The 138,741-nt window shown below is 45.8% G+C and overlaps 1 protein-coding gene and 1 long non-coding RNA gene across 2 annotated transcripts in view; both read left to right on the top strand.

Moving 5' to 3' along the window:
• Window positions 1-43,231, top strand: part of LOC132206028 (uncharacterized) — a 79,933-nt gene extending 36,702 nt beyond the window's left edge. Inside the window, exons 2-3 of the long non-coding RNA XR_009442738.1 lie at window positions 37,023-37,092; window positions 43,197-43,231. This is a non-coding gene — a long non-coding RNA (uncharacterized LOC132206028). The remainder of the gene's footprint in view (window positions 1-37,022; window positions 37,093-43,196) is intronic.
• A 31,618-nt stretch (window positions 43,232-74,849) lies between these two features.
• On the top strand, window positions 74,850-121,487 carry slc25a33 (solute carrier family 25 member 33). Its single transcript, XM_059655605.1, has 7 exons — window positions 74,850-75,017; window positions 94,369-94,548; window positions 101,699-101,776; window positions 115,444-115,544; window positions 116,891-116,957; window positions 117,055-117,329; window positions 119,698-121,487. The coding sequence occupies exons 1-7, from the start codon at window positions 74,977-74,979 to the stop codon at window positions 119,886-119,888; spliced, it is 933 nt and encodes a 310-aa protein (XP_059511588.1). The 5' UTR covers window positions 74,850-74,976; the 3' UTR covers window positions 119,889-121,487.
• Window positions 121,488-138,741: the final 17,254 nt, after the last annotated feature.

The raw sequence follows: 138,741 nt of genomic DNA, 5'->3' as shown, positions 1-138,741 counted from the left end.
GCTGAGGACAATTTTGATACTAAAAGTGTGAAGATGAAGATATGACCTTGGTTATAAATCATAGACAGGGGCTGATTCCTGAACTTTCCCTCCCCTCTACTAGCAATTTCTTGTTTATATTTATCCTGAGCCAACACCAGTTTCAGTGCTTCAAGTCACAATCGTATGCTCACGTGGCTCAGTCTGGGCAAAACGTGATCAATTGCAAATTAGGCAAGCAAAGCTGAAGATGAATTTAGCCTGCACCTGTTATTCCAATCATCTGTCCATCAAAAAGGCAAATATGTGTATTCAGATAAGCAAAGAAGAAAACAAGAAAATCCAGCTCCTCTTTGAAAAATACCACGATTTTTTATTACCATCTGAACGCCTCAACAACATTCCAGCTTTTCAGAGGCAAAATGAGCACCCAATCCGCTGAAACAATCTTAGAAAGGTTCTGCAGAATTTGCAGTTAAATTGCTGATTTCCTCTCCTGTGATGCAGACATTCACAGGGCACCTATGAGTAAATACATCCAGCAGAGATTAGAAAAGATTACACATAACGCAACTACAGTGCATTAAAAGACTGGTTGGTTCAACTGGTCCACGCCAGTGTTTATCATCTATTGTTGCAATCTCTGCAGCAATCTATCACTTTTTAAAAGAGTTTCAAATGTTCAGGGAATAATTGACAAGATTTCTTTTACTGTGCAAACACCTTACAGCACTATTGATTAAACACTTCTCTTTCTGTGGGCAGCTTCTATTTAAAAGAACAGGCGGATTGCAATCTCCTGGAATTACAGTCCTCATAGCAAATAGACATCTTCCAGTGGGTTCCTGTATCCTGTATCCTGTCTAGCTACTAAGCAACTTAGAGTGACTACCTCCAGCAACCTCCCTTAACCATTAGACCGTTTCCTAAATCATTGCCAGCACTGAAGCTAATTCTGATGATTCTTGTTCTCCCAGACCGTGACAGGCAAATTCTACTGGAACCCATAAAAGACTGTGGGATGATTCTCTACAACTAAACTCATAGAGTCATACAGCACAGAAACTGACCCTTCGGCCCATCCGCTCCACGCCAATCATAATCCCAAACTGAACTATTCCCACCTGCCTGCTCCAGGCCCATATCCCTCCAAACATTCCTTATTCAATTATGAATCCAAATGTCTTTTAAACATTGTAACAGTGCCTGCATCTGCCTCTTCCTCTGGAAGTTCATTCCACATGTAAACTACTGTCTGTGTAAAATAATTTCCCCTCAGGTCTTTTGAAAATCTTTTTCCACTCCTCTATGCCTCCTAGTCTTGAAATCCCCCATCCTAGGGAAAAGACACCTTATCTGTGCCCTCATTATTTAGTAAACCTCTACAAGGTCACCACCCCACCCCTCAACTTCCTATGCTCAAGTGAAAAATCCCCAGCCTATCCTTCTAACTCAAACCTTCAATACCTGGCAACATCCTGGTAATCTTTTCCGAACCTTCTCCAGCCTGATAATATCCTTTCCAATAACAGGGTGATCAGAACTGGACATAATACCCCAGAAGAGGCCTCACCAACATCCTGTACAACCTCAACATGACATCCCAAATTCCTATACTCAAAGGTGTGGGCAGTGAGGGCAAGTGCACTAAAAACCTTAAACTAGAGACCATAGCTCTCCTTTACCTTCTGTGGCAGTTCACAAATCCAAGCAGCTCCCCTCTCTCCACTGACCATGCACAAACTGCACCCTCTCTGTGGTATTCCTTGATTCATAGGGACACCTGTAGCCTGATCTCACATAAAACTTTCACTGCCCTCCTCCCCAAGGCAATGTCAAACACACTAGTTCTTGCATCCAGACAGAAATATTGACTATCAATTCTTGACTCCAATTCTCTTCCACCTTAGGAGTAAATGGACAGCATACAGTTGAAATGGACAGTTTACAGCACAACACCTTCTCAACACCTTTCTAGAACTCTGGAAAACAGTCAACTCATTGCTAGCTCAGAAGCTGCTGTTGGTGCCTTCAGCCATCTCCCAGGAGCACAATCTCCCTTCGACAACCAAACCAGGCCAGCTGTCAGGAAAACTTCAGAATAGGCCAGATGACCTCTCACACTCTGGAGCAGACATGATTAGTGGCACGGTGGTTCAGTGCTACCTCACAGCACCAGGCACCTGGGTTCAATTCCACCCTCAGAAGACTGTCTGGGTGGAGTTTGCAGATTCTCCCCGTGTCTGCATAAGTTTCCTCCAGGTGCTCTGATTTCCTCCCACAGTCCAAAGATGTGCCGCGGAGGTGGATTGGCCATGTTAAATTCGTCCATAGTGTCGAGGGATGTACAGGCTAGTTGGGTTAGACGTGGGAAATGTGGGGTTCTGGGGATAGGGTGGAAAGCTGGGTCTGGGTGGGATGTTTTTTGGAGGGTTCGTGTATACTTGATGGGCCAAATGATTTTTTTCTGCACTGTGGTGGTTCAATGATGTGTCAAATTATCATTTCTGTGCTGTGAACCCCCTACGATTCTGTAAATCTATGACTTCCTTGGCATTATCTTAATATCAAGGTACATAACCATCTTATAAACTTCACAATTGTAACAATGTATCATGGTCCTAATCACAGGCATCATTGCTTTTTCTGTCAGCCAGCTAACTGAGCTACTCTAAAGGATCTGTATAATACAAACACAGTAGTTTACTTTTAAGGTTAGAAGCTGCTTGGTGAGAAGAAATGCTTGATCAGAGAATCTACTTCACTGAAGTGAATAGAATATCTCTGATTTGTTAAGTTTATATCCATGCTGACTGTGTAATGCAATACCGACACCTTGATAGCTCTAGACTGGTGACATGCACATAAACGAAATGAACTCTTGTGCCTTTCTCAAATAAGAGTTCTGTCTCATTGTCCAATCTTTATGCATAGCACAATGCAAGATGTATGTGGCATTCATCTAGTGTATGACTCCACTTAGTTGTCACTTGCACACTCAAATATTCCCATGTCAGTGAAAGTCAGCAGACAATTGGCCCCTATCTAGACACTTATTCCCGTCAGCATTGGGATGCAATGAGTTGGACTGAAGAGTCTGTTTCCATACTGTGTGACTCTATAGAATATCTGTAACTTAGGTGGAGTCATACAGAACAGAAGAGGCCTTTCAGCCCATCAATTCTGCAACAACCTCCCTACACTGGTTACATTTTCCCACACTTGATCCATAGCCCTGAATGTTATGACACTTCAAGGCACATCCAAGCAACTTTAAGGGTTGTGAAACCCCTGTCTCAACCACCCTCCCAGGTAGAGCATTCTTAGATTCACACCACCCTTTGGGTATGTACGTATTTTTCCTTAAATTCCCTCTAAACCCCCAAAGCTTCACCCTAAAATTATGCACCTTGCTATTGACCCTTCAATTTAGGGAAACAATTGCTTCCTGTCCTCTCTGCCTATGCCTCTCATAACCTTATAAACTTAAGTAGGTCTCCTCTTAGCCATCTCTGCTCCAAAGTAAACAACTCATTGGATTAGTATCTTTTTTACAAATTGGATTCCAACATCAGGGAAGGTGAGTGTTGGTTTCTCCTGTGAAGGGTTTTCTTTGAGAAAACACAGTCAGAGAGTCCTTCCAGAACTGCAGTTTAGCTCTAAAGTTTTGTCAGAGAAGTGGTGACTGCGGACACCTGTGGTATTAATGGAAAGATGTTTATATTATTGGCTTTGATTGGTAGAGTAAATGTGAAGGGTATTATCTTTGTTTTCCCTTCCTAAAAATCTAGATTTGAGCAAGTTTTTAAAAAATATTCAGGTCAGAAGACTCCAGTGTTGACCTTGAAATGTCAACGAAGATGGATTCAGGGCAGTTTAGGGAACAAGTCAGCTCAGCAGAAGGATTTAGTTTGTGTAACATCCAAGGCAGGAGAATTCAGTTATAAATCTTCACATTATTAGAACTGAGAAAGTTTAGGCTCTCAGATTTATAAAAAGTTCATATCAGCAGTTTTAGAAAGGATTCATTAAATTGTCTTCATGGTCAGCAGCAATTAAACTGTCAAGAGTCAGTTCAATAAAGTCCTAAAGAGTTGAGATAGAGGTATAATTTCTTTGCACATGAGCCTATGTAACAAGTTGCATTGGAAATGGGTTAGCTTTAGTTTTGCTGGGTGTTTTAGATCTTGCTAACTCTCTTTCACATTGAGATATCTTGGCTTTCTTTTATTTCTTATTTCAAGTAATTATCTTCTGTCCTAATGTTAAAGAAAAGTCTGCAGCCTCATCATGAACATCAAAATATTGTATTTTCCAGCCAAGTTCTGGGTGGTGAGATGTGCTTTATGCTAATGAGCAGCACAAGACTTATTAGCATGGATTAGCGTGCCTTATTGCTTTCATTATTACGTGATCTCACCGTGTTACTGCGTAATTTCCTGTTCTCCCTGATACTGGAAGGAAACTAAACACGAAGATTTCCAACATGAAAGCCAGGAGAGGTACCTGGTGACTCCAGTTTACCACTAGCTCCTCTAGAGTTCCATTCTAGACACCGAGTGCCAACACCCCTGAGTACACTTAATGGGCAGTGACTGCTGGGCACCCCATATCCACACAAGTTGGCATCTGACATGTCCAAGCCTCACCACAGCATCATGGTTCATCTCTGTTCCACTTACTATACAGTTCTGCACTTCAATGTTGCACTTTGGAACGCACCAGAACTTCTCAGTGCAATGTTGTCACAAGGACAATTTACATGCAGGGACAGGTCCCAGCTTATGAACTGGAGCTCACATCTCAAGCCTTCTCACTCACTCTCTTAGGCCACATTCACTTCGTACATGACTGGATGCTCACTGCAGTCCTGCCTCGCCCTGCCTTTTTGCATTGTGCTCAAAACCAGACCTTGAAGGCTCACTGCCCTTCTGTCTTGCTGTGCTGTTTATCATAGATGCAAAGGAGTCAAAGGAGTGGACAAGTTGTTCAACAGCATCATCTTACCTCCATGCCACACCTACAGCAAGTCATATCTGGAAGGTGGCCACAGTTGTTGGAGGTCAGTCATCTCAGGTCCATCTCTGCAGGAGTTCCTCAGGGTAGTGTCTTCAGCTACTTCACCAGTGACTTTCCCTCAATCGTAAGGTTGGAAGTGGGAAGGTTCGCCAACGATTGCACAATGTTCAACACCATTCACGAATCCCCAGACACTGAAGCAGTCTGTGTTCAAAGGCAGAAAGATCTGGACAATATCCAGGTTTGGGCTGACAAGTGGCAAGTAACATATGTGCCATGCAAACACCAGGCAATGACAATTTCCAATAAAAGACAATGTAACCACTGCCCCATGACATTCAATGGTTGTTACCAGCAGTACAGACCACTTGGAGCTGTTTAATCCTGAGAAAAGAGAAATGGAAGGATAGAGAGATAAAATTGAATGATACAGCTGATAGTGCTGGTACAGAAGCAGCAAAAGGTGGAGTGGTGTCTCCCATGAGCATGTAGGCCGTGCTAAGGCCACACAGGGTCAGGGCTGAATGGCCTACACCTGCTATATTTTTCTATGTTTCTAAAACTCCCCCTGACCTCACAGTAGAGGAGCACTGTTGGAGGGAAATGACAGTAACCCTGTCTCTGGTCAGATTCAGTTGTGGTGATAACATGTATGTAGTAGAAGGCTTAAGTTTAATGGACATAGATGGCATTTTCAGGTCTTGCTTTGTCACGTCATTTTTTTTATTTATTCAGCCATGGAATGAAGGCATCTCTGGCTAGACCAGCATTTATTGCCCATTCCCAGTTAGTTAAGAGTCAGCACATTGGTAAGAATAGGAGCCATTAGTGAACCTGATGGGTAACCAACAATTGGCAACAGTGTCATCATTAGACTCTTAATCCCAGCTTCCTTATTGAATTCAAAACCCACTATTTCCCATGGTGGGGTTTGAACCCAGTTCCCCAGAACATTAGCTGAGTTTATGGGGTAATGTTTCTGGCGATAATACCATTAGGCCATCGCCTCTCCATGATGGCGATTGAGAAGAAGTCTCTGGCATTACTTGAATTGATCTGTTAGCTCAATCCCATAGAACATGGCTTCGAGCATGGCAACACCTTAAATAACACATTTTGAAGGAACGGAACTTTTGTTTATCAATAGGCATTTTGCAATCTATCCCACAATAGAAGAGGCCAGTGTCAAACCAGACTGGTGGGGGGACCAGAGCAATTCACACCCATTTAGTAACTAAGGTCATACATTTATCAAATCCACTCGCCAAAGTCTCCACAAATGTCCAGTGGCACATCACGCTAGAAGATCCATCACAGCTGCGGCTGAGACAACTAACTTCCACTGGAATCCAACACAATAGCATGGCTGTTTTCCATTGCCAGATTTAATTTCTGGCCCTAAAAGCTGTGAAGCTATTTCTTGTTGCCCTGACTCCAATATTAAAATATGGTTCGAATAGTGAGTTTTTTTTAAAAGCTTCTTTGTTTTGGCCTTCATTCGATTAGACTACTGATCCAATGTTATGGCTAAACAAAAATCCCAGTGCCAAGTATCTGAGCCATTCTTCTGGAATGCTGCTATTAAAGCTACTTCATAATCACTGTTGTCAACAAATGCTCCCCGTGGGAGCTGCAGAATCTTTTCCCTTAACCTTTTAGTCAAACATCGTTACCCTTTTCTCATGTTTTTTTTCCTCCGTCGCTCTTGAATCTCACTTGTTTGTCCAATACGAGTCATTTGTAGGAAATAAATATGGTTTCTGCGCATGAAAAATGCAAAACCAGATCAAACCACATTCCTTGTCGGACTCCAAGACATTTCTTTGGATGCTTGACTGTGGCTGTTGTGTGTTTTACAAGTGCTTGCAGATGCTTTGTATTAGAGACACACACCAGTAAGGAGCCTTTCACAAGGAAGGAAATGTTTTGTCGGCAAATCCTAAACTGAGTCCCATGTCAAGAAAAACACATAAATTAGAATTAGTGCCTCATGGTCCAAAACCCCGCTGATGTTGGTAAAAAGTTATAAACTGTGCTGCAATTGAATGAATAGCCAGCAACAACAATTCACAACTAAACGAACTGATGTTGCAAAAGCAGATCGTTCCAGCTACTCCCATTGTATATTTTGTAATAACCTACAGACCAGTGCACATAATCGCAGCATCATGTGGGTTTATAAGAGACCTAAGGGGAAACTTCTTCACACAGAGGGTGGTGCCTGTATGGAATGAGCTGCTAAAGGAGGTGGTGGAGGCTGGTACAATGACAACATTTAAAAGGCATCTGGATGGGTACATGAATAGGAAGGGTGTAGAGGGATATGGGCAAAGTGCAAGTGAATAGGACTAGATTAATTTAGGATGTCTAGTTGGCATGGACGAGTTGGACTGAAGGTCTGTTTCCGTGCTGTATATCTCTATAACTGTATGTTAAATTTCACCGTGATGATCCATAGAGTATGCAGATATTACACACATCCAAGGTGGTTACTGTAAGAGCTTGTCAACAACTTGCACCTTTCTAAACTGCACAGGAAACCTTGAAATTTTAAGGCAGAATGAGGATAGCGGCAGAGAATGGTGGACAATTCGGAGGTGACATGGAGGTTAGACATTCAATGGAGTTCTGGTCTTTTATTTTAAATATTTTTAAGGCACAGGTAAATAGATTCTTGATTACCAAGAGGATGAGCACGCACGGGTATTCTGCAGGAATGTGGAGTTGATGTTGAAATCAGATCAGCCATTATCTTACTGCAAGTCTGGAAGGGCCGAGTGGCCTACTGTAGTTCCTTGTCTGCATGCTTGTCTGCACTCTCAGGTGGATGCAACCTATGCGATGATCTTATCTGAGAAAGGACAAGGGACCTCTTCTGTTCCCCTGGATCATATGGGATCCTGCAAAGTGCAAATTTGGTCTTGCAATTCTCTCGTTTACACAAGTGACTGTAACTTCACTAGTATAATTTTTAATTGGCCATAGAATGCTTTGGGAAATTCTGAGATCCCAAAAAGAGCTGTGTAACTCCAAGCTCTTTTTCTAGCTGACAGCTATCTGGAGTCAACAATCCCAATGGTTCCTCTGTTAATGTAAAGAAGATGTTTTCACCAAGTAATATTCCTTGCTGCCTTTGAAAAACTGGGCAAAAGGATGCTCCCTCTGTATGGGCCGGTAGATAGCATGACTCTATCAGCTAAAGCAGTGTGAGTGTCAGTCTTTTCTTCTTGTGAAGAATTGCACAGCAAATTAACAAAAGCATAGCCAGCCACATGGAGTACTGGGGAGATGATTGGTCTCCTTATTAACTGAAGGGTATAAATGCATTTAAAGCAGCTCAGAGAAGGTTCACTTGACTCAGTAGTTAACACTCGATTCCAGACTCAGGCAACTGTCTGTGTGGAGTTTGCACATTCTCCCCGTGTCTGTGTGGGTTTCCTCCGGGTGCTCCGGTTTCCTCCCACAGTCCAAAGAAGTGCAGGTTAGGGTGGATTGGACGGGCTAAATTGTTCCGTAGTGTCCAGGGATAAGCAGGCTAAGTGGATTAGCCATGGGAAGTTACAGGGAAAGGGAATGGGATGCTCTCCTGAAGGTCGTTGCAGATGTGATGGGCCAAATGGCTTCTTTCTGGATTGTAGGGATTCTATGATAATAGTGGGAATAGGTGGGTTATCTTAAAAGGAAATATTGGACAAATGAGACTTGATCTCTGAACTGCTTCCCACACATTCACATTCTTCAGTAAATGAGGAGACCATGATTATACTCAGTATTCCACATGGCTGGAGATGCTTCTGCCAATGTGTGTGCGTTTCTTCACAGCAAGAGGTGAAGTATTTGAAGCATACAGAATTCTGAAGGAACATGGAAGCATGTGTATGGAGAGCACGTCCCCTCTTCTGGTAGAATCCGAAACAAAAAGTCATTGTTTAAAATTAAAGACGTGACCCTTTTAAAACTGAGGTGAAGAGAATTCCTTTCCTCACAGAGACTTGAGAGTGTTTGGAGCTCTCTGCGTCAAGAGGTGATGGAAACAGAGTCTTTGAGTTGGTTTAAGGCAGAGGGAGATAGACCCCTGCTAAAGGAGGGGATAAAAGGTCATTGGTGATAGGCAGGAAACATGATGAGGTTATTTTTTATTCATTTACAGGATGAGGCCATCACTGACCAGGCAGCATTTATAATCCATCCCTAATTGCCCAGAGGGCAGTTAAGAGTCAACCACAACGCTGTGGGTCTGGAGTCACATATAGGCCAGGCCAGGTGAGGATGGTAGTTTCCTTCCCTAAGGCTTTTTGTTGGACCAGATGGGTTTTTCTTGACAATTGACAATGGATTCATGGTCATCATTAGACTCTTTAATTCCAGATATTTATTGAATTCAAATAACACCATCTGCTGTGGTGGGATTTGAACTGGGTCCCCAGAATGTTATCTGAGTCTCTGGATTAATAGTCCAGCAATAATACCACTAGGCTATTGCCTCCCCCCTGTTATAATGAAATCAGACCAGACAAAATGTCATTGTATGATGGAACAGGCTTGAGTCGGTGAATGGCCTTGTGCAGGTACCCTGTGTGAGAGGAGATCTGCTGATCTGGTCAAGGCTAATATTGATTACACCAGGTTGCCAATCCAGCAAACACCACAAGATATTTGTGCCGAAGCTACAGTGTGACACAACTCATGGTCTTGCTTAAGGATAATGAAAGTTTGGTAGGTCACAGCCAGCATAATGCGTGCATTTTGGGAATTTGCACTCTAGGAGGGACGTGATTGCACCAGAGAGGGTGAACAGGAGATTTACTGAGGTGTTGCCAGGCTGGAGAGATTTGATTATGAAAAGAGATTGGGTAGACTGGGATAACAAGGTGTGGAGCCGGATGAACACAGCAGGCCAAGCAGCATCTTAGGAACAGGAAGGCTGACGTTTCGGGCCTAGGCCCTTCATGAGAATTTCTGATTTCTGATGAAAGGTCTAGGCCCAAAACGTCAGCTTTCCTGCTCCTAAGATGCTGCTTGGCCTGCTGTGTTCATCCAGCTCCACACCTTGTTATCTCAGATTCTCCAGCATCTGCAGTTCCTATTATCTATTGGGTAGACTGGGGCTGTTTTCCTTGGAGCAGATAAGATGGAAGGGGGAGCATGATTGAGAAGTTTAAAATTATGATGGGCATACGCAAGCTAAACAAGAAGAAAGCTTTCCCTTTGATGAAGGAATAAATCACCAGGGCATATAAACTTAAGATTAGGAGCATGCGGTTTACTGGAGATGTAAGGAAAAATATTTTCACTTGAAGGGTGATGGAAATCTGGAACTCACTGCCTATAGGGGTGGTAGAGGCAAAAGCTGTCATAACATTGAGGAAATACTTAGATACGTGCTTTTGATACCATGGCATGCAAGGCTATGGACCAAATATTGGAAAATGGGATTAGAATGGTTAGATGGTTGTTTCTGTTTGGTGTAGATTTAATGGGCTGAAAGGATAATTCTGTGCTGTAGATCTCTATGACTCCATCACATCACCCTTTGTCTACTTTAACAATAGTTGTTAGTAGCCCCTTAGCCAGATTGTAACATCAAATTGTCAGTTTGGTCTGGAGTCATAATGATGCAGACATACAACGAGGGAAAAATGAGCAGTGCAACAGCCGATGAAATATATTGTGAGGTTTGTTTAATAATGAAAGTAAGTTTCATTTCAATTTGGTTTTGCATTTTTGGAGCAGCCATGTCCTTTTAGTTTGTTGTCCAGTAGGTGTTCGCATTGATAATGTTACTTTAGTGTGGCCTTATGACAGCGCAAATATCTTGACTGTTTAAAGCCAGAGTGTTATCCAACTTGTCACAATGGAAATAAGGGGGAGGTGATGGCCTGGTGGTATTATCGCTGGACTGGTAATCCAGAGACCCAGATAATGTTCTAGGAACCTGGGTTCAAGTCCTGCCACAGCAGATGGTGGAATTTGAATTCAAGGAAATATCTGGAATTAAGAATCTAATGATGACCATGAATCCATTGTCAATTGACAGAAAAACCCATCTGGTTCATTAATGCCCCATAGGGAAGGAAACTGCCATCCTTACCTAGTCTGGCCTACATTTGACTCCAGACACATAGCAATGTGGTTGACTCTTAACTGCCCTCTGGGGCAATTAGGGATGGACAATAAATGCTGCTTAGCCAGTGACACCCTCATCCCGCGAATGAATAAAGAAAAAAAAATTGCCAGAAATAAAACATGTAAATATAGCTTAAAGACTTGATTCTTGGTATTAAATGTACCCCCTCCTAAAGAATCACAGAAGTCTTACTGTGCAAGAGGATGCTACTCAGCCCATCATGTCTACACTATCTCTTCAAATGTGCATCATTACCAAACACCAATCTTATGTATTTTTCCCACACCCCTGCACACTATTTCTATCCAAACAATCATCCAATGCCTCTTGAATGTCTCAATTTCCTCCACCATGCCATATCTACTGGCTGTGTGAGTTAGGTTTTTTCTCACTACATTTGCTCCTTTCGCAAATCACCTTAAGTTCGTCCCTTCTTGTTGTTTTTCTTTTCATGAGCCAGAGCAGCCTTTCCCCATCCACTTCAGAGCCATATTTGGAGTAAGATAAACTTCTACCCATTGCTCAATGTTCTGCTCAAACCCTATGCACCATGTTGTTTAATTTAGTTGCTTTACTTGGGATTATCCAATTTAACAGATGGGCTCATTAGGACCACACACTGGCAGAGGAAGACATTTCTCAGAGGTCATTAGCATCACCGCCCACAGGCCCTTATATGGGGTATCAGCAGGTTTGGTTATCCCGTAGACCCACAGAGGCTGCATTTAAAAACAATTAGGACAGTCTAAATGCAAATAAATCTCCAAGGGCTTGCTCATAGCTGCTTTCCCAGCCCTGTTTATTGCACCAATTGCTATTGAATTACCAGCCAGATTCCGGTTCAGAATTCTGCTTCCCTGCAGGACGCAAGATTCAATTGTTTCTGCCTCATCCCAAGTTGGTAGCCCTGGTGTGAAATGATGAGCATTTAACACTGAGCTGCTGTTGGAACAAACGACAAGGCATAGTTAATTTTGTCCTTTTGCTCAGCACTTTCTGGTTAAAGGTTATCAGGGGATTGCTGGGTATATCAGTAATTAGATCCACTGCGTTTTATTGAATAGCAAAGTGTACTTGAGGGGCTGAATGACCTACTCCTGCTCTACATTTGTATGTATTATTGTATAGTTTAATACACTTAAGAAATAATCAAATACTGGTAAAGATACAGAATTTCTCTCCTCACTATCAAGGCTGTTAACTATTTTCAAATAGGCTGACAGATTCTTTGAAATATTGAAATGCCATGTAAACATCTCAGTCTGATAACATGGTGGAATTTAAAAGCCTTTCTTAAAGAGAGACAGCAAATTCAAAGGACCAGATTTATGCTTCTGGATTTCATTTAATGAATGGGGTCATTTGCTATTCCTCTGTGCAATAGCAATGCATCACACACCTTCCTTTTATTGACATTTCCAATCAACTTTTTCAGGGGCATTATTACACAGCCTGGAGTAAGTCTAACCCTAACCCAGACCTTTGGCATAAAGACACTATCGATGCACCACAAGAACCCTCCATCTCTTTGGCATGCCTAAGGGGATAGAATTTGGTCTCAGGTCATACTACAATTCGCTTCAGAGGAGCTGCTCATTAGACATTGAGCCAATAATTAGACATTGTGCCTAAACACTTCCATTGGCTCAATGTCAGGGGAAATCTTCATGAGCACATTTCCAATCTTGCTACAAATCACACAGTTCACCCTCTTTGGCTGCTTTGGTGTGCCAGCCCCCTGCCAGTTACAGAATCATCCAATTTTACAGCACAGTGTCAGCTGAACAGGAGGTGATGGCCTAATAGTGTTGTCACCAGGCAATTAATGAATCAGGGGCTAAATCACACTATAGCCTGCGATGGAATTAAATCTCTAAGATTGCTATGGAGATATTGCTGATTATAGTCAGGAAAACTAAACCAGTTCATTAATGTTCATTAGAGAAGGAAACTGCCATCCTCATGTGGCCTGCCATATATGTGACTCCAGACCCACAACAATGTGGTTGACTCTTAACTACCCTTTGGCCAATTAGGGACAGACAATAAACGCTGGCCCAACCAGCAATCCCCTCTGCAATGAATTTTAAACCAATGCAATGGATCGACTCTGTGAAAGGGCTATCCACTAAGTGTTGTTCCCTAGGCCTTTCCCCAAACCATTTAACAACTATTTATTCTTATTCAGAGATATGAACTTCAGGTCCTCATAGCTTGTGGTGAGACATCCCACCCTCAAATACCTCCTAAATTTTCTGTTTGTTTGGTGACTGTTGTGATTATAAGCCAGGTAAACCTCATAGTACATGAATTCCCTAATTGGGACTGTAATTTGGGTCCAATCAGGGAGCCCTGGCTGACAGATATAAACAGGAGCATCAGAGGCTCTGCTCACTCTGAGAGCTGGCTCTGAGGCAGCTGGCTCTGTGTCAAGTACTATGCACATGTGAATAATATGTGGCTTGGCAACAGAATACTAGTCTCTGTGGAGTTATTTCAGTGACAGTCTTAAATTTGTGACTTTGAGTAACCCTGATCAATTAACATAGCATAGGGCAAAACAGCTGAGAGAGATGAGTGTGTGTTTTAGAGACTGACATGGGAGAAGTGGGTTTCACTTCTTAGGGCACTGGCACCAATACTGAGGAAGGGAAGTTGTACCATTCTTATGCCCTACATCTGAATCATGCCGGGATCAATGCCTTGAGAGCTGTGTAACTTGGGAGGTAGAGAAGCCTTTAAATTGGAGGCAAGGGATCGAATTTGGCAAGGTGTGGTGAAGAGTCGAGACAAGGCAAAAGAAGGAATTAAATGATGTGCAAAATAATAAACAGATCAGGACAGGAAGTGATAGAAAGTACATATCTATGCAAATCAGCAAATAAGACTAGATACAAAAATAACAAAAGTGCAAAACTTAAGTTTCTGCATTTTAATGCATGTAACATTCAAAACAAAATAGGTGAACTTCCAGAGTGAATTGATCAAAAACGAGTGTGATCTAATGGCTATTAGAGTCACTGCTGCAGGATGACATTGACTGGGACAGGAATATTGAAGGCTATGTGGTCTTCAGAAAGGACAGGAAGCTCGGAAAAGGTGGAGGGGATGGTTCTGTTAATGATGATACCAGGACAATAGAGAGAAGTGACTTAAGTTCAGGAAATCAGAAGGTTGAAATGGTTTGAATAGATATAAGGAATAATTAAGGGATCATTGTGTGAGAGGTATACGGGGCCAGCTAAAAGTAACCTTATAGTAGGATGCAACATCAAAGAAGAAATAATGGGAGCTTGTCTGAAGGGTATGACAATAATCATGGGAGATTTTAATCTATGTATAGACTGAAAAAAACAGTAAAATTACCCTAGATGAGGCATTCATTGAAGTTTACAGGGTAGTTTCTTAAAACAGCATATCCTGGCACCAGAGAGCAGGCCTGGCTTGGGCAATGAGGTAGGATTAATTAATGAACTTAGACTGAAGGCACCCCTCGGTAGCAATGATCATAATATAAATTTCACATAGGGTTTGAGGGAGCAAATAGAGAGTCTAAAGCTAATGCTTTAAACTTAAATAAGGAAAATTATGGGTGCGTGAAAGCTGAGCTAGCAAATGTGAACTGGTAATTCTGGTTAAGGACTATGACAACAGAGACACAGCAGAGTACGTTAATGGAGCTATTTCCGAATGCACAGAAGAGCCACTATCCAGTGAGAAAGAAAGGTTCCAAGAGGGTAGGCCACAGCTGGGGCACTGTGTGCGGTTCCAGTCTCCACACTATCAGAAGGATGTGACTGCACTGGACCGGGTGCAGAGGGAGATTCACCAGGATATTGCCTGGGATGGAGTATTCAGTGACAAAGTGAGACTGGATAAGCTCAGGCTGTTTACTTTGAAGGAGAAGGTAGAGAGGGGACCTGATAGAGGTGTATAGGATTGTGAAGGGATGGACGGGGGGATAGGAAGCAGCTGCTCCCCTTAGTTGAAGGGTTAAGAGCTAGGTGACATAATTTTAAAGGGAAAGGCAGGTAGCTTACGGCGGATTTGAGGAAACAAATTTTTGCTGAGAGTAGTGGGGGTCTGGAATGCACTACCTGAAACGATTGTTGAGGTGGTAAACCTCACAATCTTTAAAAAGTCCTTGGATGTGCGCTTGAAGTGTCACAATATTCAAGTCTACGGGCCAAGTTCAGGAAAGTGGGACTAGCGTAAAATGCGGTATATTTTGGAGGTACAGACACAATGGGCCGAAGGGCCACTTGTATGATTCTATTGGGAAGACCCACTATCCAAAGTTAACTAAAAATCTTTAAACTTAGTGTGAAAGATATAATACTTAATTGTGCAAAGAATGGTGGCAGATCAGAAAATTGAACAGAATATAAAAACGGCAGAGAATGAAGAAGAGGTTAATAAGGGTTGAAGAATTAGAATATGAAAGGAAGCTAGCCAAAATATAAAGGCTATAAAAGTTGCCTCAGCTACTTAAAAAAGAGAGTTAGCAAAGTGAGTGTTGTTCATGTAGAAAGTGAGTGTGCAGAATTAATAATGGAAGATGAGGAGCTGGCTGCTAAATTGATGAGGCATTTTGCATTGGTCTTCAGTGAAGAGGATGTAAGTAATATCCCAGAACTGTTTCTCAATCAGGAATTGGAAGGAAGGCAGGAGATCAACAAAATTTCATTCATCAGGGAAATAGTATTCAGCAAATTTTGGAACTGTAGTTTGACAACTGCTTGATTCCTGATGGACTTCATCCTGGCGTCTTGAACAAAATAGCTAGTGATACAGTTGACGCAATTATTTTAACATTTTAAACTTGACTGGATTCAGGGAAAGTTTAATTAGATTAGCAAATAGCTAATGTAATTCCTTTGTTCAAAAAGAGAAGGAGACAAAAAGTAGGAAACTATAGGCCACAAACAAAAAAGAAACAGAAATTGCTGGGAAAATTCAACATTGGCACGGTGGCTCAGCGGTTAGCACTGCAGCCTCACAGCACCAGGGACCTGGGTTCGATTCCACCCTCGGGTGACTGTCTGTGTGGAGTTTGCACAGTCTCCCTGTGTCTGTGTGGGTTTCCTCCGGATGCTCCGGTTTACCCCCACAGTCCAAGGTTGTGCAATGTTGGTGGATTGGAATGTTTCGATTAGGTGGGTTATGCAGGGGTAAGGGGAATGAATTGGGGTGGTTTGCTCTTTGGACCAGTGGTGTGGACTTGTTGAGCCGAATAGCCTGTTTCCACACAGTAGGGCTTCTATGAATCTGTCGAAAGAAAGCAGAATTAATGTTTTGAGTTCAGTGATACTTTTTCAGAACTGATTGTAACGAGGAAGTTGGTATATATGCTAAAGGTGGGGTATGGGGAGGAATAAACCATAGGTGAACATAGACACCAGAGAGAGAGAAAAACAGTTAGGCAGCTGACCGAATAGGTAAAGATCAGCCTAGGAGAGTCAGTAGCTGCTCATGGGGACCATTAGTAGCTGACAATGTGTTAGTTATGCTGGCAGCCCTTGTGATGGCCAGTTAGTTTAACATCTGTCATCAGAAACATGTTGGAAACTATTGTTAAAGACATGTGACAGGGGATTAGATACATTCAAGTTAGTCAGGCAGAATCAATTCAGTTTTGTGAAATGGAAATCATGCTTAAACAATTTATTGACGTTCTGCAAAGACATTGCATGTACAGTCAATAATGGGGAACCAGAACACTTAGATTTTAAGAAGGCATTTGATAGCCCACCACAGCAAAGATTATTCAAAAAATTAAAAGCTCCTGGTGTAAGGGATACCATATTAACAGGAATAAGAGGTGAGATATCTGGTGGGGAACAGACTGTAGATGTAAATGCATGACTTTCAAATTGGCAAGTCACAACAAGTGAGGTACTACAAAGATTTGCAACCGGAATTCATCTCTTTGTAATTTATAGAAATGATTTGGGTGAAGGTATTCTTGCTAAATTTGTTAATGACACAAAGATAGACAGAAAGTAAGTCATGACAACGTTATAAGGAGGCAACAAAAGAGCCAGACAGATGAATGGAAGAATTCCTAGGGTAGGGGAGGTGGGTACAATTACAACATGTAACAGGCATCTGGATGGGTACATGAATAGGAATGGTTTAGAGGGATATGGACCAAATGCTGGCAAATGGGACTAGACCAGGTTGGGATGTCTGGTTGGCTTGTACAAGTTAGTTTGAAAAGTCTGCTTCCGGACTGTACGAACCCATGACTCTAAGATGTGACAAATGGAGTGCAATGTGGAAAAATGTGAAATTGTCTCTTTTGGCAGGAAGGATACAAAATAAGCAAATTATTCCGATGATGAGAGATTTCAGAGCTCTAAGATGCAGAGTGAAATATGTGTCCTACTATATACATTGGTTTTGGTTAGCAAGCAGATGCAACCATTAATTCGAAAAGGAAATGGAGTGTTCTCGTCTATCATCAGGCAAATTGAACACCAGAGTTAGGAAAACCAAAAGAGCTGTGGATGCTGTAAAACAGGAACATAAACAAAGTTGCTGGGAAAACTCAGCAGGTTGGGCAGCATCTGTGAAGGAAAAAACAGAGGTCACGTTTTGGATCAAGTTCTGAGGAAGGCTCACTGCATCCGAAACATTAACCAGAGTAAGGAAGTCCTGCTTCAGTTACACAGAGCGTTTGTGAGATTACTTCTGGAGTACTGTGTTCAGAACTGGTATCCTTATTTAAGGAAGGATCTGAAAGTATTGGAAGCCATTCAGAGAATATTTACTAAACTAATACTTGGAACAGGTAGTCATCTTATGAGGAAAGGTTAGATGAGCTTGGATTATATCAGTCGGAGTTTAGAAGAGTTAGAGAGTAAACTGTTTCAAGTATGCAAGAGCCCTGAGGGATTTGACCAGGTGAATGTGGAAAGGGTGATTCCTTTGGTGGGAGAATCAAGAACTGGGGTCGCCATTTAAAAAATAGCAGGCACTCATTCAAGACAGAGATGAGGATAATATTTTTCTAACAGGGTTATTGGAATTCTCCTGCAAAAGGCAAAGGAATATTTTTGAGGTAGAAGTAGAAAGATTTTTGATAAGTAAGGGAGTGAAATGTCATCAGGGTAGACAGGAATGTGGAATAATCAGAATAAAGCTGGAGCATTATTGAATAGCAGGGCATACTTGAAGGGCTGAGTGGCCTGGACCTGCTCCTAAACTCTTATGTTCATATTTTAAAAGGGTTAAAGCCCTCAGACAGAAGGAAAAGAACATGAAGAACCATTACCACTTCGGCAGCAGGAAGTTCCTGGCTGATGGTTCCTTGTTGCTGTTGACTTTTAAGAATCCGAAGCAAAAACTACCCTGACCCCTCCAGCCTTACAGAGAGAGAAAAAATACTTCAGTTGAGGAATCCAGGTCAATCTGTTCAACCTACATATCCACCCATTTCCATCTAAAATGTGGACACATGGAACATTTTTACATTTGGAGGCATTCCTTTATCAATGCTGACATTTGGCAGTTGATCCAAGTCAATTCAATGTCCGAGCAATCTGAAACCGAAGGAGAAGGTGATGGCAGCTGAATGATTCCCAGCCTTCCTGTCAAGCTTACAGCTGTCTGGAGCACAGCAGGAGCAGCATTGGGCAGACCTGCCTTATATATCCACCCCTGTCACCCATCACTGCCAAAATCAGGCAAGAGAAGGTCTTTTGAGGAGCTTAGACTCTTGGGGTTTATAAAGTTTACATTAAGTGAGACCAGCTGCTGTGTTTTATCCTGTGAGAGCTGCTAGCACAGCAATTAATGCAAAAATGCTCTAATTACATTCAAGAACATTTTTGTTTGCCTTTGGAGAAATTAGAATCATTTATAAAAATGTTTTCTAAATTTGTTTGCAATCAGAGGGAGCAATGGAGTGGAAAAACTCACTTTTCATTCAGAAACGACCACTAGGACCACATATTCACGGAGCCAGAAAGCCTTAGTGGACTTTTACAAGTGATGAGCAGCTCCCATATGTGACAATTTCCAGCAGATCTAGAGCTTACTGTCAGGGGAAGGGGAGGGACACGAGTGACAGGGGGAAGGAAACCCAAACTCAGTATCGTCAGAGAAACTGAATCCCAAGTTCAAAACAGATCCTATCTGCATCATTTCAAAAGCCTGAATTGCAAGGCTCACAATAAAAGGCACTTAAATACTCTAAAAGCATGGATATATTCTGTACAAGTGACGTGATCTGATGGTTTTTTTAGATAACCTATCCTTCGAACATTGAAAGAAGTCTGCAGTTAGCAGTGGAGTTACAAAGAAACTCTGCTGGACTGCTACACTTGATACACTGTCTGGGGGTACAGTCTAAAAAAGCATTAGTAGGCACTTTCAATAAACGTTGGATCTCCACAGTTACTATTATTATGTCATTGTGAATGCTTGGCTGAGTTTCCAAAACTACAGTCATCTCAACAAGGGGTTCAGAGTTCACATTTTGGGAGCTTAAAGAGGCTATTATTTGACTTTGATGTGGAACGTAAATAGAAGTTTACTTTTATAAGAGATTAACTGCATTAGGACTTTTAAAAACTTTACATGGTTTTCATGAATGGAGATTTTTCATTGTCAAGCCTGCATAAATAAGAGTTGTATTGGATTGTTAGATTTTTTTGCTTTTCGTGCTGGATACTGAGTGAACAGTTGTGGAGGTGGGAAGGCATAGATATAAAAGGTATATGTGGGGGGAGCTTAATTTGGCAAGGAGATGGCTTTGGGGTATGAGGAGACATGGAGACAAAATCTGATATTGAGTTAGAACATAGAGCATAGAACATTACAGCACAGTACAGGCCCTTCGGCCCACCATGTTGTGCCGACTTGTCATACCGATCTCATCTAACCTACACTATTCCACGTATGTCCATATGCTTATCCAATGACGACTTAAATGTACCTAAAGTTGGCGAATCTACTACCGTTGCACGCAAAGCGTTCCATTCCCTTACTACTCTCTGAGTAAAGAAACTACCTCTGACATCTGCCCTATATCTTTCACCCCTCAATTTAAAGCTATGCCCCCTTGTGCTCGCCGTCACCATCCTAGGAAAAAGGCTCTCCCTATCCACCCTATCTAACCCTCTGATTATTTTGTGTGTCTCAATTAAGTCACCTCTCAACCTTCTTCTCTCTAATGAAAACAGCCTCAAGTCCCTCAGCCTTTCCTCGTAAGACCTTCCCTCCATACCAGGCAACATCCCAGTAAATCTCCTCTGCACCCTTTCCAAAGCTTCCACATCCTGCTTATAATGCGGTGACCAGAACTGTACGCAATACTCCAAGTGCGGCCGCACGAGAGTTTTGTACAGCTTCACCATAACCTCTTGGTTCCGGAACTCGATCCCTCTATTAATAAAAGCTAAAACACTGTATGCCGCCTTAACAGCCCTGTCAACCTGGGTGGCAACTTTCAATGATATGCGTACATGGACACCGAGATCTCTCTGCTCATCTACACTACCAAGAATCTTACCATTAGCCCTGTACTTTGCCTTCCGGTTACTCCTACTAATAATAAAGAAGGCCTAATTATGAGATCCACCAAATCAGGTGAATTAAAATTAAAAGCATGAAATAAAAACGATAAACAAATCCAATATCTGAACATTTTGTGAATTTCTGATGACACAGTTTGTTTTTTATAATAAAAATGGGTAAAGACCCAATAGTCCTCTAACTGAGGTTTTAGAGTGAAGTAAAGTGAGGACATAAATGGTGGTAACGAAGTGTGAAGCTGGATGAACACAGCAGGCCCAGCAGCATCTCAGGAGCACAAAAAGCAGAGAGCTCTCTGATGAAGGGTCTAGGCCCGAAACATCAGCTTTTGTGCTCCTGAGATGCTGCTTGGCCTGCTGTGTTCATCCAGCTTCACACTTTGTTATCTTGGATTCTCCAGCATCTGCAGTTCCCATTATCTCTGATCACATAAATGGTGGTAATTGGTGCTAAGGGCAATTATGACACAATGTGCCTCCCCTCCACTGGGAGTTGGGTGAAAAGAGACAAAGTGAGATGGATTCAAATATCATCATCCTTCCAAGTTTGAAGAAGCCCCTCTACAAGTACCCCCTCCTTTCACCAAGCAACCTCTGTTGAGATACCTTTTGATCACTTCATTATAAATGTCCCTTTGGGGGAGGTGATGGCTGACTGGTATTATTGCTAGACTAATAATCCAAAAACCAAGTAATGTTCTGGGTTCGAATCCCACCAATGCAGATGGTGGAATTTGAATTCAATTAAGAATCTGGGATTAAGAGTCTAATGATGATCATGAAACTATTGTCAATTGTTATGAAAACCCCATCTGGTTCACTAATGTCCTTCATGGTGGGAAATCTGCCATACTCACCCACTCAATAACTCCAGACCCACAGCAATGTGTAATTGACCCTTTACTACTCGCTGGGAAATTAAGGATGGGCAATAAATGCTGCCTGACCAGTGACGCCCACATCCCGTGAAGAAAATTTTAAAAATTGTCTGAATTATCTCAGACAACTATTATTGCTGACCGTCTGGTCTTATTCACCTAATGCCTGCAGCAGAACTCTCTGATACATATGAATGATTTGTGGAAAAAAGACCTTATATTTTATGTGCATTTGATAACACCTGCTTAAGACAACATCAACACCATGCCGCTTTTTCATGACCAGCCTACACCAAATGTCATTTAATTCACTTGTGGGATGTAGGTGTCTCTGGCTGGGCCAGCACTTATTGGCCATCCTGAGTTGTCCCTGAGAAGGTGGTGATGAGCTGCCTTCTTGAACCTCTGCAGTCCGTCTGCTGTGGTTAGATCCGCAATGCCCTTAGAGAGGGAATTACATGATTATGACCCAGCGACTGTGAAGGAACAACAGTTGTTGTGAAATTCTGATGTCTGCCTCACAAATGGCCCCACATTAAAGAGGCTCAGAGACCCACAGGCAGCTGTTGCACAAACACAGATGTGGTTCATGTCCTTCTGGTCAACAAAACCACTGCAAATGTCATGACGAGTAACAAACGAACTCCATTGGAGTGTATGCAGGAACAGGAAAAAGGTCATTAGTCCAATGTGCTTGTTTATTTGTTTTAATTGACCGAAGTTGCTTTTTGTTTCCCTCCTTCTTTCCCCCAAAATGCACCAATTTTCTTCTTGACATTCTTTATACAATTCACTATGATATCCCCCAATCCCTCACCTTTCCTGATGAAGGGTTCTGACCTGAAACATTGACTCTCCTGCTCCTTGGATGCTGTCTGACCTGCTGTGCTCCTCCAGCTTCACCTTCTATTGACTCTCACCTTTCCTTCCTGCACTCCTCCCTTCGCCCCTGCTGCTGCTATCCATCTATTGCAAGATCAGTAACAGTGAGGTTATAAGTGTTAAATTACCAAGACAGGTTGCATACCCTTGCATTGCAGAAGATTAAGGTCTAATCATATTGATATATTCAAAACATTTCAAAGCGTGGATAGGATCAGTTGAGAGAAAGAGATAATGGGAACTGCAGATGCTCGAGAATCTGAGATAACAAAGTGTGAAGCTGGATGAACACAGCAGGCCAAGCAGCATCTCAGGAGCACAAAAGCTGACGTTTCGGGCCTAGACCCTTCAGGCCCAAAACGTCAGCTTTTGTGCTCCTAAGATGCTGTTTGGTCTGCTGTGTTCATCCAGCTCCACACTTTGTTATCTCAATTGAGAGAAACTTTTTTTCTGCTGGTGGATGAGTCCAGTAGATGGGGGCACAGCCTTAAAGTTGGGGACTCATCATTTAGGGGTGAAGTTAGTAAGCTCAGCTCCACGGAAAGGGCCAGTCAAAACCAGATAGTCTCTCCCCCACCACCTCCCCACCCTCCTACCCCAACCCCCAACACTGCTTGGTGGAGTGGCAACTGAATTTTTTTAAATTCATTCGCGGGATGAGGGCATCACCAGCTCGGGCAGCATTTATCACCCATCCCTAATTGCCCAGCAGGTAGTTAGAGTCAACCACATTGCTGTGAATCTGGAGTCACAAATAGCCCAGACTAGGCAAGGATGGGGTTTCCTAAAGGACATTAGTGAGCAAATGGGTCTTCCCAACAATCGACAATGCATTCACATTCCAGAGTATTTATCGGATCCTGCCATTTGTCATGGCGGGATTTGAGCCTAGCTCCCCAGAACATTACCTAGGTCTCTGCATCAATAGTCTAGTGATAATACTACAAGGCCATCACAACCCCCCTAAAGTGTGAAAGCTGAGATTGGTAGGGTTTTTGTTTGGGAAATGTATTGAAAGAAATGGGATCAATGCAGATTATGTAGGGCTAGGATATTAGTCAACTCTGAGCTAGGTATGCGACGTCCTCCTGCTTCTGGTGCTTTAGTCATAACCTGCCAATGGGCATCTTTGCCAAGAAAACTTTTTCAGGAGTAACCAAATCCTCTTGCTGTGTAGCACAGCTGTTTGCACCAGGAGGCATCAGGAAGAAGATGCATGATCAACAAAACAAGTCAAGAGGTAGATTGTACGTTAATTGAAACATTTGGACTGTGGCCCTTGTGGTGAGCCTGGATGTGACAGGGTGGCCTCAATGCAGCCAAGTAAGTGAGGCTCATTGGATCTGCTGTGAGGCTGAGCAACAGAAATTGCTTCAGATGGTTTCATCCCTGTTCCAGGTGAACAGTAGCCCACAGCCAAACAACAAATCCCAGTTATAATTCCAAATTAATTATCAAAGGATTGGCAGCCTCGGTTAAAGAGGCTGGAAAATTGGCAGCAGCAGGAAAACAGGAAATGTGACACTGGTGCAATCTTGAGCATTCAGTGGGAACAGTGTGGAGGAACTAGGGTGGGGGGGGGGGGGTTGCGGGGGTGTGTTCGGGGAGGTTCTGTGACACTCCACAAACAGGGCAACCTTCAGCCAATTCCAAAACAGGCCCGGAGCTGGGCATAAATTATTTACCCCACAAGTGTGTCTAGCCCTTCCTGAGTCACCAACTCAAAGCCTTCCCGACTGGTGCTGACGGTTACTGATGAAGGCAAAGGTGTCTGCAGGTTAGGAGCATGTGTTTAATTGATCACAAGATGCCTGTATGTCATCAATCCATTATGGCGCTGTTTTGTGAAGTTTATTTGGCATTTTGCTGAGCACTTCAGCCCTAAGCCAGATGGTAAACTTTTATTGTGACCAGAGACTTGGTGAAAGTGCATTATAGACGGTGTTCTGAAATAGTCTTGTAGCTAGATCTACTCCAGGTGAACCTCACAACAAAAGCTAATTGCATTTATACAGCATCTTTAACATCCTGGCGATTTTTATTGTGTAATCTGAAGCTCTGTGTGGCAGCCAGGGGGACTTTGATAACATCTTGCTCATTGCCCAACAATCCTAATCTATCGATACTGAGCTGTGCTCAAGTGAGCTCACGTTAATGGACAGACCAGTGATAGGCCAGTCTGTGTTACTGGGCCACACTGGGTGTTCTGATCTTTACTCAGATTGATTTCCGCACGGGAAATAGCCAGTTTAATTGCTTCAACATGATTGCTTGCTCCATGTAGCCAGGGCCAGTTCAAATCAGAATGAACAAAAATGGAATGACTTCAATATGAAAACCTTTGCAGGAACATTGTCAACAATGTTAACTGAAATCATCTCTGTTTTTATTTACATCTCATCACTTGTCAGTTATATTTTTAATCTGTCTAATGAACTTCATGTTCCTTTTATAATGATAACACAGTCAATAACAGTGCCACGTCAATAACCTTCAGTATACAGAGGGTATCATGGGTTTGTGGGTTCTGAACATTTTTATAATTAGATTTAGAATTAGGTTTATTGTCACGTATACTCAAGTTACAAAAGAACAAGCGAAAAATGTACAATGTCACCAAGACATGACACCATCTTAGGTACAAAGTACCTAGGTACAGATCTTCAATACAAAAAAAAGGCAAAATAATGAAAAAAACAGTTCCACTAAATTACAGATATACATATTACAGTTAGGAAAATAATGAATAAAATCTTTCTATAGGGACTTCCTTGTGGTCTGACCAGGCTCCACTCTCCAGGCCTGGTGCCTGCTCCCGAGCACTCCGAGCCTCTAGCAGAAGAGGAAGAAATCAGAAGAAGAAAAATATCAGAGAGAAAAAACAAAAGGAACGTGCAGAGCAGCTGAGCTCCAACTGGACCATCTTACTCCACTACCATCTTGGAGCTATAATCTTTACACAATTTTTCAGTGAAAGATTTAATCATACTGCACATGTCACAAATCTGGAAGTCGATGAAAATGCAGAAATGAAACATACTGGAGGAGAAAGGAAAACTTATGCTTCCCAAGTGCATTCCCACTTTGGCTGGAAAGCACTTTGAGATGTACGATAGCTGTTGCGATGTAGCAGAAAAAGGCAAATATTTCTGGTACATCAAAGGCCCTGCTTTGTAAACCTGGATATTGAGCATTCTGCTGTGTATTTCTAACCTTTACTACCTTTATTGTAAAATTACTAAGGCAGGGATTTCCAAACTGTGGGTCATGACCCTGGCTTTGCGCTGAGGGGCACTGAGGCAGCTATGACTGTCTTGAGCTCTGATCTAATGCCAAAAGTTGATTGCCTCCTATAAATTATTTTTTAAGTGGATGGTGGCTACCTGGGGCAAACTCTGAGAGCTGTGTTGGAAAGTTGGTGGTCTCTTAATACAAAAACCCTGCGAAGGAAACAGTCCCCCCACTCACCCAAGTACCACTTTCCCCTAAACCTGCTTCCTACTTCCCTCCTCTCTCCCACAGACCTGGGCTTATGGCTGTTGTTAAACACCAAAATGACAGTAGAGTTACTGTAGTCCCACTCACTCATTAGAGAGAGATGACTGCTGGTGAGGTAACCTGAAGCTCACCAGACCTCCAGTAAACGGTGAGGTTGAGACAGAGAGTCCGTCATGATAACTTCAGCCAAACAGGAATTAAACCCACACTTGGCATTACTGAGCATTGCAAACCAGCTATTCAACCAAGTGAGCATCACAAAGGGACAATCATGAGGGGCACGGTAGGGTGAAAACGTCTTTCCTCCCAGGATAGGGGAGTCCAAAACTAGGCGGCATAGGTTTAAGGTGGGAGGGAAAAAATTTATAAGGGACCTAAGGGGCAACTTCTTGACACAGAGGGTGGTGTGTGTATGGAATGAGCTGCCAGAGAAGTGGTGGGCAGTTAAAAGGCATCTGGTTGGGTATATGCATAGGAAGGTTTTACAGGGATATGGGCCAAATGCTGGCAAATGGGAATGGATTAATTTGGGGTACCTGGTCAGCATGGATGAGTTGGACCAAAGGGTCTGTTTCCATGATGTACATCTCTATGACTATGCTTGGCCAGCTGTGTTAGCTTTCAGAGATGGTAAGAATTGCCGATGCTGGAGTCAGAGATAACACAGTGTGGAGTTGGAGGAACACAGCAGGGCACTTTTTCTGAAGAAGAGTCCCGACCTGAGCCCCGGACCAACCTCAGGGGATCTCTGTCCCACTGCAACTCTCTTGTCATCTTCGGTCCGCTTCCCTCTCTCTCCCTATTTATTTCAGAATCCTCTCCCCATCCCCCTTTTCTCATGAAGGGTCTAGGCCCGAAACGTCAGCTTTTGTGTTCCGAAGATGCTGCTTGACCTGCTGTGTTCATCCAGCTCCACACTTTATTATCCCGACCTGAAACGTCAGCTTTCCTGCTCCTCTAATGCGACCTGGCCTGCTGTGTTCATCCAGCTCCACACTGTGTTATTATCTGTGTTAGTACTCAATTCTGTTTCAACACCACTCTCTGCTGTTGCTGAATGGTATGACAATGTACTTTTTGATGGCGAGAGATAATAGGAACTGCAGATGCTGGAGAATGCAAGACAACAAGGTGTGGAGCTGGATGAACACAGCAGGCCAAGTAGCATCTTAGCAGTACACTTTGTTATCTCTTTAGCAGACGGAGGCTCATTACCAGTGCATCAGGATTAAATGCCACAGGTTTTTGTACAGCTATCCTCATACCTAGCTTCAGTCCTGACCTGGAGCTCCCCACAAAAGATGAACAGGAGCCTTGTGCCTTCCCACATACAAGGGATCTATTCAGATCACAGACTGGAATCCCTACGGAGCAGCAATAGGCCATTCAGCCCCCTCAAGCCTACACCAAACTGTCTACGAGCACGTCAGCCTATCCCTGTGACCTTGCATTTCCCATGGCTAACACACTTAGCCTACAATTTAAGCATGGCCGACCCTCCCTAACCTGCACATGTTTGGACTGTGGGAGAAAACTCCACAGAGCTGGGATTGAGCCCAGGCCCATGGTGCTGTGAGGTTGTAGTGCTAACCACTGGGCCACCGTGCTACCTACAGATCGAGGGAAGAATATTTCCTGCAATACATGCTCGTGGTAAGACTCTCCTCTACTGCCAGTATGATTTCTCAGGAGGACACAGGCTCTGTTTTTCTGTCCAGTCAAGATTACAAGGCCATTAAAACACTAGGAAATCCACTTTAACCCATCTTTCATTGGACCATCCATTGATTCCAATTCTTTTGACTCCTCTACATTTTTAGGTGTTAAAAATTTCTAGCTGCTGTCATAAAATATTTCCCACACCCTTTGTAACTTTACAGGAGAGCTCAGTTCTCAGACAGCTCCCTCCGCTCAGGCGAGGGGCCAGAGGAAGAAGGGCAGCCGTTCATGGTAACCTCAGCTGCTAGACTGCCAGCATCACTTGCCGTTACAAACCAGCCATCCAACCAACTGAGCTAACCTGCCCCTGGATCTGGGGAGGAAATGCACCTTGGAAAGTTTCTCGGAAAGGGGAGAGTAGAGATTTGCAGGGGGTATGCGAGTTGTGCAGAGGGTTGCGTTTCTGCTTTATACATAAGTCACAGAATTCTTAATCTTGCAGGGACTCGTCTGACTGCTTGCTTGTTATTGCTTGCTGACTGAAGAACCAACTTTTCATGTTGTGTGACGATTGTATGAAACAGCGAGAGGGCTTGCTAGTTTAAAGGGCTGTTTTTCATTAGTGTGTCTGTTGTGCAAAGGCAATGTGAGACTGGCTGTTGAAGGAGAAACTGGTGCATATTGTGTGCACCTCATAGCATCAAGTGCCCCCTGACATCCTGATTCACAAAGCTGGTAGTACATTGCCCACAGCCCCTACCACCTACCCCTCACTCTCCGCCAAAAACAGAATTGGATGGAGAAACTCAGCAGGTCTGTGGAGAGAGGAACAGAGTTAACATTTTGACAGTCATTGGACTCAAAACTCTTGTTTCCCTCTCCACAGATGCCACCAGACCTGCTGGCTTTCTCCAGCAATTTCTGCATTCATTTCAGATCTCCAGCATCTGCAGTTCCTTGTTTTATTTTGACCAATCATTTGACTCTGTTTTGTATTCTCATGTGCCACAGAACTACATGATTCTGCAAGTATCACTGGTAATCTGTTAAAAAATCCAGGCCTTGCAGACGGTGCTGATGTTAATAATTGCTGGTTACCCCTGGGCCACGACATCCAAATGGTTGTAAATATCTACCACCACTTGACAGCCTAAAGCTACTGGTGGTCCTGCAGGTCGCGGGTGTTTCTCCTCTTCCTGTAGAGAGTATGACTGCCTGGAATCTGTAGCTGTCTGTTTCGTATCTCTCTCTCCTCCGGGCATAAGATCAGTGAGCAATGGTTTGCTGCTGGTACTGCTCTTGTGATCATTGTTCTCCTTGGTTCCCATCTTAGGTTCAAGGTACAGCAGAAGAGCCCATTCATAACTGGTCCCCGTCTAGAAGTGGTCTCATCTGTAACTGGTCCACAACTGGTTCCATTCATAACAGGTCCTCTTCCAGAAGTGGTCCCCATCCAGACGCGGTCCCTTTTCATAAGTGGCCCCATGTATAACTGATCCCTATCCATAACTGGTCCCAATCTGTGATTGGTTCCCATCCATAACAGGTCCCCATCCATAACTAGTCCTCGTTCACAACTGGTCCCCATCCATAGGTGGTCCCTATTCATACATGACTCCATCTGTAACTTAACTCCATCAATAACTGATCCCCATCTATAATGTGTCCTCATGCCGATCTTGTACCGTTGCATAAGTGATTCCCATCTGTAATTATCTCCGGTGATGCACGCTGCCTACAGCAGGAGAGTAACTAATATACTGAAATTAATGACACGCCTCTCTTGAGTGATGAGATGCTGGAAATCTCAAGGGAGGGTCTCAGGTGAACGCCTCCTGCAGTTAAATGCAGAAGTTGAAACATTCAAGCTAACTTCCTGACACGTTCCCATTTATTTTGGAATTCCATTTGCCAGCACACAATCTCATTAATGTTTCCACAGCTGAATCCAGTCTTCACAATTCATAGTGGGATGCCTAACTTGCTTCTAGATCACTGCAATTAGCTACAGCAAAGTATCTTGAAATGTCTCGGGACTGGAACCCGATGATGTTTGATCCACTTCATTTGTCTTATTGTGCTGATTACATTCTCTATTTAGCCCTCTGTGGCATACCACACTGCCTTATTTCAGCTTAGTTCCTGCCGAGCCCATTGACACTGCTTGTACTTTGTTCTTAGTCATTCATAAATCAGGATCTCAGCAATTAGAAGACGTGTACCGAACTCTGAGCAGATTTAATTCCAAACAGGCGAGGCTTTCTCTTCTGGACAAAGATAGGCCAATAGCCAGTTTGTCAACATAGTCAGGAACAAAAACAGAAGTTACTGGAAAAGCTCAGCAACATCTGTGAAGAAAAGTCAGAGTTGGTGTTTCAGGCCTGGTGACCCTTCCTCAGAAACCGAAATGTTAACTCTTGATTTTTCTTCACAGATGCTACCAGACTTGCTGATCTTTTCCATCAACTTCTGTTTCTGTTCCTGACTTATGGCATCTGCAGTTCTTTTGGTTTTTATTTTGTTACTATAGTAAATTGGCTCTTATGGCATAGTGGTAGTGCCCCTAACCTCTGGGACAGAAGATCTAGGCTCAGGTCCCACTGTCCCATAGGTGTGTCATGAACATGCTGATTAAAATAGGTTTGAACCCTGCCTAAAATCAGAAATGCCCTAATTGTCTATCCCCAGCAATTTGGAATGATAGGTGAATGTTACTCATGAAGCACACCTATTTGTTCCATGAATTTGTGCTTTGATTTAAGAATGTAGTACAGCACAGGAACAGGCCGTTCAGCCCACCAGTTCTGTGCCAACCTTAATACCATTCTAAACTAACTCCATCTGCCTGCACATGGTCCGTACCTCTCTATTTCCTGCCTGTTTTTACGTCTGTCTAAATGCATTGTTACTATGGTACCTGCTTTGACCACCTCTCCCGACAGCAAGTTCCAGGCACTTACCACCCTCCATGTAAAAAACTTTCCTCGCACATCTCCTTTAAATTTTCCCCCTCTCACCTTACCCTATGCCCCCTAGTATTGGAAATACTTAGATTATTAAATCTGTCAATTACAAACTTGAATATAAGGAAGATTATTAATTCAACACCAACATTCTTGGAGGTTCAAGGTAAGAATTAAGGCATTTTATGTGGATTGGGTTGCTGGCTGATAGGTTACCTTCACACTTATTGTTTGACATTCTGAAATGGCTCAGATTTCAGCAACAATTTGACTTGATGCATGTAGTAACATTATCACTGATCAATGTTTTACCTTCTCTTTTATGTCATGAGAGAATTATCAACGAAACTGGCAGAAATAACTTCGGCGTCTCTGCCATTCAGGCTCAGTTGGGCCAGTATGGGATGGAAAATAAGGTTTTTTTAATTCATTGTGGTGTGGGGGCATTGCTGGCTGGTCAGCAATTTTTGACTGTCCCCAGTTGCCCTTGAGAAGGTGTTGGTGAGCTACCCTCTAGAACTGCTGCAGTCCTTCTGCTGTGGGTTGACCCACAATGCCTTAAGGGAGGGAATTCCAGGATTTTGACCCAGCGACAGTGAAGGAACGGTGATATATTTCCAAGTCAGGATGATGAGTGACTCGGAGGGGAACTCGATGGTGGTGACGTTCCCATATATGTGCTGCCCTTGGCCTTCCAGATGGCAGTGGTCTTGTGTTTGGAAGGTGCTGCCTGAGGATCTTTGGTGAACTTCTGCAGTGTATCTTGTAGATAGTACACACTGCTGCTGCTGAGCGACGGTGGTGGAGGGTGTGGATACTGGCGGATGTGATGCCAGTCAAGTGGATTGCTTTGTAGTGAATGGTGTCAAGCTTATTGAGTGTTGTTGGGGCTGCACTCATCCAGGCAAGTGGGGTTTATTCCATCACACTCCCTACTTCTGCCTTGTAGATAATGGACAAGATTTGGGGAGTCAGGAAGTGAGTTACCCACCACAATATTCCGAGCCTCTGAATTGCCTTGTAGCCACTGTGTTTATGTGGCAAGTCCAGTTGAGTTTCTGGTCAATGATAACACCCAGGATCTTACCAGTGATGGTAACACCATTGAATACCAAGGGACAGTGGTAAGATTGCCTTTTATTGGAGATTTTCATTGACCGGCATTTGTGTGGCGCGAATGTCACTTCCCACTTGTCAGCTCAACCCTGGATATTGTCTGGATCTTATTGCATTTGAACACGGACTGCTTCAGTATCTGAGGAGTCATGAACAGTGATGAATGCTGTGCAATCATCGGTGAACATCCCCAACTTCTGACCTTGTGATGGAGGGAAGGTCGCTGATGAAGCAGCTGAAGATGGTTGGATCTAGGACACTACCCTGAGGAACTCCTGCAGAGATGTCCTGGAGCTGAGATGACTGATCTCCAACAACCACGACCATCTTCCTATGTGTCAGGCATGAGTCTAAACCACTGGACAGCTATCCTCCTGATACCCACTGATTCCAGTTTTACTAGGAGTCCTTGATGCCTCACTCGGTTGAATACAGCCTTGATGTCAAGGACTGTCACTCTCACCACACCTCTGGAATTTAGTTGTTTTGTCCATGTTTGGACCAAGGCTGTAATGAGGTCAGGAGCTGAGCAGGCATGACAGAACCCAACTAAGCATCACAGAGCAGTGTATGGTTAATGCTACAAGTTCTGAGTAGTATTAAAAAAATCCATTTATTCTGGGGAACTATTGTAAGTAGAGTCAAACAGTTGTATAAACAATGTAACGGTGCGGTATATATTCGTTTGTGAAAGTGAACACACCCTCAACTCCTTCTAGCTGGCCTAAGTCCTCTCCTGACATTGGTGTCCACTATAGTGCTGTTAAAATCATTTCACTTCTGTATCTGAGGTCAACGAGCAACTCCCGCCCAAGTGGTTTTGATGGTAAAGTCGAACTGAAGATGCTGCCTTCTGAGGACGATGTTAAACCGAAGTACTCTGGAGGGAGTGAAAGATCCCATTGCAGTATAAAATCCGAGGAGGATTTGGGCAATGGTGGCAGATGTAGTCTCTGATTGGCATTTATCCATCCACCAACACGAGAAATGACTCGTTATTCTTACAGCTCAATGACATTGCTGGTTGTGAGAGCTTGCTGCGAGTAAATTGACTTCTCTGTTTCCTACCCTACAGGAAGCAACTACACTTCCTCCATCGCCTGCTCCATTGCAGAATGTCCTGACATCATAAGTGCTAAATAAATGCAAGTCTAGTCCTGGCCTTCCAAATGTCTGGAGCGCTCTGTACATTTTTGTTTTAGTTCATTCATGGGACGAAGGGCATCACTAGCTAAGCCAGCATGTAATGCCCTTCCCTAATTGCCTTCGGGGCATTTAAGAAGCAATTGCATTGTTGTGGCTTTGGAGTCACGTGTAGGTCGGTCCCAGTAAGGACGGCAGTGTCCTTCCCTAAAGTGTGACGTGGAGCTGCCGAGGATCAAAAATCACATAACACCAGGTTGTGTCAGCCATGATCTCCTGTTTATAAATTCTGTGTCAGATGCCATCTCTCTCATTGACACCTGAAGAAGGTGTGAGACTTGAAAGCTTGTGTCTGTGACTAAACCTGTTGGACTATAATCTGATGTTGTGTGATTTTAGACCTTGTCCTTTCCTAAAGGGCATTAGTAAACCAGATTGGTTAAGTTCAAATTCCACCATCTGCCATGGCAGAATTCGAACCTGGGTTACAGAGATAGCAGGAACTGCAGATGCTGGACAATCTGAGATAACACGGTATAGAGCTGGATGAACACAGCAGGCCAAACAGCATCAGAGGAGCAGGAAAGCTTTTCTGAAGAATGGTCTCGACCCGAAACGTCAGCCTTCCTGCTCCTCTTATGCTGCTTGGCCTGCTGTGTTCATCCAGCTCCACACTGTTATCTGTGAAACATTACCTGGATTTCTGGATTAACAGTCCAGCAATAACACAAAAAGGGCCATCACTTCGCCTTCTTTGGAGACAGTTCAGAGAGGGTTCACTAGGCTGTAGACAGATTGTCTTATGAGCAATGGCTAAATGGATTGACATTCTACTCACCGGAGTTTAGAAGAATGAGAGGTGATCTCATTGCAACATATAGGATTTGAAAGCGGCTGGAAAAGGCAAATACTGAGAGGATGTTTCCCTCATGAGAGAGTCTGTTTCCCTCATGAGAGAGTCTACAACCAGGGGACAGAGTCTCAAAATTGAGAGGTGCCAATTTAAGACTGAGATGAAGAAGAATTTCCTCTTAGAGAATTGACAGTCTTTGAAACTCGTTGTCACAGAGAGCTGTGGGAACAAAGTCCTTGTGTATATTTAAGGCTGAGATAAATAGTTTCTTGATCAGGATGGCAATTGGGGTTATGAGGAAAGGGCAGGAAAGTTGACAAATGGTGGAGCATTATCTGAGAGGGAATATGGCTAGAACATGATGGCACCCTTCTGTACAGAGAAAGAGGGAAAGGTCGTAAATGCCACTCTGGATAAATGTCAGCAAACAAAGTAAGTAATTACCTAACCCTACCTTCAAATGAACACACCTTCTGTCATTTTCTGACTAACACCATTCTAAATTGTAGCGGAGCCTGAACACAGTCATCACCACGGTGGCATATATCGGAAGAAAGGAGAATGCTGGTAAAGCATGAGCAGTGTGGGACCTTCCCATATAACATCCACAACACCACCTTTTGTTTTAGGACACACATATCAGTCAGAATAGACTTAATTGAGCTCCACAGGAGGAGTGAGGTCTTCGTCAATGTCAGTGATGAACTCAGACAAACTTTAGGGGATTTTTGGGAGAAGTATGGCATGGGCATTAAATTCCTACCAGAAACATTACGTCACCTCCGGACTCAATTGGCAAACGCACAAAAAGACTTTGCTGTTATTATTCAGCAGACAAAGCAAACTCAGAAAGGGATCAGGGAAATCAAAATGATAAATTGGTGGGACTGGATCTCAAACATGTATACACACCTGTGGGTATGTTTCCTATCACGCCTGGCCGGGTTGTTCATCCCGTTTGCTGTAATCTACCTGTCTGTCCTCAGGGTTAAGTTCATCTGCTAGAAGGAGGAGTTCATCCAGAAACTAAAGATGGACTTTGTAGAATCCCTACAGCATGGAAACAGGCCATTCGGCCTATTGAGTCCACACCATCCCTCTGAAGAGCATCTCATCCACACCCCTACCCTATATTTTCCCATGGCTAACTCACCCAGCCCATAGATCCCTGGACAATTTAGTATGGCCAATCCACCTAATCTGCACATCTTTAGACTGTGGGAGGAAACCGGTACAGACACAGGGAGAATATGCAATAGCTCCACACAGTCACCCAAGGCTGGAATCAAACCCAGGTCTCTAGTGCTGTGACTCAGCAGGGCTAACCACTGAGCCACTGTTGCAAAGTATGAATTTTACTCTATGGAGTGCTATTAGTTGCCAAAGAGGCTTGACGGTAAGACAGTCAATGTAAATAGTAGCTAATTCTCAATTTATGTTTTATATATAGTACTGTTAAGCTTATTGATATGCATAAGGAAGATACTAAAAAGGCATTGTCGTCTCTGCATAATGGAGAACCCAGGTACTCAGGGATTTAGGCTATCCATCTGAGACTTGAAATAGCCCTGCACAAGAGCATGGTCTGAGACTGTGATCCCTTTCTTGCTAGGTGTTTCAAGGGATCAACAGGAGGGACCGTGGTCAAGTGACCAGAGGTCCAAATTTGGCCATTCTAATGTGACCCACAGCTGGAGATATCAGGCCCGACAGAAAATTGGCCAGACTAAATTAAACAGCAGCTAGCAACTATCAGCTACAAAGAACAGTGGAAACCAAGACCAGAAGCTACATAAAAAAAATCAGGGAGAACCAGTTACATCCAGCCCGAGAGCTGTAAATTAGAGAGGTGTTGATTCGACGTTCTGACATCTTGATTGCCTGCAGAGCATGCACTTTACATCTCCCAGTCTGCCAACAGTGAAGGGCACTGGCACGAACACACTGGGTAATCTGAATTCACCTCATGACACCAATGTTCAAAGCATTTACAACAAGAGGCTGAGGTATCTCATTCACTCCCAAAAACAAAATTGTGATGCAAATATTTTAAGCTTCCATTGAAATGTGGGTCTTAGTTGTAATCCTTCTTTTAGGGCTGTTTCCAAATTAAACCAAAATTAAAAGGGTAATTGGTTCATTTAAGATAGTATAATGAGAAATGGTTAGGGCATGGGGTTGCTGGATAGGAAGCAAATGTATGTAAAAGTTATTATCCAGAAAGTTTTTAGAATCAGGTTTCATACTTCACCAACTGGTTTGGGGTAGAATTAGCATCAGGAAGTTACCATTTGTTGCACAGAGTATCCAGTCATTTGGCCCAATAAGTCCATGATGCAATTAAGGTTCCACTCAAACTTTTACCATCCTTCTTTGTCCAACTCTGCTATCATAAACCTCTACCTCCTTCTCCCACAAACTTATCTCACTTACCCTTAGAATTGATTCCTTCAATCCCCTGTGGGACGATGGGCAGCAGGACTCCATCTCCAATGAATAGCACTCAAATTAGTGACACTTTTGCTCTTCTTACGCCAAGCATTTATTGAGTACAAGGCCAATTCCACGGCAATGAGGGTCTTCAAGTCCTTCTTTGACCATCCCACCCCATCTCGCTGATGCCAGATGTCAGGTCACTAGGTTCTCACCTGTCTCAGGATGAGAGACATCTCAGTGCATTGGGAGAGTGTTTCGACATTTTGAGTGCTGATTTTATGACGGTTTTGAATGAATGCATGATTTATTTATTGTCACATATATCTTGAAGACACAGTGAAATGTGTTTTGTCGCCACAATCCAGTGCCATTTTGACCTACAATAAAAGTAAAAAGAAATTACTGAAGGAAGAGATCATCTCATGTTCAAATTGGGGTCTGAAGCATGGCTTCAGGGCTTCTGCAAGGTCTCTGGGTAGTGTTCTGGTTCTCAACAAGTCCCACTCCAGGGATAGAACAATGACACCAATGCCCCAGGAGATCCTGACCCTGCTGCTGCCGTGTCACTGACACCGCCACAAGTCCAGGTTCTGGGCCTACTGCTGCCAAGGGTCCCCACTCCTGGCACCGCCATCTCCAGGAGTCCAGGCTCCACGTGTAGAAGATTGAGCTTACAGGAATTGGAGTTCTATTTGTCTTTCATCCAAACCCATTGCGCATACATCCTTCTGGAGGTTGGCTTATCCTTGCTGGTGTTCGCTTCTGCAACTTTTGCTTTTCCAGTTGTAATGATGGGGGAGGGTTCGAGCCTGATGCCGAAACCTCCCAGCTTCCACCCATGCTTGGCACTGATTGCAGCACAGCTTGTGTGTTTTCCTTGTTTACCCTTAAATCAAAATGCTTGAATTTCACCTTCTCACCACTCTCTAGGTAAAGAAGCTTTCGCTGAACGGTTTTCCTCTAGGACCCCCTCCATTACACTAGTACGCCTTTCTCCCAGGTAAAGTATGTCTGGCCTATGTTAGTCCTTACATTCATGATGTGTCAAACAGTCTTGAACACTTCTTTGGGTTTGGATACATTTGACTGTCATTCAAATACAAAATCCTGTTGTTAATGTAAAAGCCACATGATTTTGTTTTAAGCGTCTATGTGGAAAAAGTGGGCAAACAGATGTCTTTTCCACAAATGTAGAGAAAGAAAGAAGTTCTTTCTGGCATCACAGGGTTAATAACTACTATCCTACAATTGCAATAAAGAGCAAACTTATGATGGGACTAGACCATCAATCTATCATATTTATAAAGCACAACAAGGAAATAAACAATGGTATGAACTGAGAGGAGACTCAGTCTGAAATATGGCTCAGATATGGTCATACAATGCCCTTCAGAACTGAGCCAAGCATTATATTATCTCCAGTCAACATAACTCAAGTAAATGCATTGCTCAGCGAGTATATGTGCACTAATAACTAACTAGGGCTTTCATTGTGAAAAATGCAATTTGCCACGGCATTCACCTCCCATCGCAGAGCAAAAAAATTCATGTATGACTAGTGCCATCCTCGTAAAGCTTTCATTTGCAACCCCTCCAGTACCTTTATAGTTTTTTAATAACAGTGGCCAAAGCTTTGTGGTTTTCACGCAACTGTTTCCAGTCCAGTAAGTACTGATGTCACTGCTACTCAGTACTGTCTGTGGCAGATCTCAGGTCTCACTCTCCCTTTGTCCATGGACACACAAAACGCAAACACACACGTACATATACACTCTTACACACACACACTGGAGCAACTGGGCTTGCATACTCTTGAGTTTAGAAGGATGAGAGGGGATCTGATTGAGACGTATAAGATTATTGAGGGATTGGACACTGTGGAGGCAGGAAGCATGCTTCCGCTGATGGGTGAGTCCAGAACCAGAGGACACAGTTTAAAAATAAGGGGGGACGCCATTTAAAACAGAGTTGAGGAAAAACGTCTTCACCCAGAGAGTGGTGGATATATGGAATGCCCTGCCCCAGAAGGCAGTGGAGGACAACTCTCTGGATACTTTCAAGAGAGAGATGGATAGAGCTCCTAAGGATAGTGGAATCAAGGGTTATGGGGACAAGGCAGGAACAGGATGCTGATTGTGGATGATCAGCCATGATCATAATGAATGGTGGTGCTGGCTCAAAGGGCCAAATGGCCTACTCCTGCACCTATTGTCTATAGACACACACTACATATCACAAGCATGCCATCCATGGTTCGCTACAATGCTCTCCTCAGGATCATTGTCCCCATACCGGCTACAGGAGAATCCATGTTGGTCCAAAGTTGTTGCTGTTCAAAATATGCTGGAAATGTCACTCTTGTAATTGGATCCTCCAATCAGGAGCCAAGCAGCAGGAAATTTAGTTGTATTAGTCCTCTAGGGGTCAGAGTTGGATTGAAACAAGCATTATTTAAAATAAAGGCTGTCCCCAGGTTGCAAACAGGTTCAATTCTACAGTCTGCTTGCACGTTGATTTGTGTACAACTCAGGATGATATAAATTAGTCTTCAGAAGCACAGAAATGTTCATATAATTTAAATTTACATCCCTGTACCTGTATGAGAATGTGTTTGTAAATCCACATGATCCATGAGTCTGTCATTCACAAATCAGAGACCCACTGAAATTGAGAAGCAAAGTACAATAAATAAGCCAAAATCTGCAGACAAAGGAAAAGTCAGCCTACACAGCAGCATCTGTGATGAAAGTGAACAAGCTCATGATTCTATGCAAGCCATTTTCTTTATTGTGAAGGTAAGTTATTCATCAGCTAGATATCATATGTTATATATCTTGAACTTTTAGGAAGAACACTTTCCAAAACCCTGGACTCTGGCACAAGTTGCTGGAATGGCTCCACTGAGTCTAAAATACTTGCACAGCTCACTGTGGTAGTGCTCTGAAAAACAAGTCCCACTATTCCCAGTCTCATCACCATTAAGGAAATTTGAATAACCTCCTGAGCTCTGATTTTACTGAACTGTCTAATTCAGGATAAAAGAATATACACACACCAGGTTTCACTCCATTTACAAAATAATGACTACTTATTATAATCAAACTGCTTTTAAAAATAATGGCAAAACATAAACATGTTACATTAAATCCATATCTTAAACTCTACCTCTTTCATAAATGTCCCACATATTGATAGCCAAGGCATAAGTTTGAAAATTGGGAAGAAATTAGAAAAGACAGAGTAGCACATGCACCCAGCCAACCTAGAGTCAGTCATCAACTGAGGAAGGTCTAATCTCCTGCTTATATTGGTCAGGAAGGGCTTACCTGATTGGCCCAAGTTAACAGTCCCAATCAAGTACTTTGTAATCAATGAGGTCCACTTGGTCCCAATCACTTTACCCTCCTGGAGGATATTAGTGAACCAGATGGATGTTGGCGGGGGCGGGGGGTTGCGGTTGCTTTCCTGACAATCAGCAATGGTTTCATGAGATTCCAGTTCCATTTTGAATTTAGGTTCCACCATCTTTCATGGCAGGATTTGAACCTAAGTCCCCAGACCATTACCACTGTTTCGGGATTAATAGCCTAACGTTAATACTTCCAGTTGACGTTGATGTTCGTGTATCCTTGTGGCCATGGACAAACAGGCAGAAAGCTAGCCACCAGAATATGTGAACATCAACTAGCCACAAAATGACATGACCCACTATCACTCGTATCCTTACATACAGATGAGGAAGGACACCACTTTGATTGGGACAACACATCCATCCTAGAACAAGCCAAACAGAGACATGCACGAGAATTCCTAGAAGCACGGCATTCCAACCGGAACTCCATCAACAAACACATTGACTTGGAACCAATCTACCATCCCCTGAGAAAAAGAACAGGAAATGACATCACCAACCCAAGGAAACCTACCCAGATAAATAGAAAGCGGGACATAACACCAGCTCTTCACTGAAGGCTCACTGATGATGTTACCTAGTATGGTGATGAAACATCTGGGAACAAACCGGCAAGCTCAGTGAACCAGCTTACATCTGGAACACAATAAAGACCCACTCTCTTGTGGACCGAGAGGAGGAGAGTGCTGTCTTGGAGGTGAAAGGAGGATGTCGGGTTGGCTGTGCACCCTTGCGACCAGTGGATCTTAATGCTGGCTTCGGCCTAACGCTGGTTCAGGGGAGCAGCCAACCTGCAACGATGGCTGCGGCAAGTGCTCGTGCCCCAGGTCAGGGGGTCCGGAACACCACCCGTGTTTCTGTAAAGAAGGTGGATGAAGGTGCACATGTGGACCGCACCTTCTTCGTGAAGAGGGTCCTGTTGGACTGTTGTGGGTTCGCTGCTGCGGACATTTACTGCCTGCAGGATTTCCCCGGAGGAGGTTTTTACGACGTGACCTTCAGGAGTGCCAAGCTTTGCCAGCGCTTCCTGGAGGTTTTCATGGAGAAAGGAGGTGAGGGCCCCCTCTCTGTATTGACCGCTGGCCCGCTGTTTGTGATGCCAGCACAGAGGAGCCGTATCGTGATTGTACATATGTACAACACACATGTGCCAGCAGTTGATGTCCTGACCTTCCTCAGAAGGTACGTGAAGGTGGAAGGGGACCTAACTGACATCATGGACCCCTTTGGCATCTGGACCAGTAAGAGGCAGGTCAAGGTGACGCTGAGGATGGGCGCGGACGGGAATGTCGTACACCCACCATCCAGCTTCGCGATCGGTGGGAGCAGGGGCTACCTGACCTATGCAGGGCAACCTAAAGTCTGCCATGCCTGTGGTAGGTCAGGTCACATGGCGGCCGACTGCAAAGCCACCATCTGCAGGAACTGCAGGGAGGAGGGACACCTTGCAAAGGATTGCCCACAAGAGAAAAGCTGCAACCTTTGCGGGGAAGCGGGCCACCTCTATCAGGCATGCCCGCGGCGGGGGACCACCTACGCCCAGGTCGCCGGCAAGGGCAATGCGGGGCCAGCCCCCCCGGAGGAGAGGAGGGCACCAGGGCCCAGCAAGGACCCCACTAATGTGCAGGAGGGCCAGGCTGTGCAGGAGGGCCCAGGCCCGCAGGATGGGCCCGAGGCCAGCAAAGCACCCCTGCAGGCTCCGATCCCCCCCGACAACCCGGAGTCGATGGAGGCGGCGACAGGTGACCCAGGGGAGTGGACAACAGTCCGGAAAGCGAGGAGGAAGGTTCGTCAACGGGCCCAGGAACCGCAACCATCAGGCAGGAAGAGGCAGCTACAGGGGGGCTATAAGAGCTCCTCTGACGAGGGGGATTCGGAGAGGGCCCACCCGAAGCAGAAGTTAAAGATCTCGAGGGGGAAGGAAAGCAGCACCCGGCTTCCAGGTGACGGGAGGCATCCTTAGGCTCCCTCTGACACCCAGTCAAGTGCCACTGGAGCACTGGAGGACCCCCGGAACTTCCACGCGGGAAGGAGGAAACAGCGCGTCCCCAGCCTGACCCGGAGCCGGACCCTCCTGCCTCCACACCCCGACGGGGGGATGCCACCCGGAAGGCAGCACGGACGGTTTCCTGAGCCCGGAGAGCATCCAGCAGTTAGCCCGGGCAATGGGCATGAAGGGACAGATGGAGGGGCTGGACCTTAGACTTGGGGAGAGTACTGCGGTCACTGCCCACAATGGGGGTACGAGTTGCGAGCATTAATGTGCGCAGCGTCAAGTCAACCGCAAGATGTGTGTCCACGTTGGCCTACCTGACCACCATCAAGGCGGACCTCCTGTTTCTGCAGGAGTGCGGGATACCGCACCTCGGCAGGTACAGGAAATGGTCCGGCGCCTGGACCTGTGGGCCTTCGATCTGGTCGGGGGGTAACGACTGTCGCTCCTCGGGCCTGGCTATTCTGCTGCGGGGGCGCAACTTCACCATCTCTCAAGTTCAGGAGGTGGTGGGGGGGGCACCTCCTAGTGGCTGACGTCACCTACAGGAACGCTCCCCTGAAGCTGATCAACATGTACGCCCCAGCAGTACGGAGTCAGCGGTTGGCCGTCCTGCAGCGGCTTCCACCCCTGCTGGCTACGTCCAGGCCGGTCATCCTAGGCGGAGACTTCAACTGCATCATCGATGCAGATGGAAGATCCGGCGTGGGGACAGCGGGTGGGGGGAGTCAACTGGACGTCACGTCCAGATTCCTGATGGGCACGGTGAAGGACGCCAAGCTGCTCGACGTCTTCAGCACCCCTGCAGACGGAGCGCAGCGGAGGTATACCTGGTTGCGGGCAGACGGGTCTATTCGCTCAAGGATAGACTTCCTGTTTGTGTCACGGGTGTTCTCGGTCAGATCCACCGGTGTCGAGCCGGTGTTCTTCTCTGACCACTGCCTTCTGCTGGCCGACTGTCACTTACAGGACGACCAGCCGGCCGGCAAGGGGACGTGGAAGCTCAACACGACTCTGTTGACCCCAGAGAATGTCGACGTGCTTAAGAGGGAGTACGCCGGTTGGAGAACCGTGAAACCCCTCTTTGAGTCTCTGGGCGACTGGTGGGAGACGGTGAAGGAGAACATCAAGAGGTTCTTTGTCCTCAAGGGTGTTCAGAAGGCAAGAGAGAGGCGGGGAAAGCTGTCACGACTCCAGAAAGGGATGCAGAACCTGCTCCTTCTGCAGTTGATGGGGGTCGATGTCACGGAGGACCTCCGCGAGGTGAGGGGCCAGCAAGCCTCACTCTTCACCACGGAGGCCTCCAGGATAAACGTCCGGTCCAGGGTCCGCTCCGTGGAGCGGGACGAGACGTGCTCGCGTTTCTTCTTTCAGAAGGTGGACAAAGAGAGCTCTGTGCTTAGCTGAAAGAACTGACCCCGACCGAGTGTTGCAGACTGGTGCACTCCAAGGTCCAGGACTACGTGCTGAGGGACGCGCTAAAGCTTGGGGCAGCTGCCGCCAAGGCGCGGTGGGGAAAGACCACGGTATGAAACCCCTCGTCCATTAGAGAAAAAAGGGCCCTATCTGGTAACTGGGCCCAGCTGGCGCCTTCCCCAACTGGTCAGGGGGCCAACTGGGACTGTGCGGGGTGACGACTGCCGGGGTGGTTTCTTTGCTTTGTTTTATTTTCTTCTTTGTTTGTTTTTTTTTCCTTTAGTTGGTGTACGTACCCCCTGGGTAACCCGGAGCGGCTTGCATGACTGGGTAGGTGTATAAGTATGTTTTTTTTGTACATCTTATGAATAAAGTATATTTTTTCAAATAAAAAGAAGTGACAAAACGTCTGAAAAAGAACCTTCCAGCTCAGCGAGCAAACTCACATCCAGAACCTCAACCTGAGCTACAAATCATCTCAAAACTCGCTAAATATAAACTGCTTATTTAATCTCCTTGGAATTTCACAGTCAGTTTATATGGCGAATTGTTCCACTGTCACATTGCAAGAGATGGAAGATTAATACATTGATTTGTCTACAACCTCCTTTAGTGGTTTAAATTTCAAGTGTTGATGTTTAATTACTATGACTGGTTAATCTGCTATGTGAGACTTAAAGTCAAAGCCCCTACAGATTTCTATCTGTACCACATCTTACTGACAGTGAAAAGGAATTTGAAATTGGTCATATTGACTGGGTTAAAGAGATACAATCGTTTACATAGCACCTTGTATGACGCAAAGAACTTTGTGGTATCTTTGAAGTTTTAGTCATTCTTGCAATGTGAAAAATGCAGCAATCAATTTGTACACAGAAAGGTCATTATCTGTTTGTTTCTGTTTTATTATAGAATTCCCACAGTGTGGAAGGTTGAGGTATAAATGTTAACCTGCACACCAGTAATGGATCGCCTGCTCTTTCTCACAATAATGTTGTGGGACCTTATATATCCATCTGAGAGGGCAGGCCTGGCCTAGGACCAATATCTCATCTGAAAAGAAGTGCTTCTGACGGCACAGCACTCCCTCAGTATCATGCTGGTGTGGCAGCCTTGATTTCTGTGACTTCAACCCTGGAGTGGGAAATAAACTTACAACATGCTTAAACAGATGCAAGAGTGCCCCTGAGCCATAGCTAACTCTGAAAGCTTGTAACGCCAGATTCTGATCCAAGAAATAAATTGCTGATGCTTTCGAAGTCAAAACACTGATAAATCTCTCTTACCATCAAGGAAGTTTTAGCCAAATTGATTGCACCACAATATTTAGACAGACGGGCCAGTTGCTCATTTCAGATCAAACATGAATCAGGCACCTTATGTGGTTCAGTGCTAGATTCTTCTGTGAATTTCCTTGCGAGATTTTCAATTCATTGAAATTGCTATATGAATGCAAATTGTTGTTTACAAAACTATACAAGAGTAAAGCAACAATGAAGGATATTCTGAAACATAGGCAAATTGGGTTTCTAGATTCACTGAACTTTTTCAGTGAGTCTGAAGTTTTGAGCTGTCTGTGTTTGTGCTGTGTGTTGGAACTCTATGCTGATTTATGTTTTTTTAAGCACAGAACATGGGTGTTGCTAGCATTTGCTGATTCCTAATTACTCTTGAAGTGATGCCAGATCATGCAAATGTAGGTTTGGCATTGTCACTGCGGGTCTGCTTTTGACAAACCAGTGACCACTTCCATTGCCAAATGGAGTTTTGTTCAATGTCTGTATGACAGAAGGGAAGACAAACATGATGCTTTTGTCTTTTTCTCCGTGATACCTTTTAGTTTGCTGTTTACGGGGAGTGGAGAGCGACAGAGAGAGAGAGAGAGAGAAAGAGACACACAGAGAGAGAAAGAGACAGAGAACCACAGCACTCCCTGGTGGTGGGCTGTGTAAATGAACAATGTCTGGAATGATTCTTTGATCCCAGATGACATTTCACCCTGTCCGTGTGATCCAATAGGACCATTCTCTCTAACAGCAGACACCTCTGGCAACCACTAACCCAAATGTGATAGAGTAAGAGTTAGGGCTCTTGGATAGGTTGAACAGAAGTTTCTCTTCCAGTGAAGTCTATTGTTGTACTCAGTTCCTTTACCTGACCACAGGCTGTCAGGACAGGAGACTCCATGCCAGCAAAAATCAGAGGCGTGTGGAGCAATAGTAATATGGTACTCAGTCCTTGGACCAACACACATGTTGTAGATACAGGGGTCCCTGACGTACAAACATCTGACTTGTGAACGCTTGTTCTTACAGAAGCTATACAGGGGTGTAATTTTAAAGACTCAATGTAAGAATATTTCCTGTACTTACACTCAGCTGCTTTACATTGACCTGTTCTCACTAGTGTACAAGTGGACTCCTTTGGACTTGACTCTGAGAGATAGATACACATGTAAGACACGGAGGTCTGTTCCCTGCAAAGGACACTGTTACTTTACCTTCTTGTTGACCATTAAACTGTGAACCACATCCATAATATTGTGAAGGGAGGCTGACTGAACCTGAACCCAAATCAGCCAGGCCATCTGTTTGGGTTTCTTGTCCAAAATGTCAACAATGTCATCCCAGATCTCAGGAACTGCCATTCTAACAGTACTGAGAGGGCACCTCATGACAAGGACCACAGCTCAAGATTTAAGAACACAGCTCACCACCACCTTCACAAGGGCAATTCAGAGCAGGTAATAAATGATAGCATACCCAGCAACCCTCACATCTGGTAAACAAATTGTTAAGTCTTTCAACCCTGTCTCTGCGAACTCCCTACATTAATTATGGTATTCTCGTGGATTAGGGAGTGTTTTTGTACTGGTGACTCTCTGGGCTCTGTGTGTACATTCCTTTTGCGTTGATAGTCTGGCCCATGGTTGTGGTTAGAAACAGGTTGTTTGTTTAATATGCTTGTGTTCAGAAATTCAAGTGACTCCATATTTACTTTACATGTAGTAGATAAGAGGCTGAAGTATTGATTGTGCAGAAATAAAACCACCCATTAGGAAACTTACCTTTTATCATACATTGATAATTCTTATCTTGTAAGTTTCCGAGGACAGCATAAAATACAAAGGAAAAGAATAACCACACTAATTAACAGGCAAATCCCTTTCATTTTCTCCCATCCCTTCCTGATACGTTATAAAAGTGGTGAACCGAGCGCCGATAGACAGATTTGTACTGGCTGAGATTTTGCTTTTGTAGAGCTCCCAAGTCTCGTACTGTTTGTTACATTGTCAGACTGCAATGATCACTCTCCATCAGCATTCGTTCAAACTCTTTGCTCAACTTGATGAGCATTAGGTATCTCGGGGGTGCTGAGAGGAAGGTTAATGCTCTCACGTGTCTGTCTATTGATTATATTTTGTAAAGAAGCAAGAAATGATAAACTTTTAAGCAGTGGAAGCTAACCACCTGAAGAAAGTTTCAATAATCAACATATCGCACCTTATATTTGATGTGGAGGTACCAGTGTTGATCTGGGGTGGACAAATTATTTGCAAGAGATGACCATGGATAAGGTGGATTCATTCACAGTGTGCGAAAGGATTGTTTCCCAGATTTTGCTTTCTCCCAAATCAGCCTGCTCAGACATTTTACTATACACTTCTGGAACGGGTGGGATATGAACGCAGGCCTTCTAGCTCTGAGGTAGGGACACTGCCACTGAGCCACGAGACCCTTAGATTGTTTTCTATCATGGCCTTCCCTTGTATCAGTTATGATGCTAACTATTGGCAGCTTATAAATGGGTTCGTTGAGTCTTTGCAACTCTAACCCTGAGAAGGTGGTGAAAATCTTCCTTTCCAACTCAGCCTTGATTTAGCCCCTTCCCTCTCTCCCTACCCCTCCCTCACTTTCAATGGTGTGCATTGCCCACAATGGGCTTTGCAGGGAAATGTCTAATCAGCTACACGGCTGTTTCACTAGTGTCATCTGATAGCTAAGCACCAACGAAAAAGGTTACGGTGATTTGGTGGTGGAAAAGGCGTTTGGTTGTATGTAACAGCACTTCCCGATATAAGAAAAAAGGCATACTGAGCCCTGAACAGGCTGATTGAAAAATAATAATAAAGCAGACCCAGGGCTGTAGAGGGCTTCACATCTGCTGACTGTCTGCCCTTCTTCCACTGTTATGTTTGTGCTTGGGTGTCCTTGGACGGAGAGCACATGGTACCCATCAGTGCAGTTGAGAGTGCCATTAAAGAGAGGGATACACTGCAGGGGATACAGTGTTTTATCTCCCACTCCAGTTCCATTTGATTTAGACCCTTCCCAGTCTCTATCCCCACCCCCTCACTCTTGATGGTTCATTTACCCTGTAACAGGCTTTGCATGTAAGTATCTACCTGTCTACAGGTGACTTATTAATGGTGGTTAATAAATGAAAACAAGGGAGAAAGGTCAGGGTGATTAGGTGGTGACAAAGCTGTTTGGTTGTGTATGTTAACACTTTCAGATATAAGAGAAAAACACTAAGCCAGCCCAGCTCTCTACTGTGGGTGCCTTCATATTTTCCCTTGGGGCCTAGGGTGGAGGGTGTTGCATGAAGCAATCTTGTATAACCACAGATTGCAGTGATTCACAGACTCCAAGCCAGTGCAGCAAAATCTGTGGGCAATTGCAGCCTTTTTTTTAGCTATTTGAAAAATCTTTTGCTGTGTTTTTGGTCACACTTCAGCGCCATGCTCCTGATCTTTGGGCACCTGGTGCAGAGGGGTCTGGGCAGATCAGAGGATCTGGTTGTGGGTCTGCTCTGGGCCTGGCCAGGCTGGGTATAAACAGGCCTAGGCAGTGGGCCATGGATCAGATCACCTCCACCAACTGTCTACCCCACCCCCCCCCACTTCTGTGGCTATGTTCATGCCCTGTTGTCATTGGAAAGAGAGTGTGGGTGTCCCTCAATGCTCTTGATGCCTTTAGAGAAAGGTGGGATGCCACGGGCAATAGAGTGCTTCATTGCCCCCTCCAGCTCTATGTTAAATTAACACTTTCTGGGTCTCCCTCCACCACCCACACCCCCCAAGCTCCTCAGTTTTAATGGTTCACATTGCCTGTAACAGGTTTGCTTGTAAATATCCAGTTGGCTGTACAGGTGTTTTGCTAGTGGTGGTCAATAGTGTAAAACAAAGTCAGGGTGATTTGGTTGGGGGGGGGGGGGAAAACGTTCAGTTGTGCGTAAGGGCGCTTCTGGATATAAAATAAAAGTAAAGCAAGGTGTGTGAACTTCCGGAAGTGGAAGCCTAACAATGGAACACTGATCGACATGCACACAGCTCCCTTGTTGACCTACTGGGGGATCCTCAGGTTAGTCGCTCTGGATCAGTGGGACTGACAGTGCCCCACTACCAGGACCTTTGTGATATGGACCTGCTGACCCTGATTGGCCCCAAGTGGCTGTCTGAGCGTGCCCAAACCTGTGGACGGCTTTCAGGCAATGCCGTTGACTTACCAAGCTGGGACCCCTGACTGAAGATTGTCTCCCCTGACTTGGCAGAGGACTATTCACCTTGGACTTTGAGACATGCTCATTTGGTTGTTGCATGTGGAGTGTTTTTGCTGTAGGTGTGAGCATGACAAGGTGTCATACAACAACATGTCCACCCCTTGACCGGTCACCCCTGTCAACCACAACAAGCTGCCTGGCTTTGCAACTGGACTGAAATACGAGGTGAAACAAGAGAACTCTGCCTGAGGGGGCAAAGTACCAAAATTGCAAGACAAGGCAAGGCAGAAATACTCCGGGCTTTGAAATAGTACAAACTGATTGAGGTTAAGACAGCAAATGAGAAGCCTTGAGATCAGGATGGGCTGTGCTCTGTGAATAAAGGCATGCAGCTTGGGAATTATTATCACTTAAATAAACTCTGCAGATTCCCATGAAGAGATTTATCACAGCACAGAGAGAGGCCGATTGGCCCACAGACCCTATGTTGGCTCTCTGTAGAACAATCCATTCATTCCTTCTCTGTTTAGCTATTCTTCTCAAAGCTACATCTGTCACATTGTTCAGTTTTGATCAACTCTCGACTCTTAGTAACATTTCATTTTCCCTTTGGTTTTGCTGCTTGAGGGAACTTGCTGAATTCAAATTGGCTGCTCTGTTTGCAAAGTTACAGCAGTAACAATACTTCAGAATTACTTCACTGCCTGCAAAATGCTTTGGAATGTCCTCAGATTGTGTGAAGCACTCCCTCAAATGGAAGTATTTCTTTTTTATACTATGTTAGTTTACTCTATGTAACTCTTTGTTACATTCATCGATCCTTTCCCTTTTTTTTTCTCAATCCAATTTACGTTAAAAATAACCATATACTTACCTCATACACACCTGCTTCTCCTCTTATTCATTTTAATTCCTTTCTAAATGGGTTGTTCAAGATTGAATAAAAACCAAAAGAACTGCAGATGCTGTAAATTGGAAGCAGAAACAGAAATTGTTGGAAAACCTCAGCAGGTGTGGCAGCATCTATGAAGAGAAAACAGAGCTAATATTTCTGGCCTGGTGGCCTCTGACAGACATCTTCACATGATGCCAGACCTACTGGACTTTTCCAACAAAGACTGTTTTTGTTTTTGTTCAAGATTGAACCTACTATTGACATGAGGTCAGGGAGAAGCATATCTGGCTGAACTCTCATATTGGGTTACGCTAAGGACCCCATCGTTCTCTGTGCTAGTGACAGGTCATTTACTGCTCCAATGCACCATAATTGGGATTATTGGAATTATGCCATTGCAGCAATTTTGGACAGCCACAGGTTTAATAAGGATTCCTCCACGGGCTAATTGAGGATCATGGAATGTTTAGTCCATAGTTTCTTCACTGCTAATTGCCTGGTACCTTCCAATGCTGGTGCAAGTCAGGAAGTTTGGAGTTTTGTGAGTCTAAGTGGAAAAGTCCATGACATCGATCCTGATATTTGGAAATCTCTGTCATCAGTTGCCACATTTCCTACAATAATATTTTCCTAGTTAAAAGTGTCAAAAGTCATCAGTTCCTAAAGCTCAAAACTTCTGATAGACAGTGCTGAATTGCAGGCTGACTGCCAAATGTCTTCATGTTTTGTATTGCTCTAATCCATTGACGTCGGGCTGTACACAAACGGACATAAAGTGTAAACACCTTTAGAGAATGACTCAGTTGAATATACAACTGAAATTTGGGAAGCTGAAAATAAAAGTACATCGAATGCAAGAATGTAAACAGGTCTGGTGCTGCAATCATCGGCAAAACATCAACTCTGGTCTTTAAAACTCATTGAGAATCATTGCATGGTTACAGAGGATATTGGGTCATAGAGTCATCAAGTTAATACACATGGAAACAGGCCCTTTGGCCCACATTGGTCCATGCTGACCATGGTGCCCACTCAGCTAGTTCCAATTGCCCACATTTGGTCCATATCCCTCTAAACCCTTCACAGCCATGTACCTATTCAATTTTTTTTTAAATGTTGCTATTGTACCTGCCTCAATCACTTTCTCTGGCAGCCCATTCCATTTTCGCACCACTCTCTGTGTGAAGAAGTTTCCCCTCAGGTCCTTCTTAAATCTTTCCCCTCTCACCTTAAACCTATGCCCTCTAGTTTTCAATTCCCCATCCCTGGGAAAAAAATCTTCATGCATTCATCCTATCTGTGCCCCTCTTGATTTTATACACTTTAATAAGGTCACCCCTCATTCTGCATCAAGGAATAAAGTCTTATCCTGGCCAAACTTTCCCTATAACTGGGTCCATTGTGCCTGTGCCTGGCTAATAAAAAGCTAATAGTTCTGAAGGGGTTAATGTTCAGGTTACATTGGCTCTGCTCATTCTACTCATGTTTCACAGTGTGTGGGCAGAGATGAATTCCACTCTAGCTTCTGTAGGGAGTAATTGTATCTGTGGCATCTCCCTAAAGTCCTGGTAAGTACAAAACCAAAATTCTGTGGATGCTGGAAATCTGAAACAAACACAGAGAATATTGGAGAAACTCAGCAGTATCTATGGAGAGTGAAACAAAATTAATGTTTTGAGTCCAGCATGACTCTTCTTCAGAACTGAAGATCTGAAGGACAGTCATATCAGACTTGAAGCGTTAACTCTGTTTCTCTGTCCATTGATGCTGCTGAGTTTCTCCAGCATTTTCTGTGTCTGTCGTAGTAATTATGCTTGATCAATGATTGTGCCATCATGTATTGAACCTTCTTGTTATCTAAGAACAGTGCCTCTTCTGTAGATAATTTGTGATAATATATCCTCTACCATTGATCATTTGATAGGCTTAATACAACACAAAAACAAAGAATGATTGGTGGCAGCAAACTAACTGATGCAACCTTTACCAATTATCACAAACTGGTAGAGGTGAAAAACACCACAAGGAACCAGGATTGGTCATCTGGGAAAATGTACAGAGCCGAAAGCTAATCTCATTATTGGAGACCATGAGACCTCTGTCAATTGTTGTTAAAACCCATCAGCTTCACCCATGTCCTTTACAGAAATAAATCTGCTGTCCTTTCCCAGTCAAACTCACATCACAACAGAAAGAACAACAATAAGAAGGTAATGGTGATGGGAAATGGTGGTAGAAGCAAAATCCTCAATGATTCTTAATGGTTACATCGCAATAGGATGAGGCCATTTGATTTGACTCTAATTGTCGTGGTTATTTTACAGCAAGAAGGCAACAAAATACAGTGAAAAGCTTTCACTTGTCACCACAAAACGGTGCCAGTTTGAATAATTCAAGAATAAGGGAAAAAAGGATATAGCAAGAAGAGAACCCGTCAGTCCTGAGCCAGCTCATTACCATCGACGACGCCTGCATCGCCATCCCATCACCATCAGTTCATCGTCATCTACACCGACCCCAACCATCATCAAAGTCACCAAACCTCAGGCGCCATCTTTGCTGCTGGGCTGATACTTCTACACCACCACCTGCGCCAGACCAACTAACATCTCTCACATCTGATGAAGGGTCTAGGCCCGAAACATCAGCTTTTGTGCTCCTGAGATGCTGCTGGGCCTGCTGTGTTCATCCAGCCTCACATTTTATTATCTTGGAATTCTCCAGCATCTGCAGTTCCCATCATCTCTCACATTTCCCTTATTTATCCCCTGAACCTGTTCCACAACACAGTGGAACTGTGACTTAACTCCTTGTACCCAGTCTTGCTCTAAAATCCATTGTAGATTTGGTGAACGAAAAAAATCATGAATTTCATTTTTGAAACTAACAAGATGTCCAGCATTGACTGGAGGCAGTTCCAAACTGCAATCATGTTCATCTGTAAATATTGGTTCATTGTCCCTCAAAATAGCTTGGCTATAAACTTCAGACAATGCACCTGGTCCCAGATTTTTCCCAACCAGTGCAAAGATCTACCAATCCTTGTTTCTAAATCTAATAAGTGGCTAAATATTTGAAAAACAATAGAATTAGAAGGGTTTCGGGAAAAAGAAGGTGATCGGGACAGAATGGATTTTTCTACCTGAGGGTAGTCTTGGGTACAATGTGTGAATTCTTTGGTCAGCAATTTCTTTAGTGTATTCATTTTAATTTGTCCCAATATTGGCTTTCATTTAACAAGGGTGCCGGGAGGCTGATGAAATGATTGCATTATTTAAATAGCCTTGAATTTAGAATGGATTCTCTCAAACCCATCATAGACTATGCACAGTTAATTTATCATCTATTATCTGGAAAATATTTGCAATGGAATCATTGATTGTGATGTTAAACGAGATTAAATTTTAACTTTTCTTGCTGTCATGGGTTGACTGCATTTTGTGCCATGTCAGCATAAATAAAGTGTTTACTGAAAATGTATCCTTCGGATTTTGAAGGTATTTGTTACAAGTCTGGTCAGCCATCAGCTTATTGACTTGTAGTTGATTTTTTTAATCATTATTCTCTGTTACTTTGAAGGCATTCAAGAACACTTCTAAAAATAAAAGTTAACACTTTGTTAAAATGAAGGTGGTCCTGACAATCAATTGGCACACAGTCCCAATGTCTAATTCCATACTGTGGCTACTGGAAAGCACCCCTCCTGGTGGGGAAGGTGTCCTGTGATCAAGGGGTTTTTTTTCGCATGCCTCTGCATCTAGATGTTCCCATCGTTTCTGAACACATGGAATGAGCAGTGGAGTGTGTTGGATCGTGGAGCCATGTTGGGAAAGGGGAGAGAGCTCGTTTACCTATTTGGCCCAAAACCCAGAAATGAACTCACATGTGTTTCAACCTTTTAGGGAGCAATATCCTAATCCTGATCTGGATACCCACCCCATCTATTACAGATGTTTTTCATCAACCAGTTCAAGAGTGTAGTTACACACTCTGGAGCTGGTGGGACTTGAACTGGGCTCTCCTGGCTCACATTACCACAGTGCCACAACAGGCCTATGCCTATCTCTTGTACAAGGATTTCAGGACGCTGGAGCAATCTTACAAAATTGTCACAGACCTGTTTCTCACATGGCATAAGTACCACAGCGTGGGTGGGATTTGGAAAGAGAAGCCCATTTAGACAACAGTCTCTTAACTATATCACAGTGAGTTTGGAATCTGGTATATCTCATGAAAAATTATATATAAGGTTCACATGCAATAAGTAGAGATGTACAAAAGTCTCAATATGAAGACAGTTTTTGACCTAACCTTCCATCTGACCAGTCTATCTTGAACCCAAACTCTCAGGTGTGACCCCAAAACCGCACAACAAAAGATTATCCACTAGTTTGACTAGGCATTTCTCTAACAATTAAAACACCAGGTCTTCTCACGAAAGTTGAAACAGTCCCTCATCCATAGTCATGTCCTGAATACTAGTTTTTCGTCTCTCTTTTACATAATGTGTACCCATATGGAGCAAGATTGAAACAGAATTTCTGTGCCCAGCTTAGTTTGCAAAGAGCTTTTGTAAAGTTGTGGTGATGAGGGTTGGAGTTTACAAAACCAATGTAAAGAGGTTTGTGGATGGTGCCAGTGCCTCAAGATTAAGGAGGAGGAAAGCAGCCTTCTTCAGGTTACCGTGCAACAAAACCCTGTGAGTGACGGGGATTGAAAACTGGAACACACTTGGGTTTGGTACCTGCTGAATGCAAACAACCAAAACCAAGGTCCCGAACTCCCGTGGAGTTTGCTTGCCCTGACTTTGACTTGAAACCAGCAGAAACCTGGAAGAAATAACAAAAAAAAAATAAAATGTGAGGCTGGATGAAGACAGCAGGCCCAGCAGCATCTCAGGAGCACAAAAGCTGACGTTTCGGGCCTAGACCCTTCATCAGAGAGGGGGAGGGGGTGAGGGAACTGGAATAAATAGGGAGAGAGGGGGAGGCGGACCGAAGATGGAGAGAAAAGAAGATAGGTGGAGAGAGTATAGGTGGGGAGGTAGGGAGGGGATAGGTCAGTCCAGGGAAGACGGACAGGTCAAGGAGGTGGGATGAGGTTAGCAGGTAGATGGGGGTGAGGACTTGTGTTGGAAGCGGGTGAAGGGGTCAGTGGAGGGAGGGTTAGGCTCCCGGTTGAAGAAGTAGGCGTGGAGGCGAAGACGGCAGAAAAACTGCTCTATGTCCAATCGTGCTTCAAGACATGGTCGAGCAGTTTCAAGGCCGAAGAGATTACAAGAGAGTTGCAATGGGAGAGAGATTCCCTGAGGTTGGTCCAGAGGAAGGAGGGTAACTTCTTCAGGTTAGGCATCCCTGGAGGAGGCTTCGCAGTGAGGTCTGACCTATCCCCTCCCTACCTCCCCACCTATACTCTCTCCACCTATCTTCTTTACTCTCCATCTTCGGTCCGCCTCCCCCTCTCTCCCTATTTATTTCAGTTCCCTCTCCCCATCCCCCTCTCTGATGAAGGGTCTAGGCCCGAAATGTCAGCTTTTGTTCTCCTGAGATGCTGCTTGGCCTGCTGTGTTCATCCAGCCTCACATTTTATTATCTTGGAATTCTCCAGCATCTGCAGTTCCCATTATCTCTGAGAAATAACAAAAACACTGGTTTCCAGTTCTACTACAAGTCCTAGGCTCTGCTGTGATTTCACAGAGGAGAAACTCTGCAGAATGTCAATGCATGGATATATGTGCTCACACATGAAGCATTGCTGTTTGATTGTTAGAAGAAATTGCAGAGCTAACAATGTTTATTCCTTTCTGCACAACAGTATGAAGGACAGCAGCAGGCATTCTATCCTGTTAAGTTGCACTCAGGGAGAGTCCCTGATTTTGACTTGAAGAACTTCTCAAGCAAAACTTGAAAAACCTGGAAAGAAATGTTATGTGTCAGATCAGTTTTAGCAGCTAGATTACATGATATTAAGCATGAGTTCAACATTGCTTAAAGACCAAAGGACAGATATCTGTTTGACTCCTTCACTGATTTCTTTCCCGTACATACATTAATTTTCTTCATGTTGCTTTATATCCACGTTTTAATAGTTAAATCTTCACTTTCTTCACAGGCACAACAAATACCTCGCTTTCCTTCACATACATAATCTTTTAATGCTACCTTGCGAGCCAACAGCTCGCAAAACAAAGCTTCCCACTGTACTTAGGTATATGTGGCTACAATAAATGAAACCATTAAACTACCAGATGTCACAGCATGGTTGGGTCAATCCCTTGTCCTTACTTACAACATAATTATTAAGCAGGGGCACACACATATCAATGTTTTCCTGAAATTGCATTTTCTGTCTTATCTAGTCTGCTAATAGGTCACTGCTATCACCATTTAAAGATTGTGGCGGATCTGATTGTGACCTGATCTCCACTTCCTTGCCAAAACCCTCCCCATAACCCTTCAACCTTGAATATATTCAATAGCCCTGCATCTACCTCTCTCTGTGGTAAAGGGTTGGAAACAAAGCCAGAAAGTGTTGGAGAAACTCATCAGGTCTGGCAGCATCTGTGAGGAGAGAAACAGAACTAACATTTCAAGTCCAGAGACCGTTTTTCAGAACTGTTTATCAGATATTTGTTATGTCCGTGAAGAACATGAAGATTTAACCATTAAAACATAAAGCCATACCTGCTGAGCATCTCCAGCAATTTTTGCTTTTATTTCAGATTTCCAGGATCCGTGGTTCTTTGCCTTATATTAGAGATTTGGAAAGATTAGTTACCCCTTATTGGAAGAAATTCTTATTCGTTGCAATCTTCAATATCATGAAATACCTTCACTTTTTAAAATTCATTTGTAGGATACGAGTGTCGCTGGCTGGGCCAGCGTTTATTGTCCATTTCTAGCTGCCCTTGAGAAGGTGGTGATGAGCTGCCTTCTAGAACCGATACAGTGCTTCTGCTGTGAGTTGACCCACTGTGCGATTACGGAAGGAATTCCAGGATTTTGGCCCAGCAATTGTGAAGGAACTGCGATATATTCCCAAGTCAGGATGGTGAATGGCTTGGAGAGGAACATGAAGGTGGTGGTATTCCCACATATCTGCTGTCCATAGTTTGAATAACTAGTCAAAATTTTAGACAAAAATGGTTTTGATTTTTAAAATGTTTTTCACTCTCTTTCAGATTCTCCCTTTATCCGAGGTACGTGCTCCAATCTATAATTTGCTCCATAACAGTTTTGGAAAGTGATTTTAGTCTACTGTTTTTTGTTTCTTCATTGGGTATTTGTATAAAAGGTGTTTTAGTCTCATTGACTACCTTTTAGCAGATTCGTCGTCACCCTAATGGCAGGGTCCGGGAGGAGGGGGATGGGTGCGTGTGGATGTGGTGGTGGTTGGGGGTGTGATGAGGGCTGGTAGGAATCAATATAAAGATCATTGCCATTAATGGCAGTATCGGTGCACAGTGGTAGAGGAGAGATTCCCATCACCAGGACCACAAAATCTCTCTGTGGAACAGGACATTGTAGATCCATAGAATTCTCTACAAACCTGAAAAACAATTAAAATAAGTTCTCCCTACTCCAATGTTATAGCTCCCCTTCCACCTCCACAAGATACCAGGTCCCAGACCTGTTCTCATGAGATCTCCATGTGGATTGCCAGTTCAATCTAATCATTGTTTTCCACACAACGCAAAGAAAACAAAAAGTGAACTGTTGCATGCAATCTGAGGAGTAATTTTATTTGTTCTGAAGCACCAGTCACTGAAAATAAGCTAGCAAGTCCAACAGGCAGTGAGGAAGTAAATAGCATGCTGGGTTTCATTGCATGAGGATTTGATTGCAGGAACAGGGATGTCTGCTTCAATTGCGCAGGGTCTTGGTGAGAGCAATTCTACGCAATTTTGGTCTCCTGACCTGAGGAAGGATGTTCTGGCAATGGAGGGAGTGAAACAAATATTTACCAGACTGATTACTGAGATGGCAGGGCTGTTGTACAAAGAGAGGCTGGATCAGTTAGGGCTATATTCCCTGGAATTTAGAAGAATGAGGAAATCTCATTGAAACAAATAAAGTCCTAACAGGTCTAAACATGTTAAATAGATGGAGGATATTCTGGATGAGCAGGGAGTCCAGGATTAGGAGTCACAGTTTAAAGATATGGGGTAGCCCATTTAGGACTGAGATGAGGAGAAACTTCTTCACCCAGAGAGTGGTGAGCCTGTGGAAATCTCTGCCACAGAAATCAGTTGAGGCCAAAATATTGAATGTTTTCAAGAAGAAGTTTGTTATTAAGGCTAAAGAATGAAAGGATACGGGGAGAATATGGGAACAGGAGACTGCGTTGGATGATCAATCATCATCACATTGAATGGTGGAGCTGGCTAGAAGGGCTGAATGGCCTACTCCTGCTTCTATTTTATATGTTTTTATGTTTAATGATGGACAGTGCTCCACCGAAATGATGGTTGCTGTTCGTTTAATGGTTATCTGTCACAGAAAGGACTGATGAGCAAAGTCTTTCATCCAAAACCATTGCTCACAAAAGTTGGGCTTGCAGGATTGAGCTTTCAGCCTGACTGGTTTTAGGAATGAGCGTAAGGGGAACCTGAGCATTACATAGCCGGCCAGCACTGCCGCATTCTGACTCTGACACTGGTGTAAAGTCCCCACCCCTACCCAACCAAACTCATGAATGGACAGGTCGTGACAGTCTCCCTGCCCTGTCTCAATGCTCTGGTGACCGGGCTACTCTCTATGCTTTACAACAAGCAAGCACAGGCACAAGGGGCCAAAAGGCCTCCATGTGTATTGTAACCATTCTGTGATTTCGAGAGGGACCACATTCCATCTGATTATGCTTCCTGCTGTGCAGACCTCCAAGGTCCATGTGAGGCAGTGGCTTTGGAATCGGGTCAGTATACCAACTGGTGTGTGCTAAAAAGGTCTTTCTTCTTTCACTTTGCATTCATGGGAGTTTGCTGAGCAATTGATATCCACATCCCCTGAATAAATGAAAACAAATTGTTTCGCTTTTTATAAAGTAGTGTCTAAGAGTAAAGAGCTTCTTGAACCTAACTCAGGTCTCTGATTGACCGCCTTAGGGCCTGTCATTTGAACCTAACGCAGGCCTCTGATTGACCACCTTAGGGCCTGTCATTTGAACCTAACGCAGGCCTCTGATTGACCGCCTTAGGGCCTGCCTTCTTGTCTATTGCCTTCTGTTGAACATGGAATCTTGCCAGTTGCCAGTTAAGGGGACAAACCTGGTCCTAATTCCAGCTGAGTGGTGGGACTCAAATACTGTTTCCGGCCTGAAATGAAAAATCCAACCCACGGCTGGTTTCATATCTTTCAAACAAAAACAAAGCAGGAAGCAGTATATGGCTCAGTGGTTAGCGCTGCTGCCTCACATCATCAGGGACCCGGGTTCAATTCCACCCTCGGGTGACTGAGTTTGTACGTTCTCTCCATGTCTGCTTGGGTTCCTTCAGGTGCTCCAGTTTCCTCCCACAGTCCTAAGATGCGCAGGTTAGAGTGACCATGATAAATTGTTGAAAGTGTCCAGGGATGTTTAGGTTAGGTAGATTAGCCGTGGGAAATGCAGGGTTACAGGAATAGGATGGTTGGGGTGGCCATCTGGGTGGGATGCTGTTTGGAAGGTCAACGTGGACTTGAGCAGCTAAATGGCCTGCTTCCACACTGTAGGGATTCAATAAGGCTATCCAGTGGTACTAAAGAGTCACCTGTATCCCCAAGGAAGGCACGCATAACCCTTTGCCTAGCAGTGAGCAGAATCTCTTGAACCACACCACACAAGGCAATGATGATAATCCTTCCTACTATTGTATGAGATTGGATGGTCACTTCTGCACAAACAAGTGAAGGTCGATGATATGGAAAACCCAGCAGAGCCTCATAATCTTTATTGTGCTGCTTGCCCCTCCATCTGATGTATTGGAAAGTAGTCCGAAGAACCGTTCCAGATATTTCACCTGTGTAATTCTCATTAATTTTGAATTTTAACAAAAACAATTCGCTGGAATGACCAACCAAGAGTTTAGGCTCTGGCCCACTTGACAGGTAAAGTCACCATAGTCTTACCAAACCATCCAGCCAACAGAGATAACCAGCCCCTACTGGCTGGTTTGTGATGCAGAGTGGCACCAACAGCATGGGTTCAATTCCCACACTGACTGAGGTTACCATTGAAGGACCCACTTTCTCACCCTCTCCCCTCATCTGAGGCATGGTGACCCTCAGATTAAACCACCACCAGTTGACTTTCACTATAGTGATTTTCCCTGTCCATTTAGCCAGAGCATAATCTTTTAGTTGTGGTTGTAATGAGAGAGTGCCCTTATTGGACAGGAACCTCATTGAGACTGACGATTTCACGCAACACAGAAGGAGTGTTGGATTGTCAGAGGTGTGGCTTTTCTACTTTAAACAAGAACAAAATATGTGTCTTTGCCAGCACATTTCCTATAAAACTGGCAATTTTTAAAAAGGTTAATTTGCTTTATTGTTTGTTGGAACTTGTGTTGTGGAATTGGCTGCTGTGTCTGTCCATGTTACAAGTATGACATTTTGACAGTGCTCGGAAAGCATTTTTCCAAAGCACAGACAGAAAAAAAAACATATAATAGCACTGCTAGGCTTCCTATTGCCCGTGGACTGCAGCAGTTCAAGAAGGCAGCTCATCACCACCTTCTCCAGAGAAACGTGGCATGAACATTAAATTCTGGCCTTGCTGGCAGTGCTTACATCACAAAATCAAATAAAAGAAGAATGTATATGGGGGCATTTTACCTTTAGTTCCATTTCCAAATTAGATAAATCTAATAAGTCAGACAGTTGATATTATTTCAAAGGCAGATTGGGAACATAATTAACCTATAATATTCTTCTAGATTTACCATTTTGTTAACATAGTAGAGGACTTTACAAAGGCACATTGACTTATTTATGACTTGTTAAAGTTAATAAAATATTAAATTCATTAAAACAAAAGTCAGGTGGAAGCAGGTTACTCTTAGCTACATATAGTCTTGGCATCTTAGAGCCACTTAGCACAGAAACAGAGCTTTTGGTCCAAACAGTCCATGTTGAACATAATCCCAAACTAAACTGGTCCCACCTGCTTGCGGATGGCCCATACCCCTCCAAACATTTCCACTTCGTGTACTTAGCCAAACGTCTTGTTGAATCTTCCTCTTGCCTTTTATCTTCTTGATCCCACCTGGTAAAATATTCCAAACATTTATTATTCTTGACTATAAAAGCTGAGAATTTAAGCCCTGAATTTAGAAATGATCATTGTTTCATGTATCAGGACAAATTAAATGGGAGAAGAGTGGTTGTGAATAATAGATCTTCACATTTCTTATAGAAATACATGGTTTCCAGATTCATTTCATTTTTGCAAAGTGAATCAATTTCGAATGAAGAAGGTCCTTTCGAAGCAACAGCCCTATTATCCCACCATTTGCAGCTTCTTAACATACACTTAGAAGAGGCTTCCAGGACCTCAAGTTAGCATCAAGAAGGCCGGGTGAGCACGTTATATACAGCTACCAATTTAAACTATTTGGAAGTTACTAAAGAATCTTATTTTGTTAAAAGCAATATACTGCAGATGTTGGAATTTCAAAACATGGAGAATGCTAGAGAAACTCTGTAGGTCTGGCAGCTATCTGAAGGTACAGAAACAAAGTACTAGCATTTCTAGTCCAGTATTGATTCTTCCTCAAAACTTTGTTTTGCTATTTGTTGATGGGACTAAGATGTTTATTTTTCTATTTTATTTTTCCATAATGTATCAGCTGTGGTGCCGTCAAAACCAGACCCTGAGCCATTTGTTCAAGTCTCACTCCAGAGTTGGAGCACAGAAATGGAAGCTGACATACCAGTAACAGTAATGAGGGTTCAGTATTGCGGTACCAGTTTTTGGAAGAGATTTTAATCTCATTTACCTACTTGGGTGGATGTACAAGACCTGAAGGCACTATTTTGAGGTGCAGGAGCATTATCCCTTTGGTTCTGGCTAATATTTGTCTCTCAACCAACATCACAAAATCAGAGAGACTCAAACAGACAGATGTAGTGCCAAAACAATTACATTTATACAGGGCAAAGTCCTGCATGCCACACAATAGGGTCTTCTTCGTCCTCTTTGTACCAATATATCTCAGCATAGTTCCTAGTTCCACAGCTGAGCTGGAGGACAGCCTGCTCAGCAGTGGAGCCCATTGGTCCTGGAGGTCTGGGTAGGAAACTCTGAGGGTTGTTGAGTTTGGATGGCCGAGACACACTGAGGGTCTCTTTGCCAGAGACGTATGGGCCCTTCCAGGGTTGAAGTTCCAAGGTTCAGAATGGGCAGGGTAGGCAAGATGGAAACAGAGGAACCAGTCGGCTCTACAGGGTTCTTAGAGGCCTGTGTGTGATTTCTCCTCCAGCAGGGTGCCCCTAGCATTGCTTTCTCTCTCTCTCTCTCTCTCTCTCTCTCTCTCTCTCTCTCTCTTTCTCTCTCTCTCTCTCTCTCTCTCTCTCTCTCTCCTTGGGAGGAAGGAGCACCTGGGACACAGCAGGCTATCCATCCCCTATCACTATCCTGAGGCCAATGGCTTGGATGATGGAGCATGGGTGGGTGCGCCCACCCCCCTCCTTGCAGAACTGTGGGTGCTGATTCCCACAAAAACTGTCAACCTGTCCATGGAAGCAGCCAGACAATTGCATGGCTCGCTACACTGCCGCAGCACCTGGGCAATGAGGGCCATTGTCTCCCATATTCCTGTCTGCTGTCCCTCCATGTGCATGTGGGTGAAGTCCCTAATTGTCCATACCATGGCGTCCTCTCCTGCCAGGGACTGAGCAGCCACCTGGTCTCTGGCAGTCCTGCCCAGTGCCAGTGGCCTGGAGTGACCAACACCCCCTCAGCCAACTGCAGGCCTGTCACAATGACGTGATCACCAGCTTGTGTCCCCAAACTTTCTAAAATGAGCATTCCCACTGAGTTGTCAGTCTCTAACGAATTTGTTCAATAAATTTACGGTAAGTTAATCTGCTGGGTTGTGGGGCTAGAATCCTCCCACAAACACAGTGCAGCCAAAGAAACTAAGATTCAGCCATCGTATTTGTCCTCGCGTAGGAAGACACAAGACACAATTTTAAAATCCAAGGGTCCAGTGAGAACGTGGAACTTACAGAAATAGGTATTAGTGAAATGGTAGCATTGGAAGAATTGATGAGGCTGAAAGCTGACAAATCTTGGAACCCATTCCTAAAGTTTTGAAAGAGATGGCGACAGAGATTCTGGATGCTTGTAGATTATCTTTCAAAACTTTGTTAATTCTGCAACGGTGACTGCAGATTTGGAAGGTTGCAAATGTAGCCACCACTGTTTGAGAAAGGACAGGGAGAGAGTACAGGGAATTACTGACCTGTTAGCCTGGTGACAGTCTCAGGTAAAATATTAGAATCTAATGTAAAGATTGTAACTACTGGATGTTTGTAAAATTATTGTCTGCTTAGACAGAGTCAACATGGACATATTAAGGGGAAATTATGTTTGAAAAATCTGATAAGAGTTTTTTGAGGATATTAGCAACAGAATCAAAAAGTGGGAACCAGTGGATGGGGTATGTTGGGATTTTTAGAAGGGTTTTGATAAAGTGCCACTTTAGCAAACAAAATTCAAACACATAGATCAAATCTGTATTCTTAATTCTTACGCATTGGAAAGATGACAGCCACCTGAAGTGAAATATTGCAGACGAAATGTTTCCCTCACTGTAAATTGGGCACGGTTGAATTTTTACATAGATAATCAAATATACTTAGCTCTGGAAATATCAGTCACAGTATAATGGACCCACTGATCTGACCCAACATTGTGCAATAATTTTATTTGTGAATATCTGCAGGCTACACTCATTTAAGGGAACAATTTATCCATGTTATACTCCACTAATACAATGTTTTAAAATCTTAGTATTGTTTTGCTGATGTTATTTTGTATCCAATCAATTGCCAGACTATCATCACATGGAGGTCATTCACTCCTCTATTTATAGCGATGAGTGTGGCAACATGTGTCTGATTTAATTCTTGTTCTTATATCAAATGGATTCAATTAGCCAGTGCCACCTGATTTCCTAGGCCTGTGACAGCGGTGTGCTGTAAGGATCAATGCTGTGTCCACTGCTTTCATAGAACATAGAACTGTACAGCACGTTACAGGCCCTTCGGCCCAGGATGTTGTGTCGATCTTTTACCCTGAACCTAATGTCTATCTAACCTCCACCCCTACCTTATACTGTCATCCATATGCCTATCAAATAGCCGCTTAAATGCCCCTAATGAGGCCAACTCCACTATCCTCTCCGGCAAAGCATTCCATGCCCTGACCACTCTCTGAGTAAAGAACCTACCTCTGACGTCCCCCCCTATATCTACCTCCACTCACTTTAAAACTATGGCCCCTTGTAATAGCTTTCCACCCTCAGAAAAGTCTCTGGCTGTACAATCTATCTGTACTTCTGATCATTGTGTACACCTCTATCAAGTCACCTCTCACCTTCATTGTTCTAAAGAGAAAAGCCCTAGCCCTCTCAACCTTTCCTTGTAAGACCTTCCCTCCATTCCAGGCAATATGCTGGTAAATCTCCTCTGCATCTTTTCCAATGCCTCGACATCTTTCCTGTAATGTGGCGACTAGAACTGGACACAATACTCCAGATGTGGCTGTACTAGGGTTTTGGAGAGCTGGAGCATAACTTCACGGCTCTTGAACTCAATCCCTCTTTTAATGAAAGCTAACACACCATATGCCTTCTTAACAACTCTATCCAGCTGTGTGGCAGCTTTCAGGGAACTGTGGACATGAACCCCAAGATATCTCTGCTCCTCCATACTGCCAAGAATCTTTCCATTAACCCTGTATTCTGCTTTCAAATTTGTCCTTCCAAAGTGAATCTTTTTTTAACAATTTTCATTGTTAAAATAAATGATAAATAAATTGATGTGAACATAGGAGGTAGGGTCAGTAAGTTTGTAGATGACACCAAAATTGCTGGTGTGGTGGACAATGAACGAGGTTATGAGGAAGGACAATGAAGAGTACAAAGGCACCTTGATCACATGGGCCAATGGGCCAAGGAGCGGCAGATAATGTGAAGTGTTGCATTTTGGTTAGGCTAATCAGTGCAGGACTTAAACAGTTAATGATAGGGCACTAGGGAGCGTTGCCAAACGGAGACCTGGGGGTGCTGGTGCATAGTTCCTTGAACATGCAGGCGCAGGTAGACAGGGTGGTAAAGAAGGCATTTGACATGCTTACCTTCATTGGTCAGTGCATTGAGAATAGAGTTGGGATATCATGTGGTAGCTGTACAGGACATCGGTGAGACCACTTTTACAACAGTGCATTCAAGATGATGTTAAATTTGAAAGGGTAGAGAAAAGATTTACAAGGGTGTTGCCAGGATTGGAGGTTTGAGCTATAGGGAGAGGCTGTGCAGGCTGGGGCTATTTTCCCTGAAATGTCAGAGGCCGAGAGGTGACTTTATAGAGGTTTATAAAATCATGAACAGCATGGATAGGGTGAATAGCCAAGGTCTTTTTCAAGGTTTGGTGGTCCAAAACAGGAGGGCGTAGGTTTAAGGTGAGAGGGGGAAGATTTAAAAGGGACCTAAGGGGCAGCTTTTTCATGCAGAGAATGGTGTGTGGATGGAACAAGCTGCCGGAGGAAGTGGTGGAGGCGTGTACAATTACTGCATATAAGAGACATTTGGATAACTGTATGAATATTTAGAGGGATATGTGCCAAATGCTGGCAAATGGAACTAGGTCAGTTCAGGATATCTGGTTGGCAACAACATGTTGGACTGAGGGTCTGCTGCTGTACTGTAACACAAAATGATTAGGGTAATATGCTAATGTGAATTGAGCATTGGTTAACAGGCAAGAAAGTAAGCATAAATGGGTCATTTTCAGGTTGGCAGGCTATCACCAGCGGGGTACTGTAAGGTCAAGTGCTGAGGGCCCAGCCGTTCACAGTCTCTATCAAAGCTGTGCATATGGGAACCAATTGTAGTAATTTAAGAGGTTAAATGGCCTACTCCTGCTCCTATGTTCCTAATTAGAGGACTCGTTTTGTTAGCAAGTACCTTGTCAGATCATATGTCAGTATTTCATGTTCTTTGTCATTTTTCTTTTCACCCCCTGAAGTTGACTGGTACCAAATCTTGCCTGATCATCATCAATGTTCCTTGGGCCATCTACTATGTTCAATTTGCCATACAGAATTATGTCTCTACTAGTTAAAAACATGCTTTGGACAATTTCCCAAAACATTTTTATCATGCAGTGAAGCTCATAGCAACAGCAGCAGCAAGTGTGCCTTAAGGCTGCACGTGACTCTCAGCAAATAATTTTGATGCCTTGCCAAGTGAGTCGCATCTGCAGAGCTTAGGCCAGGATGGAATTTGTTTTTTTATAAAAGATACGTGATAGCAGCCTCGTTCCCCATGTCCTCGATAGTCTTCCATCTAGATCAGTAACAGCTTCTTACATTTCCATTAATAGTATTTATGAACATGTGGTGCCCTGCTGCTTTGAGCCTTGGGACGTCAATAAATTTTAGGGAACAAGATGAAAATCCCTCTCATCTCAGCAAAGCAGGACCGGGTATCAGACTACTCAGCAAACAGGGCCTGTTCCCAACCTTACTATTTGCAATTATATCATGTTTAGAAAATATTGACTCTGAAGGTTTGTTTGAATTTGTTGCCTGAATTTGTGCACTGTTATTCAACTCCAACATTAATCTGGGAGTTTTTATGCACCATATTACTTTCTACAGGACCGCAACTTTCCCCCCACAGTGATCGAGAACGCCCTTGACCGCGTCTCCTGCATTTCCCGCGACACATCCCTCACACCCCGCCCCCGCCACAACCGCCCCAAGAGGATCCCCCTCGTTCTCACACACCACCCTACCAACCTCCGGATACAACGCATTATTCTCCGACACTTCCGCCATTTACAATCCGACCCCACCACCCAAGACATTTTTCCATCCCCTCCCCTGTCTGCTTTCCGGAGAGACCACTCTCTCCGTGACTCCCTTGTTCGCTCCACACTGCCCTCCAACCCCACCACACCCGGCACCTTCCCCTGCAACCGCAGGAAATGCTACACTTGTCCCCACACCTCCTCCCTCACCCCCATCCCAGGCCCCAAGATGACATTCCACATTAAGCAGAGGTTCACCTGCAAATCTGCCAATGTGGTATACTGCATCCACTGTACCCGTTGCGGCTTCCTCTACATTGGGGAAACCAAGCGGAGGCTTGGGGACCGCTTTGCAGAACACCTCCGCTCAGTTCGCAACAAACAACTGCACCTCCCAGTCGCAAACCATTTCCACTCCCCCTCCCATTCTCTTGATGACATGTCCATCATGGGCCTCCTGCACTGCCACAATGATGCCACCCGAAGGTTGCAGGAACAGCAACTCATATTCCGCCTGGGAACCCTGCAGCCATTTGGTATCAATGTGGACTTCACCAGTTTCAAAATCTCCCCTTCCCCTACTGCATCCCTCAACCAGCCCAGTTCGTCCCCTCCCCCCACTGCACCACACAACCAGCCCAGCTCTTCCCCCCCACCCACTGCATCCCAAAACCAGTCCAACCTGTCTCTGCCTCCCTAACCGGTTCTTCCTCTCACCCATCCCTTCCTCCCACCCCAAGCCGCACCCCCAGCTACCTACTAACCTCATCCCACCTCCTTGACCTGTCCGTCTTCCCTGGACTGACCTATCCCCTCCCTACCTCCCCACCTACACTCTCTCCACCTATCTTCTCTACTCTCCATCTTCGGTCCGCCTCCCCCTCTCTCCCTATTTATTCCAGTTCCCTCTCCCCATCCCCCTCTCTGATGAAGGGTCTAAGCCCGAAACGTCAGCTTTTGTGCTTCTGAGATGCTGCTTGGCCTGCTGTGTTCATCCAGCCCCACATTTTATTATCTTACTTTCTACAGGTTGGATTTAACCAAAAAGTGGCCAAGTGCCGTTCTTGGTGAGTTTCATGGAGGATTTCTCCAGTGATTTTTCTTGTCATATCTTCCCAAACTCATCTCATTACCTGTGCACCACATTGCCATAGCAGTCCACTCATTCTAATGTCACACTCATAGAATCATAAAATCCATACAGCGTGGAAAGAGGCCGTTCAGCCGATTGAGCCTGCACCAATCCTCTGAACAGCATTCCATCCAGACCCAGCCCCTCCATCCTATCCCCACAACCCCACATTTGCTCTGTCTAACCCATGTAACCTGCACATCCCTAGACACAATGGGGGAATTTAGCCTGGCCATTCCACCTACCCTGTGCATGTTTGGACTGTGGGAGGAAACTGGAGCTCCCACAGGAAATCCACACAGACACGGGGAAATTGTGCAAACTCCACACAGACAGTCACCCTAGGCTACTAACCACTGAGCCACTGTGCATGGGTGCAGATATTGGCCACTGCTGGGTCACTGTAGGATTCTAAGTTCTGCGGCCATCTTTAAATCTCAGTTACACATCCAGTCAAACATTGTCAGTCTATAGCTGCCCCTGCACATTTCCTTTCAATTGCCCCAGACTTGTCGGGCAGGTCTACTGATGGGGACCTGAATATCCTAGTGGACAGGGATACATACTACTGTGGAGCTTACTCTGAGGTATTGATGACTGATGGAAGCTCATATGAGCGAGCAGCAAGTAGGAGTCATCAGGTTATTGCATTGATTTTCATGTCAGGAATTAGCACCATCTGGTTTCTATCCAGTGGGAAGGAGAACGGAAACTATACGTCAATGGGATGGGATGACTTAATAATGAAATTTTAAAGCATACTTATACATGAAGATTAGCCTCTCACCACCCACTGGTGATAATCTCACCTTGCCATTCAAAACATGGTTGGAAAATGAGTCTTTTCATCCACGATGTATGGAAGCTCTTCAGTCGTGATCTCATACCATTCACCTTCTCACCGATGCCCATGTCTTTCAGAAGCTGGGAAAATTCCACCCTGTGTTTTGTGGATTAAATGTCAGGTCCTACAACCATCAATAAGCAGTGAACATTTCTACTGTAGTAATTATTGATGCTGCTGACCAATGCAATTACTCCCAATGTAATCAGTGTAATAATTGCAAGTTCTATATCAAAGATCTGCCTACAAGCAAAGTGTATCCATATTCCTCAGAAGTAAACGCAAGAGTAGTTTTGCTGCCCGATCTTCTTGGGTTCCCTGTGAGAACCTGATCCATAGTACCATGGTCTGCCCAGTGTTAGGACAAAGCTACAGAATCTACCTCATGATTCTGGCACCAAGTAGACCCACTCTAGCCACCCTGTCCAATGACTTGGAGGTAATGCTCACTTCCTGTTAGTTGAAGCTACAGAACATGATAGTAGAGGTTTCAACTCATTTCCATCAGAGGGCTAATCAGGAATCTTTCCCAGGTTACCAACCTACCCTTGGTGTGTCTTGGAAGGATTTGTAAATCAACCCTCAACAAGTTTGGCTATGCTATGAACACACTTCTCATAGCTGATAAGTCCTGGAGTGAGACTTGAACCTAAAGCTTCTGGTTCAAAGACAGGGAAATTACCCACTGCATCACAAGATCTCCACAAAATAACCAGGTTGATTTATAAAGTTTTAACATGTGTGACATCGCTGATTATCAACTGCTTTAATTGAAATCATTAGGCATAATCATCTGGAAATTGATGATTACAGTGTCATTAGTTTGAATTTGAGACAGTATATGACCAAGTGTAATTGACCTGTCTCAAAACATTTCAGTAACACGTTAACATCAAAATAGCTAGTAACTAAGTTAGCTAAATAACAAATCTTTTGATGATAGAATGCTCATAGTGTCACAAACATGACACCACAGCTACTTCTGCTGTTAACCTAGTGTCAGCTTAAATCATAAATTGTTTTGTCAATGAAAACATAACTGTAGCTCTTTTTTAAATCATTCTGATGAAATTTATTGATTTTTTTAGTGAGCTCCTCACTTGTTTGTTTTTAAGTCTTTATTCGCTCCACAGGGAGTGAATTTGTCCACTCGCCACTATGCACGTCACTATTACAACAAGCCTAAGCTGGAATGCAGCCTGATCCTACAATATTCCAAATTCTAATCAGCTGAGCCAACAGAATAGACTGGAAAACAAGAAACATCAGACTAGGAACGGACCAAGGTCCATCTAATTCACCTCCTGCTGTCATGATTTTCACGTTTTACAATGATTATGAAGTTGTTGATTTTTCACGAAAACAATATACGTAGAATATACAGCAGAGAAACAGGCCTCACAAATCTACATAAGTTAAATTCTTCATTTGAGGTCATTAATTGGACACAGAAATGAGGAAACACAAGCTGTGGGCTTTGTTTATTTTGGGTAATATAGCATCTTCATTCTCCCAAGTATGCCACACTTATTAGATGTCAAGCCATCTGAAATGTTATGTTCTGAAATAAATCTATCTAATTTGTACCTCTATTTGTTTTGGAAGTAGGCAGACAATATATTACTTGGTCCCATTTTCCTATGTTTCTTCTTAGCCCTCCCCCTGCCTTTCCAGATGAAATTTTCTAACCAATCTGGGTGAACAGTGTTATGTAATGAATCCTGCTGATCATGTTGCCAGATGTGGGCTTTTTGACATAAGGTGGGTCATATTGCTTCTAGTTTGGGATCTACTGGGCTTTGTTTTGTTTCATGTATAGAGGAAGACCACTAGATAGTCTAACAAGAAGAGGCTATTGTTTTAAACAAGATGTGGTTTATTTCATGATAGCAATCGCATACAAGTTACTTGAGTATGACAGCCATTGTTACTAAGACTGTACAGATTGATCTAAACAATAAGTCTGTCTCTTTCAAGTTCCAGTGCTGTACTCTCCATCCATTATTACAATCATCACATTGGGTGGAGCTGAATGCATTCCTCATCATGAGCCCTTCCAGACGCTAACACCTATGGGCCTGATTTTAAGCTGAAGGACAAGAGGTTTGGAGGGATTTTTAGGAAATAAAATTCACTCAGAGGGTGGTGGGAATCTGATATATACTGTTTGGGAGAGCCGTAGAATCCCAACTCACACCTCCCTGAACAGATCACGTACTCCCAACAAAAGGACGGTCAGCATGCCCATGGAGGTCAAAAGAAATTCTTCAAGGATAACATCCAGACTAACCTTTAGAAATTCCAAATCAACATCAACAACAAGGAGGACATGACTACTAACCAGAATCACTGGAGAATCGTCATTTGACAAGGAAGTATACACCAGGAAAATGATCTCTGTCACCCTATCCTTGTACAAGGATACTAACACTGAGCACAAGAGCATCCCCTTACCCTCCAAGATATAAAGCAGGAGCAAATCCAGTTCTAAAGAAGGGTCACTAGACTTGAAATGTCAACTCTGTTTTCTCTCCACAGATGCTGGCAGACCTGCTGAGTTTTCCATCATTTTCTGTTTTAATTTCTGATTTCCAGCATCTGCAGTTATAGAGCTATGGAGTTGTAAAGCACGGCACTAGACCCTTCAGTCAAACTCTACCATGCTGAACAGATATCCTAAATTAATCTAGCTCCATTTGCTTGCATTTGGTCCAAATCCCTCTAAATCCTCCCTATTCAAATACCCATCCAGATGCCTTTTAAATGTTATTATTGTACCAGCCTCCACCATTTCCTCTGGCAGCTCAATCCATACACGCATCATGCTCTGCATGAAAAGATTTGCCCTCAGGACCCTTTTATATCCTTCCTCTCTCAGCTTAAACCTATGCCCTGATAATGAAATGTGAGGCTGGATGAACACAGCAGGCCCAGCAACATCTCAGGAGCACAAAAGCTGACGTTTCGGGCCGAGACCCTTCATCAGAGAGGGGGATGGGGTGAGGGTTCTGGAATAAATAGGGAGAGAGAGGGAGGGGGACCGAAGATGGAGAGAAAAGAAGATAGGTGGAGAGGAGAGTATAGGTGGGGAGGTGGGGAGGGGATAGGTCAGTCCAGGGAAGACGGACTGGTCAAGGAGGTGGGATGAGGTTAGTAGGTAGGAAATGGAGGTGCGGCTTGGGGTGGGAGGAAGGGATGGGTGAGAGGAAGAACAGGTTAGGGAGGCAGAGACAGACTGGACTGGTTTTGGGATGCAGTGGGTGGAGGGGAAGAGCTGGGCTGGTTGTGTGGTGCAGTGGGGGGAGGGGACAAACTGGGCTGGTTTTGGGATGTAGTGGGGGAAGGGGAGATTTTGAAGCTGGTGAAGTCCACATTGATACCATTGGGCTGCAGGGTTCCCAAGCGGAATATGAGTTGCTGTTCCTGCAACCTTCGGTTGGCATCATTGTGGCACTGCAGGAGGCCCATGATGGACATGTCATCTAAAGAATGGGAGGGGGAGTGGAAATGGTTTGCGACTGGGAGGTGCAGTTGTTTATTGCGAACCGAGCGGAGGTGTTCTGCAAAGCGGTCCCCAAGCCTCCGCTTGGGTTCCTCAATGTAGAGGAAGCCACACTGGGTACAGTGGATGCAGTATACCACATTGGCAGATGTGCAGGTGAACCTCTGCTTAATATGGAAAGTCATCTTGGGGCCTGGGATAGGGGTGAGGGAGGAGGTGTGGGGGCAAGTGTAGCATTTCCGGCAGTTGCAGGGGAAGGTGCCGGGTGTGGTGGGGTTGGAGGGCAGTGTGGAGTGAACAAGGGAGTCACGGAGAGAGTGGTCTCTCCGGAAAGCAGACAGGGGAGGGGATGGAAAAATGTCTTGGGTGGTGGGGTCGGATTGTAGATGGCGGAAGTGTCAGAGGATGATGCGTTGTATCCGGAGGTTGTTGGGGTGGTGTGTGAGAACGAGGGGGATCCTCTTTGGGCGGTTGTGGCGGGGGCGGGATGTGAGGGGTGTGTTACGGGAAATGCGGGAGACGCGGTTAAGGGCGTTCTCGACCACTGTGGGGTCAAGTTGCGGTCCTTGAAGAACTTGGACATCTGGAATGTGCGGGAGTGGAATGCCTCATCGTGGGAGCAGATGCAGCGGAGGCGGAGGAATTGGGAATAGGGGATGGAATTTTTGCAGGAGGGTGCGTGGGAGGAGGTGTATTCTAGGTAGCTGTGGGAGTCGGTGGGCTTGAAATGGACATCAGTTACAAGCTGGTTGCCTGAGATGGAGACTGAGAGGTCCAGGAAGGTGAGTGATGTGCTGGAGATGGCCCAGGTGAACTGAAGGTTGGGGTGGAAGGTGTTGGTGAAGTGGATGAACTGTTCGAGCTCCTCTGGGGAGCAAGAGGTGGCGCCGATACAGTCATCAATGTAACGGAGGAAGAGGTGGGGTTTGGGGCCTGTGTAGGCGCGGAAGAGGGACTGTTCCACGTAACCTACAAAGGAGCAGGCATAGCTGGGGCCCATGCGGGTGCCCATGGCCACCCCCTTAGTCTGTCGGAAGTGGGAGGAATCGAAAGAGAAGTTGTTGAGGTAGAGGACGAGTTCGGCTAGGAGGCTGAGCGTGTCGGTGGAGGGGGACTGGTCGGGCCTGCGGGACAGGAAGAAGCGGAGGGCCTTGAGGCCATCTGCATGCAGAATACAGGTGTATAGGGACTGGACATCCATGGTGAAAATGAGGGCCAGGGAATTGGAAGTCCTGGAGGAGGTGGAGGGCGTGGGTGGTGTCACAGACGTAGGTAGGGAGTTCCTGGGCCGAAGGGGAGAAAATGGAGTCCAGATAGGTGGAGATGAGTTCGGTGGGGCAGGAACAGGCTGAGACAATGGGTCGACCAGGGCAGGCAGGTTTGTGGATTTTGGGAAGGAGATAGAAATGGGCCGTGCGGGGTTGGGGAACAATGAGGTTGGAGGCTGTGGGTGGGAGGTCTCCTGAGGTGATGAGGTCATGAATGGTGTTGGAGATGATGGTTTGGTGCTCGGGTGTGGGGTCATGATCGAGGGGGCGGTAGGAGGTGGTGTCGGAGAGTTGGCGTTTGGCCTCGGCGATGTAGAGGTCAGTGCGCCATACTACCACTGCGCCACCCTTGTCAGCGGGTTTGATGGTGAGGTTGGGGTTGGAGCGGAGGGAGCAGAGGGCTGCTCGTTCTGCGGGGGAGAGGTTGGAGTGGGTGAGAGGGGTGGAGAGGTTGATGCGGTTAATGTCTCGATGGCAGTTAGAGATGAAGAGTTCGAGGGAAGGTAGGAGGCCTGGGGGTGGTGTCCAGGAGGAGGACTTGTGTTGGAAGCGGGTGAAGGGGTCAGTGGAGGGAGGGTTAGGCTCCCGGTTGAAGAAGTAGGCGTGGAGGCGAAGGCGCCAATGTGGTATACTGCATCCACTGTACCCGGTGTGGCTTCCTCTACATTGGGGAAGCCAAGCGGAGGCTTGGGGACCGCTTTGCAGAACACCTCCGCTCGGTTCGCAATAAACAACTGCACCTCCCAGTCGCAAACTATTTCCACTCCCCTTCCCATTCTTTAGATGACATGTCCATCATGGACCTCCTGCAGTGCCACAATGATGTCACCCGAAGGTTGCAGGAACAGCAACTCATATTCCGCCTGGGAACCCTGCAGCTCAATGGTATCAATGTGGACTTCACCAGCTTCAAAATCTCCCCTCCCCCGACTGCACCACACAACCAGCCCAGCTCTTTCCCCCCACCCACTGCATCCCAAAACCAGTACAACCTGTCTCTGCCTCCCTAACCGGTTCTTCCTCTCACCCATCCCTTCCTCCCACCCCAAGCCGCACCCCCAGCTACCTACTAACCTCATCCACCTCCTTGACCTGTCCGCCTTCCCTGGACTGACCTATCCCCTCCCTACCTCCCCACCTACACTCTCTCCACCTATCTTCTTTTCTCTCCATCTTCGGTCTGCCTCCCCCTCTCTCCCTATTTATTCCAGAACCCTCTCCCCATCCCCCTCTCTGACGAAGGGTCCAGGCCCGAAACGTCAGCTTTTGTGCTCCTGAGATGCTGCTGGGCCTGCTGTGTTCATCCAGCCTCACATTTCATTATCTTGGAATTCTCCAGCATCTGCAGTTCCCATTATCACTAAACCTATGCCCTGTAGTTTTGGACTCTGCTACCCTGGAGTAAAAGACCTTGGCTATTCACCCTATCCAATCTCCTCATGATTTTGTAAACCTTGATAAGGTTATTATTTTGGGAGCATGATATATTTAACCCTTCATTTTGCTGTAGGCACTTTTTAAAAGAGAATTAACCTTCTGAATCTGAGATCTGACAACACCTGCCCCTTTCCGATTTGGAACTGGGCCTCCTGCCTCACAGATAGGGACATACCACAGGGGCCCTCCTGCTGAGCTGTAAGTTGTAATTTGCAAACGCTCCCTTGGCAGGCAGCAGGCGCCGGCCGCGCCCCCTCTGCCCACCGGTGATGCAAGCGGCCGCAGTGACGTCAGGCCACCGCCCCCTCCCCGCCTCCGGGTGACGTCACAGGGGCCGGTTGGCGCACGCGCGGTGGCGTGTTCCTGCTGGCTCGGTTGCCGGGTGCGAACGGCTGTCAGTCTGTGGAGAGGCTGACGGGCAGCTTGTACCGGGGCCTGTCTTGGGCTCACCGCAATGTCAGTCTGAAGATGGCACAGAGAGAAACCGTGCTGCATCTCTTCGCGGGAGGGTGAGTGCGACCGAGATTCTGCCCCTCCCGGCGTCTTATTCATTTTTCTTTCCACCTTGTCGCTGCGTTAGGCCGCATCCGGTCGCCCCTGGTTACCGGAGAGATGATGGTCTGCGTGCGGCATGTTGAGGGAATATTCCAGAAAGCAGCAGGCATCCCTCCGAGGGAAACCATCCAGCCCTGTACCCGCACCCACCCCACCATCAGCTCCACTCTCCTCACATGTGCTCTTCTCCCCCCCCCCCCACCTCGTTTCATGCCATATTCCAGAAATCCCACCTCCCATCCAGGGACCCCTCTCCACCCCCACTTCCCATCCGGGACCGCCCCCTCTCCACCCCCCCCCCCCCAATCCAGGACCCCCCTCCCCACCCCCCCTTCCCATCCGGGACCCCCCCCTTCCCATCCAGGACCCCCCTCACCAACCCCCCCCCCCCCGCGCATCCAGGCCCCAGGACACCCCCTCCACCCCCTTCCCATCCAGGACACCCTCCCCACCCCCTTCCCATCCAGGACACCCTCCCCACCCCCCCCTCTACACCTCTTCCCACCCAGGACCACCAGCCCCCACCCTTCCCACCCAGGACCACCACCCCCCACCCTTCCCACCCAGGACCACCACCACCCTCCCGCCACCTTCCCATCAAAGACCCCTCCAGGCTCTGGCGTCATCCCACGCATGCTGTTCCTTCCGCCTTCCCCCGCCCCCGGCAGTCTTCACATCCATGCCCTCCCTCCATCCCTACTCTTCCCATCCATGCCCTCCCCCTGCAGTCTTTCCATCCATGCTCACCCTCCCCCCCCCCCCCCGCCACAATCTTTCCATCCAGGCCTGCTCCCCTTCCTCCCCCCCCCCCCCATTCCAGCCAAACCCCCCCCCCACCCCCCCAATCAGTCTCTCCATCCATCACCTGCAGTCTTCCCATCCATGCCTGCCCTCCCTCCCCCTGCAGTCTTTCCATCCATGCTAGCCCTCCCTCCGGCAGTCTTCCAATCCATCCCCACCCCCCCCTCCCTCCCAGTCTTCCCATCCATGCCCCCTCTCCCTCCCAGTCTTCCCATCCATGCCCGCCCTCCCTCCCAGTCTTCCCATCCATGCCCACCCTCCCTCCCAGTCTTCCCATCCATGCCCGCCCTCCCTCCCGGTCTTCCCATCCATGCCCGCCCTCCCTCCCGGTCTTCCCATCCATGCCCTCCCTCCCTCCCTCCCTCCCTCCCTCCCGGTCTTCCCATCCATGCCCGCCCTCCCTCCCTCCCTCCCGGTCTTCCCTCCCGGTCTTCCCATCCATGCCCTCCCTCCCTCCCTCCCGCCCTCCCTCCCTCCCTCCCTCCCTCCCTCCCTCCCTCCCTCCCTCCCTCCCTCCCTCCCTCCCGCCCTCCCTCCCTCCCTCCCGGTCTTCCCATCCATGCCCGCCCTCCCTCCCTCCCTCCCGGTCTTCCCATCCATGCCCGCCCTCCCTCCCTCCCTCCCGGTCTTCCCATCCATGCCCGCCCTCCCTCCCTCCCTCCCGGTCTTCCCATCCATGCCCGCCCTCCCTCCCTCCCTCCCTCCCGGTCTTCCCATCCATGCCCGCCCTCCCTCCCTCCCTCCCGGTCTTCCCATCCATGCCCGCCCTCCCTCCCTCCCTCCCGGTCTTCCCATCCATGCCCGCCCTCCCTCCCTCCCTCCCGGTCTTCCCATCCATGCCCGCCCTCCCTCCCTCCCTCCCGGTCTTCCCATCCATGCCCGCCCTCCCTCCCTCCCTCCCGGTCTTCCCATCCATGCCCGCCCTCCCTCCCGGTCTTCCCATCCATCCATGCCCTCCCTCCCTCCCTCCCTCCCTCCCGGTCTTCCCATCCATGCCCGCCCTCCCTCCCTCCCTCCCTCCCTCCCTCCCTCCCGGTCTTCCCTCCCGGTCTTCCCATCCATGCCCTCCCTCCCTCCCTCCCGGTCTTCCCATCCATGCCCGCCCTCCCTCCCTCCCTCCCTCCCTCCCGGTCTTCCCATCCATGCCCGCCCTCCCTCCCTCCCTCCCTCCCTCCCGGTCTTCCCATCCATGCCCGCCCTCCCTCCCTCCCTCCCTCCCTCCCGGTCTTCCCATCCATGCCCGCCCTCCCTCCCTCCCTCCCTCCCTCCCGGTCTTCCCATCCATGCCCGCCCTCCCTCCCTCCCTCCCTCCCTCCCGGTCTTCCCATCCATGCCCGCCCTCCCTCCCAGTCTTCCCATCCATGCCCGCCCTCCCTCCCAGTCTTCCCATCCATGCCCGCCCTCCCTCCCTCCCTCCCAGTCTTCCCATCCATGCCCGCCCTCCCTCCCTCCCTCCCAGTCTTCCCATCCATGCCCGCCCTCCCTCCCTCCCTCCCAGTCTTCCCATCCATGCCCGCCCTCCCTCCCTCCCTCCCTCCCAGTCTTCCCATCCATGCCCGCCCTCCCTCCCCCCCTCCCAGTCTTCCCATCCATGCCCGCCCTCCCTCCCTCCCTCCCAGTCTTCCCATCCATGCCCGCCCTCCCTCCCAGTCTTCCCATCCATGCCCACCCTCCCTCCCAGTCTTCCCATCCATGCCCGCCCTCCCTCCCTCCCAGTCTTCCCATCCATGCCCGCCCTCCCTCCCTCCCTCCCAGTCTTCCCATCCATGCCCGCCCTCCCTCCCTCCCTCCCAGTCTTCCCATCCATGCCCGCCCTCCCTCCCAGTCTTCCCATCCATGCCCGCCCTCCCTCCCTCCCTCCCAGTCTTCCCATCCATGCCCGCCCTCCCTCCCTCCCTCCCAGTCTTCCCATCCATGCCCGCCCTCCCTCCCTCCCTCCCAGTCTTCCCATCCATGCCCGCCCTCCCTCCCTCCCTCCCAGTCTTCCCATCCATGCCCGCCCTCCCTCCCTCCCTCCCAGTCTTCCCATCCATGCCCGCCCTCCCTCCCTCCCTCCCAGTCTTCCCATCCATGCCCGCCCTCCCTCCCTCCCTCCCAGTCTTCCCATCCATGCCCGCCCTCCCTCCCTCCCTGTCTTCCCATCCATGCCCGCCCTCCCTCCCTCCCTGTCTTCCCATCCATGCCCGCCCTCCCTCCCTCCCAGTCTTCCCATCCATGCCCGCGCTCCCTCCCAGTCTTCCCATCCATGCCCGCCCTCCCTCCCAGTCTTCCCATCCATGCCCGCCCTCCCTCCCCTCCCAGTCTTCCCATCCATGCCCGCCCTCCCTCCCTCCCCTCCCAGTCTTCCCATCCATGCCCGCGCTCCCTCCCAGTCTTCCCATCCATGCCCGCGCTCCCTCCCAGTCTTCCCATCCATGCCCGCCCTCCCTCCCAGTCTTCCCATCCATGCCCGCCCTCCCTCCCCTCCCAGTCTTCCCATCCATGCCCGCCCTCCCTCCCTCCCCTCCCAGTCTTCCCATCCATGCCCGCCCTCCCTCCCAGTCTTCCCATCCATGCCCGCCCTCCCTCCCTCCCTCCCAGTCTTCCCATCCATGCCCGCCCTCCCTCCCTCCCTCCCAGTCTTCCCATCCATGCCCGCCCTCCCTCCCTCCCCTCCCAGTCTTCCCATCCATGCCCGCCCTCCCTCCCTCCCTCCCAGTCTTCCCATCCATGCCCGCCCTCCCTCCCTCCCAGTCTTCCCATCCATGCCCGCCCTCCCTCCCTCCCTGTCTTCCCATCCATGCCCGCGCTCCCTCCCAGTCTTCCCATCCATGCCCGCCCTCCCTCCCAGTCTTCCCATCCATGCCCGCCCTCCCTCCCTCCCAGTCTTCCCATCCATGCCCGCCCTCCCTCCCTCCCAGTCTTCCCATCCATGCCCGCCCTCCCTCCCAGTCTTCCCATCCATGCCCGCCCTCCCTCCCTCCCTCCCAGTCTTCCCATCCATGCCCGCCCTCCCTCCCTCCCTCCCAGTCTTCCCATCCATGCCCGCCCTCCCTCCCTCCCCTCCCAGTCTTCCCATCCATGCCCGCCCTCCCTCCCTCCCAGTCTTCCCATCCATGCCCGCCCTCCCTCCCTCCCTCCCAGTCTTCCCATCCATGCCCGCCCTCCCTCCCTCCCAGTCTTCCCATCCATGCCCGCCCTCCCTCCCTCCCTCCCAGTCTTCCCATCCATGCCCGCCCTCCCTCCCTCCCTCCCAGTCTTCCCATCCATGCCCGCCCTCCCTCCCTCCCAGTCTTCCCATCCATGCCCGCCCTCCCTCCCTCCCTCCCTCCCAGTCTTCCCATCCATGCCCGCCCTCCCTCCCAGTCTTCCCATCCATGCCCGCCCTCCCTCCCTCCCTCCCAGTCTTCCCATCCATGCTCGCCCTCCCTCCCTCCCAGTCTTCCCATCCATGCCCGCCCTCCCTCCCTCCCTCCCTCCCAGTCTTCCCATCCATGCCCGCCCTCCCTCCCAGTCTTCCCGTCCATGCCCGCCCTCCCTCCCTCCCTCCCTGTCTTCCCGTCCATGCCCGCCCTCCCTCCCTCCCTCCCTCCCAGTCTTCCCGTCCATGCCCGCCCTCCCTCCCTCCCTCCCAGTCTTCCCATCCCAGTCTTCCCATCCATGCCCGCCCTCCCTCCCTCCCTCCCAGTCTTCCCATCCATGCCCGCCCTCCCAGTCTTCCCATCCATGCCCTCCCTCCCTCCATCCCAGTGTTCCCATCCATGCCCGCCCTCCCTCCCTCCCTCCCAGTCTTCCCATCCATGCCCGCCCTCCCTCCCTCCCTCCCAGTCTTCCCATCCATGCCCGCCCTCCCTCCCTCCCTCCCTCCCAGTCTTCCCATCCATGCCCGCCCTCCCTCCCTCCCTCCCTCCCAGTCTTCCATCCCTCCCAGTCTTCCATCCCTCCCAGTCTTCCATCCCTCCCAGTCTTCCATCCCTCCCAGTCTTCCATCCCATCCGTGCCCTCCCTCCCTCCCTCCCTCCCTCCCTCCCAGTCTTCCCATCCGTGCCCTCCCTCCCTCCCTCCCTCCCAGTCTTCCCATCCGTGCCCTCCCTCCCAGTCTTCCCATCCGTGCCCTCCCTCCCTCCCTCCCTCCCAGTCTTCCCATCCGTGCCCGCCCTCCCTCCCTCCCTCCCTCCCTCCCTCCCTCCCTCCCAGTCTTCCCATCCGTGCCCGCCCTCCCTCCCTCCCTCCCTCCCTCCCTCCCTCCCAGTCTTCCCATCCGTGCCCGCCCTCCCTCCCTCCCTCCCTCCCTCCCTCCCTCCCAGTCTTCCCATCCGTGCCCGCCCTCCCTCCCTCCCTCCCTCCCAGTCTTCCCATCCGTGCCCGTCCTCCCTCCCAGTCTTCCCATCCGTGCCCGCCCTCCCTCCCTCCCAGTCTTCCCATCCATGCCCGCCCTCCCTCCCTCCCTCCCTCCCAGTCTTCCCATCCATGCCCGCCCTCCCTCCCTCCCTCCCAGTCTTCCCATCCATGCCCGCCCTCCCTCCCTCCCAGTCTTCCCATCCATGCCCGCCCTCCCTCCCTCCCTCCCAGTCTTCCCATCCATGCCCGCCCTCCCTCCCTCCCTCCCAGTCTTCCCATCCATGCCCGCCCTCCCTCCCTCCCTCCCAGTCTTCCCATCCATGCCCGCCCTCCCTCCCTCCCAGTCTTCCCATCCATGCCCGCCCTCCCTCCCTCCCTGTCTTCCCATCCATGCCCGCGCTCCCTCCCAGTCTTCCCATCCATGCCCGCGCTCCCTCCCAGTCTTCCCATCCATGCCCGCCCTCCCTCCCAGTCTTCCCATCCATGCCCGCCCTCCCTCCCAGTCTTCCCATCCATGCCCGCCCTCCCTCCCTCCCAGTCTTCCCATCCATGCCCGCCCTCCCTCCCTCCCTCCCTCCCAGTCTTCCCATCCATGCCCGCCCTCCCTCCCAGTCTTCCCATCCATGCCCGCCCTCCCTCCCTCCCTCCCAGTCTTCCCATCCATGCCCGCCCTCCCTCCCTCCCTCCCAGTCTTCCCATCCATGCCCGCCCTCCCTCCCTCCCCTCCCAGTCTTCCCATCCATGCCCGCCCTCCCTCCCTCCCAGTCTTCCCATCCATGCCCGCCCTCCCTCCCTCCCTCCCAGTCTTCCCATCCATGCCCGCCCTCCCTCCCTCCCTCCCTCCCAGTCTTCCCATCCATGCCCGCCCTCCCTCCCTCCCTCCCAGTCTTCCCATCCATGCCCGCCCTCCCTCCCTCCCTCCCAGTCTTCCCATCCATGCCCGCCCTCCCTCCCTCCCTCCCAGTCTTCCCATCCATGCCCGCCCTCCCTCCCTCCCTCCCAGTCTTCCCATCCATGCCCGCCCTCCCTCCCTCCCTCCCTCCCAGTCTTCCCATCCATGCCCGCCCTCCCTCCCTCCCTCCCAGTCTTCCCATCCATGCCCGCCCTCCCTCCCTCCCAGTCTTCCCATCCATGCCCGCCCTCCCTCCCTCCCTCCCAGTCTTCCCATCCATGCCCGCCCTCCCTCCCTCCCTCCCAGTCTTCCCATCCATGCCCGCCCTCCCTCCCTCCCTCCCAGTCTTCCCATCCATGCCCGCCCTCCCTCCCTCCCTCCCAGTCTTCCCATCCATGCCCGCCCTCCCTCCCTCCCTCCCAGTCTTCCCATCCATGCCCGCCCTCCCTCCCTCCCTCCCTCCCTCCCTCCCTCCCTCCCTCCCAGTCTTCCCATCCATGCCCGCCCTCCCTCCCTCCCTCCCTCCCAGTCTTCCCATCCATGCTCGCCCGCCCTCCCTCCCAGTCTTCCCATCCATGCCCGCCCTCCCTCCCTCCCTCCCAGTCTTCCCATCCATGCCCGCCCTCCCTCCCAGTCTTCCCGTCCATGCCCTCCCTCCCTCCCTGTCTTCCCGTCCATGCCCGCCCTCCCTCCCTCCCTCCCAGTCTTCCCGTCCATGCCCGCCCTCCCTCCCTCCCTCCCAGTCTTCCCATCCCAGTCTTCCCATCCCAGTCTTCCCATCCCAGTCTTCCCATCCATGCCCGCCCTCCCTCCCTCCCTCCCAGTCTTCCCATCCATGCCCGCCCTCCCTCCCTCCCTCCCAGTCTTCCCATCCATGCCCGCCCTCCCTCCCTCCCTCCCTCCCAGTCTTCCATCCCTCCCAGTCTTCCATCCCTCCCAGTCTTCCATCCCTCCCAGTCTTCCATCCCTCCCAGTCTTCCATCCCTCCCAGTCTTCCATCCCTCCCAGTCTTCCATCCCTCCCAGTCTTCCATCCCTCCCAGTCTTCCATCCCATCCGTGCCCTCCCTCCCTCCCTCCCTCCCAGTCTTCCCATCCGTGCCCTCCCTCCCTCCCTCCCTCCCAGTCTTCCCATCCGTGCCCTCCCTCCCACCCTCCCTCCCTCCCAGTCTTCCCATCCGTGCCCTCCCTCCCTCCCTCCCTCCCAGTCTTCCCATCCGTGCCCGCCCTCCCTCCCTCCCTCCCTCCCAGTCTTCCCATCCGTGCCCGCCCTCCCTCCCTCCCAGTCTTCCCATCCGTGCCCGCCCTCCCTCCCTCCCTCCCTCCCTCCCTCCCTCCCTCCCAGTCTTCCCATCCGTGCCCGCCCTCCCTCCCAGTCTTCCCATCCGTGCCCGCCCTCCCTCCCAGTCTTCCCATCCGTGCCCGCCCTCCCTCCCTCCCTCCCAGTCTTCCCATCCGTGCCCTCCCTCCCTCCCTCCCTCCCAGTCTTCCCATCCGTGCCCGCCCTCCCTCCCTCCCTCCCAGTCTTCCCATCCGTGCCCGCCCTCCCTCCCTCCCTCCCAGTCTTCCCATCCGTGCCCGCCCTCCCTCCCTCCCTCCCAGTCTTCCCATCCGTGCCCGCCCTCCCTCCCTCCCTCCCAGTCTTCCCATCCGTGCCCGCCCTCCCTCCCTCCCTCCCAGTCTTCCCATCCGTGCCCGCCCTCCCTCCCTCCCTCCCAGTCTTCCCATCCGTGCCCGCCCTCCCTCCCTCCCTCCCAGTCTTCCCATCCGTGCCCGCCCTCCCTCCCTCCCTCCCAGTCTTCCCATCCGTGCCCGCCCTCCCTCCCTCCCTCCCAGTCTTCCCATCCGTGCCCGCCCTCCCTCCCTCCCCTCCCAGTCTTCCCATCCGTGCCCGCCCTCCCTCCCTCCCTCCCAGTCTTCCCATCCGTGCCCGCCCTCCCTCCCTCCCTCCCTCCCAGTCTTCCCATCCGTGCCCGCCCTCCCTCCCTCCCTCCCAGTCTTCCCATCCGTGCCCTCCCTCCCTCCCTCCCTCCCTCCCAGTCTTCCCATCCGTGCCCGCCCTCCCTCCCTCCCTCCCAGTCTTCCCATCCGTGCCCGCCCTCCCTCCCTCCCTCCCAGTCTTCCCATCCGTGCCCGCCCTCCCTCCCTCCCTCCCAGTCTTCCCATCCGTGCCCGCCCTCCCTCCCTCCCTCCCAGTCTTCCCATCCGTGCCCGCCCTCCCTCCCTCCCTCCCAGTCTTCCCATCCGTGCCCGCCCTCCCTCCCTCCCTCCCAGTCTTCCCATCCATGCCCGCCCTCCCTCCCTCCCTCCCAGTCTTCCCATCCATGCCCGCCCTCCCTCCCTCCCAGTCTTCCCATCCATGCCCGCCCTCCCTCCCTCCCTGTCTTCCCATCCATGCCCGCGCTCCCTCCCAGTCTTCCCATCCATGCCCGCGCTCCCTCCCAGTCTTCCCATCCATGCCCGCCCTCCCTCCCAGTCTTCCCATCCATGCCCGCCCTCCCTCCCAGTCTTCCCATCCATGCCCGCCCTCCCTCCCTCCCAGTCTTCCCATCCATGCCCGCCCTCCCTCCCTCCCTCCCTCCCAGTCTTCCCATCCATGCCCGCCCTCCCTCCCAGTCTTCCCATCCATGCCCGCCCTCCCTCCCTCCCTCCCAGTCTTCCCATCCATGCCCGCCCTCCCTCCCTCCCTCCCAGTCTTCCCATCCATGCCCGCCCTCCCTCCCTCCCCTCCCAGTCTTCCCATCCATGCCCGCCCTCCCTCCCTCCCAGTCTTCCCATCCATGCCCGCCCTCCCTCCCTCCCTCCCAGTCTTCCCATCCATGCCCGCCCTCCCTCCCTCCCTCCCTCCCAGTCTTCCCATCCATGCCCGCCCTCCCTCCCTCCCTCCCAGTCTTCCCATCCATGCCCGCCCTCCCTCCCTCCCTCCCAGTCTTCCCATCCATGCCCGCCCTCCCTCCCTCCCTCCCAGTCTTCCCATCCATGCCCGCCCTCCCTCCCTCCCTCCCAGTCTTCCCATCCATGCCCGCCCTCCCTCCCTCCCTCCCTCCCAGTCTTCCCATCCATGCCCGCCCTCCCTCCCTCCCTCCCAGTCTTCCCATCCATGCCCGCCCTCCCTCCCTCCCAGTCTTCCCATCCATGCCCGCCCTCCCTCCCTCCCTCCCAGTCTTCCCATCCATGCCCGCCCTCCCTCCCTCCCTCCCAGTCTTCCCATCCATGCCCGCCCTCCCTCCCTCCCTCCCAGTCTTCCCATCCATGCCCGCCCTCCCTCCCTCCCTCCCAGTCTTCCCATCCATGCCCGCCCTCCCTCCCTCCCTCCCAGTCTTCCCATCCATGCCCGCCCTCCCTCCCTCCCTCCCTCCCTCCCTCCCTCCCTCCCTCCCTCCCAGTCTTCCCATCCATGCCCGCCCTCCCTCCCTCCCTCCCTCCCAGTCTTCCCATCCATGCTCGCCCGCCCTCCCTCCCAGTCTTCCCATCCATGCCCGCCCTCCCTCCCTCCCTCCCAGTCTTCCCATCCATGCCCGCCCTCCCTCCCAGTCTTCCCGTCCATGCCCTCCCTCCCTCCCTGTCTTCCCGTCCATGCCCGCCCTCCCTCCCTCCCTCCCAGTCTTCCCGTCCATGCCCGCCCTCCCTCCCTCCCTCCCAGTCTTCCCATCCCAGTCTTCCCATCCCAGTCTTCCCATCCATGCCCGCCCTCCCTCCCTCCCTCCCAGTCTTCCCATCCATGCCCGCCCTCCCTCCCTCCCTCCCAGTCTTCCCATCCATGCCCGCCCTCCCTCCCTCCCTCCCTCCCAGTCTTCCATCCCTCCCAGTCTTCCATCCCTCCCAGTCTTCCATCCCTCCCAGTCTTCCATCCCTCCCAGTCTTCCATCCCATCCGTGCCCTCCCTCCCTCCCTCCCTCCCAGTCTTCCCATCCGTGCCCTCCCTCCCTCCCTCCCTCCCAGTCTTCCCATCCGTGCCCTCCCTCCCACCCTCCCTCCCTCCCAGTCTTCCCATCCGTGCCCTCCCTCCCTCCCTCCCTCCCAGTCTTCCCATCCGTGCCCGCCCTCCCTCCCTCCCTCCCTCCCAGTCTTCCCATCCGTGCCCGCCCTCCCTCCCTCCCAGTCTTCCCATCCGTGCCCGCCCTCCCTCCCTCCCTCCCTCCCTCCCAGTCTTCCCATCCGTGCCCGCCCTCCCTCCCAGTCTTCCCATCCGTGCCCGCCCTCCCTCCCAGTCTTCCCATCCGTGCCCGCCCTCCCTCCCAGTCTTCCCATCCGTGCCCGCCCTCCCTCCCTCCCTCCCAGTCTTCCCATCCGTGCCCTCCCTCCCTCCCTCCCTCCCTCCCAGTCTTCCCATCCGTGCCCGCCCTCCCTCCCTCCCTCCCAGTCTTCCCATCCGTGCCCGCCCTCCCTCCCTCCCTCCCAGTCTTCCCATCCGTGCCCGCCCTCCCTCCCTCCCTCCCAGTCTTCCCATCCGTGCCCGCCCTCCCTCCCTCCCTCCCAGTCTTCCCATCCGTGCCCGCCCTCCCTCCCTCCCTCCCAGTCTTCCCATCCGTGCCCGCCCTCCCTCCCTCCCTCCCAGTCTTCCCATCCGTGCCCGCCCTCCCTCCCTCCCTCCCAGTCTTCCCATCCGTGCCCGCCCTCCCTCCCTCCCTCCCAGTCTTCCCATCCGTGCCCGCCCTCCCTCCCTCCCCTCCCAGTCTTCCCATCCGTGCCCGCCCTCCCTCCCTCCCTCCCAGTCTTCCCATCCGTGCCCGCCCTCCCTCCCTCCCTCCCAGTCTTCCCATCTGTGCCCGCCCTCCCTCCCTCCCTCCCTCCCAGTCTTCCCATCCGTGCCCGCCCTCCCTCCCTCCCTCCCAGTCTTCCCATCCGTGCCCGCCCTCCCTCCCTCCCTCCCTCCCAGTCTTCCCATCCGTGCCCGCCCTCCATCCCTCCCTCCCAGTCTTCCCATCCGTGCCCGCCCTCCCTCCCTCCCTCCCAGTCTTCCCCCCTCCCAGTCTTCCCCCATCCGTGCCCGCCCTCCCTCCCTCCCAGTCTTCCCCCCTCCCAATCTTCCCATCCGTGCCCTCCCTCCCTCCCTCCCTCCCTCCCAGTCTTCCCATCCGTGCCCGCCCTCCCTCCCTCCCTCCCAGTCTTCCCCCCTCCCAGTCTTCCCATCCGTGCCCGCCCTCCCTCCCTCCCTCCCAGTCTTCCCATCCGTGCCCGCCCTCCCTCCCTCCCTCCCAGTCTTCCCATCCGTGCCCGCCCTCCCTCCCTCCCTCCCTCTCTTCCCATCCGTGCCCGCCCTCCCTCCCTCTCTTCCCATCCGTGCCCGCCCTCCCTCCCTCTCTTCCCATCCGTGCCCGCCCTCCCTCCCTCTCTTCCCATCCGTGCCCGCCCTCCCTCCCTCTCTTCCCATCCGTGCCCGCCCTCCCTCCCTCTCTTCCCATCCGTGCCCGCCCTCCCTCCCTCTCTTCCCATCCGTGCCCGCCCTCCCTCCCTCTCTTCCCATCCGTGCCCGCCCTCCCTCCCTCTCTTCCCATCCGTGCCCGCCCTCCCTCCCTCCCTCCCAGTCTTCCCATCCGTGCCCGCCCTCCCTCCCAGTCTTCCCATCCGTGCCCGCCCTCCCTCCCTCCCTCCCTCCCTCCCTCCCTCCCAGTCTTCTCATCCGTGCCCGCCCTCCCTCCCTCCCTCCCAGTCTTCTCATCCGTGCCCGCCCTCCCTCCCTCCCTCCCAGTCTTCTCATCCGTGCCTGCCCTCCCTCCCTCCCTCCCTCCCTCCCAGTCTTCCCATCCATGCCCCCCCCCCCCCCCCCTCCACCGGAGTCTCCCGTTTGCAGTCTCTTCCTGCCTTTCCTTTCCCATTCTGTTTCTCCTCCCTAACTTTTCCTATTCCCCATTATCATGCAGTCCCCTAGTCTCCCTCCGTATGTCCAGATTTTGAATCACTGCTAGTGTAAGATCCAGCTGGTCCAAATCTTCAAACTCCTTTCCCATATTCCCATATCATAAAATATTTGAAAACATATATTCAGCATTGTTTTTGTTAGGTCGACCTCTGGTCAGCAAAAGCTAAACTTTCAGATTGTATCATAGAATTATCATTGTGCTAGCTTAACAGTGGGTGGGGCAGAGTTATTCAACATGGCGAAAGATCTATTTCACAATACTGTGATAAGTATTGGAAGGTTATTTTGGGCATCAAAGATGAAGTTTTTGTTTTTATTTTGTTTCATTGTTGGTGTGTCTTGCTGTCCTAGCGGTTTGATTACACTCATCCTTGGATGACATGACCTTAATTGCCAGCAGAATGGCATGAGCTGCTTTCAAAATTGTGCCACAACTGTGACTGACTAATGCAGCAGGGATTTGTAAAGAATATGGGATGTAATTGCAAACCCATTGTTTTAACCCACTTCATCTACCTGATTATTATAGACTATTTCTGACTTTTTGATTTTGCTTCCAAACCACATTATTTCCAGTTCTGGGCAAGGGTCACTGGACCCAAAATGTTAACTCTGATCTCTCTCCACAGATGCAGCCAGACCTGCGTTTTCTGTTTTTAGTTTCTGATCCGCAGTTCTTTCAGTTTTTATTCTCCAGTATTGTTTACAGGAATCAGCTCACATTGCTGATCTTAATTATATCTACATTCCGTTTGTTTTAGAGAAAACACTAAAATTATGCACTATCTTTTGTATAGTGAAAGCTATAACTTGGACTCATTGCTGTCGGTACGTGGCAAAGACGTCTCATTATGCAGGTGATACTAGAGGGTTACATTGTGCTGGGTGAACAAGTGGGATGTTTCCTGGCAAGGTATAGAGCAGCAAATTGAATGTTCAGTAACTCAAAGCCTGTCCCCTCATGTCTCTTAGCTGCTCTGTGCCTGCAACAGAGGCACTGGGAGTTTTACAGCGATTTCCCCTTCTCTTCCCCCCTCACAATCCTATCAGCAATTTGGTGAAACTGAAAGAAATTGTACCAGTCTGTTACCCTCACTTAAGTAATAAAGTCTTTCAAAAGTCTCCTGCATGCTTAAAATTGGCAGTACTTTCCTGACTTGCTAGTATTTGTGGAGAGCGCGGAGAAATGTCTTTTTGCTGACTTTGCTTTTCTTGTAGCTGAGCTTCTAAGGGACTGCTATTTATAGTGTAGCCTTTGCTTGTGACTACAGTAATGTACAGTATTTTCACACACGGTTGGTTACTACTTTCTACGCAATTCTATTGGAAGTAGTTTCTCTGGTGTTTGTGAGCACAGTAACATGGCAATGAAACAGGGCAGGGTTTTGTTCTCTGATATAATTCAGTTCCTGATGAAGAGTCATAGACCTAAAACACACTCACACTCTCTCTCTCTCTCTCTCTCTCTCTCTCTTCTCTCTATATACAAAGGCTATCTGACTTGCTGTGGTTTTATAGCATTTAATTTTTTTTAATGTCTCTATCACTTTGCTATTTTGTAGGAGCTTGCTGTGCTTACATTGGCAGCCACATTTTGTACAACAGATCATACATATTTTGAAGGTTATAAAATAATGTAGGATGGCCTGAGGTTGTGTAAGATGTTACATAAGTGTTAATGTTTTCATTATTGAACCCAGTCCAATTGTTTGTCCAAAGACTAATCAGGAGCAGAAATTGTTATTTCTTTACTGGTCAGAGTTGTTGGAATTAGTCATGGCACCCAATAGTTAATCCACCTCAAACTTTATTACAGTAAAAACAAATTCAGACTAGGAAATAAAATTGCTTTTATTCATTGAGTAGGGCTTTGGTTAGCTCAGTTGACTGGACTGCTGGTTTGCAATGCAGAATGATGCCCACAGTGTGGGTTCAATTCCTGCACCAGCTGAGGTTACCAGGAAGGACTTGGCAGCTCAATCTCTCCCCTTGCCTGAGATATGGTTACCCTTGGGTTAAACTCCCGCCAATTGTTTTGCTAATGAAATAGCAGCCCTATGGTTTGGCACCTTTACTTTTATTCATTGAACCAGGAGGAAATTGACTCTTCTCTAACGGTGCTAGTGAAGGAAAATGGTGAAGTGATTTTTCACCATTAATCCCCAAAGTTATTTGCAGCCAAACTTTGGGGATGTTGTTTCATTTGTAATTTCATTATCTGCTGACTAAATAATTTTGCAATTTCACCCTATGTTTGTGATTTCATTTGATGGCAATTCAGTACAATTCCCAAAGGATAATGTTGAACTTTGCACAGGTTTAGCGATATGACTGTTGTGTTTAATCTGAAAGAGCTTGCTAATATTAAACAAGAGTAAACTTAGTTCAGTCTTTTTATTAAACCTGCTTGATCCCTTTGTATAAATGTGATGCCTGAACATCTCGTTAAAAAGTACACTCTATAGTATTAGGTGTTCTGTCAAATATTATAACCCTGTAATAGAACATGCAGCTCCTAAAATGGTCTGTTTGCAAGCTATAAACACCACTTGCAGCAATAAAGACAATAGCATTGAAGGTTAAATACTCTCAACACTTAGTCTGTGAAACTGTGACTGTAATTACATGGAAGCATTAGAAGTAATTTTCATACAGCTTGTTTTCCTTTTTAAGTAAGGCAGTGGTGTTGCAAAATCTAAATTATTAATCCTGTTCGCTGATGTATGATTTATTATCAAGAAGCATCCTCAACAATTTCTTGCAGCATTTGGAATTTGTAGTTGTAAACTGGCATAGTAATGTCTTGCAGAAGAAATAAATCACATGAGACTGTTCCATGATCATCCAAGCGTGTAGTAATTGTTGTGACCCCAACTGATGTTAATATTGAATAAGTCAGATCCCAGAATAAGACTTGGTTGAATAGATCATACATTTTAATTTAACTTATATTTTATTTAGCGTGGTAATTAGTCACTGAAACATATTCACACAAAGGTGTACATATCCTTTAATACAGAATGTGAAAAGAAGGGAGAAAACAAACATTATGAAAGACAGTTTAACAGGATATTAATACAACCAGCAAAAGTTTCAATCTGTATCCCAACTTAGAGACTCCAATACAGAGAAATACGCTCCAAATTCAGCATTTTAATTTTCTGCTTAATTGACTACTACAAAGGAAAATAGTTATGGTGGCTAGAGGGCAATCATATCCATCCCTGGACATCACAGCAGGAGATCTTCAATGCAGATATTTTTAAACAAGTTGTTTGGAAATGTTATGACATACCTCTGGAGTTGGTGGGACTTGAACCCTGGCTGTCTGGCTGAAAGATAAGGGATATTACCCATGATGCCACAAGGCCCCTATTTTTTTCGATGTAGTGTCCTTGGTCAAATTATCGGTGATCCTTTCTCCATCATGGGGTCAAAAAGATGTACACTGATCACACAATAGTCAGCACTATTCATTGAAACCGTCTTTGTCCATATGCAGAAAGAACTGCATAACATCCAACGTTGAGCTAATAAGTGGTAAGGAACAAATGTGCCACACATGCCAGGTTACCGGCTACCATCAACCATAAGAGGATCTAATCAACTCCCTTTAACATTCATTGACATGGCTATTACTGAATCATGTGCTGTAAACATCCTGGGGTAATTACCGTTTGTCTGGTTCAATTTTTAGTCAGCTACATAAATAGTGTAGCTACAAGAGCTGGTCAGAGGCTGATGATCACTTTTGTTTTTATTCATTAATGGGATGTGGGCAACGCTGGGTAAGCAGCATCTATTGCCCATCCCTAATTGCGCAGAGGGCAGTTCAAAGTCAACCACAATGCTGTGGGTCTGGAGTCACTTGTAGGCCAGAGCAGGTGAGGATGGCAGTTTCCTTCCCTAAAGGACATTAGTGAACCAAATGGGCTTTTCTAACAACTGACAATGGATTCATGGTCATTGTCAGATTCTTAATTCCACATATTTTACTGAATTCAAATTCCACCATCTGCCATGGCAGGATATGAACCCAGGTCCTCAGAACATTACCTGGGTCTCTGGATTAACAGTTCAGTGATAATACCACAAGGCCATCGTCACCCCTTAGCCTTTTCACCATTCACAAGGCACAAATCCCCACTTGCATGATGGTTAGAGCTCCAAAAACATCCATGAACTCAATACCATCTAGGACAAAGCAACATGCTTGATATGCAACCTTTCTTCCATCTTCAACTGTTATACCCTTCACCAGTGATACAAATGAAAGTGAAGCTCTGTTGGCTGGATGAACAGTGTGGGTTCAAGTCCCGCACCAACTGTGGTTACTGTGAAAGATTCTTCAAGTCAGCCTCTTCCCTTGTCCGAGGTGTGGTAACCTTTGGGTAAAATCACCACCAATTATCTTTTTCTTTTAACAAGATCACGCTATGGTCTAATAAATCTATGGTGACTTTGACTTACCTTACAAGGGTAACAGTATATACCATCTGCAAGATACACTGGAGCAACTCATCTGGGATCCTTTGATAGCACCATCCAAACTCATGATATCTCCCACCCAGAAGGATAAGAACAACAGGTTCACAGGTATATCCCCACCTCTAATTTCCCTTCCGAGGTACTCATCATCCTGACTTGGAACTATTATCATTATTCCTTCATTGTCACTAGGTAAAAAGTCTTACTCTAACAGCGCCATGGGGCCTTCTACCTTCGTGGTCTGCAGTGGTTCAAAGAAAGTAGCCTAGGATGGGCAATAAGTGCTGACCTATTTGGTGGTGCATCCGTCCTGGGACTGAAAAAAAATTGTAATGGAGATTCATAAGTAAGCCGCCTTACTCTTTTTGTAAGATACAATGAGCTGTCTAAGGCCATTTTCTGACTCCTGAAAGGTCGTGAACCTGAAACATTAAGACATTTCTCTCTTGCAAGTGCTGCTTGACTTGCTGTACATTTGTTTATATTTCAATTCTCCAGCCTCTGCTGTATTTTCTGTTTGGCTTGTCACCCAAGTGGAATCCTTCTAACCTCCTGCCCCTCTCCAGAAGAGCTGCAATGTTTGAGTTAGTGATTTGTATGGCACTAATTCTAAATTCAAAGCTGAAGAAATGTTTATCCTAGGTTAGCAGAGACTCTTAAGTTTGTCACTGCATAAACAAATTTTTGTGTTTGTTTTCTGGGCCATTTTTAAAAAACCGGGATATATGGTAATTGTCATAGGTTACAAAATACTTCAGTACTTGTATTCCTGCTCTGTACTTTTGAGAATGATAAATCCACAATAAATTAACATTATTGAGGTGATGAAGCACTAGAAGTTTTTTATCAGTCAAGTTCAATTTAAAAAAAATCTGTGTAGGACAAATAGCAGGAGTGATTAGATGATAAGGGGATCATGTTACAAGGTAATAGAAAATACTAATATGTGTAAATAAAGGAAAAGGATTGGTCCAGAGCAGTTAGTCATTGTAGAAACATTACCAGCATCTGCTCTCCAGTCAAGTGACAGTGGGCTTTGACCTAATGTTGTTGACACTGGTGTTGAGTCTGCAAAGCAGCAATGAAGCTAAACAAGTGATAAGGTGTTGTTCTTTAACCTTGTGCTGAGTTTTATTGTCGCTGTCGTTTAAATGGGAAATTTAGCAGATGTTGGAAATCTGTGATATGAGCAGCAGTCCAGGAAAATATTCAGCAGCAGATTTCCTTCTAATTTTCCTTGTGCGTGCCCTGCTTGTTGCAGTGGCCGTTTCATTTAAGATTACCATGCGTGATGGAAAATGGGACTAAAGTATGTTGGCACTTGATGACTGGCACAGGCAGAAAGAGCTGAAGGAGCCTGTTCTGTGCTGTAAAACTCTGACTTCGACTACACTGAGTTAACTGTTATGGACGGTTCAGACTGCTATGTTCATTACATTCTTGGAGCAGGCCAATTTGGACCATTTTTAGAGAAGCAATGTTAAGATTTATTGATTTTTGCCTAGCTATTTGTGGCTGCAGAAATCAACAAACTTATTGAGTTAGACCCGATATACTGACCATTACAATGCACAGCTGGAACTGGCACCTACCAGAAGCAGCAAAAACCAGACCATATAAATTCGAAACCGCACAGGACAACAGCACTGAAGATGTCACCTAGTAATGGGATGAAACAACTGCTATCAAACCTCCCAGCTCAGCGAACGCACCAACATCTACAACCAGCACCTGAGCTACAAATCTTCACTCAAGCCCTGAATGTTGCAACTAGCTTGAGCATCTGAAGGCTTTGCAAATGGAAAAGCTACCAGTATTTATGCTCCTGATTGTGAATCTTCTATAACTTATGCATATATTACATATGGTAAGGACAGGATCAGGTGTGAATTTAGTTCTCCATAATGAAATAAGATGCCATCTTAGAACTTCGGCCCAGAAATAAATGGCTGCTTGATGGTGATGGAAGAGGAATGCCAGCCTCCATAGCACAACTACTTAGAGTCAGAAGGGTAAGACAGTAAAAATAATAATGATTGGCATTTGACTACAGTTAATGTACAACTTTGGGTACATAAACTGTGTAGTTTAGCTTCAACCATAAACACCTCCCAATTTCTGGGAAAGACTATTATTACGAGATGCAATTAGTATGTTATGAGACTTTTAAATATTTTACTTTAGTTAATATCACGAATAATGCTGACTCAGATTAATCTCATTTTCTCCAAAATTGTCAATATCACAGTGGTAGCCAGCAATATTTAATGAGCCTTTACTGTCTCAATGTGTGTAGATACAACCTAAGCTTAGCTATATAGATTTTGTGAAAATGAAACCTGGTAATGCTTCATAATCTGTAGAATCTGGAATTAAGAGTCTAATGGTGACTATAAAACCAGCATTGATTCTTGCGGCAGCAGAAAAGCCCAGCTGGCCCACTAATGTTCTCTAGGGAGGTCTGCCATCCTTGCCTCGTTTGACCTACTTGTGACTCCAGACCCATAACAATGTGGTTGTTAGGGGTGGACAATAAACGCTGGCCTAGCCAGCCATGGCCATATCCTGCAAATGAATAGAAAAAGACTGTGAATGCAATGTATATTTACGGTCAGCCCTGTGCAAAATTTCACCATATGTTGATAACAGAATCTTTAAATATCAGCAAGAATTGTGTATGTTTTTTGAGGAATGATCTCTCTCCATAAATGCTGAAGAACCTACTTGTGTTTCAGTCACTTTCTGCTTTTATTTCAGATTTTCAGCACATGGATTTTTTTTCTATTAGTTAATCAAAATGGATAGTAATAGCATTCTTTTCCCATTAACCTTTATCCCTCTCTTTCCATAGACAAGCTCACTTAGAGCTACCACTGTTTCACGTGTACCCCGTTAGCTAAGTGAAATGTACTAATTGTTCCCCTTTCTTTGCATTATCCATAGGTGTGGAGGAACAGTGGGGGCAATTGTCACTTGCCCATTGGAAGTGATTAAGACTCGGCTGCAGTCCTCGGGCTTAACACTTCGTCCGGTCTACGTTCCACAGGTGAACCTTAACACGATCAATGGGCCGGGTGTTGTTCGACCAGCACGTGTAGCCCCTGGGCTGTTCCAAGTTCTAAAGTAAGAGAACTGTTTCTATTTATTTTGATGTTTTCTGCATTTCTTCAGTAAAGTAATTAATTAGCTTCTTACAGTTGGGTCGTGCTTTAGCACAGTGTTTTCCTGGTCAGATCAATTATTATCCAGTTAGTGCATTTCAAGTTTGATATTCATTAATTTTAGCATTTGGGATCTGCTTGTTGTATCAACAAAACAGTTGTTGTATTTGTTTTTTAATTTCCAATCTCCAGCATCTGCAGTACTTTGCTTTTATTGTTATGTTTGGTGTTTCCAAACTCTCTTTATTTCTTATGGTTTAAGATTTGGGATGCGACTGCAAAGCTATTTTTGCATTGGTTGACTTAGTTTGTGCCTCCAATTAGTGTTTTAATCAGTGTTCTTTGTATTTCAAAGTCCCATTTGCACAAATCCTGCTGAAATAGCCAAAGTCAAAAAGCTGTTTCTAGAAAAGACTGCTCATCAAAAGCAAAAATGCTGGACATCTCAATAAAATACCACTATCTGCAAGTTTCCCTTCGAACCACTCGCCGTCTTTGCTTGGAATTATATTGCCCTTCCTTAGATGTTGCTGGGTCAAAAATCCCTGAACTTCCTTACTAAAGACATTCTGGCTGTAGCTACACAGAATGGATTGCAGAAGTTCAAGAAGGCAGCCCACCAAAACCTCCTCAAGGACAACTAGAGATGGGCACCAACATAACCATGAGTGAAGTCTTTTTAAAAATCTAAAATAACAACTGAAATTGCTATAATTACTCAGTTAGGCTGGCAGCACATTAGACCAAATGTGTCAAAGTGTGACCTTTCAGCTTGTGAAAATGGGTGCAGGGATTGTGCTGTGCAATTACCTAATCATCTTCGTTTGCCCTGTTCATTATTACTATTTTTATTATTATTTAACATTATTACAGTTAGCATCCAGCTGTAAATGAGTTATTCATTTCCGACACATGACAGGGAACCCAATATTATAGCTTGTTAATATACTACTTAAAGCTCCAGTTTTCTCCCACAGTCCAAAGATGTGCATGTCAGGTGGATTGGCCATGCTAAATTGCCTGTAGTTCAGGGTTGTGTAGTTTCGGTGCACTATGAGGGATGGATCTGGGTGGGTTACTCTGAGGAGTGGTGTGGACTTGGTGGGCTGAAGGGTCTGATTCCACACTAGGGATTCTATGATCTATGAAGCTTTCCTGCAAAATAGGGAAAAATAAAAGCAAAAGTATGATGTGGCATTACTCAATAGTGCTGTACAAAGAAAAAATGGCTGACCATGAGGGAGTGCATGCACCAAGCAGCTCTAACACTGCTCTGAAAGTTTGGCTGGAGATGTGTCCGATATTCATAGTGAGTTCAAGCTCACAGTGAGAAGGTAATGGTAATAGAAAGCAACAGAGAAAAATACTCAAAGCTCAGCACTGAGGAGCTACATGCTGTGTCCAAGAATTTGAAATAATAAGTCAGTTAGTGAATCTGGACTGAAATATCATATTCAAACAACTGCACCAATAGTCTCAGCCACTGGTGATGTTGTAGAAAGCTTGCCTTGATTTTTAATATCCCCGAAATATTGGGGAGATGCCGGAGATTTGGAAAATGATAAATGTGACATTCTTGCTCAAGAAATGGGGTGAGAACATTCCTCGTAATACACTAGTTGCCCAAAACTACCGTTTAACATGGGTGGGTAATGCTTCAGAAACAATCAGAAAAGATTAATAGGTGCCTGTCAGCTTGTCTGTTCAGATCTCAGACTTCAAACATTAACCCTGTTTCTCCTACAGATGGGACCAACTTTCTAATCACTTTTTTTCTTGATTCTATTAAAATAACACTCAAGCAGCAATTATTTCATTTGGCTGTGATATTTGACTTTAAGATTGTCTGTAGTTCGGACCTTGGCCAACTTAAAAATCAGTGGTGATGATAATACTGTAGAGAAAAAGTAGGTCTATCTTACTGGATTGACTTTACTTATGCAGTTATCTAGCTAAAGAGGAGCTATTCAAAATCCAGAATCTCTTTGCATTTGCATCTAATGTATTTTATTTGGTTTAAACAAAAGCTTATTTGCTAACCAAAATCTACTTTCAAAGAAATATCAAATGGAAGTTGCATGTTAAAGTCAGTTTAAACTCTAGACAGTAATGAAGAAGTTGAAAACATAGGTACTTGCTACACTGCTGGTTGAAGTCATGTTCCCTATCCTGACCAATTGCTGTTGCCCAAAAAAAAGTTAACATGAATGAATGCTATCAAAAATTGAAATTTTGTCTTATGGATTTCCTTTTCTTCCAGAAGCCCAATTTACAGCAAGCTCATAACACACTGCATTTTTCTGTCATATCCCTTTGTCATTGGCAATCTGTTCTCTTTATGGAGCAGGAGCCTTAAGAAATGTAACACTATGCAGTATTGTAAACTAAATCCATTGTTTTAATCTCCTGACTGCTGTGACAAAGCTCATCTCGTTGCCCCTGTTGAACATCATTGCTCTGCATCTGAGATAATGAGAACTGCAGATGCTGGAGAATCTGAGATGACAAAGTGTGAAGCTGGATAAACACAGCGGGCCAAGCAGCATCTCAGGCGCACAAAAGCTGACGTTTCTGGCCTAGACCCTTCATCAGAGAGGGGATGGGAAAAGGGTTCTGAAATAAAAGGAGGCTGACGAAGATTGATAGAGGAGAAGATAGGTGGAGAGGAGAGTATAGATTGGGAGGTAGGGAGGGGATAGGTCAGATTGGGGAGAAGACAGACCAAGGAGGCGGGATGAGGTTAGTAGGTAGGAAATGGAGGTGCAGCTTGAGGTGGGAGGAGGGGATAGGTGAGAGGAAGAACAGGTTAGGGAGGCGGGGACGAGCTGGGCTGGTTTAGGGATGCAATGGGGGAAGGGGAGACTTTGAAGCTTGTGAAATCCACAATGATACCATTGGGCTGCAGGGTTTCCAAACAGAAAATGATTTGTTGTTCCTGCAATCTTCGGGTGGCACCATTATGGCACTGCAGGAGGCCCAGGATTGACATGTCGTCTGAGGAATGGGAGGGGCAGTTAAAATGGTTCACAACTGGGAGGTGCAGTTGTTTATAGCGAACGAACAGAGGTGTTCTGTAAAGCGGTCCCCAAGCTTCATCTTGGTTTCCCCAATGTAGAGGAAGCCACAACAGGTACAGTGGGTGCAGGTGAACATCTGCTTGATATGGAAAGTCATCTTGGGGCCTGGGATGGGGGTGAAGGAGAAGGTGTGGGGGCAAGTGTAGCACTTCCTGCGGTTGCAGGGGAAGATGCTGGGTGTGATGGGGTTGGAGGGGAGTGTGGAGTGACAAGGGAGTCCCGGAGAGAGTGATCTCTGCGGAATGCAGACAAGGGTGGGGATGGAAAAATGTCTTGGGTGGAGGGGTCGGATTGTAGATGGCGGAAGTGTCGGAGGATGATGCGTTGTATCCGCAGGTTGGTGGGGTGGTATGTGAGGACGAGGGGGATTCTCTCTGGGCGGTTATTGTGGAGGCGCGATGTGAGGGATGAGTTGCGGGAGACATGGTCAAGGGCGTACTTGACCACTGCGGGGTGGAAGTTGCGGTCCATAAAGAACGTGGGCATCTTGGATGTGCGGGAGTAGAATGCCTCATCTTGGGAGCAGATGCGGCCGAGGTGAAGGAATTGGGAATAGGGGATGGAATTTTTGCAAGTGAGTGGGTGGGAGCAGGTGTATACTAGGTAGCTGTCGGAGTCAGTGGGCTTGAAATGGACATCAGTTAAAGGCTGGTTGCCTGAGATGGAGACAGGGGGGTCCAGGAAGGTGTGGGATGTGTTGGAGATGGCCCAGGTGAACATGAGGTTGGGGTGGAACGTGTTGGTGAAGTGGATGAACTGTTCGAGCTCCTGTTGCGAGCAAGAGGCAGCGCTGATACAGTCATCAATGTAACAGAGGAAGAGGTGGGGTTTGGGGCCAGTGTAGGTGCGGAAGAAGGACTGTTTCACGTAACCTACAAAGAGGCTGGCATAGCTTGGGTCCATGCAGGCACCCATAAACAACTGCACCTCCCAGTCGCGAACCATTTTAACTCCCACTCCCATTCCTTAGACGACATGTCCATCCTGGACTTCTTGCAGTGCCATAATGATGCCACCCGAAGGTTGCAGGAACAGCAACTCATATTTCGCTTGGGAACCTTGCAGCCCAATGGTATCAATGTGGACTTCACAAGCTTCAAAATCTCCCCTTCCCCCACTGCATCCCAAAACCAGCCCAGCTCGTCCCCGCCTCCCTAACCTGTTCTTCCTCTCACCTATCCCCTCCTCCCTCCTCAAGCCACACCTCTATTTCCTACCTACTAACCTCATTCCGCCTCCTTGGTCTGTCCGTCCTCTCCGGACTGACCGATCCCCTCCCTACCTCCCCACCTATACTCTCCTCTCCACCTAACTTCTCCTCTATCCATCTTCGGTCCGCCTCTCCCTCTCTCCCTATTTATTTCAGAACCCTCTCCCCATCCCCCTCTCTGATGAAGGGTCTAGGCCCGAAACGTCAGCTTTTGTGCTCCTAAGATGCTGCTTGGCCTGCTGTGTTCATCCAGCTTCACACTTTGTTATCTTGATTGCTCTGCATCTAATTGTTAGCGGCATCTTTCACAGAAGCTCATTAGAATGATAGATTTTACTTTGTTTGAACACTGTTCATTAAACATTGCACTTTGGGCTTCATAAATAAATGGTGCTGAATTTTGACAGGCTTAGACAAAGCAGACGAGGAGAATCTCTTCCAGTTAGATGGTCGTCCTCTAGACCTTGCAGAAAGATTTAAAATTTTATGCAAGGGATTTGTACACATATGAGGAAGAGTTGTTTTATTTTGTGCTGAGCAGTGATGATGTAGAACTCATCCACGCCACAAAACGTTGAAATGTCTTATAATTGGGAAAGGCAATATAAATAGTTTAATATTTCTTTCTTCTGACTATTCCATATTTGTATTTATCCTGAACTATTATTTTTAATTAATTCTGGAAATTTAAAGGAAATCCATAGAATAGCATGTGTATGGTACCTTGTAGAGTAAGATACCTTTTGTGCAGCAGGCCCCACACTGCCTTGGGCATTTCATGGTTTCAATAATCAAGTGAGCATGTGTAATTGAGAGTAAGGTTCGGCTGCAATCTTTCAGCTTTTTCCAAAGACATGAGCTGATCCATCATCAACATTAAACTCAAGTTCAAGTTTGAACAGCTTAATTATTGGGAGACCACTTGTGCATTGTTGTCTTAATATTGGGGAGTGGAAGCTATAAACAGAGAGAATGGTTTTCCTGTAAGTTGAAGTTGATGCATGGAAGAGGTGTCTAATGTTTCAGTTCAGACTGTTCTGCAGTGAAATTCTAACCAACTTTAACCTTTGCTTTTAATTCTAAGTTTGGTGAAGTGATGTTTAAAAGAAGTTTGTATTTGCAGAGTGCTGCCAAAAAGGTGGTTTTAAAATAGAGACTGAGTTGATGCTTATGCTTCCTGATGTAATTATCTAACAAATGGAAAAATAATTTATTTATTGCCTTTAATGTATCAATAAATGTCCCAAAGTACTCCAAAAAATAATGGCAAGGAAATAGTTAATAGGACAGATACCAAAAGCTTTGTCCAAGAAGTAGGCTTTAAGGAGAACCTTAAGGATGGACAGTTGACTCCCATAGCTACCTAGAATACACCTCCTCCCACCCACCTTCCTGCAAAAAGTTTCATCCACTATTCCCAATTCCTTCGCCTCTGCCGCATCTGCTCCCAGGATGAGGCATTCTACTCCCATACATCCCAGATGTCCTCGTTCTTCAAGGACCACAAACTCAACCCCTCCCACCACCCGCAGTGGTCGAGAAAGCCCTCAACCTTGTCTCCCGCATTTCCCGCAACTCATCCCTCACACCCCGTCCCCGCAATAACCGCCAAAAGAAAATCCCCCTAGTCCTCACATAGCACCCCACCAGCCTCCGGATACAACGCATCGTCCTCCGACACTTCCGCCATCTACAATCCGACCCCACCACCCAAGACATTTTTCCATCCCCACCCTTGTCTGCCTTCCACAGAGACCACTCTCTCCAGGGCTCTCTTGTCCGGTCCACACTCCCTTCCAACCCCACCACACCCGGCACTTTCCCGCGCAACCGCAGGAAATGCTACACTTGCCCACACACCTCCCTCACCTACATCCCAGGCCCCAAGATGACTTTCCGCCTCAAGCAGATGTTCACCTGCACATCTGCCAATGTGGTATACTGCGTCCGCTGTACCCGTCGTGGCTACCTGTACATTGGGGAAACTAAACGGAGGCTTGGGGACCGCTTTGCAGAACATCTACACTCAGTTCGCAACAAACAACTGCACCTCCCAGTCGCGAACCATTTTAACTCCCCCTCCCATTCCTCAGACGACTTGTCCATCCTGGGCCTCCTGCAGTGCCACAGCGATGCCACCTGAAGGTTGCAGGAACAGCAACTCATATTCCACTTAGGAACCCTGCAGCCCAATGGTATCAATGTGGATTTCACAAGCTTCAAAATCTCCTCTGTCCCCACTGCATCCTAAAACCAGCCCAGCTCGTTCCTGCCTTCCTAACCTGTTCTTCCTCTCACCTATACCCTCCTCCCACCTCAAGCTGTACCTCCATTTCCTACCTCCTAACCTCATCCCGCCCCCTTGACCTGTCTGTCCTCCCCGGACTGACCTATCCCCTCCCTACCTGCCCCACCTATACTCACCTCTACAGACTCCATCCCCGTCCCTTTAACTTGTCTGTCTCCTCTCCACCTATCTTCTCCTCTATTCACCTTCGATCTGCCTCCCCCTCTCCCTGTTTATTTCAGAGGAACCCTCCCCATCCCCCTTTTCTGATGACGGGCCTAGACCCAAAACGTCAGTTTTTGTGCTCCTAAGATGCTGCTTGGCCTGCTGTGTTCAAACAGCTCCACACTTTGTTATCTCTTATCTCTGAATATATGCCTTGGTGGGTGATCATACAGCCACCCGAGAGGATAGTGGAATTTTTGTGTTCAGGTTAAACTTTCATGTTTTAGGCAGCAGCGAAATAATGAGGTTGCAAGAGTTCAGCTGCCTTGTTTCCTCATTTCAAATACTTTCCAGCTTTGTATTTTTTTTACAGATCTATCCTCGAAAAGGAGGGACCAAGATCACTTTTCAGAGGATTAGGACCTAACTTGATAGGGGTTGCTCCATCCAGGTAAATTTTAACTCTTCAAATTGAAGGGAAGAAAATTCTCTGGACTTTGTTTTGATTACTGTGTTGCCAGACAATTTGCATATGTTTTCTCAATGCAGTGAGAATTTCTGATTGCATCTCAGTGGAATTTAGGCTAGCTTTGGTAGTACTCAAAAGCTGTGGTGGCAAATAATTTGAATGTATGTGCACCCATTTTACTTTATATTCACACTTTTCCTTTGGAATGTGAATCCTGTCTGTGTTCGAGACACAGTCTCTTCATTTTAGGTCATGGGTAACAACTTCACTACACTGAGTTAATTGTGCTTTTATCACAACATTAGAAGAAACTATGTTGTAGCATTCTTGCCCTTTTGGGGTGAGGAGGCTGCATTTTGAACTTGGAATGTCATTGTGAATCTGCTTCTCCTTTAATGATAAAAAAATAAGTTAAATCAGTTTAATACTTTGAAACATACCAGTAACACACTACCAGAAATTGTAGACTGTCAAAAGTAAATAACAAAAATAAGTTTTTGTTGGGGAGGGGAGTGGGTGGCGTGCTATGATTGGCAGAGAATCTTTATTCAAAGTTCATTTCTACATTAGGAAAATTAGTGTCATTATAACTTTGTTGGGGCACTCTTGTTCAGGGGAGAAACCTCTTTCAGCACCCCTCAAACCCATGATCTCCACCTTTAGAAAATTAAATGCAGCCAACTAACATTAGCGTCTGTGAATTCCCCTCCATACCACACCACCATGGTTTGGAATTATAACACCCTTCAGTTTTGCCAGGTCAAAATCCTGGAACTTTTTCAACAGTACTGTGGGTGTCTGTTTCAGATTGACCTCAGTGGTTCAAGAAGGTGATACGTTTTTTTTAAGGACGCTTGGGGTTGGGCAATAACCACTAGCCTTGACACCAATTGCCACATCTTATTAGATAATTAAAAAGTATCTTATGTTGATGCTTCAGTGAAATAATAACAGATTTAGGTTGAATGAAGGTCCAGACTTGTTATAGTCATCAATACTCCTCCCTCAGTTAGCCTCTAAACATCCTATTTTTTTTTCACCTTATTGCTGTTAATAGGTTGTGATTTTCAAAAGATGACTAGCATTTGAGTCATAATACTTCAAGATAACTTAGTATATGTGGTATGCATTAGGATGTATCCCCCAGATGAATGTGATCTAAATTCAGGTTTTTATATATTTTTTAAAAAGGCTGGAAACCAAATAAAAAAAACAGAAATTACAGGAAAAATTCAGCAAGTCTGGTAGCATCTATGGAAGTAAAGCAGAGTTAATGTTTCAAGTCCGGTGACCCTCCATGAGATGTAGCTAGGAAAATGTTCATATATATGCTGAAGATGGGGTGAAGAAGGAGTAAATGATAAGTAGAATGAAGCCCAGAGAGAGAAAACAACAGTTGAACAGACAAAGGAATTGGTAAAGGTCAGCCTGCAGGTATCAGTTGCTGCTAATGGGTTCTGTTAGTATGCTGACAATGGAATGATTGTGGGAGCAGCCCATGCAATGACACAATCTGGTGTGTAGGGATTGGAGTAAGGACATGGGAGAAGGTGCTCAGGCCCTAAAATTATTGATCTCCACATTGAGTCCCAAAGGCTGCAGATGCCCCAGAATCCTCCTCTTCCTCAAACTAATGCCATAAGATTTTTTGGGTCTACCCTAGAGGGCAGAGGAGGTCTCTTTAATGTCTTAATTGGAAATGACGCATCAGTGCAGCACATCATCATCAGTGCAGCACCGGTGTTATACTGAAACATCGCTCAGATTCACCTTTAGCGTACTCTCTTTTACAATATCATTTTTGTAAATTCGTCTGACCATTTTACAATTTTAATACAGGATCATAGGGTGAAAATACATCCAGGTACATTTAAGTATGTAAAATGGGTTTAACTTGGGTATTCAATTACCTCTTGATTTTCGTGAGTACTGCAGTTGTGAGCATTCTGCTGGACAAATTTCATTCGATGGGAAAGAAATTGAATGTTGTTTTAAATTATGGTGTAAAGAGACATTGCACAATTGTTTCTTGGCTGGCAGATGTGCATGCAATGACGAGTACAAGCTTAACCCATTGGATTTCTAACAGAAGTCTGTAGTTTCAACATCTTATTTTGCTGGGAACAAAGGACAGCTTAGTGAATAGAGTGCTGTTAGTGTTGAGAGTGGGATAACAAAACGTGAAGCTGGATGAACACAGCAGGCCAAGCCACATCTCAGGAGCACAAAAGCTGACGTTTCAGGCCTAGACCCTTCATCAGAGAGATCTCTGATGAAGGGTCTAGGCCCAAAACGTCAGCTTTTGTGCTCCTGAGATGCTGCTTGGCCTGCTGTGTTCATCCAGCTTTACACTTTATCTTGGATTCTCCAGCATCTGCAGTTCCCATTATCAGTGAGGAGAGTGGACCTTGTTTTGTGTATCAGTGAGAAACCCTTTTGCATTCTTCACTGCACATATTCCTTGACCTTTTTCTGATGCTAATTACAAGCTGTTTGTGAGGGATCTGAGAGAGCTCTTTACTCAACATGAAATAAACCCCGCCAAATGGCTAACAAAGTGTGAAGCTGGATGAACACAGCAGGCCAAGGAGCATCTCAGGAGCACAAAAGCTGACGTTTCAGGCCTAGACCCTTCATCAGAGAGGGGGATGGCGAGAGGGTTCTGAAATAAATAGGGAGAGAGGGGGAGGCAGACCAAAGATGGAGAGAAAAGAAGATAGGTGGAGGGGAGTGTATAGGTGGGCAGGAAGGGAGAGGATAGGTCTGTCCAGGGAGGACGGACATGTCAAGGGGGTGGGATGAGGTTAGTAGGTAGGAAATGGAGGTGCGGCTTGAGGTAGGAGGAGGGGATAGGTGAGAGGAAGAATAGGTTAGGGAGGCAGGGACGAGCTGGACTGGTTTAGGGATGCAGTGGGGCAAGGGGAGATTTTGAAGCTTGTGAAGTCCACACAAGCTTCAAAATCTCCCTTCCCCCACTGCATCCCAAAACCAGCCCAGCTCGTCCCCTCCTCCCACTGCATCCCTAAACCAGCCCAGCTCGTCCCCGCCTCCCTAACCTGTTCTTCCTCTCACCTATCCCCTCCTCCCACCTCAAGCCGCACCTCCATTTCCTACCTACTAACCTCATCCCGCCTCCTTGACCTGTCTGTCCTCCCTGGACTGATCTATCCCCTCCCTACCTCCCCATCTATACTCTCCTCTCCACCTGTCTTCTCCTCTATCCATCTTCGGTCCGCCTCCCCCTCTCTCCCTGTTTATTTCAGAACCCTCTCCCCATCCCCCTCTCTGATGAAGGGTCTAGGCCTGAAACATCAGCTTTTGTGCTCCTAAGATGCTGCTCAGTCTGCTGTGTTCATCCAGCTTCACACTTTGTTATCTCGGATTCTCCAGCATCGGCAGTTCCCATTATCCCCGCCAAATGGTTGTTTGGATGTTAAATTAGTTTTTGACTGACTGGGGAAGTGTGCATCCCCACTGAACCCCATTCAGGTATCATTCAGCATGCACTTGAGCCACATTCCAGGATGCTTGTATTTCCACAAACCAATCACAACTGGGAATTCTTCTGAAACCCTATGCTGCATTTCAGCACTTTTGTCTCGGAAGAATAAAGTCTTAAGGAGACACGTGAAAAGATGATCCTTCCACTCTGTGAGCAGCATTATTCTTCAGACGGATTATTAAATCCTGATTTAATTGATGACCAGACACCAATTGAAAAGATAAAGCTGGAAAAGCTGGTCAACGTTCCCACAGGCTTCAATGAAGAAAATTAATCAAAACAGACTGAAAACAACAGATCAGGTAGCATCTGAAACAGTCATTGAGATGTACAGTCCTCATACTGTGTATTTGAAATAATGATGTTTGGCCTGTTCCTTCAATACTTGCAGTATTTCATTTTCTGCTGCTTTTGCCTTTGTATTTCTATAAATCAATCTAATTGGTCTAACCCAATTCTTAAATGCTTCCAGGCATGTCATTTGAATTAATAGCATTGTCCCCTGATTAATCAATTTTGTTTCATATGCATGATGTTGTATGTGGTGGCAAAGACTGAAAAATATCTCTTCGACTGGGACCTAAACTATCTGCACAAAACGTCATCTAATGCCAGCCTTGAAGCCGAAGAGAGATTTTAGATTTTTTCATTCTTTCATGCCTTGCTTTTGAAAATTTTTGATTTCCAATTGCACTTCTGTCAGCAGGCTATTAACTCAGTTGTCAGGCTGTCTAGTTTGTGATGCAAAGTAATGACAACAGCAGCACAAGTTCAGTTCCTCTACTGGCTAAGGTTACTGTAAAGGCCCCACCTTTGATTCTCGCCTGAGATGTGGTGATCCTCTGGTTGAACCTCCACCAGTCATGACTCTGGAGAGATCAGGCATTGTGCAGTCGGCTGTTTGAACCTGCTCTGCCACTCACTGATCGTGGCTGATAATCCAAATCAGCCCCTTGTTCCTGCTTTCTCCCCTACCCTTTGATCCCTTTAGATTAAATCTATCCCCTTCCTGAAAACATTCAACATTTTGGTCCTAACTGCTTTCTGTGGCAGGGCATTCCACAAATTTGCCATTCCAGTTGGAGAGATTTCTTCTTTGCACTCCTCTGGTCATTGGGAACATCTTCCTTGGGTATGTCCTGTCTATTCCTATTTGAGTTTTATAAGCGTCAGTGTGACCCAAACCCCCCAAAAAAAACACATCTTGTGATTCTACAGAACTCCACTGAAGTTAGCGTTAATTGATCCGGTATCTTGTCATACATCGGTCCTGCCATCCACTGAGTCAGTCTGGCGAATCGTTGTTGCACTCCCTCCAAAGCCAGAACATCCATCCTCAGATGAGACCAAAACTGCACGCACTACTCCAGATGGGGTCTCACCAAGACTCTGTATCACTGCAGCAAAATATCCCTGCTCCTGTATTCGAATTCTCTTGCTATGAAGGCAACATACCAATTGCCTTCCTCACCACCTCCTACACCTGCACGTGTGCTTTCAGTGACTGGTGTACGAGGTCACCCGGGTGTTGTTGCAGCGCCCCCTTTCTCAGTCAATTGTCATTAATGTGGTAATCTGCCTTCCTGGTTCTGCTGATAAAGTGGATAACTTCATATTTATCCACATTATACTGCATCTGCCTACTCGCTCAACTTGTCCAAATCACACCAAAAAATCTCTGCATCCTCCTCACAGTTCACCCACCCAATGTTATGTCATCTGCAAAGTGCGGATGTTACATTTTGTTCCCTCATCTAAATCAGTATTATTTTGAATAGCTGGTGTCTTAGCAGATTCTTGCAGTAGCTTACTAGTCATGATTGCCTGCCAATCCCCAAAAAAGACCCACTTATTATTCTTTGCTTCCTGTCTGCCAAGCACTTGTCTGTTCATGTCAATACATTACTCCCAATGCCATGTACTTTAATTTCACATGCTATTCACTTATGTGGGCCTTTATAGAAAGCCTTCTGAAAGTCTAAATAGACTATGTTCACTCTTCCTTCCTTATCAACTCACCTCATCACATCCTCAAAAAATTTCCAGTAGATTCTTCAAAATAATTTCCGTTTTACGAATTGATGATGATTCTTTCAAATCCTGTCACTGTTTTCCAAGTGTTCTGCTATTAAATCTTTTATAATGAACTCCAGCAGTTTCTCCATTACTGATATCGGCCGAACTGGTCTATAATTCCCTGTTTTCTCTCTATCTCCTTTTTGAAATAGTGGATTATGTTAGCTACCCTGCAACCAGAGGAACTGTTCCAGAGTCTATAGAATCATGAACGATGACCACTGAAGCATTACTAAGGCCATTTCTTTAAGAATTCTGGGATATAGATGATCAGACCATGGGGATTTATTAGCTTTTAATCTAATCGATTTCCAACATAGGTTCTGTACAAATGTTAATTTCTTGCTGTTCCTCCTCACTTGACTGTGTTCCCAATGATTTAGGGATATTAGTTGCCTTACTTTGTGAAGGCAGAACCAGAGTATGTATTTAATTGGTTTTCCACCTTTATTGCCATTATAGCTTCCCCTGTTTCTGATTGTAAGAGACCTATATTTGTCCTCGCTCATCTTTTTCTCCTCACAAACTTATAAAGGCTTTTTACAATAGAGATAACACAATGTGAAGCTGGATGAACACAGCAGGCCAAGCATGTATCAGAGGAGCAGGAAAGTTTGACGTTTCGGGTCAAGACCCTTCTTCAGAAATGGGGGAGGGGAAGGGGATTCTGAAATAAATAGGGAGATGGGGGGAGGCAGATAGATGGAAAAGGAGAAGATAGGGTGAGAGGAGATAGACAGGTCAAAGAGGCGGGTTTGGAGCCAGTGAAGGTGACTGTCGTTGGGGAGTTAGGGAGGGGTTAGGTCGATCCAGGGAGGACGGACAGGTCAAGGAGGCAGGATGAGGTTAGTGGGTAGGAGATGAGGGTGGGGCTTGAGGTGGGAGGAATGGTTAGGGAGGCGGATGACATGTCCATCCTGGGCCTCTTGCATTGCCACGATGACGCCACCCGAAAGATGCAGGTACAGCATCTCATATTTCACTTTGATACCCTTGGGCTGCAGGGTTCCCATGTGGACTTCACAAGCTTCAAAGCCTCCCCTCCCCCATCCGCCTCCCAAAAACAGCCCAGCTAGTCCCTGCCTCCCTAACCATTCCTCCCACCTCAAGCCCCACCCTCAGCTCCTACCCACTAACCTCATCCCGCCTCCTTGACTAGTCCGAACTGCCCGGACTGACCTTTCCCCTCCTTAATCCCCACCTACATTCACCTTTTACTGGCTCTAACCCTGCCTCTTTGACCTATCTGTCTCCTCTCTCCCTATCTTCTCCTATATCCATCTTCTATCTGCCTCCCCCATTTCCCTATTTATTTCAGAATCCCCTTCCCCTTCCCCATTTCTGCAGAAGGGTTTCGACTCAAAACGTCAAACTTTCCTGCTCTTCTGCTTGGCCTGCTGTGTTCATCCAGCCTCACGCCGTGTTATCTCAGGTTCTCCAGCATCGGCAGTTCCTATTATCTCTGTAAGGCATTTTACAACTAGTTTGTATGTTTTCACAAGCTTACTCCTGTACTCTTATATTTCCCCCTTCTAATCAGTCCTATTGTCCTCCTTTACTGAAATCTAAACTGCTCCCAATCCTCAGGTCTGATGGGTTTTTTAAAGCATTTTTTGTGTCACCTTGTCGGAACTAATAATGTCCAGATTTCCCTTGTTAGCCATGTCTGGGTCACATTTTCCATTTTAATTTGTACTTTACAGAAATGAACTGCTGTTGCAGTTCCATTATCCATCTTTTAAATATTTGCTCTTGCCTGTCCACCGTTATCCATTTAAGTAACCTGTTTAATTTATAAAAGCTTGCATCTCATGCCATTGTAGTTTCTTTTGTTTAGATTCAGGACCCAAGTCTCAGAATCAACTAAGACACTCTCAGTCCTAATGAAGAATTCTATCACGTTCAGATTATTCTTACTCAAGGGGCCTAGCAGAGCTAGATTGCCAATTATTCCTTTCTGATTACACATGATCCAGTCTAGGAAAGCCTATTTTCTCACTAGTTCCTCAACATATTGATACAGAAAGCCTCCCCCTCTCACTGCAGGAATTTCTCCTGTACGGTATTGTTATTGATTTGGTTTGCCCAATCTATACGCAAATTAAAGTTATGCATAATTGCAGGTGCACTTTTATTGGTTGTCTCCAATTTCACATTGAATGCCTTCCCTACCATTACCAGTATAGTTTGGGGGAATATATTCAATCCCCACCAACGCAGTCTGTCCCTCGCTGTTTCTAAGCTCTGCCCATACGGTTCCACTTCAGAGTTAATAGCCTTCTTGTCTATTGTGTTAATTTATCTCTTTAACCAGGAATGTTACCCCAATTCCTTATCCTTTTTCCTAATATTAGGTTCCCATCTCTGGTGACCCTGCAGCCACATCTCTCTAATGTCAACTGTATCATGGCTATTTATATCTATTTGTGCAACTGATTTATCCACTTGATTGCAAATGGTCTGTGTGCTGGTTGGAAATGCTTTATCAGCTAACTCGAGACTAACTGATTTTGGATAATGGATATTTTCGGTTTTCATTCAGTACTGTTTGAAGTCTATTTGGGCTCTTTTGGTGGGGGGAAAATGTTTTGCTAGACCCAAATGAACCCAAGTGGACTAACGGAAACACAGCTCAGACCTTTGAGAGGGGAAAACTTTAGCTTTGTGTCAAAGCAAAATATTTTTTCCAGAAGGCCCAAACTCAACATGTCTACAGGTCTGTTCAGGTCCATTTGGATCCACTTTCAAGAAGATTTTCATTGATTAGGTCTCTTCAGTTTTCAGACTTGCGGCTAAGGAATATCTGGCCTGTGTTAAGATGCAAGTGCAAGTCCTTGAGGCTTGTCTTTTTAACATTCTTAGTCCCTTCTGCATTATTTTGCACTTGGTTGATTCTCACCTTTGAATTCTCTACCACTTTTCTTATTTCCCAGTCTGTCTTTTGTTTTTGCCCTAATATCCCCCTCTTCTGTCTCCCTGTATAGGTTCCATCTCCTTGCCACTTTATTTAAACCCTCCCCAAATGTGCTAGCAAATACTTCCAGAACCAGTCCCAGTATCCCAAGAATCTGAAGTTCTCCCCCTTGCACCTTCTCTCTAGCCGCACATTTGTGTAATATATCCTGCTATTTCTACATCTGACTAGCATATGATACTGGTAGCAATCCTGAGATAATGACCTTTTGAGGCCCTACATTTCAATTTGTTTCCTAACTCACCCTGTGTTCTGCTTTTAAGATTTTTGTTTAACACTGTGTTATTCGTACCACGTGTACTACAATCCTGGACTGTTTACCCACCGATTCCAAAATGTCCTATATTTGCTCGAAGACATTCTTGACCCTAATACTCATGAAGCAACGTACTATCCTGGAGTCGTCTTTGCAGCCATAGAAACATCTATGTCTTCCTATTACAATTGAATCCACTATCAGTGTAGACGTCCTCCGCTTATTTTTCCTGTCCTGGGCAGCACTGACAACTGTGGTGCAATGAATTTTCATGTTGCTGTTTGCCTCTGAGGGGCCATTGCCTCCTAATAGTATCCAAAGTTGTATGTCTTTTTGCAGGGGAATAACCACAGGGGATTCCTGCATTTCCTGCCTGTGATTATCGTTCCTTGCGGACTTGTGTCCTAGCCTGCAGTGTGACCACCACGTTGTATGTGCGACCCATGTTAGTCTCAGCCTTGCGGATGCTCCACTGCATCTCCAGTCACTGGTCAAACTGAAACGTGGCCTTCAAGGAACTGCGATATGTCTATACATGCTCTGATTCCTGACACTGGCACTGTACCAGACTTCCCACATAAAGCTTGAGGAGCACACTATAAAACACAGCAGAAATTAGGCCATTTGGCATATCACGTCTGCTCCGTCATTCAATCATGGCTGATAAGTTTCTCAACTCCATTCTCCTGCCTTCTCCCTGTAACTGTTGATCCCCTTGACAATCAAGAACCTATCTATCTCTTTTTTTAGCTATGCCCAATGACCTGAGCTCCATAGCCTTCTGTGGCAGTGAATTTCATAGATTCATTGCTCTCTTGCAGAAGGAGTTTCTCCTTGTCTCTATTCTAAAGGGTCTTCCCTTTACTCTAAGGCTGTGCCCTGGATCCGAGTCTCTCCTACCAATGGAAACATCTTCCCAATATCCACTCTGTCCAGGCCATTCTGTATTCTATAAGTTTCAATAGATTTCCTCCATCAAGTATAGACCCAGAGTCCTCAAACATTCCTCGTGTGTTAAGTCTTTCATATGTGAGTTCATTTTTGTGAACCCCTCTGGACTGGCTCCAAGGCCAGCACATCTATCTTGAGTTATAGGGCCCAAAACATCACAGCCTTGAGCCGCCCTTCTGTAACTTACCCTTTTTAAATTAAATCCTTACATGGCCCTTAGAATAAACTAATATTAATTACCTCAGGCCCCTGTTCTTTGGACCTCTGAACTGTTGCCTTGATAAACAGAATTAAAAATAAAGACTTTTACAAACGATTAAATGATTTAAAATAGTATACTGTTCCCAGCCAGTTTCACTGTGGTGCTGCTGCGCATGTTCTTCCCATACTCAGGATTTTTATTAATTCATATTTCAAGGTGTACAATCATGGGATTCAAACCCATGTTCACAGAACAATAGCTTATGTCTCTGGATTTCTAGTCCAGTAACAATACCACTGCATCATTTCCACTCGCCTAAAGGAGTTGTGGGCAACCTGATTTAAAGCAAAAATTGTTGAAGTACTCAGCATGTTTGGCAGAAACTATGAAGGAAAAAACACAGAATTTACATTTCAAGTAGGTTTCCTTGCATCAAAATTTCTTGACATACTAACTCCATTTCTTCTCCTCAAACCTGCTGAGATTTTGCAATAACTGCTTTTGTTTCAGATTTCCAGAATCTACAATATATTTTAATGAACAAATTGCCGATGTACCACTCTGTTAGCTTGATGGGTAATCAAGTGCTTCTTAGTCTTGCAACTTTAGCTTTCCCTCAACCCGACATACTGACAATAATTATGTCCATTAGTTCCTAGTTCAGATAGCATAGACAAGGAAGCCTTCTGGTCTGTACGGTGCATCACCTACTGAGCCACTTCTTTCAGTGAATGTATATATTACCTAAAATTTTTAAAGGATTAGTTACTACGCGGATCCGTTCTGATGCCGAACAAAGGGATCATCATGGTGTACAAGACCACAGATGTGGTTGTAAAAACTGAAAGAACTGCAGATGCTGTAAATCAGGAACAAAAACAGAAGTTGCTGGAAAAGCTTAGCAGGTCTGGTAGCATGTGTGAAGGGGTGACCCTTCCTCAGATCTGATGGTAGCTGGGAAAATGTCGGTTTATATTGGAAAATAGGGAGGGGAATGGGGTAGGGAGTAAACAATAGGATAAAGGATAGAGTTTTGAGAAGATTTGTAGCTCAGGTTGAGGTTCTGGATGTGAGTTTGCTCACTGAGCTGGAAGGTTCGGTTTCAGACGTTTCGTCACCATTCTAGGTAACATCATCAGTGAGCCTCCGGTGAAGCGCTGGTGTTATGTCCCTCTTTCTATTTAGCTGTTTAGGTTTCCTTGGGTTGGTGATATCACTTCCTGTTCTTTTTCTCAGAGGATGGTAGATTGATTTGGAGCCTATGTGTTTGTTGATGGAGTTCCAGTTGGAATGCCATGCTTCTAGGAATTCTCGTGCATGTCTCTGTTTGGCTCGTCCTAGGATGGATGTGTTGTCCCACCCATCCTAGGACAAGCTAAACAGAGACACGCACGAGAATTCCTAGAAGCATGGCATTCCAACTGGAACTTCATCAACAAACATATTGATTTGGAGCCTATCTACCATCCTCTGAGAAAAAGAAAAGGAAATGACATCACCAACCCAAGGAAACCTAAACAGCTAAATAGAAAGTGGGACATAACACCAGCGCTTCACCGGAGGCTCACTGATGATGTTACCTAGAATGGTGACGAAAAGTCTGAAAACGAACCTTCCAGCTCAGCGAGCAAACTCATGTCCAGAAAGGATAGAGCCTGAAGAGAGAGGATCAGTTAGAAAGACAAAATGGCAGCCATTGCACACTACCTATTGTCACTAACAGACCCCATTAACCACTATCCACTCTCCTAGCCAAAACGTTATCAACTCCTTTCGGACCTGAAACGTTAAATCTGGTTTTTAACCTTCACAGATGCTGCCAGACCAGATGTGATTGTAGTTGTGATATCGGCACCGCCTCTTGCTCCCCAGAGGAGCTTGAACAGTTCATCCACTTCACCAACACCTTCCACCCCAACCTTCAGTTCGCCTGGACCATCTCCAGCACATCCCTCACCTTCCTGGACACCTCAGTCTCCATCTCAGGCAACATGCTTGTAACTGATGTCCATTTCAAGCCCACCGACTCCCACAGCTACCTAGAATACACCTCCTCTCACCCACACTCCTGCAAAAATTCCATCTCCTATTCCCAATTCCTCTGCCTCCGCCGCATCTGCTCCCACGATGAGGCATTCCACTCCCGCACGTCCCAGATGTCCAAGTTCTTTAAGGACCGCAACTTTCCCCCCACAGTGGTCGAAAACGCCCTTGACCACATCTCCCGCATTTCCCACAACACATCCCTCACACCCTGCCCCCGCCACAACCGCCCAAAGAGGATCCCCCTCGTTCTCACACACCACCCCACCAACCTCTGGATACAACGCATCATCCTCTGACACTTTCGCCATCTACAATCCGACCCCACCACCCAAGACATTTTTCCATCCCCACCCTTGTCTGCTTTCCGGAGAGACCACTCTCTCTGTGACTCCCTTGTTCGCTCCACACTCCCCTCCAACCCCACCACACCCGACACCTTCCCCTGCAACCGCCGGAAATGCTACACTTGCCCCCACACCTCCTCCCTCACCCCTATCCCAGGCCCCAAGATGACTTTCCATATTAAGCAGAGGTTCACCTGCACATCTGCCAATGTAGTATACTGCATCCACTGTACCCGGTGTGGCTCCCTCAACATTGGGGAAACCAAGCGGAGGCTTGGGGACCTCTCTGCAGAACCCCTCCGCTCGGTTCGCAATAAACAACTGCACCTCCCAGTCGCAAACCATTTCCATTCCCCCTCCCATTCTCTAGATGACATGTCCATCATGGGCCTCCTGCAGTGCCACAATGATGCCACCCGAAGGTTGCAGGAACAGCAACTCCTATTCCGCCTGGGAACCCTGCAGCCCAGTGGTATCAATGTGGACTTCACCAGTTTCAAAATCTCCCCTTTCCCCACTGCATCCCTAAACCAGCCCAGTTCATCCCCTCCCTCCACTGCATCACACAACCAGCCCAGCTCTTCCTCTCCACCCACTGCATCCCAAAACCAGTCCAACCTGTCTCTGCCTCCCTAACCGGTTCTTCCTCTCACCCATCCCTTCCTCCCACCCCAAGCCGCACCCCCATCTACCTACTAACCTCATCCCACCTCCTTGACCAGTCCGTCTTCCCTGGACCGACCTATCCCCTCCCTACCTCCCCACCTACACTCTCTCCACCTATCTTCTTTACTCTCCATCTTCGGTCCGCCTCCCCCTCTCTCCCTATTTATTCCAGTTCCCTCTCCCCATCCCCCTCTCTGATGAAGGGTCTAGGCCCGAAACGTCAGCTTTTGTGCTCCTGAGATGCTGCTTGGCCTGCTGTGTTCATCCAGCCTCACATTTTATTATCTGTGATTGTAGTTGTTCTATTTCCAGACTGAGTTTGAGACTGATCAGATAAATCTTGAAATAATCCAAATATATTCATAAGTCTGTTTTTGTATGCTGTTAGTTGACCACATTGGTGTACATTTTTTCATGCCAAGTAAATTTGATTCCTGGGGTCCACAAGTCCTTTCACAATTTCTTTACCTTGCTATTTCCTGACATTGTCAGTATCTAAAGCAGCAAGTGGTAGCCTTCATTTTTAAATACCAAGTTCTAATGTTACCCAAATTATTAAAAATTCACTGTATCAGTTATATATATTAAGTGCAATAAATATTTAATGCATGGTTATTTTTGTGCACGTACAGAGCAATCTACTTTGCTGCTTACTCCAAAGCTAAGGAGAAGTTTAATGCGATCTTCGTGCCACACTCTAATGTTGTTAACATGTGTTCTGCTGGTTTTGCAAGTAAGTACTAAATAATTATAAAGTATTAACTAAAATATTCATTTGGGAGTGAACGCACAAAGGAGTTGAGTTTATGCCCCTTGTACAATATAAGGAATAGGAGTAGACCATTCAACCCTTTGAGCACTCCCTGCCATTCATTGAGATCATGGCAGATTTTCTATTTCAACACTGTTTCCTACACTATCTCCATAGTCATTGATTTTAAAATATAGACATTTATCAACATCAGTTTTGCTTATACTGAATGCCTGAGTCTCCATAGCCCTCTTGGGCAGACCAAAGATTCACTGCCCTCTGGTTGAAAACAAAGATTCCTCGCCTCAGTCCTAAATGATCTGCCCCTTACTCTGAGACTATGAGCCTCAGTGGAAGTGGAAATCTTTTTGTACCTATCTGGTCAATCTCTAAAAGCAGTTTATATATTGAATAAGATCACCTCATGTTCTTTAAACCTTAAGAATATAGGCCCACTCTATTAATATTTCCTTAAGACCATCCATTCAGCCAGGAATTAGCTTAGTGAAACTTAGTTGCACTCACTCTGTGACAGGTGCATCTTTCCATATTTACGGTGATCAAAACTGGACTCAGTACTTAGCATGGTGTCTACAAGGTTGTATATAATTGCAGTAAGACGTCTTTACACCATACTTGATTCCTCTTATAATAAAAGTGAGCATGTAATCTTAGTTCTTAATTGTTTGCTGTATTTGTACGTCTTCCCAGACTCCGTGTGTGTACGCGTGCGTGTACAGTTTCATTTTCAATTATACAAGGGTGATTTCATTAATGTTTCCAACCGTTAGGGGTAACAGCCAGGTAGATGGCTGTAAAATATTTTCAGTGGTTGAGGAAACAAGGGCTGAGGGCATAGTCTTAAATATTAGAGCAAGACTTTTCAGTGAAATTTGGAACACTTTACACAAGTTTGGAGCTTTTTCTGCAAATGAAAATTGATGCTAGATCAATTATTAATTTTAATCTGAGATTAGTTATGAAAAACGTACAAATTATATTAAGAAAAATGAGTTAAGTTGGGTTTGCAGAGTTACTGCAGATCAATCATATCCTCATTGAATGATAGCCCCCTCAAGCCCATTCTAAGTGGCTTATGCTTGTTTCCATATCCTTTATCAAATTATCCAAACTTTATTTTACTCCTCATTAACAAATGAGTATGGTGAATTGTATAACATCCTTATATAAAATGTAACTGCTATTAATGTACTTTATTAAAATGGTGGCAGCTGAAGCTGATGAACATACTTGACCATTGCATTTGTGATAATATTTCAGAAAATGTGAAATGGAAATAAATACATGTGCCTCTTTTATATTACTAGGCTTCATTACAAACACATTGATGAACCCAATTTGGTTGGTCAAAACAAGGATGCAGCTGGAAAGCAGGTAGGCTACACAAATGTATGTGTGTTTTAAGGTATTTGCAGTCAAAATAACAAGTATGAAATCCTTAATACCTTTATCGATTCCTCACTATTTGTAGGAAGCGAGGTGAGAAAGCAACAAATGCTTTCCAGTGTGCAAGATACGTTTATCAAACTGAAGGATTGAAAGGTTTTTATAGAGGTTTGACTGCCTCGTATGCTGGGATCTCCGAGACTGTGATTCATTTTGTTATTTATGAAGCATTGAAGAAACATTTAGAGGAATGGAGATTCGCTGTGAGGGAAAATGACAAGAACGCTTCAGACTTTCTAGGATTGATGATGGCAGCTGGCTTTTCTAAGACTTGCGCATCTTGTACTGCTTACCCTCATGGTACGTCTTCTTTGTTCTTCTCTTTTGACTTGTTGAATACTGCCTTTAGTTTGCTGATGTACGTCTGCAAATTGATCTTCAAAAAAAAAGTTATCTAAAATCCCGTTGATACCACCAGATTCTAGAATTGTATTTTACCCTGGAAACTGGATCCAATTTTCAGTTATTTTACGGAAATTATTGAGACCACTTTCCATGAAGGAATTTGAAATTCATTTTTAAGTATTTGTAGAACAAAGTCCTGTTAATTTTCGTTTTTTCCCAATTCATTTACTGGGAACATAGTCGTGACCCTCTTATTGTGCTACATTGCTGTAAATCTGTGAATTTGGATCTATAACTTTCAATTTCTGATGATCAAGTGAAGTGAAACTGCAATATTACAAATTACTTCATCAAAAGACCTAACTGCAATTGTGTTTTGTTCTTTTGACTAATGGTGTTGCACAGTCATCTTTTGCAGAGGACTGCTTTGACCTGTTGTGTTCATTGTAGTGTCACGTGACTGTGATGACATTGTTTGAAATTCACAAAGAGTACAAATGTTAAAATGACTTTATAAAACAAAAATCTAGTCCCAACATGAAATAAAATGCAGGTGGCCGTGAAGAGGTGGGGAGAGATTGGAGTCTGCTATGGTTGTGTCCACAGGAGTTTAGAAGAATGAGGTGGGGGGTGGGAAGAAATTTCCGAAACCTGCAAAATTATTATGAGACTAGATGGGTTAGGTGCAGGAAGGATGTTCCTGATGTTGTGAGCATTCAAACCAGGGTCAAAGTTTAAGGATAAGTCCTTTAAGACCTTTTTAAGAATTTATAAAATCATGGGGGTTATGGATAGAGTGAATAATCAAGGTCTTTTTCCCAGGGTAGAGGAGTCTAAAACTAGAGGGCATAGGTTTAAGGTGAGAAAGGAAAGATTTTAAAAAGGAACTGAATAGAGTTTCCAAAGGTTGTGGTGGAGGCTTTTACAATTACAACATGTAAAAGACATCTGGATGGCTATATGAATACGAAGGCTTTAGAGGGATCTGGACCAAGTGCTGGAAAATGGAACTAGACTAATTTAGGATATCTGATTGGACCAGTTGGACCGAAGGGTCTGTTTTCATGCTGTACATCTCTCTGACTCTCTAACACTATGTGAAAGATCTAGGGAAAAAAGTAGTGCTTAAATATTTTGTTCTACCTTATTATCCCCCTAATTTGGATTCATTTTATCACCTTCCTTGTCTTCTATGTAATACTTAATTATTTCTTCCTTTTTTGTTAAATATACCCTTCTCTAAAGACACTATTCTTTCTTCTGAAGGCATTGGTTTCCATCAAGATCCATGGCTTCTTTGTGGCTGCAAGTAATTTCAGTTCCTCTGGCACATTTTCCCAATTAACTCCATATAATTTCATGGTATTTGGAATGTTTTCACTTCCCTAAACCCAGTATTGTGCAATTATAAAAGTGCACATACAAAATGATTTAACAATGCTGACTGCAGCTTTTAGTATTGGTAGAATACAGTAAAATAAACAGTTGTTTGCTGTCACAACCATATTTCAACACTAGGCTTGTTCTCCTTTTATGATTCTGGCAAGTTCATTTCAAGAATGATTGATAGAATCATATGATTCAAAGAAGGTTATTTAATTGTGCCTTGGAAAAAGCTATCCAATTATTCCAACACCTCTGCTCTTTGCCCACAGACCTTCAATTACCTTCTTTCAAAATAAGTAACCAATTCCCTTTTAAAAGTTACTATTGAATTTGCTTCCACCAATTTTTCAAACTCTGCACTTCAGATAATCATAATTCCATGCACAAAGATTACTTTCATCTCCTCTCTGGTTCTTTTGTCATCCTATCTTTATTTTCATTTTTTTGTTCTGACTTTTACGTACATTTTTCAGCAATACATGATGTAGAATATTTATTGTGTGCCTGGAAAGAAGTTGAAAAGTGCTCTTGCACAAGCGCACACATTATAATAGACCCCTAGTCTCTCAGAGAACTACTTGGAGCAGTACAAAGCCATTCCCACCAGGAAGGTGCTGGACTTGTGCTGAATTAACCCATCTATGAAGTTCAGTTATTGGCCTTTTAATCCTTTCTCTAAAATCATTTTAAATGATGAGTTGGATTCCGTGTACACTCACTATTCAGTGACTTTTTTTAAGAAAGTATACATGAAGATAGATCGCCATCTCCTTTGATAAAAAAAACTGGACTAGACATACACCTAAACAATTGATACTTGCTTAAAGAACAGGATTGCTAACAGATTTTTATGAATCAGTTAATTATGCTGACCACAGCATCAAAGTGAAAATTGAAGAAAATATGGTATTTTCATTTTTAAAATTTTGTTTTTCAGAGGTAATAAGGACACGATTACGGGAGGAAGGCACAAAGTACAAATCATTTTTGCAAACTGCACGTCTAGTGGCAATAGAGGAAGGTTATTTTGCTTTTTATAGAGGACTACAAGCTCAGCTGATACGCCAGATTCCAAACACTGCAATAATGATGACTACATACGAGCTGATTGTTCATGTTTTAGGGTAGTGTTGGAAATAAAAGGACACTCAGCAATCATTGGATTCTGTTTTGTTGCACTGCAGTATCATAAAGAACCGCAAACTAAAGAATAACAAGGGAAGTCACTGACCAGATTAGAGACTGTTCAAGTCAAATACAAAGGTGAGATGCTCTCTCTGGATTTGAGCCAAGTGGGCACTCTGGATGCTAGAAATGGCTTAAGTTCCCTTGGTGAACCAGGAATAAACTTACAACGATTCCTGTTACTGATTTCTGTCTGGTGATTTTTACACACTGTACTAAAGGGCATTCAACAATACCAAAACCACGATGTCCTCTGTGGATTGCTGCCACTAGAACAGACTCTCATATTGGAACACTTGGGGAAGTTTCCAGTTGGCAGGCACTGCCTGCAACTTTGTACCAAAGTAAGAGTGATCACTGACAGAAAACTGGCAAAACAAAAGAAACACAATTTCTCTGAAGCTAATCTGTGCAATGATATCGAGGTATTGGTCTCTAGGCATCACTATTTATTTTTATGAAGTGAAGTTGAAAATTTCATTGTGATCCCATTTTTCTCATGGAATGCATAGGATTTTTCTTTTAGCTCTCTGTAAATCTTCAGAAGCTGTTTGAAGGGAATGTGTATATTTTGCAATGTGTATCGTTTTTGTTGTGTTTAACTAACGTGTTTGTACTGAATGAGGTATGGAATATGTGCTGTGTGCAGTTACAGAAGAAAATGAGAGCAAATGTTAATTAATTTGATTTACTATGTCTCTAACAAAATGTGGAAACTGGAAAATGTTATCCCATCAGCTACAATAGTGTAATACAAGACTTGAAAGGAAGATGTACATCTTTTAGCATAAAAAACACAAATAATGCAGCCTGCTAATTAGTCACTCGATTATTTTAGTTTACAACTGAGTCATCTAAAAGTGAAGTTTAGAACCTGTTCCATTCAATGTGAAATCAGGATGTAATTGAACTCCAGACTGCAATACGTCATTCTTTTCTGATTACCAGCATCTGCAGTACTTCACATTTATTTTGTTGAAAATTTTGGCAATTATTTCAATGTTCAATCAGCCGAAAACTAATATTTACTGTTGAAATCTGCAGTGGTGATCATTTTAAAAACATGCTTATCTTACTCTTAGTTTGAGATGTGTGCCTTATCAGAGTTGACAAGCTAATATTGGAATAGGATGAAATTTATTTTCTATGATCAGTACTGCAGCTTTTGGCGTGATCTGGTAATCAAACCTTTTGACGTATATTTCTCATTCCATGCTGGTGGCCAAGTTATTTTTTTCCCCTAAGTATTTAAATGTTTTCATTTAATGTATCACTTTCACCTCCCCACAAATATAGTCAGTGCTAATGCCCTTCCACAGCAATACATGAAGTTTTGATGGCAATGGATAAAAATGTTTTTGGCTAACTTCAGAATTTAGGACAATGTTATTCGGAGATACTTTTTAAAGGACATAAATATTAGTGACTTAGTCATGTTACATTTTTGCTTGCATATTCAGCATGTTACTGTTAGATTTGTTTCTTCAAAATATTCTGAATCTGTGCAAGAATTTCCATCTAAATAAATACCTTTGTCCTAAATTTTCTACCAAGCATTTCAGTTATTGTGTTGGTGTAATTCAGGAGGAGGCTGTAATAAATCTAAATTCCAAAGGAACAGGGAATTCATCTTGCTTTCTTCAACCTCTTTGGTCGCAACCATCTATTTTAATCATAAAATAACTTCTCGGCTACATCATTGACCAAAACAGCACAATGATTGTATTTTCAGTAAAAGGTGGGAGGGCTAAAGTCTTGAATCGCAGTAGAATTTTTTTGCCAAGCTCTGTTGATTTTTGTTGATAAGTTGTATAAAATCTTCTCCTTATTGGTGAGTACCACATTTGGTTTAACTTAACATAATTACTCTGATGGGATAGTAGGAACTGCCTATGCTGGAGAATCTGAGATAACACGGTGTGAAAGTGGATGAACACAGCAGGCCAAGCAGCATCAGAGGAGCAGGAAAGCTTGACGTTTCGGGTCAGGACCTTTACTCAGGGAAATGAGTTTTATTTAACTGAGTTTTGCAGCTAGTGATGTTATCTTGTGCCACGTTCATTGGTAAGAAGAAGAAATTATTGAAGTTGTAAAAAAATTGGAAATGCAATTTAATTTGTCAATTAAAATGCAAACATAACCTCTCTCAGCTAATTGTAGGATTTTCAGATGTATTCTGCTAATGCTTTTGAAATGCTTCAGCTTTTTATAAGTCCTTTGGAGAGCTGTCAAATTATCCTGCCTTTTTAAGAAAAAGAAATTTGTTTAAAACATAATAAAATGTGAGGCTGGATGAACACAGCAGGCCAAGCAGCATCTCAGGAGCACAAAAGCTGACGTTTCGGGCCTAGACCCTTCATCAGAGAGGGGGATGGGGGGAGGGAACTGGAATAAATAGGGAGAGAGGGGGAGGCGGACCGAAGATGGAGAGTAAAGAAGATAGGTGGAGAAGGTGTGGGTGGGGAGGTAGGGAGGGGATAGGTCAGTCCAGGGAAGACGGACAGGTCAAGGAGGTGGGATGAGGTTAGTAGGTAGCTGGGGGTGCGGCTTGGGGTGGGAGGAAGGGATGGGTGAGAGGAAGAACCGGTTAGGGAGGCAGAGACAGGTTGGACTGGTTTTGGGATGCAGTGGGTGGGGGGGAAGAGCTGGGCTGGTTGTGTGGTGCAGTGGGGGGAGGGGATGAACTGGGCTGGTTTAGGGATGCAGTGGGGGAAGGGGAGATTTTGAAACTGGTGAAGTCCACATTGATACCATATGGCTGCAGGGTTCCCAGGCGGAATATGAGTCGCCACCCGAAGGTTGCAGGAACAGCGACTCATATTCCGCCTGGGAACCCTGCAGCCATATGGTATCAATGTGGACTTCACCAGTTTCAAAATCTCCCCTTCCCCCACTGCATCCCTAAACCAGCCCAGTTCATCCCCTCCCCCCACTGCACCACACAACCAGCCCAGCTCTTCCCCCCCACCCACTGCATCCCAAAACCAGTCCAACCTGTCTCTGCCTCCCTAACCGGTTCTTCCTCTCACCCATCCCTTCCTCCCACCCCAAGCCGCACCCCCAGCTACCTACTAACCTCATCCCACCTCCTTGACCTGTCCGTCTTCCCTGGACTGACCTATCCCCTCCCTACCTCCCCACCCACACCTTCTCCACCTATCTTCTTTACTCTCCATCTTCGGTCCGCCTCCCCCTCTCTCCCTATTTATTCCAGTTCCCTCCCCCCATCCCCCTCTCTGATGAAGGGTCTAGGCCCGAAACGTCAGCTTTTGTGCTCCTGAGATGCTGCTTGGCCTGCTGTGTTCATCCAGCCTCACATTTTATTATCTTGGAATCTCCAGCATCTGCAGTTCCCATTATCTTTGTTTAAAACATGTTGGCTTAACTATATAGGTGGACTACACAGCATTTTTAAACCCAACAATGCAAACCCTAATTTCATAAATTTAGAATTTAGTAGTTTGGAATTCCTTAGACAAGCCAATTTGATAGGATAATCCAAAGATCCAGACTATATTAAGACCCGTGACTCAACATTAAATTTAACTGCAGTAATTTAGTCTAGATGTGTATTTTTTTCCCCTGTACGTGGGGTGTTACCTTAAACTTCTAAAAAGTTTGAAAGATGCACTAGTTAAAGTTCATAAGGTTGTTTGGGACTGACTTTAGGGTAAATTAGAGGAATGAAAGTGCACAAATGACTTGTACTGAATTCTGACTGACAACAAGCAGGTGGCTAGATAGATAAAGGTTAAAGTGGGTGTGGAGAGACCATGTTGTTTCACTGGGAAGATGGGCAAGATGTCCACACCTGTGGACAGTGCTAAGGGCATCTGTGAAACTGTCTATTTATAAAATAAGGAGGTGTGGAATAACAAAAGACTGATTGTTAGTCATATCACAGAAGAACCCCATCACTGAACCTGACACTTTGAAATGTGGATGGAAGGATCAATGACGTAGTACTGAATTTAAGATGCAAAGAGTTTCCTGTGCATCAGGAATACCAGTGACCTCCATGAGATGGCATTGTGCACTTCAGGTTACTTTAATACTGGATTGCAATCAGTTGTCCATGTCAGGGTACTAATCTCCTGTGTGCGTCCAGAGCAGGAATTAATGTGACTAGAGGAGGTGGACTGCAGAGTTAAAGTAGTATGAGGCAATTGAGCAGTTACTTTTAGTTTTAAGGTGACTCCTCAGTAAAGTGGGCACTGGATTCAATCTTTTTTGTATTTTCATTTATTCTTGGCATCTGTAGTTAAATGCATTTGTGCCCGCCACTTCCTATTGAAGTTCATTTTAGATACAAACTACTCTCTCTTTAAAAAAGGAATTGTCCCTCATTTCTTTATAAAATGTTTTTCCTTTCACATTAAAAATATGCCCCCTAGTCTTGAAATTCCCCCACATGAGGGAAAAGATACTTGCTAGTCACCTTATCTATACTTCTCATTATTTTATGAACCCCTAAGATCACCTCAACCCCCTATACTCGAGTGAATAAAGGTCCCAACCTATCCAACCTCCTTATAGCTCAAACCCTCCATTTCTGACCTGGTAAATCTCTTCTTTTACCTAATGCTGGTATTTGATCAGTTGCTAATTTCTCAGCAGGCAAAAGCTCTGTGATAAAATAAAAATGACAAGGAACTAGATAGACTGGATATTTTAATTTCATGTTTGCAAGATTTTGTGTGCATGTGTATTTGGATTATTTCTAATTGGTAATCTTTGTTATAGTTTTATGGATCTTCTCTGGTGGACCAATGGTGCTTGCTAACCCCTAAACTTTGAAGAGAGTATGAACTGCATTCAACTGTGTATGAGCGTTTTTGCAGTTCAAAAAATAATTTTCAATAGAAAAACCTAGAAAGTCACCAATCAGAAGGTAGCAAAATAGTGTTCAGACATGTAACAGGAAATCACTGCACAATTATGTATATCATTTAGCAAATTGTTTCCTGTGATTTAATGAAGCAGAGATATAGAAATACAGATCTGAGGAGGAGGAGAGCCTAAATTCAGCGTAAATTCAAAGATTTACAAAGAGACAAAACTTCCTCAGTTTTTATGATTTAAAACAAGAGATTATTTTCCACACAAAATAATATCTTGGTTTTGTTTACAATTTTCCTTTTTTTTGCTAACTTTTCAATTGCTAGGCAAACATTACAAGCCCATTGCAATCCCTGTCACTTCCCTGTCTGGTCACTTGGAACTTTACGGCTATGCTAGAGCAAGTAACTCTTACTTCTGGGAGGGAAAATACTCAAAATTACTGGCTGCCTCCATCTGCTGGTCAAATCGGAAAACTTAGCAAAGCAGAGAACTGCAGATGCTGGAAATCTGAAACAAAAGTATGTTGCTGGAGAACCTCAGCAGGTCTGGCAGCATCTGTGAGGAGAAAACTGTCAATGTTTCAGATACCAATGTTTTAGGTATATAAGATAATGAGAGGCATAGATAGTCTCTGGCTAGCAACTCTATTTCCCAGGGCAGAAATGGCTAACACGAGGGGTCATAGTTTTAAGCTGGTTGGAGGAAAGTATAGACGGGATGTCAGAGGCGGGTTCTTTACACAGAGTTGTGAGAGCATGGAATGCGTTGCCAGCAGCAGTTGTGGAAGCAAGGTCATTGGGGTCATTTAAGAGACTGCTGGACATGCATATGGTCACAGAAATTTGAGGGTGCATACATGAGGATCAATGGTCGGCACAACATTGTGGGCTGAAGGGCCTGTTCTGTGCTGTACTGTTCTATGTTCTATCTGTTGACCCTTCTTCAGAATTGATTGAAAAGATAGTATTTATATTGAATTTTGGGAGTGGGGACGGAGTGATTGGGGAAGGGATGATAGATAGAGAGTATGCACAGAGTTTAGGCGGTTACAATTGGGAACCATGCAGCCTTCAGGACTCAATATTGAGTTCAAAAATTTTAGTGCCTGCGCACCTATGTCCTTCACCCACTCTCATACCCCAGCCCTTGTCATCACTTAGTCTGCTTTCATCACAGCCAACCCATTTTCACCCATTAAGGATCCCCATTAGTAGCTTTTCATAGAGCCATATAGCATGGAAACAGACTCTTATACCCAACTCATCCATGTCAAGCAGGTATCCTAAACTGAACTAGTTCCATCCACCTTCATTTGATCCATATCCCTCTAAACCTTTCTTATCCATGCACCTGCCCAAATGCCTTTTAATTGTATCCATATCTACCACTTCCGCTGGCAGCACATTCTGCACACACACCACCCTGTATGCGAAAAAAGTTTTCATTTGGGTCCCTTTTAAATCTTTCCCACCTCACCTCAAATCTATGCCTCTAGATTTGGATTCCCCCACCTTGGGGAAAAGCTATTCACGTTATCTATGCCCCTTATTATTTTATAAACCTCAAAGGTCACCCACCAGCTTCCAAAGCTTGCTTTCTCTCTGACATACCATTATCCATTTCTTTGTCTATCCAATTGCTAACCTCTTGCTCTCTGGGCTCCATTTCCACATATTGTTAACCCCCTTCCCTCTCTATCCCTGGTCTTCAGCGTAAATCCCACCCTTTCCTAGCTACAATCAGTTCTGAAGCAGGTTTACTGGGCCCAAAGCATTAACTTTGTTTTCTCTCCGAGGAAGTGCCGGTGTTGGACTGGGGTGGACAAGGTCAGATATCGCACGACACCAGGGTTATAGTCCAACAGGTTTATTTGAAATCACAAGTCTTTCACCTGACGAAGGAGCAGTGCTTTGAAAGCTTGTGATTTCAAATAAATCTATTGGACTTCTGACCCCATTTTCTCTCCATTGATGCTGCTCAGCCTCTGAGGTTCTCCAGCAATTTGTTCTTGTCAAAAACGTAACCATTTGATGTTAGAGCTGCCACATTGAAGTGGAGACAATGATGAGTTTATAGCTGTCTGAGAAGGTTTAATCTGAAATGCAATGGTGACATATTGCTGGAAGCTTAAGTTGAATAAAGTCTGAAATTTGAAGTAGCAACTGTTTGTATTTTGGAAAATTGTCCTTTTTTGTGCACCGTTTTTACAGTTATCATACAATTGAAAGCAGACCTACATAGGATTAGATTTGTAGAAGGAGGAATGAGGCTGCACAGCCTCAGTCTGTGATGATGAGTTCCATTTAGTGTGTATCTCAATGAACCAATGTATTTATAACTAACTTGAGGACACCACTGAATTAATTGTGTCCCATACCCAAGATTCATGTGGCACTATTGCAAAAAGTTATACCGAGTGCTCTACCAATACCTCAATCAACAACACAAAAAAAAAACATGGTCAGGCCTTTGGCACTTTCCTGTTTGTAGGAGTTGACAGTCGAAAACAAGCTTTTAGAGCATTGGTCCTTCGTGATTTCAAATAAATCTGTGGATGATAATCTGGTGTCATGTGACTTTTGATTTTTGTCCACCCCAGTCCAACACTGGCACCTCCACGTAATGTCAGAGATTACTGAGTGTGAATTGGCTTGTGCACCTCCTATAACAGGGACTACACTTCAAATGTGCTGAATTTGTTTCAAAGTATTTGAGATGTCCAATGATTGTAAAAAGCATGTTATAAATGCAGGTCTTTCCTTGTGCTTTTGAATTAATAACTTTGGACCATCTTTCAGCCTGTGAATTACACATTATCATGTTTCTGTTCGTGAGACATAACAGATTTTGCAGCCATTAACAAAGAGATAGTGCTCACTGATTCTTGAGGAAAGTTTCTCAAAGATCTAGTGAACTCATTCCCCTAACATAGCAGCAGTAACATCTTCTCCAAGAATAGTATAGTCTTCAAACAGACTGAGAAACTAATCCAATTAAAGAATTCAGTTCATTTCACCATGTGCAAAATGATTAAAGAGATTGAGACACATTTGTTTGGAGGAGATTCACCAGGATGATCCCCACGAGGGACGGATTGACTAATGAGCAAAAGTTAAACAGGTCACAACTCTACTATTTAGAATTTAGAAGAACAAGAGGTGATTTCTTTGAAAAAATAAGACTCTTAAGTGACTTGACAGGGTAAATGCTTAGACGGTGTTTCCCCTCATAGCAGAGTCTAGGATCAGGGGGTATAGTCTCAGAATAAAGAGGTGTTAGTTTATGACTGAGGTGAGGAATTACCTTAGAGGTTTGAGGGGTTTGGGACTCCTTGTCATAGAGATCCAGGGTGGGGTATAATCCTTGTGTATATGTAAGGCTGAGTTTGATAGATTCTTGAACAATAGGGCCATCAAAAGTTATGGAGGTAAAGCAGGAAAGTGGACATGAGGAATGTCAGATCACCCATGATCCTATTGAATGGCAGAGCAGGGTCAAGGGGTCAAATAGCCTGCTCCTGTTCCTATTTTTATGGTCTTATGCATGAGATTAAGGTAAAGTTGAGAAATGAACTTTCAAAAGAACAAGTTTTTTTTTAATATTATTTTAAACTTTTTTGACCATGGAGTGGAGTGAATGGCATTCCAAATTTCTACAATTAATTTTTTCATGGTCAGTGAAGTTAGTTAAGTAATTCTTAAAATACTTGGGTTATACATCACTTGTTGAGGTATAACATTTACAGTTTTTTTCAACAAATAATAGTATATTAAAAGATCAAAGTTTATGTCTGATTCCTGATATCTGTGCTGACTGCAATCTCAACCAGAACAGCAGGTCAGTAAGCATGGGCATTGGGTAAGAGCTTGAGACTGAGACTTATCAAGCTAAGAGGAAGAGCAGTCAGGGAGATGTTGCCGAGCTCAGCGGAACTGGAGGCTTGGACTGTATTTGTTTCAATGCAAGAACTACAATAAGTAAGACGGATGAACTTAGCCTGGATTAATTTATGCAATTATGATATTGCTATCACAGAGACCTGGTTGAAAGACGGACAGGATTGGCAGCTTAACTTTCTGGGATATCGATGTTTTAGATGAGATTGAGGAGGAAGCACAAGAGATGAGGGTGTTGCATTACTAGTTATGGAGCACATCACAGCTGTGTTGAGGGAGGATACCCTGGAGGGTTCTTGCAGTGAGGCATTATGGGTACAATCTCAAAGCTGGCATTGTACTGCAGAGATAGTGGGAACTGCAGATACTGGAGAGTCCAAGATAACAAAGTGTGAGAGAGAACAAAGTGTGGAGCTGGATGAACACAGCAGGCCAAGCAGCATCTCAGGAACACAAAAACTGACGTTTCGGGCCTAGACCCTTCATCAGAGAGGGGGATGGGGAGAGGGAACTGGAATAAATAGGGAGAGAGGGGGAGGCGGACCGAAGATAGAGAGAAAAGATGATAGGTGGGGAGGTAGGGAGGGGATAGGTCAGTCCAGGAGGACGGACAGGTCAAGGAGGTGGGATGAGGTTAGGAGGTAGGAGATGGAGGTGCGGCTTGAGGTGGGAGGAAGGGATGGGTGAGAGGAAGAACAGGTTAGGGAGGCGGAGACAGGCTGGGCTGGTTATGTGATGCAGTGGGGGGAGGGGAAGAACTGGGCTGGTTTTGGGATGCGGTGGGGGAAGGGGAGATTTTGAAGCTGGTGAAGTCCACATTGATACCATTGGGCTGCAGGGTTCCCAAGCGAAATATGAGTTGCTGTTCCTGCAACCTTCGGGTGGCATCATTATGGCACTGCAGGAGGTCCAGGATGGACATGTCATCTAAGGAATGGGAGGGGGCGTTAAAATGGTTCGCGACTGGGAGGTGCAGTTGTTTATGGGTGCCTGCATGGGCCCAAGTTATGCCGGCCTCTTTGTAGGTTACGTGGAACAGTCCCTCTTCTGCACCTGCACTGGCCCCCAACCCCACCTCTTCCTCCGTTACATTGATGACTGTATTGGCGCCACCTCTTGCTCCCAAGAGGAGCTCGAACATTTCATCCACTTCACCAACACGTTCCACCCCAACCTCATGTTCACCTGGGCCATCTCCAATACATCCCTCACCTTCCTGGACCCCTCTATCTCAATGTCAGGCAACCAGCCTTTAACTGATGTCCATTTCAAGCCCACCGACTCCCACAGCTACCTAGAATACACCTCCTCCCACCCATGCAGGGTTCCCAAGCGGAATGTAAGTTGCTATTCCTGCAACCTTCGGGTGGCATCATTGTGGCACTGCAGGAGGCCCATGATGGACGTGCAGACCTCCCACCTGCCAGCAGGCAAGAAAGAAAGGGCTATGTCATCAGATTCTGGAAAGATGTGAAAATAACAGGATTGTTGTGGTGGGTGGTTTTTAACTTCCCCCGTATTGACTGGGGATCCTTTATTGCTGGGGGATTTGGATGGGGAGCAATTTGTTAGTTGCAACAGGTGGAGTTTTTGTTTTAAACAGCATATGGATAGGCCAACAAGGGAGGGGGGAGCCATACTCGACCTGGTATTAGAAAATGAGCCCAGCCAGGTGATCAAATTTTCAGTGGGGGAGCATTTGGTGAATAATGACCATAGTTCTGTAAGTTTTTGAATACTTATGGATAAGGACCAACAGAGGACCTCAGATGAATGTGTTAAATTGTGGGGGGAAGGCCAACTATAACTGAATTAGACAAGAATGGGAGAATGTGGATTGGGAGTGGCTATTTGAAAGTAAGTCCATATCTGGTACATGGAAACCTTTTCAAGGCCAGTTGATTAAAGTGCAGGACAGGCATTTTCCTGTGAAGATGGAGGGCAGGAATGGCAGGATTCGGGAACCTTGAATGACAGGAGAAATGAAAGGAAGCATACCTTGGTTTAGACAATTAAAAACTAAGTCCCTGAAGAATATAGTGAAAATATGAAAGAGCTCAACTAGGGAGTTAGGAGGATTAAAAGAGACTATGAAATGTCCTTGTCCAGCAGGGTTAAGGAGAATCCCAAGACATTGGGAGCAAGAGGGTAGCTAGGGAAAGAGTAGGCCCACTCAGGGATAAAGGAGGGAGGTTATGTGTGGAGCCAAGAGGAAATAGGTGAGATCCTTAATAAGCACTTTACATCATATTCAGCAAAGAAGAGAGGTGAAAGAGAGATGTTGAGGTTAGGGAAAGGTGTGTGAATAGTCTTGAGTAGGTCAACACAATGAAGGAGGAAGTGTTGGATGTCTTGAAATGTATTAAGGTAGACAAGTCCACAGGGCCAGAGGGAGCTATCCCAGGATGCTGTGGCAGGCAAAGGAGGAAATAGCTGGGGCCTTTGCAGATATCTTTGCATCCTGTTTGGCCTCAGGTGAGGTTCCAGAGGACTGGAGAAAGGCCTATGGTGTTCCTTTGTTTAAGAAACCAAGATAATCCAGGTAGTTACAGGCCAATGAGCCTGACATCAGTGGCAGGGATGCTGTTGCGTAAAATACTGAGAGACAGGATTTAGTTGCATTTGGAAGCAAATGGACTTGTTAGTGATAGGCAACATGGGGAGGGAGAACATGTCTCACCAAATTTATTGACTTTTTTTCAGGAGGTGACAAGAATAATTGATGAGGGTAGGGCAGTGAATGTGTCTACATGGACTTTAGTAAGGCATTTAATAAGGTACGTCATGGCAGGCTGGTACAGAAGGGAGAGTCTTATGCGATTTGGGGTTAGCTGGCTAGATGGAGACAAAATGGCCAGTCATAGAAAACAGAGTTTAGGGGTGGAAGGGTACTTTTCAGAATGGAGATCAGCAACTAGTGGCGTTCTGCAGGGAACAGTGGTGGGACCTTGTTATTTGTAAATATATGTATAAATGATCTGGAGGAACATGTATGTGGTCTGATTCGTAAGTTTGCGGATGACACCAAAATTGGCAGAGTTACAGATAGTGAGGAAGATTGTCAAAGGTGAGAGTACGATATGGATATATTGCACATATGGGCAGAAAAATGGCAGATGCAGTTTAATCCCACAAATGCAAGGTGATGCATTTTGGAAGATCAAAATGAATTATACAATAAATGGCGGAACCTTCAGCAGCATTGACATACAGAGGGATCTGGGCGTACAGGTCCACAGGTGCCTGTAGGTGGCAACACAAGGGGTATAAGGTGGTCAAGAAGGCATAGAGCACGCTGGCCTTCATCGGACAGGGCATCGAATATAAAAATTGGCAAGTTATGTTTCAGCTGTATTAAACTTTAGTTGGCCATGTTTGGAATATTGCATGTAGTTCTGGTCGCTACACTACCAGAAGGATATGGATGCTCTGGAGAATGTTTACCAAGGTGTTGCCTGCTCTGGACAGTTTTAGTTACGAGGTGAAGTTAGATAAACACACACTGTTTTTGCTGGAAAGACAGAGGCTGAGGGATGACCTGATAGAGGTCTACAAAATTGAGTGGCATGGATAGGGCGGGTAGTCAGAAGCTTTTTCCCAGGGTGGAAAGGTCAACTACAAGAGAACACAGGTTCCAGGTGATAAGGGGAAAATTTAGAGGAGAAGTGTGTGGAAACGTTTTCACAGAGAAGCTGGTGGGTGCCTGGATCACCCTGTCAGTGGAGGTAGTAGAATCAGACACATTAGTGATGTTTAAGGCATATCTTGATAGATACATGAATGGGAGGCAACAGAGAGATTAAAACCCTGAATAGGAAATTAGTAGCAGATCTAAATAAGGACTAGGAATCGGTGCAGGCTTGATGGGCCAGAGGGCCTGTGCCCGTGCTGCAGCGTATTGTCGTCTCAAATGCAGCAACAGCATCTCCTGCAGAGGAACAAGGAATTTCAACAACAGCTTCCAGCTTTCTGTGTTTAACTGCGTGTGTGCAAGCCTCAGATGTTTCTGTTAGTTTTGCAAGGTGATGACAGCAAACGCTTCAGTTATTTTGTTATTAGAGCTGGAACATTTGGGTTAATTTGATTTTTTTTTGCAGGAATTTGTTGTTCAACATCTCGACTCAAGGTCATGCTGCCTGTTGTATATTATGGGATTCAAGTTTAATTTGTGTCAGTGTGCTAGTTGTGCCAAGTTGAATTACAAATAAGAATGGTGAATTTATTACCTTAAATCCATCTTTTAAGATGTGTTTGCAGGCATGCTGCTAAATGTTAGACATCCTGATTTCAAACTTTAGTCTTATCTTGCATCACAATTTCCTTGTTCAATTTGTGAAAAATAACCCTTTTAATTTCACCTTCTGGTTTCTTCATTGATTCTTATTTCGCCTAGCATAGGCTTATTTCAGACTAGCATAGATCTGTCTTGCATTTTGAGTAACTGAGCTGGCAACTTTACGGCACTTAAATATTATTTCTTTCAGAATTCAGAATTCAGAATTCATCTGTGCATTTGTACTTCCCTTGTATTCTCATGGTGCAGTATCTTGCTGGCATAGAATTTGTTTGGCACCTTGCCTGGTACATACCCAGCAACTTTTTAGCTCTTGGCTCAGTATCTCCCTGAGGAGTCTGTTAACTTTCAGGGGAAACCAACTGTTCAGCACATGTTGGTATAATCCTGCAGATCAGCAATATTCCTTAACTCTTTGCCTGTTCAGTTCCCATTCCCCATGTTCCCTTTCCCTTCAAACATCTATCTAACATATTATTTTTCTTGTATTTACAATTGCTTATGCTAGGCAGCATTCTGAGTTAATTCTGTGCTGAACCATTCTTTTTCCCCCAACATCCTTCCAATAATGCAGAGACTGAGGCTTCACATGGGCTGTGGTCTCACTCTGGCAAACCTCTTTCAGATCATTCAACATCACTCAACATTTTCTGTTTTTTGTACAAAGTGGATGACTTCACACTTATTCACCTTTTATTTTTGCCCATTTACTTAGTCTCATTAGTAATAATCATGAGCCTTACATTTTATTGCAGATTTTTATGATAAATTCGATGTAACTTCCTGCAGTAGGATTTCCAGACCTTTCCTCCAGTCCTTGTAATTACTAGTCCTTTAAATTGCCACTATACTATCTTTCTCCCTCATTTAGAGGCAGGTACAATTACAACATTTAAGAGACATTGGAACACGTACATGGATAGTAAAGGCTTATAGGGATATGGACCAAACACCGACAAATGGGACTAGATCAGTTGAGTAAACCTGGTTGGCGTAAATGAGTTGGGCCGAAGGGTCTGTTTCCATGGTGTATGGCTCTATGCCGGAGAAACTCAACAGGTCTGGTAGTATCAATGGCTGGAGAAACTGAGTTAACATTCCACATCCCATGTGACTATCTTTTATAGTCAATCTGATTTGCCTTCTACCATTTTGGGTAGACGCATGATTCAATAGCAGTCGATCTGGATGTGACATGAGGGAAATCTCATTGATGGAGAGCTTTGGTGGGGGCGATAAGTTCAAAGTCACATGTTTCTGTCAAGCATGCTGTAATTATTGCATGTCATTCCTCAAATTGCTCACATTCCGTCTCCCAAAATCACAAGTCGGTGGGTGGGCCAGCTCACGATGGCTCCCAGCACTACCACAGTCTCACCCTTGCCTTTCATGCCATCATCACTATTAATAACATTTCACTCGAAGTCTCTGGTTGATTCCCTGCTATGATGATGTCCTCACATATGGAAGCTTAGAGCACACAGGCTTGAAAGCATGCAGCAGCCAATTGCCAGGTCAGCATGTGTTGTCTATCCTTTGTTGCCTTGAGAGGATGGTAGTGAGCTCTCTTCTTGAACTGCTGTAGTACATTTGGTGTCAATGGACCACAATGCTGTTCAGGAAGGAACTTCAGGATTTTGCCACTGAAGAAATGGCAATTCAGGCTGTTGAGTGGCTTAATGGGGAACACAGGTGCTGGTGCTCCTATGTATCTACTGCCCTTATCCTTCCAAATGGCTGTGGTTGTGGGTTTGGTACAAAGTTCCCTCTAATTATTTGTTCTGCTGTAGGGACCTCCAGCCTCCATTAGATCAACGGCTTCCAAAAGCAGAAGCCAATATGTCAGTAAACCATGCACAATGTGCAGAATGTCCAAGCGGCCATCCAGCATAGAGGGAATAATGACTTGTTGAGTGCTAATGATCTTTGATGAATTCCTGCAGTGCATTTTGTAGGTGGTATACACTGCTGATTCTGTGTGTTGGTGCTAGAAGGAGAAAATGCTTCCTGATGCAGTGTCAATCAAGTGGGCTGCTTTGACCAGGAAGGTGTGAAGCTTCCTGTGTATTGTTGGAGCTGCCCCTATTCCAGGCAAGTGGGGTGTATTGCATCACGGTCCTGAGCACCTGTGCTCTGTTCACGAACCATTTTAACTACCCCTCCCACTCCCTGGGCGACATGTCCATCCTGGGCCTCCTCCTGCGCCATAATGATACCACCAACAAACTGGAGGAGCAGCACCTCATATCGCACCTTGGGACCCTATAGCCCAGTGGCCTAAATGTGGACTTTACCATTTTCAAAATCTCCCCACCCCCATGCCATCATCCCATGACCAACCCTCCCTTTCATCCCTGCCTCCTTGACCTGACACAAAGTGTCCATCTTCTTTCCCACCTATCTGCTCCTCCCACCTCACTGACCAATCCCCACCACTCCCTACCTGCACTCACCAATCACCATCCCACCTGCCTACCCCAGCCCCCATCCCTCCCCTCCCTATTTATTCCTGAACTCCCTTCCCCTTTCCCCATTTCTGAAGAAGGGTCCTTACATGAAACATCAACTTTCCTGCTTCTGTGATGCTACCTGGCCTCCTGTGTTCCTCCAGTTCCACACTGTGTTCTATCTCGCACTCCTGACCTGTGACTTGTAGATGATGGACAGTCTTTGGGGAGTCAGCAGGTGAGTTAGTCACTGCAGAATTCTTATCCTCTGACCTGGTGTTGTAGCCATTGTGTTTACGTGACTAATCCAGTTCAGTTTCTGGTCAATGGTAACCCCATGAGTGTTTATAGTGGGGAATTTAGTGATGGTAATGCCATTGAATACGAAGAGGCAATGGTTAGATTCTCTCTTGTTAGTGATGGTCATAGCCTGGCATTTGCGTGACATGAATGTTAATTGCTACACGTCAACCCAAGCCTGGATTTTGTTCGGGTCTTGCTGTATTTGGTCATAATATCCTTCAGTATCTGAGGAGTTGAGAATGTGCTGAACATTGTACAGGGATCTGCAAAGATCTCCCTTTCTGACCTTATGATGGAGGGAAGGTCTTGATGAGGCAGCTGAAGATGCTGCTTCAGGGCCTACCCTGAGAAACTCCTAGAGCGATGCCCTGGATCTGAGATGACTGACCTCCAAGATCCACAACCATCTTCCTATGTGCCAGGTCTGACTCCAGTCAGTGAAGAGTTTGCCCCTTATTCCCATACAGGGCTCCTTGATGCCACACTCAGTAAAATATCAAGAGCTGTCACTTTCACCTCACCTCTGGAATTCAGCTTTGTTTGTCCCTTCTTGAACTGAGGCTGTAATGAGATCAGGAGCTGATCAGTCCTGGCAGAATCCAAACTCGGCATTACTGAGCAGGTGCTGCTTGGTAGCACTGTTGATTAATACCTTCTGTCAATTTACTGATCAGCGAGAGTAGACGAATAGGGCGGTAGCTAACTGGGTTGGATTTGTCTTGCTTTTTGTGTACGGTGCATTCCTGGGTAATTTTCTACATTGTGGGGTGTTGTTGCTGTAAAGGAACAGTTTGGCTCAGGACACAGCAAGATCTGAAGCACAAGTCTTCAGTGCCAGTGCCAGAATGTTCTCGGGGCCCGTAGCTTTTGCACTGTCCAGTGTCACCAGTCCTTTCTTCATGGTATGAAAGTGCATGAAATTGGCTGATGCGTGGCACATGCAGCAATGATTCCCCCCCCGAACTCCATGCCTGGCAGCTTCAGTTTCTACTTATACACTGATGACTCTCAACTTGTGAGCTCTTTTGACACCATCACCATCTCTAAACTGTGTAAGGCTGCTTATCTGACATGTAACAGTGAACAAAAGAAAATACCTTCGACTACATACTGGGAAGACCGACTCCTTTGTCTTCTGCCCCTCTCTCAGCAACTGACAGAGATTGAGCCAGACTGTTCACAACCTTGGTGTGTCATTGTTGAAATCAACTAAGCTTCCAAACACCTACTTGTGTCATACTAAGGCTATTTCCACCTTTTGACCATCACCTTCCTCTGACCTCATCTGCACTGAAACCTTCAGCCATGCCTTTGTTACTGTATGTTTAGAATTAACTATTCCAATGAGCCACGGCCTTCTCATGTTGTACCCTCCTGAGGTCATCAGAAATTGTATTAAGGGCTATTCAACCGCCATCTCTTAGCTCATGGCCTACACTGGCTCCTGAATGGACAATAACAAAACTTTGAAATTCTCCTCCTTGTTTTCATTTCCATCCATGGCTTCCTGCCTTCCTATCTCTGTAAACTCTTCCAGCCTCTTAACCCTCTGAGATGCCTGAGCTTATCTAATTCTGGCTTCCAGTCATCCCAACATTAATGTCAGTGCTGCCAGCTGCCTCGGCCCCAGACTTTGTAGTTTCCATCTGAACCTCTCTGATGTACTTTCCCACTCCTTAAGAGATGCATTAAAAACCTGCCCTCTTGACCAACTGCCTTCATATCTTCTTTTGTAACTCCCAGTCTATTTTTTTCTTTATAATTGCTCCTGTGAAGTGTCTCAAGGTGTTTTATTGTGTAATGGTTGTCATTGGTGCATGTTTTCCTCTGCAATCATCCCCTCAGATTGGAGAGAGCTTGCCTCCACCCTGGTTTAGAGGTTGATAAGTCAATGCAATGATCAGCCATGCTGTGACTCTGCCATGCATGGGGCACATGGTACTCCAAGAGCTGGGTTTGTTTGGAGTTTTGCGCACTCCTGCTGATTCCCCAGTCTTTGCCAATTCATACTCCTGACAAGGTTTCTTGATTGTTTTACGATGCCTCCCTAAATCAGCTTCCTCCATTTTGGTTGGACACAAAGTCACCCATGAGTTGACAGGAGATGCTTGACCTTTTCAGGGGTACTTCAAGGACTTCTCAAATTGCACCTGCCATCCTGCTCAGAGTGTTGAGTGGAGCAGTTCCTCCAAGAGCATGGCATCTGACACATCAACAACAAAAAAACTCTGCCAATTAAACAAAAACAAGGCAGCAACCAAATAACCAGCAGAATGGAATGACATCAAAGGCAGGTGTGTTTTGCATTTTGGGGGCATCAGCAGACTTTCTCAGAGCCAAGGTTTGGTGGTTTAGTAGGTGGCTGGTGGATGATCTTTTCTGGCACCAGATTTGGAGGATCTTGTAAAGGCAGTGGTGACATTCTTCCAGCACACTGAGCTGCCCAGTATGTATAAACAACTGCTCAGAGGTGTTATTCTCTAAAAGGTACCATCTCCAGGGCACAGGTCAGGAGTGCAATTAAATACTCCCCACTTGCCTGGGTGAGTGCAGCTCCAATGACACTCCAGAAGCCTAACAACATTCCAGGGGAAAGCTGCCCACTTGATTGGCACCACATCCACTCCTTCCAGCACCAACACTCAGTACTAGCAGTGTGTACTATCTACAAGGTGCACAGTAGAAATTCACTACAAACCTTCCAACCCCAGAACCCCTTCCATTTTAGAAGGACAAGGGCAGCAGATACATGAGAACACCGCTACCTGCAAGTTCTCTACCAAGCTACTCAACATCTTGACATGGAAATATATTGCCATTCCTTCAGTTGTTGCTGGGTCACAATCTTGGAATTCCCTTCCTAAGGGCATTTTTGGTTCACCAACAGCTTTCTCCATAGACGGCAGCTCGCTACCACCTTGTCAAGGGTAACTGGGGATGGGCGATAAATGCTGGTCAACACCCTTGTCCCCTGTGTGAATAAAACAAAAACAAACCTCTGGGGCAGGTGTATC

The sequence above is a fragment of the Stegostoma tigrinum genome, chromosome 28 (assembly GCF_030684315.1).
Source record: "Stegostoma tigrinum isolate sSteTig4 chromosome 28, sSteTig4.hap1, whole genome shotgun sequence".
NCBI lineage: Eukaryota > Metazoa > Chordata > Chondrichthyes > Orectolobiformes > Stegostomatidae > Stegostoma > Stegostoma tigrinum.
This window is presented reverse-complemented; position numbering and strand designations above follow the sequence as displayed.

Coding starts and splice junctions, on each gene's coding strand:
- slc25a33 (XM_059655605.1), top strand. CDS start 74,977: ATGGCACAGAGAGAAACCGTGCTGCATCTCTTCGCGGGAGG. Junction 115,545..116,890: donor GTGTTCTGCTGGTTTTGCAA/GTAAGTACTAAA, acceptor TTATATTACTAG/GCTTCATTACAAACACATTG. Junction 117,330..119,697: donor TTGTACTGCTTACCCTCATG/GTACGTCTTCTT, acceptor TTTGTTTTTCAG/AGGTAATAAGGACACGATTA.